We start from the raw sequence: 144,179 nt of genomic DNA on the forward strand, positions 1-144,179 counted from the left end.
CCCCTGATGATCTATGATCATGTGTCACAGTGCAGTGAATGTACTGCTGCTTTGTTAGCAAAATAGTGATGTTTCGGAAAACAAAAGTCCTCATAAATATCTGCTGAGTGACAGGGAGAAACCCACATTAATTTGTGTGGATTACAGTACGCATGGGTTTATGACGTGCACATTAGCTACATTCTACTCCATACAAAGACGTAGATTTAATTCAGCCTGCAAATTATATTCTGCCAGGTGTTTTCTTGCAGACAAAATATTATGCAACCTGCTGACTCCCTTCTGCCAGATGTGCGGCCTCCATTCTCTTTGCCAAACATTTTGCCCGCAGAGCATGTTTTCTTAGCTGGAGTCAGATTTTCCTAATTAACAGCCTGTCTCTGTGCTTCAGCCTTTCAGAAATGATTTATTTCTGCCAGTGGCCAAATCTGTTGGTTGCAGGATGATTTTATGTGCAGAGATGGAATAAAATTTGCAGGATGATAAATCCAGATCAAAAAGGTTTCTCCTGTACCTGTCAGATTAAAATGCAGGAAGATGATTTTCCAAATGGTGGTTGGGAATTAAGCTAGTTCTCCAATTGGTACATTAAAAGTTAGAGCCTTATTGTTTCGAGGGAACTTGTGTGGTGATGTTAGACAAGAACAATGTGTTACTTCAGTAACTAAAGAGTTCATTATCTCCTCTGGTAACCGCCCTGGCTAAGAGGCAGTTCTTGTGAGATGCTGTTTTCTTATTAAAAAGAAGAGTCTTAGGGCAGTCAAAAAGGTGATACATTGTTGCAACTAATGTTCTACTCTGTACCAGTTTTAATTAGTTAGCTGTCAGTGCTGTGCAGAAGAGCAGTTTGATCATCTTGGTACTTAGCATACTTTTCAGGCTGCTTTATTCTATATCCAGTTTGGAGATTCTTAGCAAAATCAAAGTTAGGCTTTGTTTTCATGGGCACACCACCATTCTAGACTTCATTGTATATGCCGGTTTTGATTCGTTTTAGTTTAAAAAGCAGCCTCCTGGAACTTGGACTCCAGTCTAAATTTCTGGAAGATAAACTAGAGGAGACACGACAATAGTCTTTCAGAGTCAGAGCTTGGAAATACCCAGATTGGGGTCCACAGGCTGAAGTTTTCCCGGCTGGACAGAAAGGGGGCTATGTCTTCTCTCCGAGCTAGAGGTGTGTGATTCCCAGCTCACTTAGGAATACTCACAGTGGCTCGATTAGCACTAGCGTGAATATAAGTAGTAACGCAGCTGCCGTGGAGGGGCAGCAGTAGCGATGGCATGGTTTAGCTGTGCTGACTATGCGTCCCCAAAGTCTGGTAAATTTTTCTCCAGCCAACCCACACACACCACACCTTCTGAGCACTGTGTGAGAGGGCAATGAATAGATTGTAAGCTCCTTGGGGCAGGGAGTGTCTATTTCTTCTGTGTTTGTACAGCGCCCGGCACAGTGGGGTCCTGGTCCATGCCTGGGGCTCCCAGGTAATACCGCAATACCAATAATAAATAACAATAAGGAGAAGAACACTGTTACAGGGTAGTCTGCCCATGTAAGGGCTGGGGGCTTGTAGCCAGACAGCCCTGTTCTGTTATCAGACCCAGTTGGGAAGGTTTATTTATAGGTAAAGAAGAGAAGGCTTTGGATTCTTTGACCATGGGATGGTGTTCCATGAAGGAGGAGTGCTGGGCAGAGACGGGTTCCACCTTACGAAGAGAGGGAAGAGCATCTTTGCGAGCAGGCTGGCTAACCTAGTGAGGAGGGCTTTAAACTAGGTTCACCGGGGGAAGGAGACCAAAGCCCTGAGGTAAGTGGGAAAGCGGGATACCGGGAGGAAGCACAGGCAGGAATGTCTGTGAGGGGAGGGCTCCTGCCTCATACTAAGAATGAGGGGTGATCAGCAGGTTCTCAAGTGCTTATATACGAATGCACAAAGCCTTGGAAACAAGCAGGGAGAACTGGAGGTCCTGGTGATGTCAAGGAATTATGACGTGATTGGAATAACAGAGTCTTGGTGGGATGACTCACATGACTGGAGTACTGTCATGGATGGTTATAAACTGTTCAGGAAGGACAGGCAGGGCAGAAAAGGTGGGGGAGTAGCACTGTATGTAAGGGAGCAGTATGACTGCTCAGAGCTCCGGTACGAAACTGTAGAAAAACCTGAGTGTCTCTGGATTAAGTTTAGAAGTGTGAGCAACAAGAGTGATGTAGTGGTGGGAGTCTGCTATAGACCACCGGACCAGGGGGATGAGGTGGATGAGGCTTTCTTTCAGCAGCTTGCGGAAGCTACTAGATCACATGCCCTGGTTCTCATGGGTGACTTTAATCTTCCTGATATCTGCTGGGAGAGCACTACAGCGGTGCATAGACAATCCAGGAAGTTTTTGGAAAGCGTAGGGGACAATTTCCTGGTGCAAGTGCTAGAGGAGCCAACTAGGGGGGGAGCTTTTCTTGACCTGCTGCTCACAAACTGGGAAGAATTAGTGGGGGAAGCAAAAGTGGATGGGAATCTGGGAGGCAGTGACCATGAGTTGGTTGAGTTCAGGATCCTGACACAGGGAAGAAAGGTAAGCAGCAGGATACGGACCCTGGACTTCAGGAACGCAGACTTCGACTCCCTCAGGGAACGGATGGGTAGGATCCCCTGGGGAACTAACATGAAGGGGAAAGGAGTCCAGGAGAGCTGGCTGTATTTCAAGGAATCCCTGTTGAGGTTACAGGGACAAACCATCCCGATGTGTCGAAAGAATAGTAAATATGGCAGGCGACCAGCTTGGCTTAACGGTGAAATCCTAGCGGATCTTAAGCATAAAAAAGAAGCTTACAAGAAGTGGAAGGTTGGACATATGACCAGGGAAGAGTATAAAAATATTGCTCGGGCATGTAGGAATGAAATTAGGAGGGCCAAATCGTACCGGGAGCTGCAGCTAGCGAGAGATGTTAAGAGTAACAAGAAGGGTTTCTTCAGGTATGTTGGCAACAAGAAGAAAGCCAAGGAAAGTGTGGGCCCCTTAATGAATGAGGGAGGCAACCTAGTGACAGAGGATGTGGAAAAAGATAATATACTCAATGCTTTTTTTGCCTCTGTTTCACGAACAAGGTCAGCTCCCAGACTGCTGCGCTGGGCATCACAACATGGGGAATAGATGGCCAGCCCTCTGTGGAGAAAGAGGTGGTTAGGGACTATTTAGAAAAGCTGGACGAGCACAAGTCCATGGGGCCGGATGAGTTGCATCCGAGAGTGCTAAAGGAACTGGTGGCTGTGATTGCAGAGCCATTGGCCATTATCTTTGAAAACTCGTGGCGAACGGGGGAAGTCCCGGATGACTGGAAAAAGGCTAATGTAGTGCCAATCTTTAAAAAAGGGAAGGAGGATCCTGGGAACTACAGGCCAGTGAGCCTCACTTCAGTCCCCGGAAAAATCATGGAGCAGGTCCTCAGAGAATCAATCCTGAAGCACTTACATGAGAGGAAAGTGATCAGGAACAGTCAGCATGGATTCACCAAGGGAAGGTCATGCCTGACTAATCTAATCGCCTTCTATGATGAGATTACTGGTTCTACGGATGAAGGGAAAGCAGTGGATGTATTGTATCTTGACTTTAGCAAAGCTTTTGACATGGTCTCCCACAGTATTCTTGTCAGCAAGTTAAAGAAGTATGGGCTGGATGAATGCATTATAAGGTGGGTAGAAAGTTGGCTAGATTGTCGGGATCAATGGGTAGTGATCAATGGCTCCATGTCTAGTTGGCAGCCGGTGTCAAGTGGAGTGCCCCAGGGGTTGGTCCTGGGGCCGGTTTTGTTCAATATCTTCATAAATGATCTGGAGGATGGTGTGGATTGCACTCTCAGCAAATTTGCGGATGATACTAAACTGGGAGGAGTGGTAGATATGCTGGAGGGCAGGGATAGGATACAGAGGGACCTAGACAAATTGGAGGATTGGGCCAAAAGAAATCTGATGAGGTTCAATAAGGATAAGTGCAGGGTCCTGCACTTAGGATGGAAGAACCCAATGCACAGCTACAGACTAGGGACTGAATGGCTAGGCAGCAGTTCTGCGGAAAACGACCTAGGGGTGACAGTGGACGAGAAGCTGGATATGAGTCAGCAGTGTGCCCTGGTTGCCAAGAAGGCCAATGGCATTTTGGGATGTATAAGTAGGAGCATAGCGAGCAGATCGAGGGATGCGATCGTCCCCCTCTATTCGACATTGGTGAGGCCTCATCTGGAGTACTGTGTCCAGTTTTGGGCCCCACACTACAAGAAGGATGTGGATAAATTGGAGAGAGTCCAGCGAAGGGCAACAAAAATGATTAGGGGTCTGGAACACATGACTTATGAGGAGAGGCTGAGGGAACTGGGATTGTTTAGTCTGCGGAAGAGAAGAATGAGGGGGGATTTGATAGCTGCTTTCAACTGCCTGAGAGGTAGTTCCAGAGAGGATGATTCTAGACTATTCTCAGTGGTGGAAGAGGACAGGACAAGGAGTAATGGTCTCAAGTTGCAGTGGGGGAGGTTTAGGTTGGATATTAGGAAAAACTTTTTCACTAGGAGGGTGGTGAAACACTGGAATGCGTTGCCTAGGGAGGTGGTGGAATCTCCTACCTTAGAACTTTTTATGGTCAGGCTTGACAAAGCCTTGGCTGGGATGATTTAATTGGGGATGGGTCCTGCTTTTGAGCAGGGGGTTGGACTAGAAGACCTCCTGAGGTCCCTTCCAACCCTGATATTCTATGATTCTATGATAAGCCTTTTCGGTTGTGAGGTGCTGCAGCAGGGAGATGGGTTCCTGAAGCATGGAGGTTGGAGGGAAGGGCATGTCCTGCTTTCAACACTGAATGGCCAGGGGAAAGGGTCTGGGAGCTGTAGCCCAGGGTGGGCAGAGGAACTGTGATGTTTTGCCTAAGTTTTACAGTTAAAGAAACAAACTGTTCCCTGATGGAAGGGCCTACCAAGGATCCTGGTGTGGTGCTGAGTTCTTCCTGGGAACTCTCCAGCCTATGCACATCCTGAATCCTGGCTGCTGATTGGCAGGGTTTTTGTTTGGTCTTTATGTAGATGCTGCACTGTGTCTATACTGGAGAAGGCAAGTCCTAGTCTGTCTTTGGACACGGAGTGGCAGCCGGTGAGGTTTGTGATGTTCCTTCTCTCCAATGAGAGTTCATTGCCATACCAGCTTTGTCCTTATTGGACAGAGTTCTGTTGTACCAGAAGAGCAGAACCATTGATCATGTTCTTCATCATGGAGCTTTAGATGGACTTTTACATATCCTGGACCCAAGACATTGAGTGCCTTGAAGATAAGGAGGAGGGACCTTGAACTAGACTCAATCTATGACTCTCCCTAATCTTTAGAAAAAGCTTATCAGGTCCTTTTGAATAAGTAAAAAGGAAAAAGGAGTACTGGTGGCACCTTAGAGACTAACCAATTTATTTGAGCATAAGCTTTCGGATGCATCTGATGAAGTGAGCTGTAGCTCACAAAAGCTTATGTTCAAATAAATTGGTTAGTCTCTAAGGTGCCACAAGTACTCCTTTTTCTTTTTGCGAATACAGACTAACATGGCTGTTACTCTGAAACCTTTTGAATAAGTGTTATTTAAATACTAACAGAGTTTAACTGTTAAACCTCAATGGATTTTTTTTAACTGAAATAATCTCTTTCAAAGACACAATTTTGTTGAGGTTTATCCCACAAAAGTGTATTTATACTATGCTGCAAACCTTAATAAAGAAGCTTCCAATAATCTGCTTGTATTTATAACATAAAAACTTTGGGAGGAGGAGCACAATGCTTCTAATTAAAGAGTATCTAATCATGAAATTGACAAGAATAAGATTAAATTGATCTAGTGCTCATTTGAAAGCACATTGTTTAGGCCATATCTACACCACCACTTATGTCAGCAAAACTTACGTTGCTCAGTGGTGTGAAACAAACATCCCCCTGATAGATATAAGTTTTGTTGGCATAAACGATCATGTGCACAGTGCTAGGGTGGCAGGAGAGCTTCTCTGACCAACCTAGCTACTGGCACTCCTTTAGGTGGTTTTATTATATCAATGGGAGAGCTCTCTCCCATCTACATAAAGTAGCTACATGAGCTCTTACAGTGGCCCCGCTGCATCCAGTACAGCTGTGCTGCTGTAAGTTCACTAGTATAGACCTGGCCTTAGCATGGTCCTAGTCTGAAAGTATTTAATTCTGACCTTTGCCTAAGGTTAAATCCTCCTTAAGAATACACACATGGCTCAGCCTGAATTCAATAGGCGCCATTCATATGCATCCAAGGACTGAAGTTGTCCCATAAACTATCTCCTAGATACTGGAGAAATAAAAGGGCTATAGGAATGATGAAGTCTAATGGTCAGTCTCTCTTGTGGGAGTATTAAAATGAGAGATGGAAAATACTTATTTGGTACCATCACAATAGAGGTGATTCACAAATGGTGATAAAAATCATTAGAGGCTTGGTGAGATGTCCATATAAAGAGACTGAAAAGAGTGGGATTCCAGAGAGGAGATGAATAAGGATGGATATGATATACAAAATAATGGAAGGGACAGAGATATAGAGTGTGATCCTATTTTTGCTCTCATAATACAAGAACAAGGAGACATTCAGTGAAATGAAAGGCGACAAATTTAAGCAGATAATAGGAATTGTTTTACACAGGACACAATTAACCTGTGGAACTCACTGCACAAGGTATCACTGAGCCCAAGAGAATATATAATAAAAAAAGGACTAAGCATTTATAAGGATAATAAATGCATCCATACTTCTAATCCAAAGGATTAAAATGTATGTATTAAAATGTAGTCCAGCCTCTAAATGACAGGCCTTAGAAAGAAACTCCTACTGTGGGCAGGTTACTCCATAATTCTCCATTACTGGGATCTTAGGTTTTCTGTCAATCAGTTTGTACTGGCCATTGTCCCAGACAGTGGATTACATGGAGCAGTGATCTAATACAGAACAGCAGTTCCTATGTTCTTCTCGAATTGATTAGCCTGTGCTGGCACAGAATGGTACATTCTTTAGGTGTCAGCACCAGTGAATTAATGGTGCTCTTTTGTAATTTTACATCTCCTTATAAGACTATGTACTACAAGCTGCTCTATTTGGGGGAGTTTGGAAGAAGCGGCCTTAATTAGAGCTGCTGATGGCTCACACAGTACCCATACAAACCTTTAGAAAGCCCTGCTGTTTCTACAGTAACTATCTGCTGTATTTCTCACCCCTGTGATCTCTTATTACTAAGACTGTTTGCATGAAGACTGGAAGGCATACCCCCCACCTCCCCCCGCTCCCAGTAACTGGTGTGAAAACCACTGTGATGACCCAACAGGGGATGATCAACTGGGCAGAGGGTATGTGCGAAGATAGTAATTACTAACTCTAATAGAAAAGGAGTACTTGTGGCACCTTAGAGACTAACCAATTTATTTGAGCATGAGCTTTCGTGAGCTACAGCTCACTTCATCAGATGTATACCGTGGAAACTGCAGCAGACTTTATATACACACAGAGAATATGAAACAATACCTCCTCCCACCCCACTGTCCTGCTGGTAATAGCTTATCTAAAGTGATCAACAGGTGGGCCATTTCCAGCACAAATCCAGGTTTTCTCACCCTCCACCCCCCCACACAAATTCACTCTCCTGCTGGTGCTAGCCCATCCAAAGTGACAACTCTTTACATAATCAAGTCGGGCTATTTCCTGCATAGATCCAGGTTCTCTCACATCCCCCCCACCCCCATACACACACAAACTCACTCTCCTGCTGGTAATAGCTCATCTAAACTGACCACTCTCCAAGTTTAAATCCAAGTTAAACCAGAACATCGGGGGGGGGGGGTTACGAAAAAACAAGAGGAAACAGGCTACCTTGCATAATGACTTAGCCACTCCCAGTCTCTATTTAAGCCTAAATTAATAGTATCCAATTTGCAAATGAATTCCAATTCAGCAGTTTCTCGCTGGAGTCTGGATTTGAAGTTTTTTTGTTTTAAGATAGCGACCTTCATGTCTGTGATTGCGTGTGTATATAAAGTCTGCTGCAGTTTCCACGGTATACATCTGATGAAGTGAGCTGTAGCTCACGAAAGCTCATGCTCAAATAAATTGGTTAGTCTCTAAGGTGCCACAAGTACTCCTTTTCTAATAGAGCACTTCTCCCAGTGCTTTACAAGGGAGGTCAGTATCTTTATCCCTATTTTACACATTGGGAAACTGAGGAACAGGGAGGTGAAGTGACTTGCCTGAGGGTCACCCAGTGGCAGACCCTGAATAGACCCAGGGCTCCTGAGTCCTATCCTATGCCCGATGTATGGATCCCCATTGCCAGAGGAAGGGGTAAAAGGAGTGACTAAACAGCAGTTCAGGGAGACACGAACCTTAGAGGAAAAAGGTTGCTATGAAAATTGCTGGATGAGGTGCCTGCAAACCCTTGTCAGATGCTATTGGATTTAGTTCTTTGCTGAATTATATGTCACAATAAAACTTGTGTGTGTATATTGCCATCGCAGATTTGCAGGCGTCTGGACTCACTGTGTCATTAAGGTTGCTTTCTTTTCCACTTACTCTTTCTTGGTGGAGCTCTGAATTATAGAGCTGGGTGTTGTGCCTGCCTATTAGGCTCTAATTGTATATGGCTAACTAGAGCAGTTGATGCAGTATACCGAGCACCCTGAGAGCTAGCTGATGCACTGTTAGCTAGTGGTTTAATGTGTGTCAGATACTTGCCAGATTAACAGGACTCTCAGGGAGGTTAGGCCCCAACTACCCAATCTGTTTTCAGTGTGCAGCCTGAGATAGACAGGAAGAGAGGAGTGGGAAAAGAAAGGGGAGAGAAGAGAAACAAAAATGTGTAGAAACGGCAGAATTCTTCTTCTGTTGGGAAGCTTTTACTTGGAAAAAAAATAATTTTTTGCCCCGAGACAAGTTCTGAGAAGTTCTGTAAAAACTCTAGCACTGTTTAAAAGGTGCATAGGTGTAATGCCACCATAGTGAATGTAGTTACAGCAGTGATGAATTTGGCCTCTCATACAAACTAGGACAGGTGGGGGAAGCAAAGAATCATTGGCAGAGATAGAAGAGGCAGATGCTGAAAAAGTGCAGGACAGACACAATCTCAGTGAAGCAGCAGACAGTGTTCCATGAAGTTTGTCTATTGGAGAGCTGCCTCCTGCCAAACTTAGGCAGAGCACAGGAACAAACCGATAAAGCGTGGAAGCTGATAATGCTTTGGTAATTATTACCAGTGTGACAGGCAGAAATGCTATTATTATCAGCTAACTGCAGCATGAGACAGGTTGATTGGCATTGATCCTGGGGGAGGAGATGGCTGTGAGGACGGTGTGTGATGCAAAACTCTCTCCATTGCAGTGTGACAGCTCTGCAATGAGGTGAGGTAGACAAGATGTGGTTCTGTGCTTACAAGTTGGAGCTTTTAGAGCTGCTTCAGTTGCTGTTCAGTTTTTCTCCATTCCTGGGATTTCCCTCAGCCAGCCCCAGTGAGGCTCAGACATGGCAAACGACCTTGGTTCAAGAGAGGAGCAAAGTAATGCGCATGGGTCATAGGAGTTAGAGAATCGTAGAATATCAGGCTTGGAAGGGACCTCAGGAGGTCATCTAGTCCAACCCCCTGCTCAAAGCAGGGCCAATCCCCAACTAAATCATCCCAGCCAAGGCTTTGTCAAGCCTGACCATCGCTAGCTCTCCCCGAGCTCCAAGGTTTAACCAGGAGGAAAAGACCAGCTTATATCATTGGATCAATTCACCCGCAAGGCAGGATGTAAGTCCCCCAATAGTGGATACACTCAATTATTAATACTAATACCACTGTGCACATTCCATCCAGCTGGATCTCAAAGTGCTTGACAATTATTAACGAATTAAACTTCACCACCCCTTGGGAGCTGGGCATCAGTTTCCTGTTTCACAGCCAGGCAAATGGAGGCCCACAATATTCCAGTGATTTATCTAAGGTCACATCAGTGGTAGTACCAGGAAAACCAAGAGGGCTGACCACAGGTCTAACCACTACAGGATCAGATTTGTGACGCTTTACATGATTCCACCATTTGCCTCGTGAGGGAAATGAATCCAGAATTTTGAATGATTAACACCCCCTGCCCCACTCAATCAGCTGACAACAGCACACTGCGTATTGATCCCAGGGAAGGAGAGGATGTTAGATAAAGATTTAGAAGGAGCATAATCTTCGGGGAGCGATAGCTCAGTGGTTTGAGCATTGGCCTGCTAAACCCAGGGTTGCAAGTTCAAACCTTGAGGGGGCCACTTAGGGATCTGGGCCAAAAATTGGGGATTGGCCCTGCTTTGAGCAGGGGGTTGGACTAGATGACCTCATGAGGTCCCTTCCAACTCTGATATTCTATGATTCAAAGAATTAAAAGGCAAATCCATGGTCAGAAATCTTGGAGTGCAGGGATAAAATGGATAGCCAGGGGCAGTGCTTATTCCCTTGTGCACCATTCTCTGAGTGTAACATTCATCCCTAAGACATTACAGGTGGCACTTGGCTGGACTTGTGTCATATGTCCTCAGGAGCCAGAAGGGTTGAATAATGAGGGTTAGCCCTTTGGGAGCAGCTGTGGGCAGCTTGTTTGTTTCTACAAAGTCCATTCTGATCACTTTGACTGATACCCAGTTGCTGCTTAGGTTATCCACCCCCACATCATGAGTGGGGAAGTCTCACAGACTGATAAAGCCACACTGTCTGAATAGTGCAACATGTAAGGTTTAGCATCCTCAAATTGTTCTGGGTTTTCCTTGAGCTTTTTCCTTCTGCCTCAGGGAGAAATTTTGCTTTTCCCTTTGATTTAAGTGGATGATTCAATTATCCAGTCAGATTTGCTGGAAATGATCAAAAGGGATGGAAACTGTTGTTTTCAGTACAAATGATTTGGTCCATGAAGCTTTTGAATGAGTTCACCAGTGATCGAGTTAAGGAGCAGTCAGTGGGCTGAACTGCTTTCGGTGAAACCAGTGAAACACAACTGAACTCAAACAGCAGAAGGGGCCTTGCTCCAGAGCAAAAGATCCCTGCTGTATCTACCACATTTCACAAAGATCATTTGCATTTCTGCCATTGCTTTTCTGTTGGCATCAACTGCTGTCCCTCCTGATTCTCTATAGACCTGAGCTTTCCTGCCTGGCAATACCGTTCAGTGGTATCTCACAGCTTTGCCTTTCTGCATGACAAAGCAAGCAGATCATCTGTACATGAGAGAAAGTGGTGCTTGACCTCTGCTGGCTTATCCATTTGGTGCACACATGTTGAGACATAGCAGCAGATGTATCAGGATCTCTGTGCTTTCTATAGAAGCTGGAGCCGTGTTATCCAATTCCTAACAAACTCAGCATGGTTTTCTTCTTTCTTGAGTGTCTTATGGCCAGGGTCCCCCCCCACAAGTAATGCGGAATGGCTTTTACCTCCCGCTTATCTCAGCCACAGACCCAGCAAGGAGCATACATAATGCATTTTGTCATTAGCCATGGGAAATCCAACAACAGGTTTTGCCCAGACTCTGCACATATCTCAAAAGCTCTCTTCTGATGCTATTATTCGTTCAGTCCTGGCAGTATTCAGCCTCGTAGCCTGCAGCCAAAACTGGGTAACTGATGATGTACTACATGATGAAACACACACAACTCGATTCATCTGGAGATGTGTATGTGGCTTAGCTGATGTCCACATGTGTTAATACCTTCCTATAGATTAGAACGACCTGGAAGTAGTCAAAGGATGAGTCATTGTTGCAACTAGTGTTCTAGCCTACAGCTTATTTAATTACCTTGAAGACAGACTTGTGGTGAAGAGCTTCTAGTACTTTGTTCTAGGCTGGCTGGACCGCTGCTATTCATCTCTCACCACTTGGGATTGCTTTAATTTGTTGAATTAAAGTTAATCACATAATTAAGCAGCTTCAAAGGGGTGCCTGCTCATCCCTCAACACACAAAGAAGAGTTCTGAACCTTCCTTAAAAGTAGTGTAAACTGTGAAGTAGAGCGCTCTAAACCCCACCGTGGAGTTGACTTCAGGAGTTTGCCTTGCGGTAAAACTAAAGTTCCTTGTCTTCACTGTGTCTTACTTCAGGATAGCTCACATGCCTTAGTCACCCTGAGGTAAAAAATACACTTACTTAGCAGTGAAGACAAGGCCTTAGGAGTTTAGGCCAAGGCAGGGTTTCATATTAATTGAATAGCTGAAGGCTATTTACAAGTTGCTTCCATTTCATAATGAGCTCTAGAGACTATTACAGCTCAAACACACGTTTCAGCCCCTATCAAACATTCCTACTGCAAACAATGCCATTTCAAGCAGCTTTGACACAAACTGCGCAAAGACACTGCCAGACCAACAGACAGTACTTTCTTGGAGGAATTTAAGAAGAATTTGTGGCTGTTTATAACGTGCCACAAATATTTAGCACATTGTAAAATAATCACTCCTCCTCTTGCAAACTAAAACTTCTAGGAAGGGGTGAGGAGCTGGACAAAGCCCCCTTTGAGATGCTCTAGTGGTACCAAGGGGATTGAAAACTACCTTAAGACACCAGTTGAGGATTTCTCCTAGTGGAGGAGAATCCTCAGCAGGAGATGGGCTAGCCTGGTTAGCCCTGCATCAGCCCCTTTGGCATAGAATTTTTTTTTGGAGAGGGGAGGGTTCTTTTTAAGCCACAAAGTCTCACCCAGGCATTTACATCAGACTCCGTCCTGTTTCTGTGGGAGCTTTACTATAGCTCTAAATTTTATATTCACCTTTCCTTTGAGCTTTGCATGTATTCATTTTGATTGTGCACACTGTAACCAAGCCCCTAGGACTTCAGGTCATCACTATGTTATTTACCCTGAGTGCTCGGAACTTCAGTGTGGACAGAACTCAGATCCTCCTGCCCCCATAAGCACATGCCCCTACCACCTGGGCTAAGAGAGAATCTTCATTAGCTGTTGGCAGGATTGGGTCTATGTAACAGTGTATCTGCTCTAAACCCAGTTTGCAGAGGTCAGTGCTTACACATATGCATTAGCCAGTTCATTATAATGCAAGTAATTACAGCATTTTAAAGGCAATGCAGAAACAGCATGAAACAGTCAAAAACATTAACACAGATTTCCTCTGTCACTGAGCATGCAACTCTCCCCAAAAATATTACAATGAACTGTTACCAGAGTTGGCCTTTAATAATAGGCCAACACTTTTACAGTGTTGTAGTGTGGGGCACTGTAATTATAAGCAATGCTCCAAAACATATGGGGCCCCAAGTCCATTTCTGGCACAACCCCATTGACTTAAAGGCACAATACACCACTTTGTATATTGCAGTTACTGAACCAACTGTCAAACAGTACAAAAAATGTCTCCTGTTTAGGAGCAGCTCACAGCCAGAATCTTTCAAATGAGATGAGACAAACAAGTAAATAAGGGAAAGGTTACTGTCCAAGGAAGGATGCAAGCCTGAGTAAGCTGAACCTCTCTGCTGAGGCAATAGCATGACAATGGTCTATAATTCCTGCAAGAAGACAAGCTCTCTGGTAAGTTTACATAAGCAAGCCCTTCTGGCTATTGACTTTCATGACCAACTAAAATGCTGCTGAGTTCTTTTGGTATCCTATCAGCACAAGACAAGAAATTACTATGTTGTTTAATGAGGCTGAGCTTCTAAACAATAGAGAGCACTGTATAATTAAGTTAACCATCTGAGAAGGAGGAATCCTACCCAAAATCAGCACCGGGGCTCTAAACTTTAAATAGGGAGGTTTCAGACAAATGGGGAAGTAAGTTTAAGAAGAGCCTGCAGTCAGGAGTGAGAAATGAAAATCTTTATACCTAGGCGCTTTGGGCATCCCATAATAATCAGTCACCCATACCACTAACCAAGAGGGAAGTAGCAAGACAGGGAGAAAAAAAAAAACACTGTGGTTAAATGGCTAAGTTCCAGGAGCTATTTCAGCCAAAGCAGATATCTCTTTGGAAAATGGAAATCCAGTCCCTGTGAAACTAACAGAATGAGACACACACTGTGGCAGTGGGCAGATTAAATGTAAAATGGAAATTTGATTATGTATTTAATTTGCATCAGCCTTCACATAGAGGATGTTGGGGAAATAACTACACCAGAACCTGTCTGGTAATTGCCTCTTTTCAGGTAATAAAAATGAGGCACTGTCAGAAATTGAGGTGTCCAAGGGGAGGTGTTGTAACATGTTTATATATTAGGCCTCAATTCAGCAAGGGACTTAAGCCTCTGCCTAACTTTAAGCACACGAGTATTTCCACTGACTTGCTGATTAAACAGCAAGACACCAAGAGCAGAGGATGTTCATTCAAGAGTTCTGAAGGGATAACATTAATTGTCCATTCATAGATTTTGAAGGCCAGAAGGGACCATTATGATAATCTAATCTATTGTCCTGCATAACACAGGCCATGGCATTTCACTAAGTGCTTCCTGCATCAATTCCATAACTTCTGGTTGGGCTAGAGCATATCTTTTAGAATGACAGCCAGTCTCCAACTAAAGATCAACAAGTTGCTGACACTAGATGGGACTCTAGGATGAAAACTTAAAGTACATAACAATGAAGTTACTGAGCTGTTAACAAAAATAGGCACTGTGAAGTGGGGGGGGGGGCAGAGGGGGGCAGTGGGGTAGCTCTCTTTGATGGACACCCAGCCAGCCAGTTAGCTCTAAAATCCCTCTTGGTAGCTGTTCTCTGCTTTCTTTATCTGTAAAGGGTTAAAAAAAGTCCCCCAGGTAAAGAAAAGGACATCTGACCAAAAGAGCCAATGGAAAGGTCAAAACTTTTTAAAATTGTGAAGGAAGCTTTCCCTTTGTGTCTGTGGTTGTTCTCTCTGGGCTGCAGGGACACGGAGCAGAAATGCTATAAGCAGGAATGCTGTGTAAGGTTTGAACCAGGTATGAAAAATTATCTTCCATACCTAGAAGGAATCGTTAGAAGGCAGGAAATGTTTAAATAGAAGCAATCAGGTTTATTTCTTTATTTTGGCTTGTGGATCTCCTCTGTGCTAACCCCAAATGCTTTTGTTTGCTTGTAACCTTTAAGCTGAACCCCCAAGAAAACTATTTTAGGTGCTTAGTTTATGGAATTGCTCTTTTAAAAACTAGCAAAAGCCTAAGTTCCAGGTGTATTTTCTTCCTTTTTGTTTCTAATAAAATTTACCTTTTTTAAGAACAAGATTGGATTTTTGGTGTCCTAAGAGGTTTGTGAATGTTGTTTGATTAGCTGGTACTCACAGCTAATTTCCTTTGTTTTCTTTCTCAGCTCTTCCCCGAAGGGGGGGTGAAAGGGCTTGAGGGTACCCCACAAGGAAGAATTCCCAAGTGCTCCTTCCTGGATTCAAAGGGGTTTTTTTGCATTTGAGTGGTGGTAGCCTTTACCAAGCCACGGTCAGAGAAAAGCTGTAACCTTGGGAGTTTAATACAAGCCTGGAGTGGCAATTTTTAAAATCCTTGCGGGCCCCCACCTTCCGTACTCAAAGTGACAGAGTGGGGATTCAGCCTTGACAGGCATTAAACCCAGTTAGTATCCCAGAGAGCTAGGGGATCTCAAATGTTGTACCTGTCTTAAAGAAAGGTACTTAGGGGTGATCCTGGAAGCTAGACCAATGAACTTTATTTCAGTGCCAGCAAAATAGGTTGAACAAATATTATAAGACACCTATATGAATATGGCATAATAGGAAAAAAGTACTATTGCTTCTGCAAAGGAAAATCATGCCCCTCTTATCTACTAGAATTCTTTGATCAGGGCAATAAAAGATTGGACAAAGGAAAACTGGTTGATGTAAATTATTTGGACTTTCACATAATTATTTAGGTTTCAGAGTAACAGCCGTGTTAGTCTGTATTTGCAAAAAGAAAAGGAGTACTTGTGGCACCTTAGAGACTAACCAATTTATTTGAGCATGAGCTTTCGTGAGCTACAGCTCACTTCATTTAGGTTATTCAAAACTAGAAAAGATAGTAAGGTACTCAGAAGGACTTAAAGCTAGGTGAATAGGCGGTATGATCATATATGACAAATATTAGGTAAATCTCACATTGGAAGGAATAGTTTGAATTACTCATATACATTGCAGAGTTTTAAATTAACAGTAGCTACCCAGGGGAAAGACCTGGGCATCATTGTAGACAGTTAAATGAAGAACAGGAGTATTTGTGGCACCTTAGAGACTAACAAATTTAATGACGGTCACTGCTCAATGTGTAGCAGTGGTCATAAAAGCAAACAAAATGTTGGATGTCTAAAGAATGAGACAGAAAAATATAACAGCACCATTGTTGTAAATCAATGGATCATAATCAGCTGGAATACCCGGTTCAGTTCTGGTTACTCTATCTCAAAATATACAATGTGATAGAAGTAGAAGGAGACTTAGGCTTTGAAAATGATAGAGGTGTTGGGAAAGTTTCCATATACTAAAATTCTGAAGGAATTGGATGGCTTCTTTTAGAAAGTAGACAAATAAGAGGAAATATAATAGAAACTTACAAAATAATTAATACAGGGAAGATAAATTGGGTGCCCTGATTTATCCTCGATTTATACAAGTCAAAGGAAACACAGAAATTGAAAGGCAAGAAGTTTGAAACACATAATAGGAAATTTAGGTTTCAGAGTAGCAGCCGTGTTAGTCTGTATTCGCAAAAAGAAAAGGAGTACTTGTGGCACCTTAGAGGCTAACAAATTTATTTGAGCATAAGCTTTCATGAGCTACAGCTCACTTCATTGGATGCATTCAGTGGAAAATAGTAATAGGAAATACTTTTTACACAGTGCATAATTAACCTGGGAAACCCACTGCCACAAGATATCATGGAGGGCAAAAAGTAGGCTTAAAAATAAACCTCTTGATATAATTGGAACACATTATATTAAATTGTAATTTTGTAAATATCCTGATATGATATAAACTAGAGCTGTTAGACATTTTTCAAATGTCAAAATTATGAGAAATTTTCATTGGTGTTATAAGTAGAAGGCATAGAGAAACCCCTTTATCCTGCACCTAGTAAGTAAAAGGACAGGGTGTTTACATTAATTAAAATGGGAGCTCTGCCTATCTTGCTGGAAGACACTGCAAAAGACTTTGGGTGAGATAACACTTCTTTAGACAGGAGGCTAGCCTGGAAGTTTAAGTTTAGTCTCTAGAAAGTATGTTAATGATTTTGTTTTGTGTGTCTCACCTTTTGGTTTCCATTATCCTTACTAATTGTCTCTTGAATCTTTGATAATAAATATATTGTTTTCACTATAAATATATCTCAGTGCTGTGGTATTAAGCTAGATGCTGATCCTGAGTTGACTCATTCAAGCTGTTGTGTATACCAGCTTGGGGACAGCAGACCAGATGTTTCTGTAAGTGTCCAGTGGAGAAGGGGCTGACCACTACACAGGAATGCTTCAAAGGGGCTCAGGGACTAGGGTGAACCTATTGTTAACCTGCAAAACAAAGTAAGGGCTGCCTAGCCTAATGGAGAGTGTTTAGGTGGCTCAGAGGCAGGTGGTGTCAGGAAATTGACATTGTTAATCACAAGCAAGTCTCCCTGTTGTTGGAGGCAGGTGGGGTGACAAGGTGACTCAGTCCTGGATACCCCAAGAACTCTCATACTCTGCACTTCTCAGGATACAGTCTATGGAATTTAGGCATACTCCAGGCCACAAAGAGGCTATAATCAGAAGCCCCAATCCTTTACTTCTGACTCATGGAGAAAGTCCCCTTAAAGTATCAGTTGAATCCATTGGACTACATGCATGAGTAATGTTTGATGGCTCAGGATTTAAGAGTCATGACCCTGAAGTGAAAGTTTAAAAAATGTTGTGTCACAGGTCTGTCAACTATTTTATTTGGATTTTCACCAGACAAGCCCAGTTCTGGGAGGACATACAGGACATTTACAGTCCTGTCGTGATACAATATTGCAATGGGATGATACTTGCATCACAATACAGTGATATGACAACTTTGCCCTGGAGAACAAAGTCTAAAAGGTGGGCAGCCTTCAGTTCCTTTCTTATCTGGGAGCTTTGCCATGCACCTGCTCAGGCGGCGAGCTCTATAAACCTGTCTCTCTCTGACTATTTGGATAGGTTTCAGAGTAGCAGCCGTGTTAGTCTGTATCCGCAAAAAGAACAGGAGTACTTTTGGCACCTTAGAGACTAACAAATTTATTAGAGCATATTTTTTCCCCCTCTGATTATTGTTTGCCATACAATTTCTCTGACTTGCTAACTTCCTAGTACTAAAAGTGAGCTACCTGCCAAGAAAATGCCACACCTCGTGCTGTGAATTCCCTGCCAGCATGGACTGAAAGGTCAAGCATCAGCCAGCCATTCATGCAGTATCTGTTGTGGCATCTTTCAACGGGAAGCACACTAAAACCAGAGCCTATTTATATATTTGGAATGTGTTAATGTCTAAAATATTTACTTCCATGCTCAGAACCTTATACCTCCTACTCTTTTAGTTGTTTGTCTTATAAACATAAAACACATAATAATCTCCTTAAACAATCTTGCTCAAAAAGCCAAGCACTTTATATAACATGCCCTCTGTCAAGGAGCCAAAGCAACTAAAGGACACAAGACATTTTAGGAACAGGAAAAGGACAGTTATATAAAAAACTTGCCTTGCAATGCTGCATCTTGCGGAGGCGTGGTCTCGTTGCTGGTGTGCCGCCTTGTGGCTGGGCATAGTGTGGCAGCTCATTCCTTTCTAGCCCATCCTGCCAACAGCCACTAGTCCTGTGATGGTCTGTCTTCTTGTGACTCAGCCCTCCAGCCAGGTCATGTTTTAGTTTCACTTCTTGGTCTCTAAACCCCAAAGGGGTTACACATGGATGGCCCCTTTAAATCTTTTTCCTAGGGCAGAGGGGGAGCAGTGAGAGAAAGGAGGGAAACTCAGGGGTGTGGCTCTGGAGCTCTGACAAAGTGAAGCAGGGGAGAACCTGCCTGAAGCCTGGGAAGGACAGGGCACCGACCAGGGACACGGCAGGACAGGAGCCAGGAGGAGCACTGTGCCAGGGAGGAATTGCCTGAGAAGGACAGGCCAGAGCTGGACCCAGTATCACTGTTGCCTGGAGCTGCATGGGGCTGTGAGTATTGGGACTTTTGACTCTGCACTGGGAAGAAGGAAGGTGGCTGCTAGCTAGTTAAGTGGGGAGGTGGTCGCTCTGTGTGGCTTTGCAGAGAGCCACAGAAGAGGGCATCGGGGGGTTTGCTGGGGAAAGTTCACTGGTGCTGAAGAGAACCAGGAGCACCCAAGACTCACCACTGGACTGGAACTTTGCTCAGGACTCCTGAACTCCGTGTGCAGACCCATTGCTCAGTGTCTGACCTTTCAGACTGTGCTACCACTGGGCCTGTGGGGCCTTGGTTTGGATGCAACCCTGTTCTACTGCTTTCCCTATACTTCCCCTTGTTGTTTTTCTCCTCTCATCCCTCTGTAAATAAATATCTCCCTTTGTTATATCCATTGTACTTTTCCTGTGGGTGGGTGTGTTCACTCTGGGGCATTTGGAACAGGTGCCCCTGGGGTGCAAGGGATTTTTCCTGCTGCATTCCTATACGCGCCATCTCTTGGCCAGAGCTGCCTGTAGAGCAGACTCCATCTTGGCCACGAGGGCGCTAAAGTTACACATGGTAATAGCAGACCAGCAAATACAAGTCCCAATCCTTACACCTGGACTTTGGCCCTTAACTCTCATCCCCAGGGTCCTCACATCCTTCTCTTAAGGCTTTAAATCATCCTTATCCCCTCATGTAATGGGGCTTCACATCACCTTCCCAGCAGTTGGTAGGGGAACCCAGGCCCACACTCTACCCCAGGTTCCAGTTCAGGGACCTAGGATGAGCAGCCAAATTGTGCTGTCAGGCACCTTGCTGTTGCCTCCCTGGATTCCTTCCTACCATTAGCCTCTCTTCAGGCCTTTCCCCAGCCCCTTCCTGGGCTCTCTGTAAGAAGCAACACCTTCCAGGCTCCTCCTTAGGGGGCTGGTTCCTTGAGTCAGGGTCAGCCATTGGAGTTTGCTCCATTTCTGGGTCTTCCAAGTATCTTCCTCCTGGGCTTCCTCTTCATCCTGCAGCAGCCTTCCTATTCCCCATCAGTCTCTCTGCTACTACAAGGTGCCTACAGAGTTCATCAATCTCTCCCTGCAGCCACCTTCAGTGCCCGACTTCCTTTCTTTATAGCTCCACCCACCTCTTCTCCAACTGGGCTTCATCTTTAATTAGGCTTGGCCCATCCTCCAGGTGCCACCAGGTGGGTTAATTGGCCTCTCAGGCCCACTTTAACTCTTTCTACATCTGTGTGGGGATAGACACTCCATCATACAGCGATAGATTTAAGGGTTTCATGTTTCCTTGGCAAACAAGTTTCAAAGATCTGAAATTCACCTGAGCTGACCTGTTAAGTCTTCTTTTTCCCCTGAGAGATTCCTGATAACCTCTTCTGAGCAACTGTGTGAATCACCCACTGCTCAGGTAGCCTCTAGGGAGCTCATAGAAACTTGAGAGAGATGAGGGGAAATTGGGGAAACTAAAGGCTAAGGAAGGGAGGAATAGTCAGGACAAAGGAAAGGAATTGTTGGCCTGGGGAAGAGATTTATGTAAATGAAACAATAATAATCAGATCTGCAAATTAGGGCATTGCTTCATTTGTTTCCAGACCTGCATCTTTTAAAGTTATAACTAAGCATGTTTGTTAAGTGCAAAGGCTGATTGCAAAGATGGTTATACCATGGTCAGATAGTACGGTGATAAGACAGAGAAACAGACATTTCCAAAGATGAGCTTGTTCTGTGTTCTATATTTGCAGCTGTAAAATCACAAAAATGTGCAGTAAGAATATAGAATCATAGAAATGTAGAGCTGGAAGGGACCTTGAGAAGTCATCAAGTCCAGCTCCCCTGCACTGTGGCAGGACCAAGTAAACCTAGACTATCTCTGACAAGTGTTTGTCCAACCTATTCTTAAAACCCTTCAATGATGGGGATTCCACAACCTCCCCTGGAAGCCTAGTCCAGAGCTTAACTACCTTTATAGTTGGAAAGTTTCTCCTAATATCTAACCTAAATCTCCCTTGCTGCAGATTTAGCCCATTACTTCTTGCCCTATCTTAAGTGGACATGGAGAACAATTGATCACCATCCTCTTTATAACAGCACTAAACATATTTGTAGACTGTTATCAAGTCCTTCCTCTGTCTTCTTTTCTCAAGACTAAACATGCCCAGTTTTTTTTTAACCTTTCCTCTTTGTTCAGGTTTTCTAAATCTTTTATTATTTTGTTGCTCTCCTCTGGACTTTCTCCAGTTTGTCCACATCTTTCCTAAAGTGCATCCAGAACAGGACACAGTACTCCAGCTGAAGCCTCACCAATGCCGAGTAGAGCGGTACAATTACCTCCCATGTCTTCCATACAATAATCCTATTAATACACCCCGGAATGATAGTAACCTTTTTCACAACAGCATCACACTGTTGACTCATATTCAATTTGTGATACACTACAATCCCAGGTCCTTTTCAGCAGTACTACTGCTTTGCCAGTTATTCCCCATTTTGTAGCTGTGCATTTGATTTTTCCTTCCTAAGTGTAGTACTCTGTATTGAATTTCCTCTTGTTGCTTTCATATCAATTCTCCGATTGGTTAAGGTTTTTTGGGAATTCTAATCCTGTCCTCCAAAATGCTTGCAACCCTCCCAGCTTGGGGTCATCCTCACATTTTATAACCATACTCTCCACTCCATTATCCAAGTCAATATTTTCACTAATGACTTGTACCAGATCCAGGACTGACCCCTGAGGGATCCCACTAAATACACCTTTGCAGTCTGCCAGTGAACCATTGATAATTACTCTCTGACTACAGTCTTTCAACCAGATGTGCACCCACCTTATAGTAATTTCATCTAGTTGGCTTGTAAGAATGTCACGTGGGACTATGTCAAAAGCCATACTAAAATCAAGATATATCATGTCTACTGCTTCATCCCTATCCACTAGGCCAATAACCATGTTTGGTCTGGCATGATTTGTTCTTGACAAATCGATGCTGGCTATTCCTTATAATCCTATTATCCTCTAGGTGTTTACAAATTGATTAATTTGTGCCAGTATTTTTCCAGGTATCGACATTAGACTGACTGGTCTATAATTCCCTGCGTCCTCTTTGCTCCCCTTTTTAAAGATAGGTACTGTGTTTGTCCTTCTCCAGTCCTCTGAGACATCACCCATCCTCCATGAGTTCTTGAAAATAATTGTTAATGGTTCTGAGATTGTTTTAGCTAGTTCCTTAGATTCGTAGATATTAAGGTCAGAAGGGACCATTATGATCATCTAGTCTGACCTCCTGCACAATGCAGGCCACCAAATCTCACCCACCCACTCCTGCAATAAACCTCTCACCTATGTCTGAGCTATTGAAGTCCTCAAATCATGGTTTAAAGACTTCAAGGTGCAGAGAATGCTCCAGCAAGTGACCCGTGCCCCAAGCTGCAGAGGAAGGCGAAAAACCCCCAGGGCCTCTTCCAATCTGCCCTGGAGGAAAATTCCTTCCTGACCCCAAATATAGCAATCAGCTGAACCCTGAGCATGTGGGCAAGATTCACCAGCCAGATACCCAGGAAAGAATTCTCTGTAGTAAGAGAATCAGGCCTTGTAGACTTTGAATATTATCTAAATAGTCCTTAACCTGTTCTTTCCTTACTTAAGCTTGCATTCCTTCCCCACTGTAGTTAATATTAATTGTGTAGAGTATCTGATCACCATTAATCTTTTCAGTAAAAACGGAAGCAAAATAGGCATTGCACACCTCAGCATTCTTGATGTCATCAGTTATTAGCTCTCCTTCCCCACTAAGTAGAGGACTTACACTTTCCTTCATTTTTTTTCTTGCTCCTAATATATATAGAACCTCTTCTTATTGCCTTTTATGGCCCCTTGCTAGGTGTAACTCATTGTGTGCCTTAGCCGTTGTGATTTTGGCCTACATGCTTGTGCTGTTCCTTTGCACGCCTCCTTAGCAATTTGTCCATGTTTCCATGTAGGATTCATTTTTTATTTTCAGGTCATTAAAGAGCTCCTGCTAGAGCCATATTGTTCTTTTCTTATTTTTCCTGTCCTTCCTTTGGACCAGGATAATTTGCAGGTGTGCCTGAGAAACTGCCAGCTGTCCTGAACATCCTTTTCCCTTAGATTTTCTTCCCATTAGGCTTTACCTATCAGTGCTCTGCAGATGTTAAAGCCTGCTTTTTTGAAGTCCATTATTCTTATTCCGCTGTTCTGCTTCATTTCTTTTGTTTGGATCATGAAATATAATATATATTTTCTATAATTCCCTCATTTCTCAAAAGTCCTCCTGGGTCAGCTAATTTTCCTATCTCCTGATTATTCCAGATGGGCATCCTGCATGAACATATGCACTAAAGCTCAAAATCCTTGCTACTGAAAGCCAAACCTTTATCCCTGGGTATTGTTGGGGAGCTAAGGGATTGATCTGCTGCTCAGAAGAAATTTATCCTTGCGGTATTGTTAATCACAAAAATTATTACGCAGTAAATGTGGGAAAGGAGCAGAACAAACGGAATTACTCCTGGTACTGGTACAACAAGCTGAGTAATCTAGTGAGACCTGACAGAGCCTGCTTCTGTCCAAATTAGAGAGCGACTGTTTCCTTTGCAGTAATATAGACAATGTTCCAAGCAGTATAGAACTGAAATACTGCACTCAGGAACTACTATGCTAGTGTAGCTCGTATGAGGACTGTCCTTTCCTGTTCCCATCCCTCTCCTTTTCCTGAGTTCTTTCTATTTGGATTCAGTTCCTTCCCCCTCAGTGCATCTGTGCAGGAGGCAACCACATTGCTGTCTGCATGGAAAGGAGGTTGGGACAGCATGGCCAATAGCACTGTGCACTACAAAGGAGACCAAGTGGGTTAGCACAGGGTCAGGCACCCTTCCCTACTGTACATCTGCGGCCAATCCTGGAGATAGGCATGTTATACCTTCTCCTTGAGAAACTGCCAGCTCTCCTGAACATCTATTTCCCTTAGATTTTCTTCCCATGAGAGGCTGGTTCTGCTTCTGAGCCCCCAGTACTCCTGGCAGGCATTTTAGCCTCTCTGCCCCAAGCAAGCATACCTCCAGCTACCAGCAATCAGATGCTATGCTTCCTAGCCCAGCCCCTACAGGCTCCAACACACCTACTTTAGCTGATGTATTTTCTTCCATTTAGCAGCCTAAATGAAATTTTTATTTTACAAAAGTTGTCAGGCCCCATCCCAAGACAGACAATTCTGTTATTTTTTCATTTTGCACTGGCTCTGAACTCAGTCTCTTCAGTCTCTTCAGATGACTATCTGCTTCTGTCTCTTTATTCTCCTCTCCCTCCCTTTGTAAGAAAAAACATAATAAATGAAAGAAACTAAGTGAGCAAAGCTGATGGCCCAGATCCTGTGACTGATGGTGAAATGAACAGGATGTTGCTAGTGGGCAAGCTAAGAGCAGTAGCGGTGTTTCTCCAATTCCGGAACATTGACGAGGCACCAAAACAAATTAAACCTACTTATTGAAAAGCTGCCAGAGGTACTTGGAAGGCTAACAAACTCTGTATTGGGTGGTGTTGGGTGACAAGACAGAGATTACACAGGTCAGATGTAATGAAATAGAAAGGGATCCAGATCCTATAAAAAGAAGGGATTTGCTCACTCTCCTGAGCTGTACAGTTTTCCACCGCCTGTGTCGGGGGATCCCAACTGAGGTGTGTGGGAGGAGGAGGAACAATTCTGTTCCCAGGCAGAAATGAGAACTTGGGTGACTGAATGGCTCACCAGTTTGGACCACCACTGGAATATCTGTCATCCCTTGATGCTACTCTTTGCATACATGCCCCTGCCCTCCCATTGCAACCTATGTCATAAATGTCAGAAATACAAGGATAGCTCTACTGCTGCAACTCTTTTTTCAAAGGAGTAGCCAGGGCGCGATTGTCCTGACGCAAGTAATTCTTCACATGGATGAAGATGAGGAATTTGTCAGTAACCGCAAAAGGGGTTCACCTACTGGTGGCCCTCGTGAGTTGGCAAAAGTGATGCCAGAAAATCTGGCTGTACAGAAATCCACTGAGGCCAAACAGCAGCAAAAGGAAGTTGCCTCTGGATGGAACCACACAACATCAAAGAGCAGTCAAGTTGCTTTGTAATTTCAAAGATTGTATAGTTAATTGAAAATATTCCATTTCTTTTGTAGGAAGAACGATGTTGCATGAGTGCTCTACAACTGTATATGTGTAAATAGTTTATAGATAAGGTGCCAGTAGATGGTGCTCAAGAATAGTCAGCATAATTCCTAGGTTATATAGAACCACTGAAACTTGTCATGTACTGGAGCTCTTAATAGCTGCCACGTAGAAATAAGCCAAGGTCATTGGTGAACAAATACCATTGCTATCTGATCTATACAAGCAGGAACAGGCCTCAAGACATGTAAGGGCAATTACAGTGTAGGCTTCCTCCATGTTGCCTGCTTGTGTGCCTACACCCAGCTTTGCAGGGCCCACCTTTAGGGGTGAGCAGATATGTCTCTAGGCCTTCATAATTCTTCGCTGCTCTGGAGAATTTGGTTCCTTTGGCAGGGCTCCTGCTTGCCAGCCCAGTCCCCTATTTTGTGTCTATATATACAGTGCTGAGACATGGTCTACATAGGGTATTACATCCGACTAACTGTAATTCATTCCCTTTAGACTTCCCTGTGTCCAGATGAACACTGTTTTCATAGCGATTTATTTGCCCTCTTAGGTCACAGTTAGTAAGCCTCCTTGGAACAGGAACAACTCCACTTTGCAGTCAGTTGGTTCACTCTAAGGCAGGGTTCTCAACCTTTTCAGACTACTGTATCCCTTTCAGGAGTCTGATTTGTTTTGTACTCCCAAGTTTCACCTCACTTAAACTACTTGCTTACAGAAACAGATAAAAAATACAAAAAAGTGTCACAGCACACTATTACTGAAAAATTGCTTACTTTTTTATTTATACCATATAATTATAAAATAAATCAATTGGAATATAAATATTATACTTATATTTCAGTTTAAAGTCTATAGAGCAGTACAAATACATCACTGTCTGTATGAAATTTTAGTTTCTACTGACTTTGCTAGCAATTTTTATGTAGGCTGTTGTAAACCGAGGCAAATATCTAGATGAGTTGATGTACCCCCTGGAAGACTTCTGGGTACCCTCAGAGGTACACATACTCCTGGTTGAGAACCACTGCTCTAAGGTTTGTGTGGACCAATTCCTAACTACTATGCTGCTGGCAATCCTCTAGCTGGTATCCCAGGCTGCATTGCTTCACATCTGGATTGAACTTTCTTGATACCTATGCCCTCCACTGCTTCAGGATCATCTTGCCGGGATGTAACCTCTCTGTTGAAATGCTGTTGGACATCCAGGAAACGCCCTTTAAGGGTATGTCTACACTACGGAATAAGGTCAAATTTATAGAAGTCGGTTTTTTAGAAATCGGTTTTATATATTCGAGTGTGTGTGTCCCCACAGAAAATGCTCTAAGTGCATTAAGTGCATTAACTCGGCGGAGCGCTTCCACAGTACCGAGGCTAGAGTCGACTTCCGGAGCGTTGCACTGTGGGTAGCTATCCCACAGTTCCCGCAGTCTCCGCTGCCCATTGGAATTCTGGGTTGAGATCCCAATGCCTGATGGGGCTAAAACATTGTCGCGGGTGGTTCTGGGTACATATCGTCAGGCCCCCGTTCCCTCCCTCCCTCCGTGAAAGCAAGGGCAGACAATCATTTCGCGCCTTTTTTCCTGAGTTACCTGTGCAGACGCCATACCACGGCAAGCATGGAGCCCGCTCAGGTAACCGTCACCCTATGTCTCCTGGGTGCTGGCAGACGCAGTACGGCATTGCTACACAGTAGCAGCAACCCCTTGCCTTGTGGCAGCAGACGGTACAGTACGACTGGTAGCCGTCATCGTCCTGTCCGAGGTGCTCCTGGCCACGTCGGCTGGGAGCGCCTGGGCAGACATGGGTGCAGGGACTAAATTTGGAGTGACTTGACCAGGTCATTCTCTTTAGTCCTGCCTGCAGTCAGTCCTATTGAACCGTCTTATGGTGAGTGGGCAGGCGATATGGACTGCTAGCAGTCGTACTGTACCATCTTCTGCCGAGCAGCCATGAGATGTGGATGGCATGCAGTCCTTCTGCACCGTCTGCTGCCAGCCAAAGATGTAAAAGATAGATGGAGTGGATCAAAACAAGAAATAGACCAGATTTGTTTTGTACTCATTTGCTTCCCCCCCTCCCCTGTCTAGGGGACTCATTCTTCTAGATCACACTGCAGTCACTCACAGAGAAGGTGCAGTGAGGTAAATCTAGCCATGTATCAATCAGAGGCCAGGCTAACCTTCTTGTTCCAATAAGGACAATAACTTAGGTGCACCATTTCTTATTGGAACCCTCCGTGAAGTCCTGCCTGAAATACTCCTTGATGTACAGGCACCCCCTTTGTTGATTTTAGCTCCCTGAAGCCAACCCTGTAAGCCGTGTCGTCAGTCGCCCCTCCCTCCGTCAGAGCAACGGCAGACAATCGTTCCGCGCCTTTTTTCTGTGCGGACGCCATACCAAGGCAAGCATGGAGGCCGCTCAGCTCACTTTGGCAATTAGGAGCACATTAAACACCACATGCATTATCCAGCAGTATATGCAGCACCAGAACCTGGCAAAGCGATACCGGGCGAGGAGGCGACGTCAGCGCAGTCACGTGAGTGATCAGGACATGGACACAGATTTCTCTGAAAGCATGGGCCCTGCCAATGCATGCATCATGGTGCTAATGGGGCAGGTTCATGCGGTGGAACGCCGATTCTGGGCTCGGGAAACAAGCACAGACTGGTGGGACCGCATAGTGTTGCAGGTCTGGGACGATTCCCAGTGGCTGCGAAACTTTCGCATGCGTAAGGGCACTTTCATGGAACTTTGTGACTTGCTTTCCCCTGCCCTGAGGCGCATGAATACCAAGATGAGAGCAGCCCTCACAGTTGAGAAGCGAGTGGCGATAGCCCTGTGGAAGCTTGCAACGCCAGACAGCTACCGGTCAGTTGGGAATCAATTTGGAGTGGGCAAATCTACTGTGGGGGTTGCTGTGATGCAAGTAGCCCACGCAATCAAAGATCTGCTGATATCAAGGGTAGTGACCCTGGGAAATGTGCAGGTCATAGTGGATGGCTTTGCTGCAATGGGATTCCCTAACTGTGGTGGGGCTATAGACGGAACCCATATCCCTATCTTGGCACCGGAGCACCAAGCCGCCGAGTACATAAACCGCAAGGGGTACTTTTCGATAGTGCTGCAAGCTCTGGTGGATCACAAGGGACGTTTCACCAACATCAACGTGGGATGGCCGGGAAAGGTGCATGATGCTCGCATCTTCAGGAACTCTGGTCTGTTTCAAAAGCTGCAGGAAGGGACTTTATTCCCAGACCAGAAAATAACTGTTGGGGATGTTGAAATGCCTATATGTATCCTTGGGGACCCAGCCTACCCCTTAATGCCATGGCTCATGAAGCCGTACACAGGCAGCCTGGACAGTAGTCAGGAGCTGTTCAACTACAGGCTGAGCAAGTGCAGAATGGTGGTAGAATGTGCATTTGGACGTTTAAAGGCGCGCTGGCGCAGTTTACTGACTCGCTTAGACCTCAGCGAAACCAATATTCCCACCGTTATTACTGCTTGCTGTGTGCTCCACAATATCTGTGAGAGTAAGGGGGAGACGTTTATGGCGGGGTGGGAGGTTGAGGCAAATCGCCTGGCTGCTGGTTACGCGCAGCCAGACACCAGGGCAGTTAGAAGAGCACAGGAGGGCGCGGTACGCATCAGAGAAGCTTTGAAAACCAGTTTCATGACTGGCCAGGCTACGGTGTGAAAGTTCTGTTTGTTTCTCCTTGATGAAACCCCCCGCCCCTTGGTTCACTCTACTTCCCTGTAAGCTAACCACCCTCCCCTCCTCCCTTCAATCACTGCTTGCAGAGGCAATAAAGTCATTGTTGCTTCACATTCATGCATTCTTTATTCATTCATCACACAAACAGGGGGATGACGACCAAGGTAGCCCAGGAGGGGTGGTGGAGGAGGGAAGGAAAATGCCACACAGCACTTTAAGCACAGCACTTTAAAAGTTTACAACTTTAAAATTTATTGAATGACAGCCTTCTTTTTTTTGGGCAATCCTCTGTGGTGGAGTGGCTGGTTGGCCGGAGGCCCCCCCACCGCGTTCTTGGGCATCTGGGTGTGGAGGCTATGGAACTTGGGGAGGAGGGCGGTTGGTTACAGAGGGGCAGCAGTGGCAGTCTGTGCTCCAGCTGCCTTTGCTGCAGCTCAACCATACACTGGAGCATACTGGTTTGGTCCTGCAGCAGCCTCAGCATTGAATCCTGTCTCCTCTCATCACGCTGCCGCCACATTTGAGCTTCAGCCCTGTCTTCAGCCCGCCACTTACTCTCTTCAGCCCGCCACCTCTCCTCCCGGTCATTTTGTGCTTTCCTGCACTCTGACATTATTTGCCTCCACGCATTCGTCTGTGCTCTGTCAGTGTGGGAGGACAGCATGAGCTCCGGGAACGTTTCATCGCGAGTGCGTTTTTTTTTCTTTCTAAGCTTCACTAGCCTCTGGGAAGGAGAAGATCCTGTGATCATTGAAACACATGCAGCTGGTGGAGAAAAAAAAAGGGACAGCGGTATTTAAAAAGACACATTTTATAAAACAGTGGCTACACTCTTTCAGGGTAAACCTTGCTGTTAACATTACATACATAGCACATGTGCTTTCGTTACAAGGTCGCATTTTGCCTCCTCCCACCGCGTGACTACCCCCTCAACCTTCCCCCCTCCCTGTGGCTAACAGCGGGGAACATTTCTGTTTAGCCACAGGCAAACAGCCCAGCAGGAATGGGCTCCTCTGAGTGTCCCCTGAAGAAAAGCACTCTATTTCAACCAGGTGACCATGAATTATATCTCACTCTCCTGAGGATAACACAGAGAGATAAAGAACGGATGTTGTTTGAATGCCAGCAAACATACACTGCAATGCTTTGTTCTACAATGATTCCCGAGTACGTGTTACTGGCCTGGAGTGGTAAAGTGTCCTACCATGAAGGACGCAATAAGGCTGCCCTCCCCAGAAACCTTTTGCAAAGGCTTTAGGACTACATCTAGGAGAACCGCAAATGCCAGGGCAAAGTAATCCTTTCACATGCTTGCTTTTAAACCATGTATAGTATTTTAAAAGGTACACTCACCAGAGGTCCCTTCTCCACCTGCTGGGTCCAGGAGGCAGCCTTGGGTGGGTTCGGGGGGTACTGGCTCCAGGTCTAGGGTGAGAAACAGTTCCTGGCTGTCGGGAAAACCGGTTTCTCCGCTTGCTTGCTGTGAGCTATCTACAACCTCCTCCTCCTCATCATCTTCTTCGTCCCCAAAACCTGCTTCCGTATTGCCTCCATCTCCATTGAAGGAGTCAAACAACACGGCGGGGGTAGTGGTGGCTGAACCCCGTAAAATGGCATGCAGCTCATCATAGAAGCGGCATGTTTGGGGCTCTGACCCAGAGCGGCTGTTCGCCTCTCTGGTTTTCTGGTAGGCTTGCCTCAGCTCCTTCAGTTTCACGCGGCACTGCTTCGGGTCCCTGTTATGGCCTCTGTCCTTCATGCCCTGGGAGATTTTCACAAAGGTTTTGGCATTTCGAAAACTGGAACGGAGTTCTGATAGCACGGATTCCTCTCCCCAAACAGCGATCAGATCCCGTACCTCCCGTTCGGTCCATGCTGGAGCTCTTTTGCGATTCTGGGACTCCATCATGGTCACCTCTGCTGATGAGCTCTGCATGGTCACCTGCAGCTTGCCACGCTGGCCAAACAGGAAATGAGATTCAAAAGTTCGCGGTTCTTTTCCTGTCTACCTGGCCAGTGCATCTGAGTTGAGAGTGCTGTCCAGAGCGGTCAGAATGGAGCACTCTGGGATAGCTCCCGGAGGCCAATACCATCGAATTGTGTCCACAGTACCCCAAATTCGAGCCGGCAACATCGATTTAAGCGCTAATCCACTTGTCAGGGGTGGAGTAAGGAAATTGATTTTAAGAGCCCTTTAAGTCGAAATAAAGGGCTTCATTGTGTGGACGGGTGCAGGTTTACATCGATTTAACGCTGCTAAATTCGACCTAAAGTCCTAGTGTAGACCAGGGCTTAGATACCAGGCAGTGGTGAATTCACATACCCATTACAGCAGCTACGCCCTCTGTGCTTCTTTACGGGCTCCTGCAGAAGTCCTGGACATGATTTCCCTCTTTGGAGACATGCATGTCCAGGCTCATCTGGATAACGGTCACCAGAATATAGACATCTATAGAGCAGTGTCAGAGCAAATGAAGGAGAGGGGACACTCCCAGAGCTGGGTCCAGTGCTGAGTCAAAGCAAAAGGAGTCCTGGAATAAGTACCTGAAGACAAGTGGCATGAACTGGACCTTCAGTTATGCCTCTGCTACTTACCCATATTATAAAGTACTGGGCCACTCAACAATGCCATCACCGAGCCTAAAGTTACTGTGGTGGATAGCACCACAGAGAATATGACAAGCAGCAACAAACCATGACTGCTCCCTTGACCTTGTGTATGCCAGGCTGTCTGACTAGGAGGTCATGTGTCAGGGCAGCCAGGAACCGTATGACCCGCTTGATGTGGACAACACACAAGAACCCAGTGCAGACACCCAGGCAGAAACAGCTGGGGTGGAGCGTTCTACCATCACCCTGACTGCAATTGCTGTGGAGAGGAGCTGAGCCAGGTAGCCAGGACCCTGAAAGCAGCCATCCACTTGCTGTACAGGGAAGCTCTGAAGCGTAAACCGGACCAGGGTAAAGCCTTCGAACTGACCAGCAAGTGGGACGCCAGCAACCACTTCCTCGCCGGGGGCGGCTTCACCCGTTTTGCCGACTGGCGGTTCATCCACCGCGCCCGGCTCAACTGCATCCCGCTCAACGGAGCTGTCCGCCACGGGAACTGAGACAAGCATTGCAGGAAGTGGGGCTACTCCAACAAGACCCTGCCCCATGTCCTGTGCAGCTGAAAGCCCCGCTCCAGAGCCTGGCAGCTGCGCCACAACACCATCCAGAACCGCCTAGCGAAAGCCATCGCACCGCGCCTGTGGGAAGTCGCCGTGAACTGCGCCATCCCCGGTACTGACAGCCAGTTGCGACCTGATGTGGTAGTCACCGATGAAGCCCAGAAAAAGATCATCCTCGTCGACATCACGGTCTCCTTCGAGAACAGGACCCCGGCCTTCCGAGAAGCCCGAGCTCGTAAGCTGGAAAAATACGCCCCCCTGGCCGACACCCTAAGAGTGAAGGGGCTACGAGGTGCAGATGGATGCCCTGATCGTCGGAGCCTTGGGTGCTTGGGACCCCTGCAATGAGTGTATGCTGCGGACCTGTGGGATCGGTTGACGCTACGCATGGCTCATGCGGTGCCTCATGGTCTTGGACACCATCCGATGGTCCAGGGACATCTACATCGAACACATCACCGGCCACCGACAGTACCAGGAGGTGTGAGCCGGTACGACATCGTGCATCAACTATGGGAAAGGGACTGAGAGGCTTTTTCCGTTGGACCATATGAAAGGGTACCATAAACTAACTGAACATTAAATCCCACCAAATGAGGGTAGATCCATCCCCATCATCGTATCCGCTCATTATACTCCACACCTCGACATAGCCATTATATGGACAAAATACCCCCATATCTCAATGTCTGTACTTTGACCGGTTAAACTTTTACCCCCAATCGGGGAGATTGCAGATTATGTATTCCTGACGCCACCCGTTCCTAAACCGAATTTCGCACCCCTTGATAATCTGTACCTTATTCCCTGAAAACAAGAAACTTCTATGCTTAATCTCTGTACCGTTTTCTTTTTACTTCAACATTATCTTAATAAAATTATTGTACTGTATTACAATACAACTGCTTAGAGGGATTTAAGCTACTTTTTCATAGTATGGGCTTTCCAATGCTGTGCTGGATGGATCTAGGAGCTTTCTCTACCTGCTCAGCATTTAACCCCTTCCCACCCAGCATGCTGTACATGGCATTTGCACCAAAGATGTAAAGCTTTAATTTTTAAATTCTCTACTGTATCTAATCCCATAACTACTGATCACTCTTCTTGTGTCCCAGAAACCCGCATCCCTTGCTGAGTTTTTTTCTGCTTGCTCTCCATTCACCCCTTCCCCACCCTTTGCTCAGGATATCAGCAACACAGGGTCAAAAAAAAGGAAGCACACTGCATATAAAACATCTTTACTGTAGCCTCACAGAGATTAAAAAAATAATTAGAAAAGCTACAGTGATTCCCAGTTTCATTAGTGCACTCAGCTGTTACTGAAATTTATAGAGTTGGTGAGGTAAATGCCCCAAATTCAGCTACGGAGACATTTAAAATGCAGAGGGGTTGTAAAGCACTCAAATGCATTTGGAAATAGACTAATTAAAGCAGAATTGTATTAATTTTGCAGTGCACTTTAAGCTGATCTGTAGGAGTTATGTAAGAGAACTTCAGGCACAGAAAGTGCTCTATTTTTGCTTGAATGTCACATGGCACAACAGGTCTATTGGGGATGCTCATATAGTCAGTGGTTCCCTTCTGATTTTGCGCCAACTCAGGAGAAACCATCAATTGAAATAGATCTCTTCCCTGTCTCCTAGTTTCAGAGTAGCAGCTGTGTTAGTCTGTATTCGCAAAAAGAAAAGGAGTACTTGTGGCACCTTAGAGACTAACCAGTTTATTTGAGCATAAGCTTTCGTGAGCTACAGCTCACTTCATCGGATGCATTCAGTGGAAAATACAGTGGGGAGATTTATATACATAGAGAACATGAAACAATGTTACCATACACACTGTAACCAGAGTGATCACTTAAGGTGAGCTATTACCAGCGGGGGTGAGGGGGGGAACCCTTAGTAGTGATAAGCAAGGTGGGACATTTCCAGCAGTTGACAAGAATGTCTGAGGAACAGGGGAGGGGGGGGGGGGGAAATAAACATGGGGAAATAGTTTTACTTTGTGTAGTCTCTAAGATGCCACAAGTACTCCTTTTCTTTCTGTCTCCTAGTGACTCTCCTCAGTGTGATGTCATCTAGGGTAAAGACTGTTTGCAGAGGTGCTCATGCAATAACTAACCTGCTCCTCTGTTGCCCCCTTCCCAAAAGTCAGAAAAGATGCATGTAGGCACCCACCCTACAGCCCACAAGCAAAGAAAGTTTAATAAAGGACAGGATGCTTCCAAGCAACCATGCTACCAGTATCAAGCACCCTTAAAAACCACCCGTCTACCTACCTACTAAATGTAAAGCAGGATGCTTACAGTGCTGGGAAGCACGTTTGAAAACATTTTGCCAACTCAAAGGGGTCCCTAGAATGGGTATAATGCTGAGAACGGCATTCCAAAATCGTGGGAAAAGAAATATTTCATTCCTGTTAGTGTGGAGACAACCAGCAATGGGACAATAAGTACCTGTGTTTTTTCTGATTTCCCTTAGCACTTGTAACTGCGTGAAGAGGGGACTTATTGACTGCAGAAAGAAAAGGAGTACTTGTGGCACCTTAGAGACTAACAAATTTATTTGAGCATAAGCTTTCATGAGCTACAGCTCACTTCATCGGAGGGGCTGTCAGATCTCAGAAAAAGAAAAGAAAAAAAGGTAGAGCTTATTTTTTCCAGGAAGCATTCATTTAATCACAACAGAGGGCCATGTGGAGTGGAGGTTTTCTGGAGCATTCTCAGAATGGAGCACATGGCCCTGGAATGGGACACCATGAAGTCAGTGCAGAGGCAAACAGCTGTGATGGAGCACCATGAATTTGAACAGAGTCCCTTCTCCAGACTAAATGTTCCCTGTTCTTTCAATCTTTCCTCATAGGTCATGTTATCTGACTCACTTATTTTTGTAGCTCTTTTCTGGACTCTCCAATTTGTTCACAACTTTCTTAACTGGACGCAGCACTCCAGTCTAGAGCCCTGCTTGGGACCAGTGTGGAGCCCTGCAGGGGGACAGGGATCCCACGATCCGACAGGACCTGCTGCCATAATAGTGGGAGCAGATGGGAGCGGGAGTAGGTATTGCAGGGTGGAACGGGAGTGGGATTAAAAATAGTGTCACTTACCAGTGCTGAGTAGAGTAGAAAAATTACATTCAGCATCTTCCATACAATACTCCTGTCGATGCATCCCAAAATGACATTTGCCTTTTTCACAATGGTATCATACTGTTGACTCATATTCAATTTGTGATCCATTGTAAACCCCAGATCCTTTTCTGTGGTACTGCTATCTAGCCAGTTACTTTCCACTTTGTATTTGTGCACTTGAGTTTTCCTTACTAGGTGCAGTGCTTTGCACTTGTCTTTACTGAATTTCATCTTATTGATTTCAGACCAATTTTCCAATTTATCAAGATTGTTTTAAATTCTAAGCCTATCCTCCAAAGTTCTTACAATCCCTCCGAGTTTGGCAGAGCTTTCAGATTTTATAAGCATGGTCTGCACTCCATCATCCAAGTCATTAATTAAAATGTTAAATAGTACAAGATGCAGGATAGACCCCTGCCGGACACCATTTGATACATCCTCTCAGTTGAACAGCAAACCACTGAAAATGTTTTTTTCAACCAGTTATGCACCCATTTTATAGTAATTTCATCTAGACCACATTTCCCTGGTCCTCAGCAGGCGGGATCAAATCTGGGACCTCTAGAGCTTAGTGCATGAGCCTCTACTGCATGAGCTAAAAGCCAACTGGCCCTTAGCTAAAGCTGTAGAGGAGACTCATTAATCTCAAGGTGGTCTCGGTGCCACTAGAGGGGACTGAACACCACCCTCAGGAGGTGTGTGGGTTACACTTACATGAGTATGTTCCATTTCAGGATGTGGTAATGCAAGTGAGGGACCCTTAAGACCACCACAATGTCAGTTTAATCCTTAACCCCTAATTCTAACCCAAGCTTTAGATAGGGACATGTGATTTTGTTCCAGCTAACTATAAATCCACTCAGCCATTGTGGGTTCAAAAGTTTGACTTACATTTGAATGTGATTGGTTTTGTGATTCACCTAGAAGAGACTGGAGAAGAAGAAAGGAGGGAGAGAGGAGAAAAATTCCAGTCAAAAATTATCAGAAAAGAGAGGAAAGTGGAAAACCACTATGGAGAAAATGTGGAAAGTGGAGTAGGGAGGGAGAGAAAGTTCCCATAAAGATATATAGTGTATAGAGGGCACCTGCTGCACAAGCCTACATTTGGCAGGGTGGAAGGGGGAGTTCTTCCTTTCCTGCTACATAACTCAGACTTCCCTTCAGCTAGAAAAATAGTTAAAAAAAATTGACTTGCCCTCTTAAAAACCAAAACACACATGGGTTTAAATCACAGGGTGAAAAAGTCCATGAAATCCAACAATCACAAACACAAAAAAGAGCTCACAGGGTTCAGAGAATGCCACCCTCCTGAGGATTGCTTATGCCACTGCTTTCAAACTCAGATTTCAGAGGAACAGCCGTGTTAGTCTGTATTCGCAAAAAGAAAAGGAGTACTTGTGGCACCTTAGAGACTAACCAATTTATTTGAGCATGAGCTTTCGTGAGCTGGCTCACGAAAGCTCATGCTCAAATAAATTGGTTAGTCTCTAAGGTGCCACAAGTACTCCTTTTCTTTTTGCGAAACTCAGATTTGTTATCAATCTGCTGCTTCTCTCCAGGGAGGGGAAGAGGAGGCATTACAAGAACTCAGACAATAGAGACTGTATAGCAATTGCAAAAGAATTCAGCTTCCACCTCTAGGGGTCACAGTGACTTCACAAACCAAGGCTTGCAGAGGCCTGCAGGGCTAGTTTCAGTAATGATGAATCTGAGTATGTGTGGTCATGTCACAGCTTCTAGAACAGCAACTGTGAATTGGACAGAGGAGAAGCTGCCCTTCTTGGTCATATTTCCAGGGTGGGTGAAGTAATAGAACATTCTCACACCAGCTTCATCTCCAGCATACAACATAGCAGGGGATGGGCTATCCCTTGAGCTCTGAGGCATTGTTTCACCAGTGCTTAAAGCCCGCTTTGGGGTGGCCTTGCCTGGTTTTATCCCATGGCAAGTGAGAAGTGGGATAGCGCTAAGCTGCCTCCAGAACATTGCTGTTGCCAGCTGGTGCGTGCTTCACGTTCAACTTCTTGAGAATTCCACTGACAAAATCATTCATTGTATGTTGAGGCTGGGGTTGAGGAGGAAATCCTCTGAGACCCAGGGCATTTCTTCCTTCCCCACTTCAGCCTGATACACAAGTGACACATTAATAACTAAGAGACACAGACAGGTGACTTGAAAAACAAACAAGCCTGCATCACAAGATTAAGGGAAACCAACACAAATAGCCTAGGGCATCTGGCAGGTATGGGAGAAATCAGTTTGGGGAGCCTAAGAAGGTCTGTTTCTGACACACACCAGTTCTATGTCTGTGCATCCCAGAGTACATCTACCTTGTGACAAAAAAACCTGTGGCACCGAGTCTCAGAGCCAGGGTCAGCTGACTGGGGCTCAGGCTGCAGGGCTAGAAATGTTAGTGTAGATGTTTGGGCTCAGGCTGGCGCTCAGGTTCTGAAACCTTTCCCCTTCGAGGGGTCTCAGAGCCCAGGGTCCCACCCATGCCCAAACATCTACACTGTGGTTTTATAGCCCCACAACCTGAGCTCCGCAAGCCTCAGTCAGCTGATTCGGGCCAGCTCTGGGTCTTTTATTGCAGTGTAGACACAATGACTTCATTGGAATTCTTCCTGACTTACACCACCGCTACTGAGATCAGAATCAGGCCCGTTATCCTAGCATGTGCTGTCAATATTTTTAAGGCGCTCCCACAATTTTTAATCCCTTATCTTGTGATGAATGTGTTTGCCAACAGGGGGTGAGCGAATCTGTTTGTTTTTAATAATAACTGTTTTCTTGTAGCAATGACCGACAAGAGTGGAGAATGCCCGGGGCAAACAAACAGTTCATAAAGTGCCCTTTGGAAATGTTTATGCTTTGTTCCTGAAAAACACGCTGAGTATATTGATAGCACAGCACTGTGTTAAATGGGATGATTTGAAAATCGGGGTGGCATGCTTGTGGGGAGGGGTGATCCCCCCATTTTAAAAAAAATTTGGGCCTTATGGTACAATCAAGTGCTTAGCAAGAGAAAAACATTCCTCTTCAGAAATATGGTTCTCCTGTTAAGTCATGGCCTTCCAAAGTGAAGTTTCCAGGGAGAGGGTAGCTCCAGAGACAGGGAAATCATGCCAACCCTCCTTTCAGGTTGTTGGTGGAAATTTTAGAAGGGGCTCCTACAAATTCCCATCAGCTCTTGAGAGCTTCTTCCATCACATCATTGCCATGAGCTTTCCTGCACTAGCCACCCATAAAATGACTTGTTTGCTCACTTCTAGGACTAAGCTCATGGTTTGGAAAGTCCTGAAATATTTGACCAACCCTTTCCATTATTTGCCACTCTCAGTTGCCCCCAGTTGCCTGGGTTTAAGCTGTGGCTCTGGAAGTAACACTGGGAAAATCTGAACTCATAATAGCAGGCAGATTTCCAGACTCAAGGGGCCAAAATCATCTTCATCCTCCCTTACACCTGGGAAACATTTGATTGAAGTAATTCAGGTGTTGGGCGAAGCATCCAGATTTCTGGGTGTTTACCAAAACCAAAGATGAATCCCAGCCATTTTGAGGCTTTACCTATCACTAGTGTCTGGGCTGTTCTCTTCTCTCATAGCTGGGGTGGCTTTAGTTCAGTTCCATTCTCTCTGCAGGCTCCTCCAACTTAGTCACAATCAGTAGTTGCCCTTTACCCCTTTGCAGCAAGGTTTGAAATAAGGGGCTGTCCATAAATTATGTAACATTTTTTTTTGGTGATTTCCAAGACCAGCCCACACTTTGTCACACTTTATAGCACTGAAGCAAACCTGCAAAATTAAGGACCTACCCACTCCCTAATGCGTTAAGTAATTTATGGACAGCCCCTAACAGAACACACATTGCACTGCCCTGGCTGAGCTGAGCAGCGGCAAAGGGAGCCCCTGCTAGTTGTTTGATAGCCTGGGTGGCATGGTGGCGTTAATCCCCCTCCCAGTATCTTCCAAATACAAACACCACCACACAACTAGCCCCTTTATTTGCAGACTGAGCACAAAGGTCAAGCAGCGATTCGGCCATTGAAACTGAAATACCCTTTTGCCCCTAGAGGTGCATACTGTAGGGCAGTAGTCTCCAACCTTTTTATGCACAAGATCACTTTTTGAATTTAAGTGCAACCCAGGATCTACCCTGCCCTTTTCCAAGGCCCCACCCCTTCCCTGAGGCCCTGCGCTGCTCCCTCCATCTCCACTTCCTCTGTTGCTCGCTCTCCTCCACCCTCACTCACTTTTACTGGGCTGCGGCAGGGGGTTGGTGTGCAGGAGGGGGTGTGAGCTCTGGACTGGGGCCAAGGGGTTTGGAGTGTGGGAGGGAGCTTGGGTGCAGGAGGGGGTGAAGGGTGCAAGCTCTGGGAGGGATTTTGAATGCAGGAGGGGGCTCTGTGCTAGGGCAGGGGGTTGGGGTGCGGGAGGGGTGTGGGCTCCTGCCAGGTGGCACTTACCTTAGGCAGCTCTCAGGTGGTGGTGCAGTGGGGCTAAGGCAGGCTCCCTGCCTGCCCCAGCCCCACGCCGCTCCCAGCAGTGGCCAGCACATCCCTGTGGCACGGGAGGGGGCACATTGTTACACACGCTGCCCCTCCCTGCAGGCACTACCCCCACAGCTCCTATTGGCCACAGTTCCCCGTTTCTGACAAATGGGAGCTGCCGGGGTGGTGCTTGCAGGCAGGAGCAGTGGGAGGAGACCCCTGTCTCCCCCCACTTTCAGGGGCCGCAGGGGTGTGCTGGCCACTGCCGAGAGTGGCGTGGTACTGGGACAGGCAGGGAGCCTGCCTTAGCCCCACTGGGCCACTGGACTTTTAGCAGCCGGAGATCCTGATCGTCTGTCAGAGGCTCCAGGGTTGACCAGTCGATCATGATCTACCAGTTGGTGACCACTGCTCTAGGACATTAATTATCAAGGCACACAAAACAGTTGCTACCTTTGCTGAACCAGCTCTGGGAGGACTTTCATTATTTTCTAGAGCAGTCAATACAGCACTTTTCCCCAGCACTAACAATTCAGACACACATGCATTAAATCAATTCATATGTGACCATTCCAGGACCCAAAACATAGTATTGGGCTTCTTTTCCTGGACAGTTTGCAAATCACTGAGTCCATGTTGAACCCAGAAGGGGCAGGAGGTTATGGAAGAAAGTCTTGGTGCAGAGACTGGCCATGTGACATTAACAAGTGAGATTTCTGGAGTGTGTCCTCTTTCCAATTAAATTCTGCACTCTGCACACTGATTCCATACACAAGATGCTGGGCCATCATCAGAAGATATTTCCCTTCCTAGAGCATAAGTAATAAACGGTGACATCTGTAGTTCTGTTCTATGTAACCCAAGTCATATAAAATCCACCCCAAAAAGCCAGATTGGGATTCCTTCCCTCACTTTGTTTATTTGTAGCCCTTCTGTCATTCTGATGTTCTGAGACAGGCTCAGCGTAAATGGGAATCAACAAGGACTGAATGCCTGAAAAACCTGTATTGCTTTTTTTTAAATTAGCTGGGTTCAAGTTTTTGTTTTAAGCCCATGGTACAGAGAGTAGGTACAAGAGTGACCAAGATCTGAAAAATTTGATGGCACAACTAGCCCTTTGCTGAAGGAAATGTATTTTCAGTACAGGCTGCTTTCCCCCCGAATAATACAGAACCAGTGCCCCAGAAGGACCTTAAAAAGCCATGTATTGTATGAAGTGCAGTGATAGTTTGGCAATAAGAAGACTCACCAGCTCCTAACCAGTAGTGTCCAGTAAAGATCCCATTGAATTTTTCACAAGAGCCGTGGTGTTAGTTCCAGAACCTGCTAAATTCCAAGTGGGCAAATTACATTCTTCCTCCCTAAAATACTAATTGCATTTTCTATTAGGTCCAGTAGTGTTCGTTTCCCATAGTGCAGCGTTACTGTACACTGCTGTTTTTTGACACAGGTGTGGTTGTATTTCAGTAATGGGTGAAGTACACCCTGTGCATAAATCTAATGTATCGTGTGCTTTAGGAGCCTATGGGATGAAGGCAGCTAGTTATTCATTTTTTTCCATTCCTATGGGATGAAGGCAGCTAGTTATTCACTTTTTTCCATTCCTATGGGATGAAGGCAGCTAGTAAGTTATTCATTTTTTTCCATTCAGCTCAAAGCAGAGAACTGAGTCCCCTTTTGGGTACTTTTCCCCCATAAATGGAAAAAATGTGAAGCAAACTGTTTATCTTAATCAGCGAGTCTCGAACTTTGATGGATGTAAACCCACCCGCAAGCAGGCTGACCTCTTTTGTGGCTCAGTGCCCTGCTCGCACACAGATTTGAACAAGGGACCAGCGATGGAGCAAATAATCCAGTAATAATAACTTGGTTCTTTAAGAGTAACTCCTCTGGCATTTGCTGGGGAAGTTAAGAACAGATAATGCTGCTTTCGTGTCACTTGACTTTTCAGGAATGTTGCCTCATAAATCCTCAGACCAGCAGTTACTCAGTATTGTTGTTCTTGCTGCTCTGAGGTACCAGAGGTGATGCTCCTGAGAAGCTATCAGTGACAGCATGACAGACAGAGAGATAAGTTCAGAAGCATGGTCGCTGTTGTGGACATATTTGTTTGGATCATGTATAATCAACGCAGACTATAGCAGGATTGATGCCCAAAGGAGACCCCAGTGCTGGACTAGAAGGGGGTGCTGCAAAGCAGAAGAGGAGATTACTATTGGAATAAAAGCAGAGTCATCATGCATAGCTAGAGCTGTTGATAATGGGTTTTTCCATTCACTGGCAATTCTGAAAAACCACAGGAAAAAACCTGTTGAAAAGAAAGTCTTCTGTGAATTGGAAAGTTGGACAAAAAATCATTTTGAGGTCAAGTGAAATCGTTGTTTCTATTTTGAGAATTTTTTAACATTTAAATTTTTTCAGAAATAAAATGAAATGGAATTTTTTTAACAGAAAGTCATTTTCAGGTTTTGCCATTAGAAAATGGCAAAATGAAACATTTGGATTTTTTTCAGAATTTTTTAAGTGTTTTTTTTTTTGTTTTGACTGAACCGTTTTGGCAAAATCAACACAAAAAAACAAAATGTTTCAGTGTCGCCGAATCTGTGTTTTTTGCTGAAAAAAAAGTTGTGTGAGAAAAATGTCATGCCGCTCTAATCAGAGGTTGAAGCGCATAAACATGGATGTGCACGGGTGGCTCCAGGATTGGAACAGGTCTGCAGGGCAGAATTGTTGAGTGCAATGATGTAGGCATAAAAGGGAGATGGAAGGCTCTTGGAAGAAAAGTCAAAGAGAGCCAGATCGCAGCCCCTGCTCTGCTCCCTTTGGGCTGTTAGAACAGCCACGTTTCCCCAGCAGGTATTCAGACAGCATGGCTCACTCCTTGGCATCTCCCCACACAGCACAGGGGGGAGATGCAGGTGAACAGGATGGCCTGCATTCTGCATATGTGGGTGTGGGCCACTTGTCCAGATGATCTGGGTATGTCTCAATCATTTCCCTGGTACTGCGGGGCCCTTGGGCATTGGTGAATCTGTCCCTTCTGTTCTCTGTCTGTGGCATATAATAGTCTAGAGTCCTGTGAGCTGTAACTCTTTGGTCTACTTTCTGTTGCTGGATTTTGTGTGGAGGTGCTGGGTAGAGTGTAGTGGTCTGTGATATTCAGGAGGTCAGATAAGATTATCGGGGGGTGTCCCCCTCTGGTCTTAAAATCTATGACTCTATGCCCATCTGGGGGACAGCTACTTGGGAGCTATTACCTGCTGGTGGAGTTTAGAGCAGTTCCTAGGCTGCTATAAACTATATTGGGGCCACAGTGAGCATAAAACCAGCTTGAGGATCAGGAAGCTTCAGTCAGCTCCCTGTTGTTTCCCCCATGTCCCATCTCTGCTGTGCCCAGAGGAGACCTGGTGCAGCAAATGGTCTGGGCCATGATGTATACTGCAGAGGTTATAAACCACTAGATAGTTATATAATGCACTATTCAGAGGTCTCCCCACATGGAGCTCCTGTGTATGCATGCGTACTTGTGTGTCTGTTGTGATGCTCAGAGGAAACACTCCCTTCAGTGATTCATTTTCATTCCAAGTTCAATTTGAGATGGGGCAGTGTATTTCAGGAGCGTGCCAGTGCTCCTGTGTGTGAGGAAGGAGGAGTAGCATGTCCCAGCCCCGATGAGATGGGCATGTCAGATGGCATTAGTGCTTCATGGAGACTAACGTTCATAGTGGTGATCTAAGCACACAGGTACCACAAAAGCTGCCAGCTACCACAGTTAAAGTACTAGATAGATAGATAGCGTACATAGGTTTTATTATTTATCGTTCATGTATTTGTGGGTACATTTTTTTCAAGGGACATCTCAGTGCCTATGGGAGCAATTTATGGTTCCAAAATAACACAAGATCAGATCCTTGCATAGCTCTGGTCCTGGGCCCTATTCGCTCACTGCAGAACAAGAGTAATGCCCTCTGAAGCTGAGGGGCAGTTCTCAGTGCTCTGCAGTGAGAGAAAAGGGCTTGTGGATGATAGATGTACCATGAAGAGATAGGATTTTGCTTTTTTTTTCTGGCCTCATAAATGGCTCCTGGAAACAAAGAGGGGAATAAGCGGGTGGAAGTACAAACACAGAGAACAAATACAGAGGTGTTTGTTTTCCAGTGATCAGAGGCTGTTATTCCAGGAATGCTGAGTCACCATTCCTGCTGGTGAGGGACAGCAGGGGAGGTTTAGACAACAGCTGGCTCTCCCGACTAGCTGGCCAGTGTCCTGGCAGAGAAGGTGAGGCCTTTAGAATTAGAGTAAATCAACGGAGTGGCAGAATCACTGGGCAGGTAATTAGGGTGAGAGGATGCTTCCCACATTTTCAAAAAGTACTTAGTCAACCTGGGGCACACTCCAGACATCACTGTACAGTGCCATGTCAGCAACATTAAGAGCTACAATCAGAAGTGGGGCTGGTGCTTGTGATCAGCCTCCGAGCTGCAGGTCTCCATAGGCATGCACCGGGCTCTAGAGGCTGCTTGCAAGCAGGCAGCTCCTTCCCTGTGCCAAGCTGGCTCCAAGAACTACTTTGGGATAAAGTCTGAGATCTTGCCACAACAGCTGCCTTTCTTTTGTTAGCTCCCTAAGCTGCTGGAAGAGACAGGAAGGTTGACTGAGCTGCCTGCAGTCCTTCCCCTCTCCTGGTTCCCTGGGTAGGCACTGGTGCTCTGCAGAATGCTGCATTCAGAACTTCCTGGGCACCAGCCCATGTTTACATCCCTCCAGAGTTTGACTGGCATGCTGCAGCACCTCAGGGACTCCCAGCTAAAGATGGCTCATCTCCCCTGACAATGCTTGCTCCAAGCTCCTGGTGTGTTTCTCAGCATTGATGAGATGCCTCAGTGCTGGGACTCACAATTGCCTCACTCAGCTAATGCAGATGTATTCAAATGTGATTAGGGCCCTTTTCTTTTATTCCAATTTGCCAGATCAGGATAATCTCCTCATTATATCTGTCTCTGCCTCGCCAGAGCACTAGTGGCAGGGCTACCGAGAAAGGCGTTGTCACTGTGACAGCTTAATCTGCCTTAATGCTTTAACTGCTATGGAATAATAAAGCTCCCCTGCTCGGATATGCTCTATGAAAGGTCACAGCCATCCCTGACACCCTATACAATAGCCCTGAACTGCCATGGGAGGGAAGGGGAGTGCCTGTCTCTACCAGCAGGTGTGATTCCTAGTCCTGTGCTTCTGGTATGAAAACTTCTCACCATGCTCCCTCCTCCCTGCCCTGCAAATTTTCAGGATGACGTGTTTTGGACCTGATCCATCACTAGATGCAAGTATCACTTTAAACTGAATACCCGACCAAATTTGTCCTGCCTAAGAGGCCCAAGGGCACTGCCATTGTAGCCAAAGGCATAGTCTTTGCATCCCCATCTCGTGACACTTACACTGTGGCATGATGCCATCATGTGCTCCAAGGTCACCACACTGTGGTCTGGCAGGGTCACTTGCTGACAGTACAGCATCACCACATCATGGGCCAGCCTATCACCATTGCCCTATAGCGTCGTCACATCACACCGCAGCACGGCTGCCTTGCGATGTTTTTTTTTGCAAGGCCATGACGCCTCCTGGCACAGCATCGCTCCCTGGCAATGCTGGGTACCACACGGTTGCACACCGTTGCTCCCTTGACATACAACAGCACCGCGTCATAATACAGCATCATTGCCTTGCAATTCAGTGTCACCAGATCCCAGCACATCACCGGATGATGTTACATGGGCCCCATGATGAATTAAAGAGCCTTGTCATTGTTTTAACTGCGAGACAAACCTATCAAACTGTAACTGAGCAATGGCAGCAGTTAAAACCAGTCCTTACTCAGGCCTGATAAGTGCAGCAGGGCTGCTGCTATGGATTTTTGCCTTTGTCTGCTGTTATATACTGAGTATAGGATGCTTGAGGGTGTTAACACCTTTGCTTCTGGACAGAATGCCAGTGCTCTCTATTGAAATCTGTGTCAGGATATCCTGCAAGGTGCCTTGCCCTGGACAGCATGAAATGAACATTTATTGAGTGCTGGGCTTATCATATTCCATGCTGACTGATTGTGTATCTCTAGGATACGCCAGAAATCTTCATTATCTGAATTATCTTCAGTAAGTAAGACTGGATGGAGAAATAAGAGCTGCATCCCCCAATGTCGCTTCCTCTTCCTGATTACATGAAAATCATTGTCCCCAGCTCTACAAACATTTGTGATCTCTCTCTGGGTTCTACCTCTCCCTGCAAAGTGTGCAGTGATGTATCATGTGGAGGATGCTGCTGTATGTATACAAATTATTTGCGTGGGGTGCGTGCATAGAGTAGCTGTCATATAACCAATAGACAGACATGTGCGTGTTGAACAAGTGACGGTATTTACAGTGCAGAGAAGAATCCACTGATGTGTGTGGGAAGGCCTGATGTGCAACGGTTGTGTTTGTGTGTCAGAAAGAGAGAGAGTGTGTGAGCATATTCATTAGAGCTAGTCAGAAAATGGGATGTTTTCCTGCAGAACATCTTGATGAAAATGAAAAAAACCCTGTTTTTGTTGACATATTCCATGGAAAATTTGCTCTTTCGTCAAAAAAATGAAATTTTCCCACCAAAAAAACCCAATTTTTTCTGACTTTCATTCAACTGAAATTTTTCCATTTATGAAAACTCAGAATTTTCTGCAGGAAACAGACACTTCATAAAAAAATAGAAGCTCTGCCTTTATTTTTGCTGAGATAAAACTATTGTGGGTGACCCATGGCTGCCTATCTTTGCTGCGGCTTTAGAAAACTCTCACTAAAAGCAGAGACAACTTGCAGTTACTCCATTCATGTGGCCTCTGCTCCATTTGCCAAGGCTCTCCAGCACTTCTCCTTTGTAATGCTGTTGCCTTTGCTTTGATCTGCCTTTGCAAAGTTTATTTTCCCAGAAGATAAGAGTAACTGATCTGAGCTTCCAGATGAGTGATGGAGATGGGTTTTGAGATGAACCTGGGCTCTGAACTGACCTTCTTTATCCTTCAGCCCTTCCTATCCACTTGACAACAGTGTCCTTTCTTCTCCTGACTCTAACTGCTTAGCTGCCTCCCCAAGGGACACTCTTCCAGTCCCAACCCATAGCACTATGACGGTAGAAAGGATTGTAGAACTGCAACTACACAATAAACCACAACCCTGGAAGGAAGATGGAGGGATGCCGGATGTACCCAAGTTATATATACCTTTACTGGGAAACCACTGGACTGGTTCAGGAGACTTCCAGGGTGAAGTTGCTTTCTTAACAAGTTCCCATGGCTCCATACCAAGGAAGTATTGTCTATTGTTGAATTTCTTTCTCCTTTTATTTTATTTGCTGTTTTTTAATCTCAGAGAGGCCGATAAAGAGGGTCCAGAGGATATCTGACACACCTTTCTAGTGGTCTGCAATACACAATCATTAATTACAGTGCTGGGGCAGGTACTCTACTGGGACCATCCATGGTGAGCTACTTGCTGGCAGCATGCACTTGAATGGGGAAGTGAGACCCAAAAAGCATCCACAGGAGAGCAAGTTCCATACAGTCTGAACCTAGCCAGCCTAGTGGGAAGACATGTGTCAGACCATGTTATGGGAATCTGATACGATGGCCTGAGAGGATGGGACCAGAATGGACAGACTCTGAGGAAGGTATGTGTATTACTGCAGGAACTTGATCTGGTGGTTCCTTCAGGCCTTAAACCCTATGACTCCATGGCTCTGTGCTATGTGGAGCATAGACCTAGCAGGTGCTTTAAAGATATTCATTTGTTGGAATTTGGTGCTCACGAAAGTGAGTGGCTGAGCACCCTTTTTAGAGACAAGTCCATGGAGGAGAGGTTCTGTACAAGCTTCCCATCCCCACCCTCCCATCCTCACTACCTCAACCCTCACCTTCAAGTCCCCTGCCACTCCAATCCTGACAGTCCCACAACCAGAGCTCTGCCAGCAAAGCTAACATCTCACATACAAGAGCTTCTACTAGTGCAGTCCTGGACTTCCACATACATTTGCCAAAGTGCTTCAGTCCTGCATGTTACACCCCCTCAACTGTTCCAGTCCTTTCCCAATCTGGAGCTCAGACCCATTTGCACCAAACCATTCCATGCATGGGCGGCAGGTGGGGAAGCTAGCCTCCGGCTCTTCCCCTTCTGCCCACGACCCCCTGTGCTCCTGTGGCCAGAGCCACAAGCCCCGCCCCTTGGCTGGAGGACCCCCCAGGCTGGCTAAAGCCCGGAACTCCCCTCTCCTGCCTGGAGGAGCTCTGGGCCAGCCTCAGCCTCGCCTCCGCTCCTCAGACCCAAGCTGCCCTGGGGGAAAGCGTCTCTTTGAAGACGCTTTTGATATGCTCCATGCAGGTTCCGGGGTGGCTGAGGAGGCAGTATGTGCTACTCCAGCTTCCTGGGTTCCTCAGTCATCTCTCTGGAGTCCAGGGAAAAAATTCTGAGGAACCCAGGAAGCTGAACAGCACATAGTGCCTCCTCAGTGGCCCCAGAACCTGCATGGGGCGTAATAAAGCAAAAACTTCGCTGCCAAACCCTACAACTGGCCATGATTTTCTGATGTGGTAAACTGTCCATTACGGACTAGGCTGAACCTTGTTTTCACTTCAGATGATCCAGGTCTCCTGAGCTGAGAGGCCATCAGCTAATCAGAGGTGGACAGAGTGGTTTTTGGAATGTAGCCAGAGCCTCAGGCCCTGACTAACAGAACCTGAACTTGGGAGCTGAATGTGTTTGATATTGTTCCTGAGGGGTGGGCCTGTCAGATCACAAAGCCCTCCCCAACACCCCATACTGTTTTTCTGAGGGCTGCTCCGTGCCAATTCCATTTAAATCAGTTGCTGGTAGCTCTCCCAACCAAACACGGCATCAAAGAGAACTACGTGACTCCAGTCTGGGAAACAACTCTTGCCTTTTTCAGCTTCTACATGTTATCTACTTCTCTGAAGGAATTCTGGGGAAATCTGTGCAATGTCAAAGCCTCAAACAACTCCCTTCAGAAGTAACCAACCTTTATATTGCTGCCCACAGAATGCATGGCAGCGTCAGTGGGTTACTATAGGGGATGTGAAGAATTCAAAGGGTTGGGATGGTACAGAAGTGGGGCGATCAGACCTGCTATTAAAGAAGTTCCTTGTTCTTCATTTAAAGAAATTAAAATATCAGACAGCTGAAAAAGCAGGCTCCGGAGAGATAAGCTGCTGATTTAATATAGTTTGCTTGAGAGGCAATGATGGTGGCAGAGTTGGGGGAGGGACAGGGAAGTGTATGTCTGTGCAATTCTGCTTTAAAGTATTATTTCTACCTTGCTTTGTAAAGAAACCCCATTCACGCTGTGCTGCAAAGACAATATTTTCACAGGGGTTAATATCTAAATGAGACCCTGAGGAGAACATAATGTACAGTCAATTTCTGATTTTATCGGTAGGAAATGTGGTCATATTATTAGACAGCATAAGTGACTACTTGTAGCTTCCTTTCAACTTCGCAGCAGCTTATGAAATGCTGGGAGGAGGGGCACCAGTAAAGACACCTTTACCTTTCACCGATTTGGCATCATCCATAGTGAAATCTCAGGGTGGATATACCATTTGCCGCCTCCTCACCCTCATCATGGATTTTACCTCTGCCCCACAAGTGTGTCTAGACTCCAGACCGCTGAAGTAGCAAACAAGGGAGCAGCCCCCGCCATGGAAGAACTCTGCCAGCCCACCTGTGATCTCCATGCCCAAGGTGTCTCTCTGGGGCAGTATGAGTGCAATGCATTAGCAACAGGGACAGTGATTATCCCCAGTTATATCCAGGAGTACTTCCAAGAATGAGGGGAGGAGAATGGAGCACACACAGTTCATTAAATTAAACATTCCTGCAGTAGGTACCTGCGGTTGGAGGGCAGATGGGGGAAAATCAGGTCAATGCCTTCCAGCCCACAGGGAAATTAATCTGCTATCCCCCCAAGTCCTAGAAATCTCGTTGCTTCTACCCTGAAGCATCTTAACCAGCAAGAACAGCATAAACAGGCCAGTCCAAATCTCATTAGTTCAATGCTGCTCTTTATTAGCCTAAATCGGGCTGTTTCCTTTTGAAGTCTGTCCAAGATGGATTGTATCTCTGCCTTGATGGAAAGACCATTAAGAACTCTATTCCTTGCTCGTAAATAGGAAAAAACAATGTTACTTGTTGACAAGCTGTTTTACTGGCAAACTAGCAGCCAGCATTAGGGAAACAGCTGAGAAAGCGCAAAGAGCAATGAGCAAACGTTCTGCAGCACCAATGCAGATGTTAGAGAAAATAAAGATCCCTCGCCCAACAGTGAAAACATCAGACGCCCACCAAACTCAATACAGTTCACTTTGACATCAGTTCCTATCAAGATAATGGGGCCTCTTCCATGGTCCTGATCAATTGTGCCTGCAATGTCCTTTTTTGGGGGGGTTGCCCAGTTGTAGATTTTCCCATCATGTCCCCAGGGTAATAAGTGCAAAGAGGAGAGAAAGGAGCAGAGAGATAGAGAAGAGGGAGAGACCACAGTAGAGTCAGGGCAGAAGAGGGGAGAGCAGAAGAATGTAGGGAAGGGAATCATAACACTGGAGCCGACTAGTGGTCCATCCAATCCAGTCTCTCATCCCTGACTGTGGCTGCTAACAGGTGCACCAGAGGAAGGTGCAGTGGACAATAATGGAATAACTTGCCAAGAAGATACTTTTTTTTTTCTAATTACCATCAGTTAATGGTTGGTTTGTGCCTTGGAGTGTGAAACATTATGTCCCTTGCATTTGTTTTTAATCCCATTTAATGTAATGACGGATACTCTCCTTTTTCCCATGCAATGAGAAAGGAGAAGGAAATATATATACTGAGAGAAAGAGACATCTGTTGTAATTTTTAATAACGTGTATATAACCATTTCAGTTATGAAAAAAACAGTGATAGTTATGTTCCATGACACATGTCTAAGACATTTGTTATGATGGGTAACAATGATTCCCTTTTTCCCAAGCCAAGAAGAACTGAACAAAAGACCTGTGTTATAATAGGGTGTGGTGGGTGACAGTGTGTGTGATATCACCACACCTGGAACAACTGGAGACTTATGGCCTTTGGTGTCATACCATACTCAAAAGTCACGCTGGGTGTGGCTATATTAGACAGTATCATCCTTGCCCTGCCATGATTTTCTGCCTGAACACAACATGAACATAGGCTGCATGTGTGAGCAGGAATGTTAGTATGATGTAATAGTTACAGGCACACTAGTTTATGCCCCAAATCTATATTTTAATGCTGGCAATGTTGTTGCATGACTTTAAGAAAGTCTAATTGTTAATATTTGGATTAACTCTCCCCCTGCTGTGTCTGCACTCCTTGAAACATCAACCAGAAAGAAAAATGAACCAAAAACAATGGTGAAACCAACCGATCCATCTTTCATTGTCCAAGCTGTAATAAAAAATGTAAACAGACAGCAGAAGGAGTGAAAAGTAAACAAGATTCAGAAAATTCTTACTATTTCATGACTCTCAAGTGCTATTAGTGAACACTGATAATGCAATTGAATCTTGAAAAAGGAATTATTTTTATCTGGAGCATGTCCCTTTAAGATGCTATTCAGTGTGCTGATGCAAAGTACATTTCATTCTACTGAGGCAAAATTTCTTGCCTCAGAACAAAGATTCTCAAAATCCCCCTCAGCAACCTCTGAATTTAGATCCTAGAATACTTCTGGAAGCTGGGCTAAACCCTTTGTACCTCAAAACAGCACCCTGGAACCCCCATATTCACCACCGTGATATTAGAATATGATTTGTACAAGGCATGTCTTGTGAGCTATCATTTAAAAAGGCTTGATCTGTTGAACATTAATATTCTGTTGACGTGTATGTACTATCATTGCATGTGAAGTTACGACGTATTGCTATGTGTGAGTTAATGAAATATGTTGTCAGGTTGGGAGACGTCCACAGCAAGACTTTCGGTGGCAACAAAGGAGCAACTGTCACTGGCCAGACAGGCATTGATGGCCCATCAAGAAGAATCCACACTCCCAGCAACTCCTCAGAGAGGGCACATATGCAATGGGCGTGACCTAACCCCCATGTCATAGCAAAGATCTCTCTAGAGGCTGGAACAAAGTATAAAAGAGGGACAGTGACATCATCACTTGGCCTCTCTCCTCCCCCATCTCAATACCTGGAAGATCATTTGGAAGACAAAAACTTTGAACTGCGGAGATTGGTCCCAGGCTGACAGCGAATTCAGTCTGTATATTAAGAACTGTGAGCTGCCTGTAACATCTATTAGGGTGAGAAAAGCTGTTAGAGTCAAATCTTGCTTAGTTTGTTAAAGTTAGAATTTGACTGCAATCTTATTTTTAGATCTTATGTAATCAACTTTGATCTCTATGCCTACCACTTATAATCACTTAAAAACTATCTTTTTGTAGTTAATTAATCTGTTTTATATTTTACCTAAACCAGTGTGTTTTTGGTTGAAGTGCTTAGAGAATCTCAGCTCAGGTTAACAAGGGTTGGTGCATGTCCACTACCCTTTATTGGAGTGGCGAATGAATTAATGAGCTTGCGCTGTCCAAAGGAGTCTTGAGAAGTGTAAGGCTGGGGTGCAAGACTGGGGTCTGGGGTGATTTGCTGGTGCCTCTCTCTATAATTCATGAACAGTTGGAGAGCCTTCATGCAATTTAGCTGGGTCTCCGCATGCTGACAGCTGAGTAATCACAGTGTCTGAAGGGGCTTGCTGTTTGTCACTGGCATAGCATTGTGAGAGACAGCCCAGGCTGGAGAGTTAAGGGAGCACAGCAGTCCCACAGTTTCAGGTTGTACTCCGCGGATCCCATCACACCCTCCTTTCTAGATTGTAAATGGGTGTGGACTTTTTTGTTTCTCCTGGTAGAAAGCTATCCACAGTCCTATTCTAGGATGCACAAGGGATTCTGATGACTAGCCAAGTCCACCTGGAGAATGCCTGGCTTTCAAGGAGAAACAAAAATAGATATCACAATCAATGTTTTATTCCTTTAATGCTCTCAGAAACAGGGAGGGACTCTATTGTACTATAATTTATGGAAACTCGACTTCATGTAAACTAGCATTCCTTTCCCTATAATTCAGTGTTCTGTGTAGAGCCACACACATATCTTCTTTTGTGCCATATGACAGTAACTTTAGTGATATACTGGTGATGATGAATAGCCGCAAATATGATTAGTCCTCATGAGACCCATGAGACCTCTTTATGGACCCAGTGCTGCTACATTTAGCACTGTTGTCTGACATATGATAGCTCAGTGGTTTGAGCATTGGCCTGCTCTAAACCCAGGATTGTGAGCTCGATCCTTGAGGGGGCCATTTGGGATCTGGGGCAAAAATTGGGAATTGGTCCTGCTTTGAGCAGGGGGTTGGACTAGATGACCTCCTGAGGTCCCTTCCAACCCTGATTTTCTATGATTCTATATTTTCCCTTAGTAGCAATGCAGTTATGGGGAAACTGCCTTAAACTAATGCTTAATTAGATCTCTTTACTAGAGAGTGAATAAATCACTCCAAGGGAATCCAGATTTTCAGCATCTGAAGCCTCAAGAAGTTGAGATCTCCCCTAACTTACTGGATCAATAAGGAGGCATCTAAGGTAAGGAGAGAGTAGGGCAAATTCTTCTCTCAGTTATGCCCACTGAAATCTGGAATAAACTTAACAAATTATTCCAGATTTACACTGATGTAACAGAGAAATTTGGCTCAGTGTGTTTGATGGAAAAGACAATGAAGAGGAAATCTACAAGAGCACCTAGCATTAAGGCAGGATTATTATAATATATTTTTCTTCACCAAGCAAATATTGTCAAACGATTTATGAGATGGTTTGGTGCTGCAGACCCTGCCTTCAGGCCTCTCTCTCAAAGCGGCTCCCCAGTTCTCTTTCTGTGTTTTGTAGCTTTGTGTAATTAAATCAGGTATGGGGGTGGCTTTGGTTAATGAAGGCATGTTACACCCCGGTAGCCTGGAAAGACCTTGGCAGCAGAATATGCATTGGCTGAGAGGAAAGGAGAGGTGGCCATTCATGCAGTGCTATCTCCATTTACTGCTAAGAGCAAGCTTGACTGGGAAGACAGCTTATAATAAACTCATGAGCCTGGCTCTGCCTCTTGGTGGAGAAAGTTCCCCAACAGCCTGGGAACTTTATCGCTCACGCATTAAATTAGTGCCTGGGCGGAAATTTAGAAGGAACTTTGCTTAGCCGTGTAGCTTTGCTGTGGATAGATAATTTGTCTTTCCTTACAAGAAACACAGCATGAATTCAAATGCCATTCAATTGTGGGTTGAATTAGACTTTTATTTTAATTAGATTAACAACAATGTGCCGAACTCATCCCTGGTGTGAGCCCATGGAAACTAATGGAACTTCGAGGGAGATGAATTTAGCATCTTTATCTCCAAAAAAGATTCTGAAACAAAAATTTCTCCCAACATTTTGGTTGAAAAGTTTAAAATAGTAACAGAAGAAGACAGTAATCTATCAAATGCTAATTCTTCATATGTTTTAGTAGGGCAGCATACTCCAAGCTAGTAAATTGATCTCCTGGTTTGTATTCTTTTAGATTCTCGGTTATAATAGATAGATTAGATTAGATAAAATAAAATATTTTACCAAACAGCTAGTTCTTCCCCTTTTCCCATTATTCTGTCTTGTTAAATACCTGAAAAATGAGAAGTGCCGTTGCAGTAGCTACATTTCCCATCAGTTTGGAAACAGCAGTGTTAACACAACACAGTCCAAGCCGTAATAGAGAAGGTAGCAGAGAGGAAATACTTCACTGAATGCAGTAAGATCTCTCCCCCCTACCCCACTCAGGTTTTAGAAAACTAAAGAGAGAAGCCAGCCCACCAAATTACATTATTTGTTTTGCCAAGGCATTTTGAATCATGCTGTATTCAGTGCTTTTAAAGGACTCACTGGCAGAAAACAACTACGTGAATGATAATTTATGGATATTATTCTCCTTGGTTGGTTGCATACTAGGTCAAAGGAAAAACTTAATTCCCATGGCGAGTGAGTGTAAGACTGGGTTTAAGTTGGTGGATCCTTAGAGCCCCATAAATAACTATTTATTGTTTGTAGAGCACTGTAAATGTGCATGTGAAAAAACAAAGAAGGGCATATCTGGTTGCCTTTGAAACCAGTGGAACTTTTCCCATTCGTGTAACTGGTAGCAGGGTCGGGCCACTGTGATCTTTGCTCCAAATTGCTCATAAAATAAATCAGAATCCCCTGGCAGAACAATGTAGTGATTTTGCAAAAAAGTGGAGAGAAAAACAATAACAAAACAAACTTGTGTGACATAGCTAGGCTGAGAAAATCTGCTTCCCACAGAAATTCAGAATCAGTTTTTTCTGGTTCATAACTCCGGGCTTTAAGTTTATTGGGAACAATTCCAGTGCAAGCTGAAGTGATTTGGGCAAAAGACCCCAACTCAATTCTCTCTGCAAATTTCATTCCACTTTGTGTTCCACACACATGACTCTGGCTTTAATTTTTTAGTTACCTTGTCCTGAGTCCTGTCTGATCCCAACCAAACCAAACAACCAACAGACACCAAAGTGAGAGCTTGTGAACATATGGAACACCACTTACAAAGATAAAGATTGCAATTAAAGCTGATAAGTGTTAGAGCCAAGGAGCATACAACAGGAGATCAACCCAATGGCCATGAATTTTGGAATAAAAGCAGTATGACTATGAATTCATGTTATTCTGGACACAAAATTATTTATTTGAGTGGATCTCAGAAATTTGATAACTTTAAATACATCTTTGGACTAATTTCTACTTAAAGTAAACTTAAAGGCCTGGATATACCACAAACGGTAGAAAACATCAAGAACTTGAAATGCTACAGAATGGCATTCTGGTTTGACAGATCTGAAGCAAGGGTGAGCTTTCCATATGAACAGCAGGAAGAATGAAAATAAATATACATGGTCCAGTTTCTTCAAGGTATCTGATAATACATGTATTGTTTTGTATGTTATAATGAGTGACATTGAAAAGCCAGCATGCGCCAATAGATTCCACACAGTTGTATCTGGAAAAAGCACAATTATTATTCTAAATATAGGGATGAGCTGTGTTATTTCAGAAAGCATCCAGGTTCTTTTGGTTGGCAATCAATGTAGACACTGATTAGAGCTGGTTGAATAATGAAATATTTACACATATATTATTTGATGAAAAAATGCCAACATTTGCAATGAATGTTATTTGCACAGTATTATTTGACCATCTACAAAGCTGGCTGGATATCGAACCAAAGTTATAGTGAATAATTATTAGGTGAAAAACTGCCAAAATTCACAAAGATTGTTTGAAAAAAAGTGATTCAGTCAACTCTATGACTGAGTATATTGGACCTCTGCAAACTGCCTTAGCGTTTCCCTTTGGTAAGAAAGCCACGTACACATACATTGCAGGAAAATTATGTTTTGTGTTTATGCAGTTTGGATGTTATTATGTTAATATTATTATATCATATAGTATTACATTTTGTTTTGGAAAATAAAAATAGATGAGAAAGTGATAGGAGCCAACATCTCCACTTCCATCCAAAATGTCTCCAAATTCCAGAGCGGTCCCAAAAGATCAGTTATACAGACTTGCCATAACAGATCAGATTATTGGTCCATTGGGTCTGATATTCAGCAGCTAATGTTCTTGGGAAGGTGATCCTCGTCCCTACGACAAATGCTGCCAATGGTAGAATCATATGCATTGTGGGTGGAGGGGAAAGGAAACAAACTCAAATCATTTCAATCACCTTGTTCAACCTCTCCCTTGCTAGGATTATTATTTTATTATTTGTATCACTGTAGCACCTGGTAGTCCTTTTAATGGACCAGGACCCCACTGTGCTGGGCACTGTACAAACACAGAACAAAAAGACGATACCTGCCCCAAAGAGCTTACGATCTAAGTATAAGGCGAGAGACAACAAATGGATACAGACAGACAGGGGAATGCAAGCAAATAGTGGCTATTTTGTCTACACTTATGGCAATGGGTAGAGTACAGGCACTACGTGTGTAGCTACATGCTGCAGTGAAAGGCTCTGGCAGCGGGGAGGCAGCAGGACACCACACTGCTAAAAATAGCCATATAGACTTGGGTGGCACTACTTGGGCATGTAGACAGCCCAGCTAGGGTATGTATCCTAAGGGTTCAGGTGTGTAGGGCACTCTAGTCTACTCAACTTGCCGAAGCCATGTCTCCCCTTCTGCACAGCTATTTATACCCATGCTAGCTGGGCATGCGGTGTCTGTACTCCACACCCCGCTGTTAGTGTAGATGGGTGGGACAGGGCACTATTAGTAGCTCCCTGGTCACTGATGTTGCTGCAGCATGAAGCAGGCTGCAGGCTCAGCTATGAGCCATTAAACACTTTCTGTTGGGGGATTATGAGCACCTGGGTGGTCATTTCTGGGGCTAACGATGTAATTGGGAGGATATAAGTGGAAGGAGCAGGAAGAAAGGGGAAGCTCAGAAGGATGCTCGGCGGGTGAGCCTGGGATGAGGGGGGAAGGCTGCGGGGAAACCTCCCCTTGATGGCAGTCTGCAGTACACGGTGACATTTTGCAAGGAAAGAATAAATACACACTTGACGAAAGGGTAACACCTGGGGTGTGTTTGTGACCGGGAGACCACATGCACTGGCCAGGCAGTGAAGTACACTGGGTAGTGACAAAGGTGCCCCATGGCAATTGACCAAATAAACCAACCGACAGTTATTCTCACAGTAGATTGAGTTGGCCATGGCTAGTGTGCCAAACTGCCATAGCTTGAAGAACACTATGTTTCCAAAAGCTTCCCCCATACAAGCTGAGGGGAGCTTGGTTCCACTCATCATGTTGTGATTAATTAACTTAGACACCCTGTTTAAAAAAAAACAACAAAAACCCTACTGTTCCCTGGTGACGGGTATTCAGCAAGTTCTTTGTGTTCTGAAAAAAAGCATTAAAATAACTCGGTGCTTAATTTGCTTGATCAGAAGCAGATGCATTTAATTTAGCCATTGGTACAAACTGCCATGTAAAGAAAAGGATGCTTTTAGTCCATTTGATTATGATTGGAGAGCTTCGGAGAAGCACTGTGCCAGATTGTCTCAGGATATATAATATAATTTTCCGGTAAATACACGTGTTATTTGTCAGGAACTAAAGCGAGGAATCAAGGACCTGATCACAACAGTCAATGATGCGCCTGGAGAACATTCTTGGGAACATATCATCATATCCTTGGTTTAAAACAACAGCATCTCCCCCCCACAACCTCCAAACACTCAGATTCTTGAGAGGTGGATGTTTCCTGTGAACATGTGAAGGTGACAAGTGCTTCTTTTATCCACATTGCTCTGCCATATGAGCTTGATGCAGAAATCACTGGGGAAAATTCGAAGGCCTGTGTCATGCAGGAGGGCAGAGTAGATGATCACAGTGGTCTCTTGTGGCCTTAATAACTATGATACTATTTACATAGTAAGATGGAGCACAGAAACTGGCAGACCATGGCAAGAGAAGAATTTCAGCCTATCACAGCCCAGAAACAATCATTTTTCTATAGGTCAGAAATGTTATTGAATTAAGAGAAAAATACATAACATATAGACACAGAAAAAGCTTAAAAATACAGTACTCCAGATGTTAGCTATCTGAAAACAAGTTACAAGCTTCCTTAGATTTGCTGGCACCTAGTTTTGTCTAATACCAATTGCTATATTGCCTATGATTGTAATACAACATTGATGGGGTAACCAAAGCAGCCTCTTTCCTAAGAACACCTTCTGTGGTGCTTCCTGGTACCTTACAACTTTCTCTTGTACAGGGTTTCACCTACGTAGCGACCTTTTCCCACAAGGTACCTTCCGGAACTGGCCCTTTAAGGCAGATATTTTTTTCCACTGTACCTAACAGATTTAGGTGCATGCAACTTGTGCTTCTAAATCTTTTAGGATTTTTTGACAATTTCCCCCTATGTTTGACAGGCCCAAGCAGCTGGTGCCCTGGGTACTAATTTTGGTACCAGTGGCTGCTGACTGCACCTCTCTCTCTTCTAGTGGGTAAGCTCCTGCTATGTTCCTTCCTCATTCCTCACTTTCCTCTTCTTTAATGCGGAGAGGGTGGCCTATTCTTGCAGTGACCATTGCTACACTTTATTGAAGATCAACAAGAGAAAAATGATAAAGTTGATGTTTGTGCTACTCATTTAGAAATTATTTGATTAACTTTCTGAAAGTAGAAATATGAAGGAAACTGGGGCCATTTCCTATTGTTAATTATTATTATTTATTTGTATTGCAATAATGTCTAGCAGCCCCAGTCATGGACAGGACCCCATTGTGCCAGGCACTGTACAAACACAGAACAAAGAGCTTACACTTGAAGTACTTTTATTACTAGTAAAGCTAAGTACATTTACTGCTTTTTTCTGTTGAGTAACAATGACTTTGTTTTTAGTTTCTGCCTCATACTGGGTCATCTCTGGCTGTTTTAACTAGTTGAGTTTTTTCCCTTGGTTTGGGATGGTTAGTGACGGAGCCACCTAAGGTGTGACTGATATTTTGAATCCCTTTCTTGTAAAGTCAATTTGCAGAAATCTGTTTAATCCCTCATGTACAACATTGATGTCCTCAGGGATACTATATGCATTCAATCCTGTACCGGATTTTCAGACATGTCTGACCCTAGAAACAATTACTTGCTTTCAAAGCCCACCACGCACTCACCTGGCAGCAGCGGCTCCTGTCCCATGACTGGGCCCAGGTTCCGACTACAGCCATTGTGACAGGGTATACAGGGTCCCAGTGCCAGCCCCTCAGTCGTGATGGATGAGCATCTGGGCTACAGATGAGGGAATGGTGTTGATACACGGTGCTCAAAATTGCAGTGCCATGAGACCCCGTGTGCTACGTCACAATGGCTGTAGTGGGAACCTGGGCCCAGTCATGGGACAGGAGCCACTGCTGCCAGGTGAGTGTGGGACAGGCTCACTCTGCAGCCCTGTGTGAAAATTCATGTTGTATGCCTCCTTTTGTCAATTGCATAATATGCTTGAAAAGGTGACCCTTAAAGGCATCGGGGGGAAGGGGGGATGGATGTCCCACCCCTGCTATCTATTAGCTCTGCCGTTGGTCACTTCAACTCTCTATGCCTGTTTGTCCTTCCAACCTCTGTCTGTCCAGACTGTAAGCTCTTTGGAGCAGGTACCATCTCTTACTCTGTATTATACAGCACATTGCATAATGCAGTTCTGACCTTGACTGGGTCCTGGGTGCACGACTGTAATATAGAATTAATAATACATAAGAATTGTAGCCACACTTATAGAACAAAAATAGGTTTGATCTGACAGAAGAGAACATAAAAACAGCCATACTGGGTCAGACCAACCATCCACCAAGCCCAGTATCCTGTCTTCCACCAGTGGCTAATGCCAGGTGCCCCAGAGGGAATGAACAGAACAGGCCACCATCAAGTGATCCATCCCCTGTTGCCTTCTGGCAAACAGAAGCTAGGAACACCATCCCTGCCCATCCTGGCTAACAGCCATTGATGGACCTATCCTCCATGAATTTATCTAGTTCTTTTTCAAACCCTTTTGTAGTCTTGGCCTTCACAACATCCTCTGGCAAAGAGTTCCACAGGTTGACTGTGCATTCTGTGAAGAAATACTTGCTTTTGTTTGTTTTAAACCTGCTGCCTATTAATTTCATTTGGTGACTCCTAGTTCTTGTGTTATGAGAAGGAGTAAATAACACCTCCCTATTTACTTTCTCTACACCCATCATGATTTTATAGACCTTTATCATATCCCTCCGAGTCTTCTCTTTTCCAAGCTGAAAAATCCCAGTCTTATTAATCTCTTCTCATACGGAAGTCGTTCCATACCCCTAATCATTTTTGTTGCCTAATCATTTTTGTTGCCCTTTTCTGAACCTTTTCCAATTCCAATAGATCTTTTTTGAGATGGAGAGACCACATCTGCACGCAGTATTCAAGGTGTGGGCATACCATGGATTTATATAGCCGCAATATCATATTTTCTGTCTTATTATCTACCCCTTTCCTAGAGACTCCCAACATTCTGTTTGCTTTTTTTACTGCCACTGCACATTGAGTGGATGTTTTCAGAGAGTATCCACAATGGCTCCAAGATCTCTTTCTTGAGTGTAACAGCTAATTTAGACCCCATCATTCTATATGTACAGTTGGGATTATGTTTTTCAATGTGCACTACTTTGCATTTATCAACATTAATTTCACCTGCCATTTTGTTGCCCAGTCACCCAGTTTTGTGAGATCCCTTTGTAGCTCTTCGCAGTCTGTTTTGAACTTAACTATCGTGAGTAGTTTTGTATCATCTGCAAATTTTGCCACCTCACTGTTTACCCCTTTTTCCAGATCATTTATGAATATGTTGAATAGTACTGGTCCCAATACAGATCCCTGGGGGACACCACTATTTACCTCTCTCCATTCTGAAAACTAACCACTTATTTCTACCTTTTAGCCAGTTACCGATCCATGAGAGGACCTTCCCTCTTATCCCATGACAGCTTACTTTGCTTAAGAGCCTTTGGTGAGGGACCTTGTCAAAGGCTTTCTGAAAATCTAAGTACGCTATATCTACTGGGTCCCCCTTGTCCACATGTTTGTTGACCCCCTCAAAGAATTCTAGCAGATTGATGAGGCATGATCTCCCTTTACAAAAATCATGTTGACTCTTCCCCAGCAAATTAGGAACAGCCGTGTTAGTCTGTATTCGCAAAAAGAAAAGGAGTACTTGTGGCACCTTAGAGACTAACCGTCTCTAAGGTGCCACAAGTACTCCTTTTCTTCCAGCAAATTAGGTTCATCTGTGTGTCTGACAATTCTATTCTTTACTATAGTTTCAACCAATTTTCCCGGTACTCAAGTCAGGCTTACTGACCTGTAATTGCAAGATCAACTCTGGAGTTCTTTTTAAAAATTGGTGTCACATTAGCCATCGTCCAGTCCTTTGGTACAGAAGCTGATTTAAATGATAGGTTACAAACCACAGTTAGTAGTTCTGCAGTTTCATATCTGAGTTTCTTCAGAACTCTTGAGTGAATACCATCTGGTTCTGGTGACTTATTACTGTTTCGTTTATCAATTTGTTCCAAAAACCCTGCTAATGACACCTCAATCTGGGACAGTTCCTTACATTTGTCACCTAAAAAGAATGGGTCAGGTTTGGGAATCTCCCTAATATCCTCAGCTGTGGAGACCAATGCAAAGAATTCATTTAGTTTCTCCACAATGACTTTATCGTCCGTGAGTGCTCCTTTAGCATCTCGACCATCCAGTGCCCCACTGGTTGTTTAGCAGTCTTCCTGCTTCTGATGTACTTAAAAAAAATTTTGCTATTACTTTTTGAGTCATTGGCTAGCTGTTCTTCAAATTCTTTTTTAGCCTTCCTAATTATATTTTATATTTCATTTGCCAGAGTTTATGCTCCTTTCTATTTTCCTCTCTAGGATTTAAATTCCACTTTTTAAAGGATGGCTTTTTGCCTCTCACTACTTCTTTTACTTTGTTGTTTAGCCATGGTGGCACTTTTTTGGTTCTCTTACTATGTTTTAGTATCTTTTACTAGGATGTAACGACTTTAGAAAACCCAGGAAAGAGTGAGCAAGCATGCTGTGAACATGTGCCTTAGCAATATTATGAAATCCAGTAGAGAATTCCTACCATTTCTTTTATTACAATTATGACAGAGATATTATGATGAGAGATAAGTTCACTAGAGATGTAGGTTTTAACATCGAACCCTCTCTATGGAGGATTTTATTGCAGTGGTTTTGATTTAACACAAATTTATACTAGTTTGATAGAAGTTGCTGGTTGCACATTCCTGCCTGGCCTGCAGAAGTTTCAAAATAGCCAGGACTCCAACCCACCAGCCATTCAGGTCTCCCAACAGAGCTCTGCCCTTGCTTGAGGCCTACACAACCCCCTGGTCTCTTTCACCTCCAACTGCTACAGCCTTCTTGTAATGTGTTAGGCCTAAACTGGCTCAGCTGCATTCATTTAGCTCCCAGCTAGTTGAGTCTCTTTGAGTTGCCTTTGAATCCTGCCTGGGAATTGATGCCTCAGCCTCCCTAAGTGGTTGTCTGGCTTGGCAGGGCCTCCTCCTAGAAAAATCAAAGGGGTGGGGTGTGGCAAAGCTTCATGGCTCCCTCCAGGGAGCATCAAGAGACCTGTACACCCAGTTCCAGAAAGGAGACATTTACTTAATACTTGCTATTACATAAATCTGCTCCACGCACTAATCAGTAACCATCTGCAGAGTTTTTAAGTCAACAGGATCATGGCTCTTGATTGACAGTTCACTTACGGAGTCACTCCTTAAAGTATTAATATCTTAATGGTTATCTAGAACAGCGTTTCTCCTTGGACTGGCGCCAGTCCCTGAGATCTCCCTGACACAGTTTAGGAAGGCAGCAAGCCGATCCCTGTTTTCAGAAAGGTTGAGAAACACTGATCTAGAACACTGTACACAGCACATTCACTTCAGGCCCTTGAAGGCAAAAACGTGTCTTTCATTTTCAGGGTAAATTGTTGCCCAGTTCCCGTAATCTCCAGTGCTCTGTAATATACACGCGATAAACAGATTGATTTAATGCCTCAGCGTCACTCTGGTTATTAATCAAGTCCCAGCAGAGGTTTATTGCTTTGTATACTACAGACCAATAAAGATTATCCCTTAATTAATTCACACCTAGTGTGTTGTTAGGCACCAGGCCAAGGGCTCCATGCTGTCAATGTAAGTCAACACTCAGGGATAATTTCTCAACTAGTGCATCTTTAATGGGCTTATAAAGTATTAGTTTCAATACATTTTATTAGAAGAAAGTAACACAATGAAGCCTGGCAAAGTGCCTGTTAAGTTCAGTGGTGGCAGGATTGGTCCCTGTGCGACGTTTGGACCCAGATGCCATGGTAGTTACAGGACTCAGGATTCGTATTAACCCCATAAGATTAGCTCACTTTCTCCTGCCCACTTTACAGTTCCCTTTCCCCATCCCCATTCTGTCACCTGCTGTTAGACATCTTTACCGAAGCATGGAATTGGTTATTCCTCCCTGTTCTAGGGCACTAATCTTCAAGGAGCCTTCCTACCTGGTATCAGAAAGGTATCTGCCTAATATTTTCCAAGAGGTGCAAAGTGGTTTCTCTTGTGTCTTCATTTTGCAACCCCTAGACATTACATGCTGTCCGCAGATGGTGACCTTCTTGAAGGAGACCGTCAGGTGAGAGAGGTAATGGATCTCACAGATGTTGCTTAGGTAAATAGAGTTCAACAGAATCTGGGAATTGGAGGCTGGCAAGATTCACATTGTGTGTGCTGGAGAGAGAGAGTTTCCACCATCTGTTGAAAAGTAAGCAAATAACTTTCCTCGAACATCTTCACACCCAGAACTCCTGCTTCTTTCATGAAACCTGAATGTGTTACAGAACTGCTGGCAGATATAAAGACTGTGCTGCCTACTGATTCCCACTGTGTCTTGTTCAGCGTATAGTTCCTGCAACAAGTTTTTGTAACTGAAAGGAAAAGGAGTTTGCAGGGAGCAAAAGGACAGGAACCGTCTCACATGTTTCTTGGTTGGTTTGGTGATTTGAAGTCAAAGTTTTCAGCTGAGAATTGGTGACATTGAGCCACCTGACCCTTCCCCTATTAAGTCTCAGAACGTGAAGGATGTTTATGTATTGTCCAGTCAACCCTGGTGTACACTTCAGTGAGCTGTAGGGAACAACCTTACCTTGGGCCTGGGTGAATTAATGGGGCCATGTTCACACTGGGGATTTTAGCCACCGGTGCCACTGAACAAGTACAAACCTCCGGTGTAGATAGAATAAGCTGCTCCACATCGCAGTTTGGCTCTGTTTAAAACAAAGGCAAACTGCATCCGTGCAAATTGTAGGTTAGCCTGTGTAAGGACATGGGTGGCTGGCTGCTCATGGTAGGAACTGGGGCAAATCCTCAGTGTAGACAAGGTCTGTGCTTTTTCCATCCCTCCCAAGCACCAGAGACATGCTTTGTGCAAGAGTGTGGGAAGGCTCTTTGCACTCTCCCTTCCTTCTGCACAGCAGTTTAGGACACTGATATCATCCGGCCTTGGGGGAGGGTATTTCTACAGCCAGATACCTCTCCTCTTTCTAGCTAGATACTCCTCTCCATGCACTGGAAGGTGAGGGAGAATCTCTCCCTTTGGAGCTTTAGTACTTCAGTGAGGATATCCTTGACACAAAGGGCAGCACTGCAGGTGCATGTGAACCCACATACAATGAGCAGTGCAGAAGCATCTAGGATACTTGACATTAACTCGTGCTTCTGTCTTTGTTAGCTGCTATTTTATTTCAAATATACTCAAGCAGCATGAGGCAGATGATGATGTCCATCTGCTCTCCAGCTGCCTCTGTGAGTCACACCGGGTTAGGAGGGTATAGTTTAAAGTCTGCAGATTCGTTAAATGAAACTGCCATTGTTCAAATGCACAGGAGTGCCGGTGCGATAAGGTTGTTGAGTAGAAAGATGACCGTTTGCAGCAATTCTGTACAAACAATCTCCCAGCCGGCCAGTGGTGTATTAGGGGATGCACATCTTGGCCTATTCCTGGCCTAGGCCTGGCTCCCATATTTTAAACAAGAAAGAAAAGCAACATGTATTATCTTCACACTGGCACACATGCCAGGGCAATGTGTGACTTATTTGGAAACGGTGGGAGAAAGCGAATTAGCAAGAGGCAGCAGCAAAAAGGGGCTGGGATCAGAGTTGCTCTGGTTTGCACTTGCAGCTGCCTGGTGCTTCTGTCTAGCCTGGCGACAAGGCAACCAGATGTGAGCGGCTGGTTCAGGAAAAAATGGCCACATCTCTGTAGTTTCCTGAGGACTGGCTGGCAGAGCTTGTTTGTGCTACGAAGAGACAAATGGAGCTTCCTGGGGAGCACGCAGGCGAACTCTCTCTGGGTAGGAACCTACTCTCGCTGTATGGCAGTGTCATTGTTGGCACAGAGGCCACCCAATGATGTTTCAACCAGTGCAGGTATGACGCAGTGGCATTTATCTTCAGTAGTAATGATGTTTGTTACAGATGGCCTGGTTTTCTCCTGATTGTCTTTAGGAGTTGTGGATGCCTAGCATCTCTGAAAATCAGGTTAACGATTCCCAGTGCTAGTGCTTTCTAGCTCCCAGTAATCACGGTACTAATGATTATTACCCTTTCTGATTAACTCTGCCACGCTACCAGACAAACATACCCAGAGGGGAGGACAACCTGGGAAGGTCTTAACCTCTGTGGCTTGTCCTGGGATGGATCCCCAGGAACCCTTTCCTCCACAGGCACCTTGGATTGCTACGACTCTTCCCCCTTCAGGAGGGCTGATCCCAACCTCCCTTCTGCCCTGTTTAGCTCCACTCCTCACCAGCTGGAAGGTGGCACTGTACAAGGACCTGGAGCCCACAAGTTCTCCTCTGGGAGGTAATCATGCCTTTGCATCTCACACAGGCTTTTGACTCAGGAGGTCTGGATCTATCAGCTATCAGGTCTGATTCTTTAATGTGCCAGAAGGGGATGGTCATTGAGAAACATGAGATGCTGGCTCCCTCCAAGCTGGCATGTGCTACATCTTTTACACTCCTACCCCAAGCCAGCCTATGCAGAGAGAAATAAACAGAGGCAGTGGGATTTGAACCACGGTCTCCCATGGGCACCAAGCATGTACCTCTAGGCCTCCAGGGCAACCTCCGTGGTTGAGTTGAATCTGAAAAGGGCTGATGCTGAAACTTTTTGCATAGACAGCAGTTTATTTACACAAACACAATCCTGGTAACATTGATTTGGCTGCCTAGGACAAAAGGCTACTCTGCACGAACACTTCCTTCAGAAACAATAAAGGGGGAACGGGGCCTAGAAGGTTACAAACACATCACCCTGGACCTTGCTGATGTTATCATTCTAATGAAAAAACCACTTACTTTGGCTCTATTTTTAGTTTTAATGCAGAGGATAAAATCTCTCCTGTCTGTGCTGAGCGTGGCCCGAAGGAATGTTGAATGCAGACACTGGTTGCTGAGGACAGGCGTAACAGGGTTCCCAAGATAGTGAGATTCCATTTACTGAGGTTTTTATTAAAAACATGGCAGTTACACCACACATACAATAATGTTTTAAATAAGATAATGTACACTCAAGTACTCAACAGAATAGGTTGCTTACAGCGTATGTTAAAGATGACAGCATGCTTGAAAGTGGATTAAACATGGTCATATATTTGCAGTCATGTCAGGATAGTAGCATTCACAATCCTTTACAGGATTAGATAGGACAGTGTTCTTACAACAATGAATTCATTTGTCTTTAACACTATCCCCAGCTTAGCAGTGCCAGAATACCAGCTTGGCATTGCCTCATCTGGTTAACATTCATTACCCAGGAAGCTTGGGCAGCTAAGAACAGAATGGCATCTCCTGATCATTTAAGTAAAGATTCACACTAGTTCACACTGGATCTATCCCCCCCTGCAACTTCTTTTACAAAAGACTCTCCTCAGAGGACTCAGAGTAGCAGCCGTGTTAGTCTGTATTCGCAAAAAGAAAAGGAGTACTTGTGGCACCTTAGAGACTAACAAATTTATTTGAGCATAAGCTTTTGTGAGCTACAGCTCACTTCATCGGATGCATTCAGTGGAAAATACAGTGGGGAGATTTATATACACAGAGAACATGAAACAAAGGGTGTTACCATACACACTGTAACAAGAGTGATCACTTAAGGTGAGCTATTACCAGCGGGAGGGGGGGCGGGGGTGGGGGGGGGAGGGAACCTTTTGTAGTGATAATCAAGGTGGGCTATTTCCAGCAGTTGACAAGAACGTCTGTGTGCTGAGTAGCATTTGCATTTTAATCCAGCTTGCCTGACATTGGGGTGGGCCTGAAATTAGACAAAGTTGGCCCATCCATTCCAGTCAGTCTCTTGCCAGATTTATTTCTTTCAGATCTGCTTCTACTTCCCACTGGTCCTTTGCTTGCATTTGTTTACGAAGGGGATGAGACAGCTGGTGCTGATTCCCTGTGCCTTATGACCTAATTGCATAGATTCGAAGGCATGAATTATTAATTTCTCATAATTTTTTCCATTGTCACTTTATTCCCCAGCTGCTTTCTTCAAGGGATAGCAACCGTGGTTGACAAATCAGGCATCTAACTTGCAGAAGTCAGCTGCTATTTTGTTTGTTTCACCAGGAAAAATGTATAAGTCTAAAACCGCTCATGACTAGATGTTGCTCAGTGAAACCCCTAATCTCACCTTCTATCCAAAAGGCCAATAGCTGCAGGAGGATCAGTGTACTTCAGACTTACATGGTGCTTTTCATCTTCCATGAAGTTGTAAGCATGTCCTATCACAATAGCCCCATTTTACAGATGGGAACTTTCAGAGGGTAAGGCCAAAATTTTGAAACATGAGTGTCTAAAGTTAGCCATCTGAATCCATATTTATGTTTCTTGTGGGTTCTCAGAAGCTTTGAAAGGGTGGTTTGAAAAGGGTTAGCAGCTGCCTTCAAGTGGCTGTCAGAGTGAGGCAGAAAAAAATCATGAAAAATCTCCTGAGGGAAAAGTGTTTTGGGAACTTTTTCTCCTCTCCAATTGGAATAAATTTTTAGAAGTCTCCTGGGCTGCTATGGGGGAAGCATAAACACTGTTAGTACTCAGCTGTCCTCACCATTGGTTAGGATGGAGAAGGCTAAATGGAAAATACTAAGTGCTACACTGTTTTATTTAGCGAAAAGAAAAGGAGGACTTGTGGCACCTTAGAGACTATTTATTTGAACATAAGCTTTTACATCCGATGAAGTGAGCTGTAGCTCACTAAAGCTTATGCTCAAATAAATTGGTTAGTCTCTAAGGTGCCACAAGTCCTCCTTTTCTTTTCGCGAATACAGACTAACACGGATGCTACTCTGAAACCTGTTTTATTTAGAAAGTTGTTCTTCCCTCTTGGTCTTATAGGACTCTACAGAAAACAGAGGAGCCAGGGGAGGGTTTGAGAGAAGAGGCAAGGAAAGTCATGAAGGGTGTCCTTTAAACGTGAAAATGCAGGAAAGGAACGCCCAGGTGCTGCTTTGGTGGTTTCTTTAGAAAGGCTTGTAATAAATAATGAAGAAGAAGAAGAAGAGCCACATCCTGAGATCTGTAGTCAGGTCTTAGTTCTTACTCAGACAAAACTCTCTTTGAAGTCAATGGGCCACACCATATTTTGTTTTTCAGAGGGCTAGTCTACACTGGCCACGTTAAAGCGCTGCCGTGGTGGTGGATTCCCCACCTTGGAACCTTGGGTGGGTAGGGTAGTGGAGAACAGAATGGCATATCCTGACTTGAAGTCTTTAAAGCCAGATTGAATGTATTTCTAAAAGGTACACTCTAGCTCAGCCAGAAATTGTAGGCTGGATGCATGCATTACTGGGGGAAATTCTGACTCTGTTTTCCAGGACATCAGACTAGATGGTCCCTTCTGGCCTTAAAATTGATGAATCTCCTTTAGATGTCGTTGGGGGTTGCCAGTGCTCCAAATTTAGCCTATTAGGAGTTAGGACTCCAGGCTCTGACAATAATAATAAAATATACAAGGTATGCAGAGTGCATATACTGTATCCCTAGAGAAAGGTGCTTGGAAAAGGAAAAAAAGAAAGGGGAGGAGGCACAAATGTTTTTTTCTTTTTTTCTGAGGTGTAAAGAAGGCCTGAAATTTGATTAGCTTAAGTATTTTTTCCTGGGAGTCTTTTACATTAGAAATGCAGAACCCTGTTTTTCCAGGAAGACTCAATGGAAGAGAGCTATCACATCAAAGATATCAAACAAGTGAAATTAAATTAACTGAAAAAGGAGATGATTTGTGTGCGTGGGCGCATGTATACACACTTTTTTAACTCCGTGTATAAATGATTGGAAGAAAAAAATCTGTTAAGATACAACATGCTTTAATGAGAGAACTCTATAGGGCCTGCAGCAAAATCAGGGAAGCCGGACTTGACATTTCTGCTATTTCTAAAGGTAAAAAATGAGCAAAAATAAAAGTATCAACCTTGTATAGCCCAGTTTTTTCCCTTTTGCAGGTTACCTTTAATGTTTTTCAGAAGGGATAATCTTCTATACATCCTGGGTTGGGAAATTACTTTTCTAGGGAGAAATCAGTTAACTGTAGCTTGTGGTCTTTCTTCCCTAACCCAGAAAAGCATCTATATTAAAAATCAACAGCTCATTCAGGGAAATAAACAGTTGAAACCAATTTTTATTTTCAGTTTTATTCCTATCTCTTGCTGTATCACAGTATTTGAAAAGGTCTTTGAATCTTTAAAGCCCCTTTGCACCATTGCTGGTCCTCACCCCTATCAAAGAGCAATTCTAGCCAGAGACTTTGTATTGTACATTTGTATTGCATGTGAGTTTTGAATGCCTGGCTATTGACAGGGAATGCCATAGAAAGCCACTGATAGAACCTTTAACTATAGAATCTGATATTATCGAGGTTCTTCCATGTTCCACACACCTCAAGGCAGTTGACAAGTGAAAGGTAGTGCAGTGACAATATAGGAGGCCATTTTGTGCACTGTAATAGCTTATGCACACCACAGACACTTCTAACTTGTTTTCCTGTAAGTTAGGAATGTTATCAATGACACCCATGTTATTCGCCTATTGCTTTTGAGAACTGCCATGGGATCTTTAATTTTCTGCCCAGACAGGCAGTGGAGAAAGGGCAGAGGTACCTTGATTTAATGTCTCTGCCAAGTGATGACACCCAGTCGTAGAATACCACCCACGAATGGCAGCATTGACTACAAGCTCAAGTCATGCTGTGGGACTTAAATTCACAGCTTTTGAAGGTATCAACAAAAGGTACTGTAAGAATAATGCTTTAGGGCCCCTCACATTTAAACCCATGCAGACTCAAATCAGCAAGACTTTCTTCCCATTCCTTTGCTTTGATTCCCTGTCATGCAGCAGTTGTGCCATCCACAAGAGAAACATGGTGTAAATCACTTTAATGCCTCCCATCTGCAGATAATTCAAGCGTGTTCTGTGGAGACATGAAACATGGGCGCCCCAGAGAGATTTCCCATCATCCATTACTAATCACAGAAGGTTTAGACCCTTACAAACAGATGTGCTCTGTAACTCGTCCCCATACAAGCATCAATTACATGCTCTTTGATGCTATGCCCTGAAAATTGCAGGACAACCCTGATTTCTGAACATTTTTTCCTGGATCTTGATCTACACTTCAGGAGAGGGCAGGAAAAAGAGAGAGAGAGAGAGAGAGATGAAGGCCATGTTTACATGGGGACATTGAGGAAAGTTCTTCTTTTGGATGGCAACAGAGACAGAAATGTTCAAATAACCAAATCCAGATTCATGAACCAGGAAGTCGCTCTGGGAGTGGGTTGTTGTAAATCTGAGAAGCCACTTGCAAACGATCAAAGCTGGCGCTGATTTACAATGTGGTTCATAGTTTGCAAAAGGTGTCCACAGTCACACTGTGCCTTATCTCTCCTCTTCCAAAGGTGTAAGAGACGACTGCATCTGCCATGTGCTGTTTTGAAGCAGTTCAATGTGGACCTTTGTTTCAAGGGTATGTTTAACACTGGAGGTTATTCTGTGGGTCCAGCAATCAGGTGTTTGTTAGGGACATTAGCATTGTCCCAGAATTCTCTTCAGTGTGCCTCAGGGTTGAATGGGGATGCTTTAAGAGCTTTAGCCTGGCCCAGAAAGGCTTGCAAGATTTCAGTGCTTTAATTTACATGCATTAACTTCACCTCTTTAGTTGATTTACCTTAACTTTCTTGAGCGTCCCTGGACAGACAAGCCCTAAGGATATGTCTACAGTGCAGCTGGAAGTATGATTGCAGCGCATGTAGCCATACCTAAGCTAGCTTTGATTTAGCTACCATGAGGACCAATAGCAGTGAAGCCATGGCAGCACAGACTTCAGCATGTGTTAGCCTCCCTAAGAGGCTAGAAGCTCTTCCAGAGCATCAATTAGCTAAGAAGCACTAAAGTAATAGTCCAGTTTGCAGATTGCCAGCAGAAAGTCAGGATTTAATGTTAACTATATTTTTGTATTGTGATAGCATCCAGAAGCCCCAGGCGGGATGGGGGTCCCATTGTGCTTGATGCTGGTCAGATACATAGAAGACACTTTTATTTCCTCAAAGAACTTGTCAGTCTAAGAATTTTATGGGACTTTCTTAAGCAAACAACCTATACATGATTTTCCCTGATCAGAAAAAAATATCAAAGTTATTCAAATTGCATCATCCACTTTGCCTCTTAACATGTGATCTTACAACTGAAACTTCAAAGCACAGATACAACAGGAGGGAACATCTGATTACTCCTATTGCAAATCCAGGGTTCCCATATGTAATTCAGAACATTTTATGGAGACTTCAGGCAGACCTACTCCTTCACTGGCTTTAGCTCAACATGGTGAGAAATCCACATAGCAAGAAACACATCCCACAGCTATAAATTGAGACATTTGAGAAAAACATCTCTTTAATTACTCTCAGCATTTGGGAGCCTCCTGATGCCAGTGGCCAGCTAGCTGGAAAGAGGTATCATATGTAATGCTAGCAGAGCGGGAGCCTGCAGAACCAGTTCGAATCCCAAAGCCCTATCATAAGAACAGAGTTATTTTCTGTTAATTAATATTTCTATTTAACTTTGAAGCTTAAACACCAAGGGCATTTACAAATAAGCAAGCAAGCAAGCAAACACACAAACAAAAACCCCAGCCCCTAATTTTGCTCCTGGAATTAGCTGTAGACACAGGATCGCACATGTAATCAATTGCAATTGCACACTGTAACATTTAACTATATAACTAGCATGGGTGTGAACTGTCATTTTCCCTCACAACTGAAAATTAGAGTCTGGATTGAGGTCCCTTTAACAAAATATGACCCAAAAGGTTTTATTTAATAGTTAGGAAATCCTAGGATGGTGTTATATTTGAAATGTATAAGTAAAATATCAAAGATTTGAAGCTTGCTCCTAGGTTCACTAGTGGGGGGAAGTGGTGCTACTGAATGCTTCATCTCTGGAAATCCCTTTAGGTCATGTGTTCAGGAATTTAATAGAGTCTCATACTAGTCCCTTATGGGCATTTACCCACATCACACAACTACTACACAGTTCAACATGACTGTCAATCCTTTTCCAGGACTGGACTAGCAGGGCTGCTGTAGTGGAGGCATTCGCAGAGCATTGAATAGCTAGCCTCCCCTATAATTCTGCCAATGCACCTAAGTCCTGACCTGCAGCTCTGTGGCACAGTGGCAGAATGGCATGACAGGCCAGGACTGGCATTGTAAGGAACTGAGGAACGTTGACAGGGACGTGTGGAGAAAGCTCCACAGTGCAGGCCCCTCACTATGTACATCTCTAGTCAGTGCTATCAATCCCTCGGTTTCATGACAACCAAAATATTACGAAGTTACTCTTCTCCATGAGATTAATTATCAGGCAGAAAATAGATCTGAAAACCATATTTCATAGCATTCCAGGGAATTGCTAATATGCAAAGCCCCAGGTGTTGTTCCATTTGTGGAGATACTCAGAGGACACCTTAATAGCCTACTGCTTCTGAGTCACTGGACTCTGCCAGTACATTCTGCTCTGGGCATTACTGGTAATGTAGGGAAATCAGTCCTTGTCTAACTCACAAATTTGATGTTTTTTTTTTAGGGTTTGCAAAGGATTCATTAAATAAAACTCCGGACATAATAAATTCAGAACTAGACATGGCATTTTGGATTCAGTATCAGATTTCTCAGAAGAAGCTAAAAAGAGTATCACAGACTGTGTTTAGTAGCTTTATTGCCAGCTTTTTCTTTTGCAATTCTATTTTTCTTTCAGGGTTGTTTCTTCAGTTCCAGAAAAGTGCCTCCTGATGGTTCTGTTGCCAGATCTTCCTATCAAGGACACATTTTGGTTGTTGACCCATTTGGTTGTTTACCCATTTCAACAATCAAGTCCAGAATTTTATTTTCCTCTTCAGAGTCCCACAACATTTTCTCTGTTTCTGTTTTGTTTTACAAAAATTGGTCAAATTTTGAATTTCAGTATGTGTGTGTTGGGGGGGGGGGGAACAGGGATAAAACTTTTCACTAATTTCCTCCTGTTTTTCAGCTAGCATTACCAGTAAATGTTCTAGCAGATGCATCAAGAACAGGATCTGCCTCACGAATCAGAACAAATGGAATAAACCTACAGTGATTTAGAATCCTGAGAATATGAAATGGACTGAAATTGGAGATATTGGAACAGTAGCTGCATCACCAAAGTGACTGATGCATCCCAATCATATTCAGACAAAAGTTGGAACAAAATCAGAGTGGTAGGACCTGCTGTACCTGTGACAACTGGCTAAAGGGTTTAGATGCTAAATGTTGTGTCATTTAAGAGACCAGGGAATGTTACAGAAGATGCTTTGCTTAGAGGTCATTGTCATGAGCTCTAGAAGACGCTTCAGTAACACCAAATTTGACTATACATGATTTCTGGTGATGTTTCTTAAATCCAGTGCCAGTTAATGGAGCATGGGAGCCAGGGACCAAGAGAGATTTAGAAATCCCTAAAGGTCATGACAATAACTATCATGTTATTGTGCATTTTTACATTAAATAATATTTTGAGAAGCTATGAATCTAGTCTTTGATCTAAGGACCCTTTCATTAATTCAGCCCTGAAGTCTGCATACCTTTAATATGAAGATTCAACAAGTCCAAGAGGAAATTATTGTTTTGTATTTACACAGTAGATCCTCTAAAGCCAGTTAGGACTATGGATGGTCATTAGCTCCTGAACTGGAAAGAGCCCTGGAGACTCTGCTAAACTGAGACCCTTGTAAGACATTCAGGCAGCGCCTGCCAAAATATTTTTCCAATACCTGCTGGTCAAGGATCGAGAGCTTTAAAAAATGCTGACAAAAGTATGGTATGAGCTTGTTTGGCTGGAGAAGGTTTCAGGAGCTGTTGGTATCACCTTATGGAAGAAGAAAGAAATGGGATGGGCTCCAAGAGGTGGCGTCCCACTTTATTTAATAAGTAGCAGGTGGGCTGGAAAGCTGAACCTAGTGTGTTTCAAAGTAGCTGGCTTCCCCTTAGATCATGCAGAACTAAACATTAGCGAGGGGAGATGGATTAGTGGTTAACACTGACACTGTGTAATGGGACAGAAAAGGGAGAAGCTGAAATGATGAAGGTGCACGAAGGACACCATAAGCAGATGGCATTCCCATCCTGTTCCAAACACCCCACATCCAAGCAGAATATAAGCCAATCTTACCCCATTCCTGGGTTTACTTTTATTGTTAACTTAAATCTCAGCAAAATTTAAAAGCTCAGGCTAAGCTTCCCCCTGAATCTGGCTCTTTCTGTGATTTCCTCCTCAGTTCTCTCTGCCTTAGGTTCTTTTATATTCCTGAGTGGGAACTAATAGGACTTACCTGTTCCGACATCAGAGTGAGTCTGCAAAAATAACTGCATCTTCATGCAGAGTTCTAGCACCTAACTTCATGGAGATTCAGTAGAAGAGCCTTGCATTCTATTCAGAGTCTTAGAATCAGCCATTTCTACTTCACACAAACAACTTTCTAGCCTGCCTCCGATACAGTGAACTTGTTATATAATCAGAGTTATATAGACTCTTCGAGACAATCACTCATGCACTTATTGACATCTCCAGTGAGAAGAGAGCAAGAGTCTGGGGTTTAGAAAAACGTGGACCCCTGATGACTTCTGCACTGGGGAGGAGCCTGTGAACCAATATACTGTGTATCAAAGTATTTTGGGTGTCTGTGCAGGAGACAGGAAGCTGATTGTGATGCCTCATTTCCATGACTGACTTTGAATATAAATATATTTGCTATTCTAACCATGAACAAAGGAGGGACTGAAAGACACAGCGAGATTAGCAGTAATTTATGACTTGGAAGGACTGCCTCTTCAGCCTTGGAAATTATTGTGTATTCTTCACTCTGACACTAAAAGTGTAATTGCAGAGCTGTCTGTGTTGAGTGATCATCAGTGATGGACAAAACCCCAGAGAGTTGGAAATACAATTCCGATAATGCCTTTGTCAAGGTTCCTCCCCCACTCTGAACTCTAGGGTACAGATGTGGGGACCTGCATGAAAAAAACCCCTAAGCTTATCTTTACCAGCTTAGGTCAAAACTTCCCCAAGGTACAAAATATTACACCCGTTATCCTTGGAATGGCCGCTACCACCACCAAACTAATACTGGTTACTGGGGAAGAGCTGTTTGGACGCGTCTTTCCCCCCAAAATACTTCCCCAAAACCTTGCAAACCACTTCCTGGACAAGGTTTGGTAAAAAGCCTCACCAATTTGCCTAGGTGACTACAGACCCAGACCCTTGGATCTTAAGAACAATGAACAATCCTCCCAACACTTGCACCCCCCCCTCTCCTGGGAAATGTTGGATAAAAAGCCTCACCAATTTGCATAGGTGACCACAGACCCAAACCCTTGGATCTGAGAACAATGAAAAAGCATTCAGTTTTTTAAAAGAAGACTTTTAATAAAAAATAGCAGTAAATAGAAATAAAGAAATCCCCCCTGTAAAATCAGGATGGTAGATATCTTACAGGGTAATTAGATTCAAAACATAGAGAACCCCTCTAGGCAAAACCTTAAGTTACAAAAAAAGTACACAGACAGAAATAGTTATTCTATTCAGCACAATTCTTTTCTCAGCCATTTAAAGAAATCATAATCTAACACATACCTAGCTAGATTACTTACTAAAAGTTCTAAGACTCCATTCCTGTTCTGTCCCTGGCAAGAGCAGCACACAGACCCTTTGTTCCTCTCCCTCCTCCCAGCTTTTGAAAGTATCTTGTCTCCTCATTGGTCATTTTGGTCAGGTGCCAGCGAGGTTACCTTTAGCTTCTTAACCCTTTACAGGTGAGAGGAGCTTTCCCCTGGCCAGGAGGGATTTCAAAGGGGTTTACCCTTCCCTTTATTTTTATGACAGCCTTCAAAGAGGCAAGTTAACTGACTCTATTCATCCTCCTCTCATGTTCTTCCTAACCCAACTGGCTCCTTCCCTCTAACCCATCTTTTCCTTCCCTTAGCTCCCCCATTGTGACCCTCACCATGCTTCCAGTCCCCATTTGCACACATTCAACCAGTTCTCTAACTGATCCTTGGCCTAGACAACGGGTCTCTCATACATCTCCTGCTCACTAACAGGAACAGAGGGGACACATGCAATGTTTCATAAGTTGCAGCCAGTTTAAGAAGCACCATGGTGTCTACATACCTAACAAAGGCACATAAGCACAGATGCATATCTGTTCTTCTCTCCCTCCTTCCAGGACCTGGCAGTGTTTTTCTGGTTAAAGGCCACTGCTTTGTTCTCATTATGGGGAAGCCAGGGCAAAGAGGGGCACTTTGCATTTTGTCGTGAAAGCAGCAAAATCCGTAGCCATTACCTGCAGCCACAGCCCAGCTACTGAAAAAGTTTTGACTGTGCACCCCCTGTGTTAAATGCTCTGCAATCTGTTTCTTCTCTTTGCCTTTTGTTTAACTCCTATGTAGCTGTGACCTTATATGCCACCTCAGCTATCCCAGAATGCCCTGCTTTAGAAAAAGTGCTGAGTCACCCTGTGTACTGGGACTGTAGTGCTTCCTTAACAAGGTCAGGTGGTACTAAACTGAGGTTCCCACAGAAGCCCCGCACATAATAAGGAGAAATAAAAGAGACAAAAGCTAGTGACCTTGGGAAGGCTTTAGTCTGTCTGCTTCTATCTGCTACCCCTATAACTCTGGGTAAGCCACAGTGTAAATGAGATCAGAGGACAGCAGCTGTCCTGGCAGAGATGGCCACAGTATTGTTGGGGACACTGGGGCATGGCCACTAGGTAACTCGAGGGGATGGAAGACCACGAGTGTCGATGAAGCCCCCTCGCACTAGGCCCAGGTGTCCTTGGCCCCTCCCGCCTGGAGGCACTCGCAGCAGCTCTGCAAACTAGGCCCAAGTGTCCTTGGCCCCCCCAGCCTGGAGGCACTCACAGCAGTTATGCTGAGGATCTGCAATAATATGTTGCAGAGTAAGACTGCCTGAAACTAAACAAGGCCAAACAGGGCAGATATGGAAGAAAAATGCTGAATAAAGCAGCTTTATGTATGGTTTAACAAATGATACAGAGAACAAGGGAACTAGCTGGGAACTGGATTGGCTGGCTATATGGATACTTAGGGCAGCTTGTTATTGGATAAGTATGCTGGGAAAAAGGATGTATAAAAGCCTGTGTAACTTCCTGCTCTGTGTGCAGGATTTGAGATCTTGTTCTCCCTGTACCTTTTTGCAGCTGCAGATAAACTTTTCTGCTTCTCCACCCCGTTGTGATTATTGGGTGTAGCGCACCGGATAGCGAACCATCTCCAGCTGTTGTTTAGCCTCTCGACGCTGGGTGCCGGCAACACCTTATTTGCCAATATATCAGCAACGGTACATGGGATTTGTTGTACCTGAAGAGATGGATGGTGGATGTTTCTTCAGACTGGTCTAAACCTTCTGAAAAGGCTTGGTTGGAGTTCACAGTTGGGGCTGAGTATTCAGTTGGTTCTAATCAGAGAGATCTGAATGCAAAGTCTGGATCAGGATTCCTCCGAACAATGGGTGGGGAAGCTTGCTTATGGAACTGCATGGCTTGGGCCGATTGGTAATTTATTGTCTCTGTACTGGTTTGCTCAGGGAACCGAGACAAGCGTTGCAGGAAGTGCGGCTACTCCAACGAGACCCTGCCCCATGTCCTGTGCAGCTGCAAGCCCCACTCCAGAGCCTGGCAGCTGTGCCACAATGCCATCCAGAACCGCCTAGCGAAAGCCATCACACCACACCTGGGGGAGGTCGCCGTGAACTGCGCCATCCCCGGTCCTGACAGCCAGTTGCGACCTGACGTGGTAGTCACCGACGAGGCCCAGAAAAAGATCATCCTCGTCGACATCACGGTCTCCTTTGAGAACAGGACCCCGGCCTTCTGCAAAGCCCGAGCTTGTAAGCTGGAAAAATACGGCCCCCTGGCCGACACCCTGAGAGCGAAGGGGCTACGAGGTGCAGATGGATGCCCTGCTCGTCGGAGCCCTGGGCGCTTGGGACCCCTGCAACGAGTGTGTGCTGTGGACCTGTGGGATCGGTCGACGCTACGCATGGCTCATGTGGCGCCTCATGGTCTCGGACACCATCCGATGGTCCAGGGACATCTGCACCAAACACATCACCGGCCACCAACAGTACCAGGAGGTATGAGCCGGTACGACATCGTGCATCAACTATGGGAAAGGGACTGAGAGGCTTTTTTCATTGGACCATATGAACCGGAACCATAAACTCACTGAACATTAAATCTCACCAAATGAGGGTAAATCCATCCTCATCATCGTATCCACTCATTGTACTCCACACCTGAACATAGCCATTATATGGACAACATACCCCCATATCTCAGTGTCTGTACTTTGACACGTTAACCTTTTACCCCCAATCAGGGAGATTGCAGATTATGTATTCCTTACACCACCCGTTCCTAAACTGAATTTTGCACCCCTTGATAATCTGTACCTTATTTCCTGATAAGCAGAAACTTCTATGCTTAAACTCTGTACTGTTTTCTTTTTACTTCAACATCATCTTAATAAAATTATTAAAACACCATTATGCTGAGGAAAAAGAAGAATGAGGCTAGGGGGCCTGTGGAAAAAAACATGTGATCATGTAATTAAAGATTGTATCATAATGCATTGTTTTTGCAACCTTAATAATGTCCTTTTAATGTAGAGTGTGTGTTTGTGTGTGTGTTTGTGTGTGTGTATACACAACTACATGTTAAGTATTACTATTTATTCACTAGCACTAAATTCATTTTAAAATAGAGAAAAAATCATGCTTGCTGCAAGGCATGGTATGTAGAGAGCACACTGATCAAATCTGCAAATGACACAAAGCTATGGAGGTTGCCAACACTTTGGAGGATAGAGCTAGATACACTTAACGTTCTTTGAAACTTAAAGCCAAAACCACCCCCGATAAAAACAAAACATCAACAAAGGAATGAGCAGCAGGCGTAAAAGGATAATGCGGGCAGGAGTCCAGCAACAGAGTGGGGGCTATTCAGTTTATTGCACTCAATGCAGCATGTATGATTACCTGCCCTATGGGCAGGTCGCATATGTGTGCGTTCAGTGCAAGTTGCTCCTGGCCCTCAGAGACCATGTACGGGCTTTGGAGACCAGAGTGGTTGAACTGGAGGAGAGGGAGACAGAGAGGTACATAGATGAGACTTTCCAGGATACAGTAGAACGGTCCCACCCTTGCTCTGGCGGCCTCTGTGCTGTTGAGGAATATGAAAATCTCAGGGAAGGAGAATATCCAACTGGAGCAGAGGAAAACGATCTGATAGATGATGTTGTGGTATCCTCTCACAGTGAGTATCCTCTCCGGGGGCAGGAACTCCATTTATTAGGAAGAGACAGGTAATAGTTATGGGGGATTCGATCATTAGAAATGTAGATAGCTGGGTTTGTGGTGACTGAGAGAACTGCATGGTGAGTTGCCTGCCTGGTGCAAAGCTTGCGGATCTCTCAAGACATCGAGATAGATTTATGTGCAGTGCTGGGGAGGAGCTGGTGGTCGTGGTACATGTAGGTACCAGTGATATAGGGAAGGATAGGGGAGAGGTCCTGGAGGCCAAATTTAGGCTGTTAGGTAAGAGATTGAAGTCCAGGGCCTCCATGGTAGCATTCTCTGAAATGCTCCCAGTTTCATGTGCAGGGTCAGTTAGACAGGCAGAACTGCAGGGTCTCAATACGTAGATGAGACGATGGTGTAGGGAGGAGGGGTTTAGATTTATTAGGAACTGGGGAAACTTTTGGGAAAGGGGAAGCCTATACAGGAAGGATGGGCTCCACCTAAACCAAAATGGAACCAGATTGCTGGCAATTAAAATTAAAAAGGTCGTAGAGCAGTTTTTAAACTAAGGACTGGGGGAAAGCCGACAGGTGCAGAGGAGCACGTGGTTTGGACAGAGACATCCATTAGGGAAGGATCTCTATGGATAGGAATTCCATGCTTGAATAATAAGAATATAGCAGTAGGGGTATACTACCGACCATCTGACCAGAATGGTGATAGTGACTGTGAAATGCTCAGAGAGATTAGAGAGGCTATAAAAATAAAAAACAATAATAATGGGGGATTTCAATTATCCCCATATTGACGGGGTACATGTCATCTCAGGAAGGGATGCAGAGATAAAGTTTCTTGACACCTTAAATCACTGCTTCTTGGAGCAGCTAATCCTGGATCCCACAAGAGGAAAGGCAATTCTTGATTTAGTCCTAAGTGGAGCACAGGATCAGGTCCAAGAGATGAATATAGCTGGACAGCTTGGTAATAGTGACCATAATATAATTAAATTTAACATCTCTGTGGCAGGGAAAACCCACAGTGGCCCAACACCGTAGCATTTAATTTCAGAAAAGGGAAGTACACAAAAATGAGGAAATTAGTTAAACAGAAATTAAAAGATACAGTGCCAAAAGTGAAATCACTTCAAGCTGCATGGAAACTATTTAAAGACACTATAATAGAGGCTCAACTTAAATGTATACCCCAAATTAAAAACATAGATGGACGATGGAGATGAGATGGACGATGGAGATGCTAAAGGAGCACTCAAGGACGATAAGGCCATTGTGGAGAAACTAAATGAATTCTTTGCATCAGGCTTCATGGTTGAGGATGTGAGGGAGATTCCCAAACTTGAGCCATTCGTTTTAAGTGACAAATTTGAGGAACTGTCCCAGATTGAGGTGTCATTAGAGAAGGTTTTGGAACAAATTGATAAATTAAACAGTAATAAGTCACCAGGACCAGATGGTATTCATATGGGAGCCAGGTTTGTATAATTTTTGGTGGTGCCCGCAGTGCCATCCCGTCAATAGGACAGACCAGGGCAACTCCCCCGGGCTCTGCACTTTGGGGGGCCCCACGCTTCAGGGGGCATGGGGTCCAGGGCAGCCTGAGGGGGTAGCAGAGGGCCTGGTGCCAGCAGCAGCAAGTGACCCGGCCCCAGCCCACCCTGCCGGCTCTCAGCATCGCTCAGGGGAGGGGGTAGAAGCTGGAAAGAGGCAGGGCAGAGGCTTGAAGGAAGGGTTAGAGTGGGGGTGCAGGCAGAGCAGGGGCGGGCTGGGGCCGGGTGGCTCACTGCTGCCAGTGCCAGGCCCCCCGCTAATCACCAGGCCGCCTTGGACCTCGAGTCGCCCTGAAGGGGGTCCCCCAAAGCGCAGGACCGGTGGCAGTTGCCCCAGTCCATCTTATGGACAGGATGGCTCTGAAAATATAAGCCCAAACATTGCTGGAGCCGAGCCCACATTCCTGAATATTGGTGGAGCACAGGCACCATGGGCCTATATAACTTGCTGCCTGTGGGTATTCACCCAAGAGTTCTGAAGGAACTCAAATGTGAAATTGCAGAACTACTAACTGTGGTTTGTAACCTATCATTTAAATCAGCTTCTGTACCAAAGGACTGAAGGATAGCTAATGTGATCCCAATTTTTAAACATGGCTCCAGAGGTGATCCCGGCAATTACAGGCCAGTAAACCTGAGTTCAGTGCCAGGCAAACTGGTTAAAACTATAGTAAAGAACAGAATTGTCAGACACATAGATGAACCTAATTTGTTGGAGAAGAGTCAATATGGTTTTTGTAAAGGGAAATCATGCCTCACAACAAGCATGTGGAAAAGGGGGACCCAGTAGATATAGTGTACTTAGATTTTCAGAAACCTTTGACAAGGTCCCTCACCAAAGGCTCTTAAGCAAAGTAAGCTGTCATGGGATAAGAGGGAAGGTCCTCTCATAGATCGGTAACCGGCTAAAAGATAGGAAACAAAGTTAGGAATAAGTGGTCAGTTTTCAGAATGGAGAGAGGTAAATAGTGGTGTTCCCCAGAGGTCTGTACTGGGACCAGTACTACTCACCATATCCATAAATGATCTGGAAAGGGGGTAAACAGTGAGGTGGCAAAATTTTCAGATGATACAAAACTACTCAAGATAGTTAATTCCAAAGCAGACTGTGAAGAGCTACAAAGGGATCTCTCAAAACCGGGTGACTGGGCAACAAAACGGCAGATGAAATTCAATTTTGATAAATGCAAAGTAATGCACATTGGAAAATATAATCCCAACTATACATACAAAATGATGGGGTCTAAACTACCTGTTACCACTCAAGAAAGAGATCATGAGCTGGTCGAGTTCAGGATCCTGACACAAGGAAGAAAGGAGAGCAGCAGAATACGGACCCTGGATTTCAGAAAAGCAGACTTTGACTCCTTCAGGGAACTGATGGGCAGGATCTCCTGGGAGAATAACATGAGGGGGAAAGGAGTCCAGGAGAGCTGGCTGTATTTTAAAGAATCTTTATTGAGGTTACAGGGACAAACCATCCCGATGTGTAGAAAGAATAGTAAATATGGCAGGCAACCAGCTTGGCTTAACAGTGAAATCCTTGCTGATCTTAAACACAAAAAAGAAGCTTACAAGAAGTGGAAGACTGGACAAATGACCAGGGAAGACTACAAAAATATTGCTCAGCCATGCAGGAGTGAAATCAGGAAGGCCAAATCACACCTGGAGTTGCAGCTAGCAAGAGATGTTAAGAGTAACAAGAAGGGTTTTTTCAGGTATGTTAGCAATAAGAAGAAAGTCAAGGAAAGTGTGGGTCCCTTACTGAATGAGTGAGGCAACCTAGTGACAGAGGATGTGGAAAAAGATAATGTACTCAATGCTTTCTTTGCCTCTGTCTTCACGAACAAGGTCAGCTCCCAGACTACTGCACTGGGCAGCACAGCATGGGGAAGAGGTGACCAGCCCTCTGTGGAGAAAGAAGTGGTTCGGGACTATTTAGAAAAGCTGGACGAGCACAAGTCCATGGGGCCGGATGTGCTGCATTCAAGAATGCTAAAGGAGTTGGCGGATGTGACTGCAGAGCCATTGGCCATTATCTTTGAAAACTCATGGCGATCGGGGGAGGTCCCAGACTACTGGGAAAAGGCTAATGTAATGCCCATCTTTAAAAAAGAGAAGAAGGAGGATCCTGGGAACTACAGGCCAGTCAGCCTCACCTCAGTCCCTGGAAAAATCATGGAGCAGGTCCTCAAGGAATCAATTCTGAAGCACTTAGAGGAGAGGAAAGTGATCAGGAACAGTCAGCATGGATTCACCAAGGGCAAGTCATGCCTGATTAATCTAATTGCCTTCTATGACGAGATAACTGGCTCTGTGAATGAGGGAAAAGCAGTGGACGTATTATTCCTTGACTTTAGCAAAGCTTTTGATGCCGTCTCCCACAGTATTCTTGCCAGCACGTTAAAGAAGTATGGGCTGGATGAGTGGACTATAAGGTGGCTAGGAAGCTGGCTAGATTGTCGGTCTCAACGGGTAGTGATCAATGGCTCCATGTCTAGTTGGCAGCAGGTATCAAGTGGAGTGCCCCAAGGGTCGGTCCTGGGGCTGGTTTTGTTCAATATCTTCATTAATAATCTGGAGGATGGCGTGGATTGCACCCTCAGCAAGTTTGCAGATAACAATAAACTGGGAGGAGAGGTAAATATGTTGGAGGGTAGGGATAGGATACAGGGGGACCTAGACAAATTAGAGGATTGGGCCAAAAGAAATCTGATGAGGTTCAACAAGGACAAGTGCAGAGTCCTACACTTAGGACGGAAGAATCCCATACACCGCTACAGACTAGGGACCGAATGGCTAGGCAGCAGTTCTGCAGAAAAGGACCTAGGGGTTACATTGGACGAGAAGCTGGATATGAGTCAACAGTGTGCCCTTATTGCCAAGAAGGCCAATGGCATTTTGGGATGTATAAATAGGGGCATTGCCAGCAGACTGAGGGACGTGATCGTTCCCCTCTATTTGACATTGGTGAGGCCTCATCTGGAGTACTGTGTCCAGTTTTGGGCCCCACACTACACGAAGGATGTGGAAAAATTGGAAAATGTCCAGCGGAGGGCAACAAAAATGATTAGGGGACTGGAACACATGACTTATGAGGAGAGACTGAGGGAACTGGGATTGTTTAGTCTGCAGAAGAGAAGAATGAGGGGGGATTTGATAGCTGCTTTCAACTACCTGAAAGGTGGTTCCAAAGAGGATGGATCTAGACTGTTCTCAGTGGTAGCAGATGACAGGATGAGGAGTAATGGCCTCAAGTTGCAGTGGGTGAGGTTTAGGTTGGATATTAGGAAAAAACTTTTTCACTAGGAGGGTGGTGAAGCACTGGAATGCATTAGCTAGGGAGGTGGTGGAATCTCCTTCCTTAGAGGTTTTCAAGGTCAGGCTTGACAAAGTCCTGGCTTGGATGATTTAATTGGGGATTGGTTCTGCTTTGAGTTGGGTTGGACTAGATGACCTCCTGAGGTCCCTTCCAACCCTGATACTCTATGATTCTATGATCTTGGAGTCATTGTGGATAGTTCTCTGAAAACATCCATTCAATGTGCAGCGGCAGGTAAAAAAGCTAATAGAATGTTGGGAATCATTAAGAAAGGGATAGATAATTAGACAGAAAAATATCATATTGCTCCTATATATGTCCATGGTATGCCCACATTTTGAATACTGCGTGCAGATATGATCGCCCCATCTCAAAAAAAATATGTTGGAATTGGAAAAGGTTCAGAAAAGGGCAACAAAAATTATTAGGGATATGGAACAGAGATTAATAAAATTGGGACTTTTCAGCTTGGAAAAGAGACTAAGGGGGATATGACAGAGGTCTATAAAATCATGACTGGTGTGGAGAAAGTAAATAGGGAAGTGTTATTTACTCCTTTGCATAACACAAGAACTACAGGTCACCAAATGAAATTAATAGGCAGCAGGTTTAAAACAAACGAAAGCAAGTATTTCTTCATATAACACACAGTCAAGTTGTGGAATTCTTTGCCAGAGGATGTTGTGAAGGCCAAGGCTATAACAGGGTTCAAAAAAGAACTCGATACATTCATGGAGGATAGGTCCATCAATGGCTATTAGCCAGGATGGGCAGGGATGGTATCCCTAGCCTCTGTTTGCCGGAAGCTTGGAATGGGCGACAGTGGATGGATCACTTGATGATTACCTGTTCTGTTCATTCCCTCTGGGGCACCTGGCATTGGCCACTGTTGGAAGACAAGATATTGGGCTAGATGGACCTTTGATCTGACCCAGTATGGCCATTCTTATGTTATGTTCTTACTAATAGGGCAGTTGTGGAAGCTCCTTCACTGGAGGTTTTCAAAAGCAAACTGGGTAGCCATCTGTCTTGGATGGTTTAGACACAACAAATCTTGCATCTTGGCAGGGAGTTAGACTAGAGGACCCTAGCAGTCCCTTAACCCTATGAGTCTGTGATTCTGTAAGAAAGGAGACAGTTTACAATGAGACTGTCTGTGAGTCAGATGCAAATTCTAGGAAACCAACTGTTTAAACATTTTTGATGGTGCCCTGGACACAAAAATACCCTGCAGCAGGGGAGCAGGGGAATGGAATTTTGATTCAGCTCCGGTACCACTAAATAAATTAGAAGTAATTAGATTGGCACCTTTTAAGAATAATTGGAGTGGAGCTATAAATAATTGTATTCAGCTACCTTTCTAACTCTGGTTTCTTTCATTTGGAGGCATATCAATTAAGCTCAAGTGAGGTGAACCTTTAAGATAAACTATCTCCCTATGTGTCAGGCATCTTCTAACCCATAAAACTGAGCAAGCTGAGGTCTTTTAAGAAGGACTTTTGCATACTGCAAGCCATTGTATTAATAACTCTTAAAAGTTTCATCCCAAGTTAACAAAACACTGTTCAAATGCGGGTGAGTAATGTTGTGTTCACGGTATACAAACACAAAAGTTAGATAAAAACATAAAATACTCTTGCTGAAAGGTTGTAACATAACACTACTTTATTTCTCAGAAATCATACCAACAACACACAAGAACCCAAAATACAGAGAAGCAAAGCAGGCTGCTCCCTAAAAACATCAAGGCACAACTCAACTCATCTTGCGCTAGGCTGGTTTTCTAATTGTGCATGCTTCCCTAAAAGAGCCCTCTAGCCTACAAAATGAACCAGGAAACCCCAGAGCATTTAAAGTGACAGCTTACAATTTTAAGAGAATTTTCCATACATTGCAAGTAATAATATTATCCCCATTTAACAGCTGGGGAAACTGAGACACATGGAGGTTAAGACAGCCATCTTCAATCACAGGTCCTGGAGGTAAAGGACCTAAACCCATATTTAGGCACCTAATGAAGTGACCAGATTTTCAGAGATGCTGGGCAACTGCAGCTCCCAGTCAATTCAGTGGATATTGTGAGTGCTCAGCACCTTTGGAAAGCTAGCCACATTCATTAGGTGCCTAAATATGGATCTAGGTGCCTAACTTTCAGCATCTGTTAGGCAAACATGTTCAAAGTGACTTGCTCAAAGAACAAGTCAGTGGAAGCACCAGAAATACAATGCAGGCCTCTGACTCCTAGTTCACTTGCTGTAACCAGTACATGGGGCTGTTTCCAGTATATGGTGACCCGGTCCCACTTGTGATATTGCAGATCTCGAGGCCACCTGAAGACTCGGAGTAGCTGATACGCAGAGGGATGGTGACGGGACTAAAGCTTGGCACCACACCATCTCATTGACTTCCTCCGGGACTAGTAATGACCGGCTGTGGAGGGTAGGGTGGACTCTGGGCATGCGGTGTTTTCCCCCCAGGACAGCGTTTCATGTTCATCCTGGCTCTTACATCCGAAGAAGAACGCTTACCTGCAGTGTACATTTTCCACAGCTCTCTTGTGTCAGACATTGATTGAGATGAATCACACATAGTGGGGAGGGGGATCACGGATGCAGTGGAAAGAACGCAGGGGATAGGTAGATGCACGCTGTGCTATATCATACCATTTTGAATATCCTGAAGAAAATATTCCCCTTGATACATTAAGGGTATGTCTACATTGCAGCTGGGAGCATGCTTCCCAGCATGGGTAGACAGATACATGCTAGCTTGAGCAGAGCTAGTTCACTAAAGCTAGCAATGTAGCTGGGGGTAGCACGGGCAGCAGCTCAGGCTAGCTGCCCAGGTATGTAACCAGGGAGGCCAGGTGGGTTTGTACTCAGGGAGCTAGCCCAAGCTGCCACACATGCTACCCCCGCTACCCTGCTCTTTGTAGCACGCTAGCGTGAGCAGAGCCAGTGCCTCTGTCTACCCAGGCTGGGAAGCACGCTCCCAGCTGCCTTGTAAACATATCCTAAGACTTTTGTTGCTCCTCAGGCATATTTACTAGATCTCACTATCTCCTCTAACTGCTTCTGCTGTATTAGTGATCAGATGTGCGCTGTGGCAGGTCTGTCTGCCGCGGAGAACCCAAATTAATGGGGTAATTCCACTACATCAATGCAGGGGAGAATGCATTGGCCCTGTGGGAGAATTGCCAACCCCAAACATTCAAAAATAATCAGCTCCCCATAAATTATGAGATTGGCTGAAAAATCAGGAAATATTAAAAAGTAACAAATGTTACATACTTTATATTTGTTTTCTGGTTTCTGAGCCTTTGGACCACATTTTCAAGCTTCTCTCCCCATCATGAGGGCTAGAAAAGCAATGTTTTTTAAAATGAAAGCTTAGATTCTCATGTAATCACTTGTTTCCCAGACCTGGGCTTTCAAGGAGAAACAAATATGAGACTCACAATAAAATCATGAGAATTGGCTGTGTGCTGCTCTCAGCCTTACAGTGTGTGGGCGCGGGGTGGGAGGGGGTGGCCATTTTGTTCAGTGCTAGCTAAAACCCCTCAGGGCACAATCTTGAGTCCCTTCTGCAGTCTGTAGGAGTTGACAGCTCTTGTCATCTTGCAGGATCAGGGCTTTAGGGTCAGAGTCATCCCTGCATGGGCACAGGGACAAGTGAGAAGCAGATTGTTTCTGCCTTATTTAGATGATGCTTAGGAGAATCTGTTTTCCAAGATTCAGAAAGGAAAATGGGAGCTGATTTTGTCAGCTGTGTTGCATGATAGAGCTGCCAATCCGGGCTGCATCTCATGCTCTGTTTTCTCAGCTCAGCCTGCCATTGGGAGAGGCGGGGAAGGAGGCATATTTATTTGTTTCTGCACTGTGAACAGGATCAGATCAGAGAAAAAGTTGGAAACAATGGTGCAAAATCACACCATAGATGGCTATTTCCATAGAGAGAGACAGTTTATGTCCAAAACCATGGAGCTGATCCAAGCACTTTCTCATACACTGTATCCTGGCCAACAGCTCCCACCTTTCATGTCTTTGGCAAGAGGAAAAATGTTTGCTTTACATTGGTGCCTGGAAAAACAATTATGGCTGTTAATTGCTTTGGATGGGAGGGCGGGGCAGGAGTTGGTCAGGAAGGGCTTTTCTTTGATCATAAACAGGAAGACTCAACCTTTCCCACCATTCTCTGTTTTGGTGATGGAGGTACCATGTGGAAGTTTAGGACCTGGAAAATGCAAGTCCACTAGGAAACCAGAATAGCTTAGAGTTTTAAAAAAAGGGAGTGAAAACCCCTGCAGTGTCACGCTCAAGGGGCAAACAATGTTCCTTTCCTATAAAGGTGTATACAAGCAAAGCCATGTGGAGCTGCAGCCATTTCATTCAGCTCCTTGGAAGGTCTCCAGAATTCTCTGTAACCTAGCGACCTGCTTTTAGAGGTGTGTAAATATTCAACTCCCTCTCCCCTCAGTAAATCACAGAGATCACATACGCACAAAGCATGGGTTATTATTAGAACTTTGTACTTCATACAATTCCTCAACAACATATTGATATAGGGCCTGGCATAAAAAGGGATGCCAAAGACAAAGCACAGGCTGTAACCACAGCTCAAAAGGCCAATTTGAAAGGATACCAGGAAATAGAGGAGGGTGAGTGACTACAATAGGGTGTGTTAGCTTTGTGCATTGTCCTTTCACCTCAGGAGACCTGGGCACTTGGATGAAGCTTGAGCTATCTGATCATAATCAATGCGGCATGGTTGTCAGAGCCATGATTGCCACAACAAATAACGTGACTTGGGTTTTTCTTATCAAACGTCATGACCTCTATTTTTCTGGTGAGTCTGCTCCTGGACCAGCTCCCTCCATGAATATTTTAATTTACAAGCATAATTACCAAACTGCATGTGCAAATCAGGTAACCATGCATATACGTTATCAGAATCTGCCATCTCTCAGTTACTCAGTTTGCAAGCAGTTACAGGCTTTGCCACATAAGGCCTGATTCTCTTGTTACTCACTGCTGGTTTCACACTTTTGTATTTCCTTTGTCTTCAGTGGTGTTGTAAGTTCCTGATGTTCACGAACATGAGATCAGAAAGAGGCTATTTTTTGTCTGTGCAGCTTTGGATTCTTCCCCTCTCTGTGCTTCAGCTTTCCCATCCAGAAAAAATGGGTGCAATAATACACCCCTACCTCATAAGCAGGTTGTGAAGCTTAACTAACTGATGCTCTGAGTTCCTCAGGTGGGCGGAGCTAGAGAGTTGCTGGATAATTTGATACCACATTAACGAAGGGATTTTCCCTGTTTCTTTAAGATCCAGCCGCTCTGTGGTGAACTTTAATGAGTGGCTCTTAAGGATTGCAATTTGTTACGTTTTGCAGTTTATTATAACTGTGGCCGTTAGGCCCCAAGGATCTCACCCTGTCTGGGTTACGTTTGGCATGGGAACTAGTACAAATATTTCTTTTAACTGAGCTTCTGCTAACAGGGACTCTTGTCCTATGTAGAATTGTTCCCCGTGTCTTCCCTTCCCCCCACTCCACCCTTGAGAACTGGCACAAGAACCAAATGCCAGACAGAGATGGCAACGGTGCTCACATTTTCTGATGGCAAGGGACCAGCACATTCTCTGAATGGAGTTTGTTGGCTCAGCTGTAGCAAAAAGAAGCTATTATCCGGCTATTCTGGGAGTGTTGTCACTTGGCGGATCTGAATCAAATACAAATTAGCTAGCTCTGTGTCTCCTCCTATCTAGGGTCAAATGCCGAGCATTGGATGCAATGCAAATGGAGAGCTGGAGTATTAAGGGTGGCTTAATGCATTAGCAACCTAGCCTGTCACCTCATTGGGTTCATATCCAAGCTTTAGGATCCCCATTCACCCTGTGTGGAGTCTGCTTATGCAGAATCCAGAGGTAGAATTGCAATGGAGCTGGAGATCAGGAGGGAAGCTGTTGTAGGGAGTTCTAGGACTGGAATAGCATTGAATTCTGCAGGTCAGGATTGAGTTATGTTAGCAGAGTTGAGATAGGGGGCCCACCACTGGAACAGCAGGTTAAAAGGAGAGCCATGGGGGAGGATCCCAACAGGAATATCAGGGGCTACTCTGGGCTCAACTGAATAACGTTGCCAGCTATTTCTATTGAGAGCCAAGATCCCACCCCTTTGTGTTAGAGCTAGGAGACAGCATTAACAAATGGCATCATGATATTGCATTTATACTTACTGCCCCATTGTGGGCTGTTCTGTGCTCCTGCTTGTGCCAACACATCCATTCCTATAGAAGATCCTCAGTTGGTGTAAAATGGAGTAGCTCCTTAGAAGTCAGAGTAACACTGATTTACACCAGCTGAAGGTAGCTGGCCCCTAGTAACCTACATGCTGTGCCTTTCTTGTATTTGTCTAAAGCAGTGGTTCTCAACCAGGGGTCTGGGGCCCCCTGGAGGGCCATGAGCAGGTTTCAGAGGGTCTTCAAGTAGGGCCAGTGTTAGACTCGTTGGGGCCTGGGGAAGAAAGCCAATGCCCCACTGCATGGGGCTGAAGCCTGGGGCCCTGAGCCCTACCACCCAGGGTTGAAGCCAAAGCCTGAGCAACTTAGCTTCATGGGGTGGGGAGGGGCCTGCTGTGGCATGGGGTCTCAGGTAATTGCCCTGCTTGCTACCCCCTAATGCCAGCCCTGGCTTTTATATGCAGAAAACGAGCTATTGTGGCACAGGAGAGCCGTGGAGGTTTTATAGCAGGCTTGGGGGCCTCAGAAAGAAAAAGGTTGAGAAACCCTGAGCAGTTTGGATGTTTTTTGGCCTGAACTGCATATAAAATCAGTTTTACGGCATCAGCCTTTCCAGGATGAAGAATGTCACCTCTATAGTCAGTGAGCTAAGGACTTGCCCTCAGAGTTATCTTTTGAGCAAGTAGAGAAGAAGCAAGTCCTTTAGCTCATCTCCTGGCTATGGGAAATGCTGGAGAATTTGCCTTCTCTCTGAACTGCTGAGAGTTGCCAGCCTGGGTCTGGACAGAAAACCTGCTTCAGAACAAACATCAGGCTGAGATTGTTGTCTGTGTGTTTAGAGGTGGTTTTATGCACTCTTAATGTTAGGAACTTTTTCTTCTTTCTTCCTTGTGTTTTGAGTTTCCATTGCCTGGGAAACTGAGAGGGGATTGGCACAAACTCCTCGCTTTAATTAAGGCTCAGTAGCATTATGGTGGAGCTGTGAAAAAGAGGTTTTATTATAGGGAACTATAAACACCCTGATTTTTAGTACTAGGCTTTAAGGAGCATATATTATACTCCCAGTATCCCAAGGCCCTCTCTAGAGCAATGACACCAGAATGGACTGTGTAGCAACTCTCCTGCGCCCAGCAAAAGCTCACTGTAACTGGATGATCTACTCACAGCTGGGTAGTGCCCCCCTCTGGCAATTCTGGGGGTTAGCTCCAGCCACTTCAGGACTCTTATTCCTCTTCCACCAATGCAGCTCTCCTCCTGCTTACGGAGTTACTGTACAGTTGCTTCATGACTCAGCCCTCCAGCCGAGTCATGCTGTACTTTCCCTTTCTGGGGGAATTCTTCTAAGTCTTTCCACGTAAGCGGCATCAGGCAGTGCATGGGAAGAGTACCTGCTGCCCTGTGACTCAGGTACTCTTCCCATGCACTGCCCCAAGCAATACCACTCTGCAGTGGTGGTAAGGGAACCCAGGCCCATCCTCTGCTCTGAGTTCCAGTCCATATAGCAAGTCCAGGGCCCTATAGCAAGCAGTAAAGGTCTACAGCCTTTACCAACCCCACTGCTCTCTTCTCTGAATTACTTCCTATCATGCTTCTTTGAGCTTTGTCCCCAGCCTTCCTAGTCAGTCCCCAGTCTCTTAGGCCTCCCAGGTAAACCCTTTCTCATGTGTCCCAATACTTCTCTGCCAGGAAAGAGCCTACAAAACACAGTTGCCAGCCTCCTGGCTTTATAGAAGTCCCACCTGTACCCTCACTGGTGAACTTCCTCCTAATTAGTGCCCTGCACACAACCTAAACCTTCCCTGTTGCAGCTTAATCGGCTGATTGAGCCCACCTGGCCTAATTCAGCTCTTTCAGGGCCAGTGTGGGGCGTACACCCCTTCATACTCACCCATTGCCTGATTCTTGGTTTATAACCTTTTTTATTGAAACATGGCATGTTGGTTGATTCTCCAGCATGCACCCCACCCCCTTACAAAATGCCCTGGCATCTTTAACTTTTAACTGGGCAGCCACTGGAGAGGGGTAGTAAATAACCTTGATTTAACATCTCATCCAGTTCTGGTTCTTACAACACTATGATAATCAGCCTCAGTTTTGACTGTAAAATTCTCTATCATTCAAGTTCTGTCTCTCCTGAACAACAAATGACAAGCGTGCTGAACTGTGCACAAGTTTTGTGATACAGATAAACAAAGAGTGAGAAGAGACCCACTGAATTCATTTGCCCTTATGAGCCAAAATAGGATTTAAACTCAGGTCCTTATAGACAACAAACTAGTGCAATAACCCCCTGTGCCACCGGTTGTGATAGCATAGTTATAAACTAGATCAATATCAAGAGCTCTTGCTGCTTTCATGTCCCTGTCCTCATACTTTTTATTTAACTTAAAGAAAATTCTAGTAGCATACGTCAATCATGCCTGCATCTACTAATCATGATTGTGCAACAAAGGATGTTGCACTCATAACTTTAATAGTAGATCCTAGCTGGGGCAGCAGTGTGGTCTACCCTGGTGGATAGAGGCTGGAGGAGAAAGACCTTGGTTCTGTTCCCAACTCTTCCACTGACCTGCTGTGTGACTTTGAGCAAGTCACTTCACTTCTCTGTGACTCTATTTCCAATTTCACCCTTTGTCTGTCTTAGCTATAGAGACGGTAAGCTTTCTGGAACAGGAACATGGTGTGTTTGCAGTGCCTAAAAATGGGGTCCTGACCTCTTTCGGGCCCACTAAGTACGTAATAATAGCTCTCAGACATGTAAAAAGAGGGAGAGAGAGAGAGAGAGATACATCTCATTAGCCATCGCTCTATCCCCCTTTCTGAATGCTGCCTGGTGAGTGGGGGTGCAAAATTATACTTGACAGGTTCTGCTTATATTTGACATTCTGCTGCACAGACACAGCAGTATCAGCATCACCAAGTTTCCTGATGATGCCTGTAGTGAGTCAGACAGTGGAGGAGATGTGCTACTATTATTGTTCGCGTCTCCATTCATACATGGAACCAGTAGTTAGAAACAAACAGTTTTGTAAAAAGCCTAGAGTGCCGTCACTGTATTTGGGGAATTGCATCAACCAGGAAGGCGTGTGCATGTGCATGTGGAAATAAATTACTTCAGTGTCTGTGAAGGCAAATATGACAGCAGGGATGTGTGCATCCTCCGGCACTGGAACTCAGCACCTAAAAACGGACTATTCTCAGCACGCTCTGCCCAACGCTGGATCTAAGATTAAGACCTGGTGAGAGTGACAGATGATGCAAACAACATAGCAGCCCAGTGTCAGAGGTTGCAAAGACGTTTCCATCTGGCTTTAATACTGGTTTTAAAATCAGAAAAAGAAATTTGCTGTTTAAACACTGGGCAATCACAATATTTCCAATTGTTTAACCTTTCTTTTTTACCATTTATAAAGAATCTGGTGTTCATGAAAAGGTCCAAATTGATAACCGCGAGGATGGATTTTTTCTTTTAAGTCACAGGACAGTTACATCATGGGCTGTGGCAATGCCTTAGCCCTGCCTCAGAAGCAGCACATCTGGAAAGAGGAGTTCATGACCTATTTAATCATCGTAGAATCATAAAGCTGGAAGACACCTCAATAGATCGTCTAGTCCAGTCCCCTGTGCACAGGCAGGATGGAGTATCCCCAGACCATCCCTGATAGGTGTTTGTCTAACCTGTTCTTAAAAACCTCCAATGACGGGGATTTCATCAACCTCCCTTGGAAGCCTATTCCCGTGCTTGACTATCCTTATAGTTAGAAATGTTTTCCTAATATCTAACCAAAATCTCCCTTGCTGCAGATTAAGCCCATTACTTCTCATCTTTCTTTCCGTGGAGGTGGAGAACAATTGATCAGCATCCTCTTTACAACAGCCCTTAACATATTTGAAGACTATTATCAGGTCCCTCCTCAGTCATTTTTTCTCAAGACTAAACATGCCCAGTTTTTTACCCTTTCCTCATAGGTCAGGTTCTCTAAACCTTTTACCAGTTTGTTGCTCTCCTGTGGACTTTCCTCAATTAGCCCACCTCTTTCTTAAAGTGTGGCATCCAGAACTGGACACAGGACTCCAGCTGAGGCCTCACTAGTGACAAATAGAGTAGGGCAATTACCTTCTGTGCCTTACACACGACACTCCTGTTAATACACCCCAGAATGATATTAGCAACTGCATCACATGGTTGATTCATATTCAATTGGTGATCCACTATAATCCCCAGGTCCTTTTCTGCAGTACTATTGCCTAGCCGGTTATTCTCAATTGTGTAGTTGTGCATTTTATTTTTCCTTCTTTCGTGTAGTACTTTGCACTTGTCTTTATTGAATTTCAACTTGTGATTTCCGACCAATTCTCCAATTTGTCAAGGTCGTTTTGAATTCTAATGCTGTCCTTCAAAGAGCTAGCAACCTCTCCCAGCTTGGCGTCATCTGCAAATTTCATAAGCCTACTCTCCACTTTATTATCCTAGTCATCAATGAAACTACCAGACTCAGGATGGACTCCTGTGAGAGCTCCCAGTTTGACCGTGAACCATTGATAACTACTCTTTGACGAGTCTTTCAACCAGCTGTGCAGCTAATGTGATGGAGTTTGGAGCGGAGTGCAGTCCAGACCAATGAGCGATTGTGTCACTGCCTACCCTGTAACCCAAGGTGCCTCACAATGCTTTGCTGCTGTAGCTTACAACCTGGGCCACTCACAACCAGCCTCCCTGCATGCAGGCCATGCCCTGAGTGTCTGTGTGTAGCTGCAGTTGAGGTCCAACAGACTCTTGCCCCAGCAGCCTGCCAGCAACACACCAGTCACACTCTGGCTTCCACCCGCCTTTGTTACGACAAGTAAGATGACCCCAACATACTTCCAGTCCCGAATTTCCCTAAAACCGTGTGCTCTGACGTGTCCAGCCCTCTCCTGGACAGCTCAGAGAAACCATAAGGTTCATTGCTCCTGTAAAGAGACACAACCACATCACAGCTTATTAACTTACCTTGGGGTAAATACACCCTTCCTTTAGACACAGCACTGAGTTGGTTTGTGGTTAAAATGAAATAAATGCATTAACAAAATAATATATATAGCATTAGGTGAAGTATAAGGAATGAAGATAGAAAGAGTTACAAGTAAAACAAACAAATGAACAAATGCATTTCTAAAAGTCTAAAACTTAGTCCAGCAAGATACAGGCTTTGTTCAAAGTTGTTTCTCTCACCAGTCACTCTTCTTAGTAGCTATGGGACTTTCCCTCAGGCAGGACCTTCCACAAAAGTACAAGGGGCTGGTTTCCCTTGTCTTCCTAGGTGAAAGATCTTTGTCTAAGCAGGTTCCCCATCTTTATTTAGTTCAGAGACTTTAACCTCTGTTTCGTTAAGAGACCCATCTTTCTCAGCTCCCAAGGGCTCTGTTCCCTTGTCTCTGTCAAGTGATGGATGCCAAAGATGGCTTCTGTCCTTGCTTGAATCTTCTAAAGTTTAATGAATTTATTTCAAGAGGCATGATTACCTAATGCTCTTCCTTCCTTCCTTCCTTCCTGTGCGCTTCCCATACCCACGTATGATTTCTGTGTAAGGGGGCTTCCATTGTTTTTGATTCCACAATGCTTAATGTACCTAGGAGACAGGTAGCTAGCTGTGACATTCCCTTCTGCCTGGGCAGACTGTACAGCCTAATACCAATGAGTAATCATAAATTCTTATACAGTGTTAATACATACAATTCACAATTATCTTAATCTGCAGCATGTCATAGGCTTTCAGAAAAGACCTCACTCTATACACTTTTATAATACAGTAATATTGTATACAATCAGTTGATTCAACTGCTTGTCACTTGAGTTTCAGACTCCCTCCCCTGCTGTTCTTTGTAGACCAGTAAACCTTTGCAATGTATTCTTTGGAAAGTAAAACCCAGACCACATTTCTCTCTTCTGCTTGATGCAGCTGCCATGCTGTCTTCTCCCCCATCTAGTCAGTGTGAGGTTTGCCTCCACTCTTTGTTAGTTTGATGGGACTGTTTATGCGGTACGTAAATATATTCTCATTGTCTAAGTACTTTCGAAGTAACTCCCAGGTGGGGAAAATACATTCCTTTGTCTAGTGCAGACCTGTTTACCAAATCCCCCTAACATACCTGGTTAACACACACCTTAGTCATAATTCTCATGTATCCATAACTCTAAATATCCATTATGTACATACACCACACAAGAATATTAATGATCAGTGTGTTATTAGTTTTCAAATGATACTTCACAAGGTATATTTTGGAGAAAGATTATTACAATAATGTGTAGGGTGTGAATACAGATGTGCTTAGTACCACACCCACATTTTAGTCATTTCATTTAGACCACATTTCTCTAGTTTGCTTATGAGAATATCATGTATCATGTGAACTGTGTCAAAGGCCTTACTAAAATCAAGATGTATCATGTCTGCTACTTCCCCTCAATCAAATTCGGTTATGAATTCTGGTCACGTGCCACCTGAGGCATGTTGTGCATAGGCAAAGAAGAAGTAACCAGTATCCAGTATTTGCCCAGTAACCTCTGTCAAAGGAGGAAGTTAGGTTGGTTTGGCATGATTTTTGTTGACAAATCCATGTTGCCCATTACTTATTATCCTAGGTGCTTATTAATTGATTGTTTAATAATTTATTCTGGTATCTTTCCAGGTGCAGAAGTTAGGCTAACTGGTCTATAGTTCCTTGGGTCCTCTTTGTTCACCTCTGATCAGACTGCCAATGGGAAGGAAGGGAAGGAGGTGGTTTGCACTGGTGGTTTTGTGATGTGGACATTTGCATGCCGGGATCTGTTGTAAGAGTAGCAATTGTTTTCACGTTGGTCACTGAAAGACCATCATACGGCAATAACTTTTGATTTCTATCAAGCTGGGATGTGGTTGAGTTTTGCAAGGCCACGTAACCCATTAACAACTCCCTGAACCTTTCAGGGATAGGGTAAACCATCACTATGGCCAGTGAGAAACTAGTTCACGGTCCTAGGCTATTTTTTCACTGCAGAGTTAACTTGAATTATCTCCGCGACAATTAACTCCTCTTGAGTGAGAGCAGCCACACTGTGAAACAACACTTGCACTGCACAGTGTGACTGGATTACTTCACAGAGTGACAACTGTGCTAGCAGCTGACGAGCTATCCTCACTCATGCTGTAGCGTATACGCCATCTTGAGTTACAAGCACCACCACACTTCAATGACAAGTACCTTGTGTGTGGACGGGGCTCAAGTTAGGGGCAACAGTTGAGTTATAGCTCAGGCTAACTCTGCAGTGACAATAAGCCCCAAATGACTGTCTCACTGTTTGCAGACAATTCCACAACAGCAACAGGTGCAGTCCTCATTGCTCCTTTTTTTCATTTACAGGCATCGATAATTTGTTTATGTAAATGTGAGGGGTTATTTGTTTCATGCTGTTTTTAGTGATAGACTCATTGGGGAACAAACACACCAATCAGAAACTCACTGAACTGCATCCAGTGGCTCAGGTTTGCAGTAAATCATTCTGTTCACTCCTTATAGCAGGGCTGTGACCTCACTGTGTTCTTGCAGCATCAAAGATGAAGGCGTATAGGAACTGCTAAGGTCTGAACTCTGAAGAAAGTTCCTGGAACTAGTGGTCAATTTCCAAGAATTCTGATTGTAATTCTCAAAATTCTCTGATGGGAGCTAATTCATTGTTCCAGCTGACACCTTGTGACCCAGGGAGCCCTTGGTGCTAACTGGAAGAGGGCACAATGAGTGCCTGGTGTCCCCATGGGTCTGATGTCACATAACACTTAGCCAAAGGGTGGCATATAAGGTACCAAGAGCCTGTAGCCTGCTGGTCATCATAATCATTGTGAAATTTATGTAAAGGTACTACTAAATAAGTTATGTATCTAGATTGAAAACAACGTTCCTAAGGTATCTAAGTTAAGATAGGTCACCAGAAGGTGATAAACGGGTTCTGGTCAGGCAGAGGATAGTAGAAGCTTATCTCCCTGGTGGTCATTCTGTATTGTGTGTCTTACAATGAAAGTCTATTTTCATGCGGAGTCACCAACTAATCAAGACTGCAAAGTCAAGAAAAGCAAAATCTTCAGGAAGGAATGCAAAGCAAGAGGGTGTCCAGTTTATGACTCAAAAAGAAAAGGAGTACTTGTGGCACCTTAGAGACTAACCAATTTATTTGAGCATGACCTTTTGTGAGCTACAGCTCACTTCATCGGATGCATACCGTAGAAACTGCAGAAGACATTATATACACAGAGACCATGAAACAATACCTCCTCCCACCCCACTCTCCTGCTGGTAATAGCTTATCTAAAGTGATCATCAAGTTGGGCCATTTCCAGCACAAATCCAGGTTTTCTCACCCTCCGCCCCCCACCCCCCAAACTCACTCTCCTGCTGGTAATAGCCCATCCAAAGTGACCACTCTCTTTAAAATGTGTATGATAATCAAGGTGGGCCATTTCCAGCACAAATCCAGGTTTTCTCACCCCACCCCACCCCCCTCCAAAAACCACACACACAAACTCACTCTCCTGCTGGTAATAGCTTATCCAAAGTGACCACTCTCCTCACAATGTGTATGAAAATCAAGGTGGGCCATTTCCAGCACAAATACAGGTTTTCTCACCCCCCCCACCCCCTTTTTTTTTTTTCCTTCAAAAAAACACACACACAAAAACTCACTCTCCTGCTGGTAATAGCTTATCCAAAGCAACCACTCTCCCTACAACGTGCATGATAATCAAGGTGGGCCATTTCCAGCACAAATACAGGTTTTCTCACTCCCCCACCCCCATACACACACAAACTCACTCTCCTGCTGGCAATAGCTCATCCAAACTGACCACTCTCCTTACAATGTGCATGATAATCAAGGTGGGCCATTTCCAGCATAAATCCAAGTTTAACCAGAACGTCGGGGGGGGGGGTGTAGAAAAAAATAAGGGGAAATAGGGCTACCTTGCATAATGACTTAGCCACTCCCAGTCTCTGTTTAAGCCTAAATTAATAGTATCCAATTTGCAAATGAATTCCAATTCAGCAGTTTCTCGCTGGAGTCTGGATTTGAAGTTTTTTTGTTTTAAGATAGCGACCTTCATGTCTGTGATTGCGTGACCAGAGAGATTGAAGTGTTCTCCGACTGGTTTATGAATGTTATAATTCTTGACATCTGATTTGTGTCCATTTATTCTTTTACGTAGAGACTGTCCAGTTTGACCAATGTACATGGCAGAGGGGCATTGCTGGCACATGATGGCATATATCACATTGGTGGATGTGCAGGTGAACGAGCCTCTGATAGTGTGGCTGATGTTATTAGGCCCTGTGATGGTGTCCCCTGAATAGATATGTGGGCACAATTGGCAACGGGCTTTGTTGCAAGGATAAGTTCCTGGGTTAGTGGTTCTGTTGTGTGGTATGTGGTTGTTGGTGAGTATTTGCTTCAGGTTGCGGGGCTGTCTGTAGGCAAGGACTGGCCTGTCTCCCAAGATTTGTGAGAGTGTTGGGTCATCCTTCAGGATAGGTTGTAGATCCTTAATAATGCGTTGGAGGGGTTTTAGTTGGATCAAAGAATTAGTCTGGTATATCAGGAGAATGCAAGGAGACACACGGTATCCTTCACTAGGGAGATAAGCTGAGAGTGTGGCCTGTTTCATGAAAGAGGGATCACAGCCTACCTGCCTAAAAAACACTAGTGAGCAAGATGCAACAGTAACTAGCTAAGTAAGTCTAGGCTCTAGAAACTGTGTTATGATTTTATTTTATATGTAACCATTTGTTTCCAATATTTCTACTTGCTATCATTTAAATCTCTACTCTTCCTATAAGAAACCTTTACTTGTTTCCACTAATAACATATCTATGTTAAGCAGAGCAGTGATCCTGAGATGAAACTGGTAAGCTGGCATGTACTATTCCTTTGGGAGCAGAGAATCTGTGAGTTCTGTGAGTGTTCAGTGGAGCAGGAGCTGGACACTCCAGGGGTTGTAAGGCTCAGGGAGGTGGATTGTGCCTATAGCTAACCTATAGAGAGAAAGCCTAAGCTGGAGGGGAGTGCTTGTTTTTCTCGTGGGTGGTGGGGTTGGAGAGTTGACCCCCGCAGGCACAGCCAAGGAATCCTCATGCTAAGGCCAGGTGGCAGCAAGGTGCATTATAACCCCGGTACTCCTGGGAAGCATTGTACCCCTCCAGGAGGGACTTATGAGCTCATCAACTGTATGTGACTGGATAACTGAGCTGGAGTGTACAGGGCAGTGTATAATTCATGGGATGCTGGAGAAAACATGCATAGAATTTCAAATGTAAACCTCCTTTATAGACATCTTGGAGGTTCAGTGGCACACATAGTCCAGTGGGTTCATGCACTGACCATTCCTCTTCAGATCCCTTTCTAGAGGCATGAGTTCATATAATATCTTGCTGGCCTGATGTCCTGAGCCTTTAAAATTCCTCCTCTGCCAGAAAACCAAGAGTCCTTTCTACAGGAACTCAGTGTCATTCATTGGAAATGGGCCAGAAGGGTAGGTCCTACATGCGCTGAAATTCACAGTGAGCTGCATTTACGTTAAAGAACCCACTAATGAGGCCTGATGCCAAGCCCACTGAAATCAATGGGAATCTTTCTATTGACTTCAGGGAGCTCTGGATGAGGCCTATGATACTGACAGTGGGTTAAAACCATTTTGGGGTGCTCTTCTAAAGCTGATATTCTACTGCGTCTTAGAGGTCAGACATGATATTGAGCCTGGACATCCTTGTCTCCTATTACTGCACCTTGCTCACCTCGAAGACCCGTTTGTCGGCACCCTAGCCCTCTTTCCTTAGTTCAGTAAAATTGTTTCAGAGGCCCAGCAGTGGAGGACTAGGGTGTGGATGGTCAGAACTGGAATGAATTAGCAGAGTTTGGGGTGGGGGGCTGGGCTGTTCTGACAGGGGTTGTATAGTTCATATGGACTGAGATGCATTGACAGCTGTGTAAGCCACTAGTTGGGAAAATTTCCGAGAGGAGGAAATTTCTCAGTTTCTTTTCTGTTTTTCATTGAGATTTTGTCTGGATGGAAAATTTCCAACTAGTTCTACAGTCCTGGGAAAAAAATGGAAGGGGTTTTAAGCCTGGACTGAGGTGCATTTGCAGATTGGTTTAGGGTTACAGACTGGGAAGAGCCGGTGGTACGGTAGGTTTGGATGGAAGCACATTCACAGAGCTGTGTGGGTACCCAGGAATCGAAACACAGGGGTTGTTTTAGGTCAGGATTGAGGAGCATTGACAAAATTGTGTGGAGCCCCAGCACTCAAACAGCAGGGGTGTGGTAGGCTGGGACTGATATGTATTGTTTCAGCTGCCTGATACTTGTCACTGCAAAGTCCCTCATGTCTATGAGCACTAAACATCATCAGCAAAGTCATAAAACACCATTCACCCCGTTTCTCTGAGAAAAAACCATTAACAGGTCTTTTCAGTAACATAACCTGGGTTGTTCTTCTTTATTTTCTCATGGCTGGACTAATTTAAGAGGTTGAATCCAACACAGTAACTGTATACATCTCCCCTGTGAGACCAACGTCACTAACAGCCAGACTTTCGAGGCTATTTATAGGCCCTGCCCAGGGAGAACAGAGGGCAGGAGCCTTTAAAAAGGAAAAGCAGCAGCAGCAGCCTCTGGAAATCTTTGGGGAGTGGTCAAAGGGAGGGCATATGGCCTAGCCATGTGCTGTGCCTTTTGCAAGTGCCAACAGGTAGTGGCACAATTATTTAATGGGCACACTGGAAAAGGGGTTATCAAAAGGGAATTGCTTATTAAGTCATCTGGAAACAAACAAAAACCAGTCTACACAGAGAAAGAGGAGATGTGATCTGATAATGTGTTTGCTAAGGACTTCAGATTCACATCAAGCCTTCTCCCTTGAGTCTAATGTTCCCAGAGCTTGTACGGCAGCCTGGATCTGACATAAATGGGAGATGCACAGAACAGCATTCTGGGTCCTGGCATGAGAGTGGGTAGCACATTAAGTATCCCACTTTGCTTCAGAATGAGATGCACAATCAGTCTGAAGGAGACAGCTGAGAAGTCACAGAAACTCTCCGAACTCAAATTGATGTAATTCTCACTTCCTGGCTCCCAGAGACCCCAAGCTAACTCCCACTGGCTCTGAGCATCTCAGCCATACACAAGGAGCTTAAATCATCTTAAAGCCACAACATGCTGCTCACTGTTATTATTAACCATTTATAAATCGCTGTAAATGTGAATGGCACTTTTTCAACAGATTAAAAAATCAGGTTGTCTCAAGGAGCATGCAGTCTAACACAGAGTGATACAACACACACAGCATCACAGCTCAAGGGCAAGGACCAGTTACGGAGGCAATAACAGTATGGTGGCAAATACCAGAAGATGAGTATTAAAGGAGGGGTTTGGAAGAGGATGGGGAGATATTTGGCACACACAAGTCACGAGGCTGTCCCAAGCAGAGGGGGTGGTTGAAAGAAGACATGAGGCTGAGGGTGGGATAAGGAGACAAAGCGAGAAGAGACGACTAAAAGGAATCCAAGGAGTAAGGGGGCAGCTGGAGGACATCAGAATAAAGATGTAGGCTGGGATGGAATCATGCTAGAGTCTTGAAGAGAAGGATGAAGACCTTGAATGTGACATGGAAAAGGAGAGGGAGCCAGAGAAGGGGTGTGAAGCATAGGGAGTGACTGGAAAGAAAGTGGCCACAGCAGCATTATTTGGGGTGGAATGGATGATGAGAAGTGGAGAGGCTAGAGAAGCCTAACACTGAAATCCCCTTCAGAACCAATCAATTAAGTAACAAGGAACGGCAGCGAACCAATGATGAGCTGTATCAGGCCAATGTGCTGCATATAACTGAGCACGTCCTCGCAAGGGATTGCAGTGGAAACCTGTTACATGTGCTGGAAATTTCTGAGCTCAGGCGTGAGGTTCATTGTTCCAACCTGCAGAGTGAAGAGGCATGAATGCGTTTTGCAAGAAAACACTGAGCAAACAACTAATGATGGAAGCAAATGGAAACAGGCCATTCGCAAAAACCAAAAAGAGAAAGTGGTACAATCTGCGCGGGCCATAGCTGGGATTCTGGACTTCAAAGCTCTGTGATGCACCCAGTGCTGCTTTATTAATGGTTGCTGGGAGCCAATCCTGATGATTAATATGGAAGAACCTGCATTATCCTGCTAAGTTGAAAGCATTTTTGCAAAGTGTGATTCCAACTTGGAGCACATGCAGGACTAGAGGGTGTGTGAAGGGTTGTGAGGAAGTACAAAGACTGAAGCGTGAATTTTCAAAAGTGTTTAAGTGACGTAGGAGCCTAGGTCCCATTTTCAAAACTGACGTAGGCACTTGAGATCCTAAGTCTCATTTGAAAATAGGACTTAGGTCCAAATTTTTAAAGGTATTTAAGCCTTGCTCCACTCTGTGTTAAGAGGCCTAAGTCAGGGGTAGTCAATAGGTGGACCACGGGCTGAATCCAGACTGCCAGCTGCTTTTGAACAGACACCAAAATCTTTTTATTTACCTATTTTATTATTTTTATTTATTTATTTATTTTCTCTGGAGTCTGGACCTTGACTATACCTTGACCAAGAAATCTGGACCTTGACAAAAAATAATTGACTATACCTGGCCTACGTCCCATTTTCAAATGTGACTAAGGAGCCTAAGTCCCATTGACTTCCAATGAGACTTAGGCTCCTAAGTGCCCAAGTCACTTTTGGAAATAGGACTTAGCTGTCTAAGCCTCCTAGGGCCAGTGTTTAAAGGTAGTTAGGCCCCTAACTTCCACTGATTGCAGTGGGAGTTAGGTGCCTAAATAAATTTTAAAAACTGACCTTTAGGCCCTGCAGATTTGCAATGCTGTGTGAAGCAATGCCAAAAACCTGGAGCATAGGTCCCTAAGTTATGTACCTTTGAAAATTTATTCTGAACTGTTTTTGGTGAATATTCAGTGGCACTGAATATAGAAAACAGTGTATAGCAGCCTGACTAATAAGTACCGTAGTTAAAAAGGGGTTTAGATGTATGCAGTGAGTTTTGCTGGGAGAGAAATAAGTGGGCTAGAATTAGTTGAATAGTAAAAAAAGTAAAATCTGATTTATGAATAAATTTCCAAATAAACCCAATTCTGAGTGCTAGGATTTGTAAACTCATGATATTCATGTATGTATTTGGATGGCAGCTGCATGAAAATTGAATGGCATTGATCTTGAAAGTTTAATGAATTTTAGCACAAATTATTACTTGCTTTAAAAAAAATGACCAGAAGATAAATATTTATTAATTGTTATTTGTTATTCTCCTGCTAGCAAATTTTCAATCCTTCAGTTAGGGAACAGAAACAATTTCATGTGATTTAGGTGACCCATCACATGACAGATAGTGGTTAGTGAATAGCAAACAGTTGATGTAAGCAGTTTGCCAACAACTCACAGTCTCAAAATTATTTGTCCAAACTTGTTAGTGATCCCTACAAATAACCACTGTGGTCCACAAATGATTTGATAACCACAAACAGATCTAAATTCATAACAAATGTGATTTGTAGCAAATAGTTCAACCTAAGTTCTGCAAAGAGACAGCTGCTAAGGTCTAGATGAAGCATTGCAATCACTGTGGGCTGCACCTCTATATTGAATGCTGGTTATAAAGGGGGGAAAATATTGCAGTGAAAAGTTCTGGCAAAACTATTTTCTCTTTTTTATTGAGATTTCAAAATGTTCTGACCAGCTCCATTCATCTTGCACAAATTAGCCGTGGCTATTGAGCTCCTAGAAAGACTACCATTGAAGTCACTCGGGGTACTCTAAGTACTATGAGCAGGGTTTGCACAACTGGGTCCTAAATAGACTACTGTGAAACACACCTGACAAGCAGAGCATTTCCAATAACTTGGACTGATCTTTAATGGTTACAACTTCTAAGCATTTTAAGCAAGCGGAAATATTTCTATGAGTTTTACCTTCATTGCTAATGCTCACACAGTAGCTACACACAATCTGCATTCCCTCCCCCAAGTAAACTCTGATTTGCCTTTTTAGTAAATGAGGGAGAATACATGCCCAGAAATTAACACATTTTTGGATCCCTCAACCCTACCAGAAGAGCTTTACATCTGTCTGTATGTCCCCTGTATGTCCTCTTCCAGGAAGAGGAGAGGGCTGCTCCTTAAAAGTGAACCAAGTGTATCCTAGAGAGTTGAAAGAGCAGAGTCCCTTTGAAAATAACAGGTGTGGGAAATACCTCCACAAAGTTCTTTAGGCTGGTGCGGGGAGGTCTGTCTCCCAAGACCGTTACAGAGGTGGCATCCTTGAAGACCTTTTGAAAGGTCTGAAGATTCAGAGCAGGCTGCACATCGGGGACAGAAGGATGGTGAAGAAATTTGGCATCATGTGACCTCCAGAAGAAAAAAGGGGAACATCCATGTACCAGCAGGGCAGATACAGGTAAGTAACCGTTTTCATGTTCTCTCCACAGGTACTAATGCGGAGAGTGGACCAGATGGTACATCTGAGGGAAGGGAGCAGAAAGAGACTCCGCGGATTGGAAGGCATGAGATGCACTGTCCTAGGGTTGGTGGTTCCACGACCACCGCTCCCAAGAGAAGGAGGCGGGTGGTGGTGGTCGGGGACTCTCTCCTCAGGTGGACTGAGTCATCTATCTGCCGTCCCGACCGGGAAAACTGAGAAGTCTGCTGCTTGCCAGGAGCTAAGATTCGCGATGTGACGGAGAGACTGCCGAGACTCATCAAGCCCTCGAATCGCTACCCCTTCCTGCTTCTTCACGTGGGCACCAATGATACTGCCAAGAATGACCTTGAGCAGATCACTGTGGACTACATGGCTCTGGGAAGAAGGATAAAGGAGTTTGAGGTGCAAGTGGTGTTCTCGTCCATCCTCCCCGTGGAAGGAAAAGGCCTGGGTAGAGACTGTCGAATCGTGGAAGTCAACGAATGGCTACGCAGGTGGTGTCGGAGAGAAGGCTTTGGATTTTTTGACCATGGGATGGTGTTCCAAGAAGGAGTGCTAGGCAGAGATGGGCTCCACCTAACGAAGAGAGGAAAGAGCATCTTCGCAAGCAGGCTGGCTAACCTAGTGAGGAGGGCTTTAAACTAGGTTCACCGGGGGAAGGAGACCAAAGCCCTGAGGTAAGTGGGGAAGTGGGATACTGGGAGGAGGCACGAGCAGGAGCGCGTGAGAGGGGAGGGCTCCTGCCTCATACTGAGAAAGAGGGTTGATCAGTAGGTTACCTCAAGTGCCTATATACAAATGCACAAAGCCTGGGAAACAAGCAGGGAGAACTGGAAGTCCTGGCACACTCAAGGAATTATGATTTGATTGGAATAACAGAGACTTGGTGGGATAACTCACATGACTGGAGTACTGTCATGGATGGATATAAGCTGTTCAGGAAGGGCAGAAAAGGTGGGGGAGTTGCACTGTATGTAAGGGAGCAGTATGACTGCTCAGAGCTCCGGTATGAAACTGCAGAAAAACCTGAGAGTCTCTGGATTAAGTTTAGAAGTGTGAGCAACAAGGGTGATGTTGTGGTGGGAGTCTGCTATAGACCACCAGACCAGGGGGATGAGGTGGACGAGGCTTTCTTCCGGCAACTCACAGAAGTTACTAGATCGCAGGCCCTGGTTCTCATGAGAGACTTCAATCACCCTGATATCTGCTGGGAGAGCAATACAGCGGTGCACAGGCAATCCAGGAAATTTTTGGAAAATGTAGGGGACAATTTCCTGGTGCAAGTGCTGGAGGAACCAACTAGGGGCAGAGCTCTTCTTGACCGGCTGCTCACAAACCGGGAAGAATTAGTAGGGGAAGCAAAAGTGGATGGGAACCTGGGAGGCAGTGACCATGAAATGGTCGAGTTCAGGATCCTAACACAAGGAAGAAAGGAGAGCAGCAGAATACAGACCCTGGACTTCAGAAAAGCAGACTTTGACTCCCTCAGGGAACTGATGGGCAAGATCCCCTGGGAGAATAACATGAGAGGGAAAGGAGTCCAGGAGAGCTGGCTGTATTTTAAAGAATCCTTATTGAGGTTACAGGGACAAACCATCCCGATGTGTAGAAAGAATAGTAAATATGGCAGGCAACCAGCTTGGCTTAACAGTGAAATCCTTGCTGATCTTAAACACAAAAAAGAAGCTTACAAGAAGTGGAAGATTGGACAAATGACCAGGGATGAGTATAAAAATATTGCTCGGGCTTGCAGGAGTGAAATCAGGAAGGCCAAATCACACCTGGAGTTGCAGCTAGCAAGAGATGTTAAGAGTAACAAGAAGGGTTTCTTCAGGTATGTTGGCAACAAGAAGAAAGCCAAGGAAAGTGTGGGCCCCTTACTGAATGAGGGAGGCAACCTCATGACAGAGAATGTGGAAAAAGCTAAGCATTGTACTCAATGCTTTTTTTGCCTCTGTCTTCACGAACAAGGTCAGCTCCCAGACTACTGCACTGGGCAGCACAGCATGGGGAGGAGGTGACCAGCCCTCTGTGGAGAAAGAAGTGGTTCGGGACTATTTAGAAAAGCTGGACGAGCATAAGTGCATGGGGCCGGATGCGTTGCATCCAAGAGTGCTAAAGGAGTCGGTGGATGTGATTGGAGAGCCATTGGCCATTATCTTTTAAAACTCATGGCGATCAGGGGAGGTCCCAGATGACTGGGAAAAGGCTAATGTAGTGCCCATCTTTAAAAAAGGGAAGAAGGAGGATCCTGGGAACTACAGGCCAGTCAGCCTCACCTCAGTCCCTGGAAAAATCATGGAGCAGGTCCTCAAGGAATCAATTCTGAAGCACTTAGAGGAGAGGAAAGTGATCAGGAACAGTCAGCATGGATTCACCAAGGGCAAGTCATGCCTGATTAATCTAATTGCCTTCTATGATGAGATAACTGGCTCTGTGGATGAAGGGAAAGCAGTGGACGTGTTGTTCCTTGACTTTAGCAAAGCTTTTGACACGGTCTCTCACAGTATTCTTGCCAGCAAGTTAAAGAAGTATGGGCTGTATGAATGGACTATAAGGTGGCTAGAAAGCTGGCTAGATTGTCGGGCTCAACGGGTAGTGATCAATGGCTCCATGTCTAGTCGGCAGCAGGTATCAAGTGGAGTGCCCCAGGGGTCAGTCCTGGGGCCGGTTTTGTTCAATATCTTCATAAATGATCTGGAGGATGGTGTGGATTGCACCCTCAGCACGTTTGCAGATGACACTAAACTGGGAGGAGTGGTAGATACGCTGGAGGGTAGGGATAGGATACAGAGGGACCTAGACAAATTGGAGGATTGGGCCAAAAGAAATCTGATGAGGTTCAACAAGGACAAGTGCAGAGTCCTGCACTTAGGACGGAAGAACCCAATGCACCGCTACAGACTAGGGACCGAATAGCTCGGCAGCAGTTCTGCAGAAAAGGACCTAGGGGTTACAGTGGACAAGAAGTTGGATATGAGTCAACAGTGTGCCCTTATTGCCAAGAAGGCCAATGGCATTTTGGATGTATAAGTGGGGCATTGCCAGCAGATCGAGGGATGTGATCATTCCCCTCTATTCGACATTGGTGAGGCCTCATCTGGAGTACTGTGTCCAGTTTTGGGCCCCACACTACAAGAAGGATGTGGAAAAATTGGAAAGAGTCCAGCAGAGGGCAACAAAAATGATTAGGGAACTGGAACACATGACTTATGAGGTGAGGCTGAGGGAACTGGGGATGTTTAGTCTTCAGAAGAGAAGAATGAGGGGGGATTTGATAGCTGCTTTCAACTACCTGAAAGGTGGTTCCAAAGAGGATGGCTCTAGACTATTCTCAGTGGTAGCAAATGACAGAACAAGGAGTAATGGTCTCAAGTTGCAGTGGGGGAGATTTAGGTTGGATATTAGGCAAAACTTTTTTACTAGGAGGGTGGTGAAACACTGGAATGCGTTACCTAGGGAGGTGGTGGAATCTCCTTCCCGAGAAGTTTTTAAGGTCAGGCTTGACAAAGCCCTGGCTGGGATGATTTAGTTGGGGATCGGTCCTGCTTTGAGCAGGGGGTTGGACTAGATAACCTCCTGAGGTCCCTTCCAACCCTGATATTCTATGATTCTAAGGGGGCAGCCTGTCTGCCAACAGTTCCTGAAAAAGAGTGTTCTCCCATCTTCCCTAACCTCAAGAGATGATGCTCCAGTGGTTGGAATCCTAGCCTAGCCAGTGAGAGACCGGGGTCAATTCCTGCTCTGACCCAGACATCCTCTGTGATGCTGGACAAGTCACTTAGTCTCTCAGTGTCCCATCTGGAAAATGGGAATAACAGCACGGTCCTACCTCATATGGCCGTTGTGAGGATAAATATATTAAAGATGGTGAGGAGTTCAGATATTATGGGGCCACCATATAAGTCCTTAAGATAGAGAGAAGTTCTCTCTTTCTGTCAAATATCCAACTGCATCATGTAACGTAACCACCAATTAAGGGAAAGAACTGCAGCCCAGTACAGCAAAGGAGTGTCCAAACTCTGCCCATAGAAAGGTCTGCAGCAAGGAAGTGTTCACAAGCAGGAGTAAGGGTTGTACAATTAAGCCCTTGTTATCTGTGTGTTCATCCTAACTTGGCAGTCTCATAGCCAGAACCTGATGTGATCTTATCCTGGCTCTAGATCTGGGATAAACACTCATTAAAATGACAATTCCAGGTTGGTTTTGTCTTCTTGTTTTCAACCCTCTGATAGCTGAGGAGGTGCTAAGCTCCTAGTTGACAGCCTGCAGCGTGGGACTGGCATGTCTGGAGTGTACCAACAGGTATGGTCCCCCTTGTCTTTGGGGAGCTGAGGGAGCCTATAACGCAGGACTGTGCCTAACTGGCATGGTCTAGCCCTCCGGGAAGGAACCAATGCAGATAAAAGCCAGTCAGCATCCAACACCCTCCTTAGCTTAGACCCTGGTAAACATGCCACCATAAAGTGGAGAGAATTCCTGAGAAGGCCTCAACACCTGGGATCTGAAAAAAGCAGCCCTGAATGAGATCATTCAGAAGCAGGACTTTTCTGAGATTCTAGCAGAAACACTTGTTTCTCAAAGGGCACATGAGCTGGGGGGTCGTTTTATAAAACCTCAATTACCAGAAGAGTGTACAAGCGAAATCTCAAGGATTTTATTTGCCTGCATCCTTGCTAAATTCCTTAACACCCTCGTTCTTTCACCCAGTGCGTTTCTGGGTTGAGGTAAATGAATAAAGATGGCTAAGTATAGTCAGTTGCACATTATCCTTTCTTTGGGGGGACTTTGCTTCTGATAGAAACCAAAGCTTTTGGCATGATTTGCGTGAAGCAACACTTCTTATTTAGCTGCTTTAACCCTGACAGGGATCATAGGAATGTTTTAAGGATTGATTTGAATGAAGCAAAGCAAGTGAGCGGTTCTGAAGAAACAATGGGCACCATCCCCTTTGGAGATAAGGGCAATGGGATCTCAGAGAAAATATTTAAGATTTATACGTTTCAATACAATTGAACATAGCTTGGTGGTAAAAAGATCAAATTTGTCTTAAGATTCTTTCTCCTCCGCTCTGCGTCTTAGCTCTTTCTCTGGTCTGCAGTTGGCCAAGAAGTCTTGCCATTCAGAGCTGCAGGCTTTTTGGGATTAGCAGTCAAAATGGCAAGGGGCCCAGCTGCCTTAGGCACAACAGCTTATCAGTCTTCTAATCTGTTGTCCTTGGGGGTTTATCTACCTGCGTCCTGGGAAAATGGGACAATGTCTTTAAATGGTACTGAAGATTAGAATGGGAGGATTATGGGATCAAATGAAAGGGACTGTATGGAATGGAAGTGAGGAGGAAAGCAAGGGGCAAGCAGGTTTGCACAAAACAGAGGTAATCAGCGTCATCGTAATAAAACTGGACAGATATTCTGTGTAGAAAAGGAGCTCACAACAATGGTGCAGGCAGGTGCTGCAACATCCAAAATATTTGCTTTCACATAGTATCTCTTTTGTAATTGTGTCTGTTTTGTATATGTCATTTAGGAGGATGAGGCCTCAAAGAAAGGCAGAGTGTTGTTCTAGCGACCTGCATGTATCTAGGAGACGGGATCTCCTGAGACCAATCATGGCTTTGCCACTGAGTCCTGAGTTCTAATCCCACCTCTGCCACTGACTCACGGGTGGCCCAGGGTAAATGATTTAGGGCCAGATTCTGGAGCCTGTGCAAAACCTGAAATAATGGGCCTTACAGAGGAGAGCTTCACAGGGCTTGGGGGACACAAAAAACTCCCCTTCCAGAGCATGGAGCTCCAGCTAGCTGCTACCACAAACCAGGGTTGCAGCAATGTCTGCACCACTGTGCCCTCCCCCTATGCACAGATGCAGGTATTTAGATTCCTAATGTGAGACTGAGTTGTCTAACCCCAGACAAGGTTGGGCTGGGCACAGTGTGGAGAACAAAGGATGTGAATCAGCTCTGGGGGAGTAGGGAGCAGCACCCCCACCCCCAAGTTCTAGAGGAAGCAGAATCCATCATTCCTCAGCCAGAAAGAAAGTCCTCATCATGTGAGGCTTTCTGGGAGTAGGAGTAAAGTGGAGATAAACAGAGGACAACCCCATCTTGCCTGAGAAACAGATGTAACGCTAAGCAGGGCATATAGCACCTTGAACCTCCCCAAAATCACAAGACCCCTTGCAAATGTAACAGACTTCACACACTACCAAAACAGCATAGTGGGATCCCTTCATTTATCAGTGAGCTGCAGCTGTTTCTGGTGTGGATCACAGGAGCATATTAACAGTGCACAGCCAGCAACACTTTACAGCAGTTTAAAATGGGTTTCTATCCCAGTACACATCCAGTTGAAACCTCAGGGTGAATTCAGGGAGGGAGAATGCAGTTACCCAAGTTAGAATTGAGCTTACACAGCAGTGCTAACGCCCGATTGCCAGCAACACCATCTGACCTTATAATGAGCACAGGCTACCTGCCAGGAGCTGAGTTTTAACATCTCGTGAAAAACAGCACTTCTTCCATCAGCACAGAACCTCCTGCTACCTTTGTGGGGGTTGTACGTAGTGCTTCTAATGCTATTTTGTTCTCTAACATCTAGCTCTCTGGTTACACAGCTCAGGAGGGCTGCAGGAAGGTGACTGGGAAACTAAGTCTTCACTAAGTGTTTCAGTAACCAAATAAAATCCATGCCTATTTGTTTTTTAAAAGAGAGATTAAAAAGTCTCACATTGTGTCAGTGTGACAAGTTCTGCTCTGGGAAAACAACACTAAAATAACAAACAGAAGAGGAAGACAGGAGAATAATAAGTCCATGTCACACCAAAGAGCTCAGAATTTGTTATTCTACTGCCTTTAGAGTCAATGAAGCTCCGTTCAGTATGGCATTTGCTGGGAGTGTGCCTAGAGTGACAAATCAGAAGGAATTTGGAGAAGAGAAACAAATGGGTTAAAGGACTGGAGGTACTGAATTATGAGAAAAGTTTAAAAGATATATATTAACCACATGGCAATAACAGGACAATACAACTCTGTGCAAATATGCAAAGGGTGTAAACACCAAAGAGATAAGGGAATTGTTTAGGATCCTCTAAGGGATGCAATTTGGAATAATAGGCTGTCTTTAACTGAAGGAAATTTATTAACGAATTAAATTAAAATAATTAACTAAAGAAAAATTTAGGCTGAATATCAGGAAAAAAATCCTCCAGGTGAGATCCACTGGGCTGTGGAATACTCTTCCAAGAAAAAGTTTGGATATGCCATTGGTTGAGCCGTTTAAAAGTAGACAAGGCAACTTAAGAAAATTCTGCAGGTTACAATGCTACATTGGCAGTGCAATAGGCTAGCAGATCTAATAGCTTTTTCCATTTCTGACGTCTATGCTAATGATTGTTTTAAAAATGGAATGATGTTCATTTCAGTAACAAGCAGCTCAATTTCTACCTAACCTGAACTATGGGGTGTTCCTCTTTCTCACAGCACCCACCCTGGAAACTCATATTGCAGCCAGAGTCCTTCCAGCCTAGGTCAGACTACAGACCATGCATGCCCTGCTAATCTGGGACTGACAAACTAACTTCAAGGCTCTCGGTGTTCCCATGTTTAATCCTTGCTGTGTATTCACCTCTTAATGCTGAGCAAAACATAATTCTCAGGTCAGTAATATTATATATGCATAGACAATCTTTAAAGAGTCATCTATTTTCTTATTAATTTACTTCTTTGATAATTTTTTTTCTCAATTACACTCTGAGCCCAGATCTCCTGAGGAGCCTCACCATGAAGATAAGGTCCACTTGGAGGAATAGGGTTGAGCTTTCCATAGAATCATAGAAATCTTAGAAATGTAGGGCTGGAAAGCACCTAGAGAGGTCATCTAGTCCAGCACCTGTGCTGAGGCAGGACCAAGTATTATCTAGACCACCTCTGATAGGCGTTTGTCTAACCTGTTTTTATGAACCTCCAGTGATGGGGATTCCACAACCTCCTTTGGAAGTCTATTCCAGAGCTTAACTACCCTTACAGTTAGGAAGTTCTATCTAATATCTAACCTAAAGCTCCCTTGCTGCACATTAAACTGATTACTTCTTGTCCTGCCTTCAGTGGACATGGAGGACAACTGATCACAGTTTAGCCTAACCAAAAGAAGGCTGAGGGGAGATATGATTGCTCTCTATAAATATATCAGTGGGATAAATACCAGGGAGGGAGAGGAGTTATTTAAGTTAAGCACCAATGTGTACTTAAGAACAAATGGATATAAACTAGCCATCAACAGGTTTAGGCTTGAAATTAGGCAAAGGTTTCTAACCATCAGAGGAGTGAAGTTCTGGAACAGCCTTCTAAGGGGAGCAGTGGGGGCAAAACACCTAACTGGCTTCAAGACTGAGCTTTTATAAGCTTATGGAGGGGATGGTATGATGGGACTGCCTACAATGGCATGTGGCCTATTGGCGATAGCCGTTAGCAAAAATCCCCAACATCTGGAGACGGGACACTAGATGTGGAGAGCTCTGAATTACTACAGAGAATTCTTTCCCAGGTGTCTGGCTGGTGGGTCTTGTCCACATGCTCAGGGTCTAACTGATCACCATAATAGGGGTCAAGAAGGAATTTTCCCCTGGGTCAGATTGGCAGAGACCCTCTGCCTTCCTCTGCAGCATGGGGCATGGGTCACTTGCAGGTTTAAACTAGTGTAAATGGTGGATTCTCTGTAACTTGAAGTCTATAAACCATGACTTGAGGACTTCAGTAACTCAGCCAGAGGCTAGGGGTATATTAAGAAGTGGGTGGGTGATGTTCTGTGGCCTGCAATGTGCAGGAGCTCAGACTAGAATGGTCACAATGGTATCTTCTGACCTTAAAGTCTATGAGTCTTAAGATTCTTGAGGACTGCTATCAGGTCCCCCTTAGTCTTTTAGGATTAAGCATGCCCGGTATTTTAACCTTTCCTCATAAGTCAGGTTTTCTAACCCTTTTATCACTCCTGTTGCTCTTCTCTAGGACCTCTCCAATTTGTCCAGACCCTTGTTAAAGTGTGGCAGCCAGAAGTGGACCCAGAACTCCTGCTGCAGCTTCCAGCTGAGTAGGGTGGGGCAATTACCTGTGATACTTCTTCAGGGTGCCAGGCCTAGGAGTCACTTTGTTAGCCCCCTGCCTCCAGCATGAAGGAGTCTTTCTTGTGGTAGCTGGGTGTCAGCTCCTCTACAGCACTCGCTTTTCAACCAGTCAAGCACTTTCCTCAGGGCTCCACCAGTCCTACTTTGCTTTGCAGGTTTCCAATAGATGCACCACAGTCCCTGACCCCTTTGAAGAGCTTTCCCCTGAAGTGTCGAGCCCCTGACACTGGACACTCCCAGTAATTATGAGGTTTGCTACTCCAAAGGGAATAGAACATACACACCAGTTTGTTTGATTCAACTGAGAATCAACTCCTATATAACAACACAACACCATAATCTACTTATACTGAAAACAAATATAAGTTTATTAACTAAGGTTAAGATTTAAGAGATAGTGAGCCAGGGAAATAAGAACAACAGGTTACAGATAGAAGAAAAGTATAATATGCGTTCTAGAGACTAAAACTTAACAGGAAACAATTCTTGTCTAAAACAGTCTTATCTTACTTAAGCCTTTTCTGCAGCATTTTAACCTATTTTCATGGATGTAACCACACTCCCTGGTTACCAACCCCCCCCAGTGTTACCCCGTTCTTCTTACACCCCAAAGTTCATTGTCTTTGTTCCAGAGTCAGGATGACCCCCCTGGGGTTCAGACTCCAGCATGCTCTCCCCCGGTGCGTTCACATCCCCCATCAACATGGTTTTGCTGTTGACTTTACATGCAGTTGGGGCTTGCTGTGTGTTGGCTTTACAATGCTTAATTTACATCAGAGACCTAGGTGGATAAGGAGAATTCACATCCCTTTGTCTGGCAAAGCCTGCTTGCCAGCCCTGCCTGGGACACAGACTCTAGATACATTTTCAATACATGTATAGAACTTCTTAAATATCACCTCTACATACATCATGCAATGACCAGGAGGCTTGGTAGGATGTAAGCTTCCATTGCACATCTCTCACACCCTGGTTGGGTAAATACTATGAAAGCAGTGTGTTAGGTGGAGTGAATTTGTTAGGCCTGATAGGAGCTGCTGTTACAGAACAGTGAACCCTTTGCCAGTTGGCACTGAGGACTTCTTAAGGACACATTGCCTCCTTTGTCTTACATATGTCACTCCTGTTAATACACCCCAGAATAATATTGGCCTTCTTCAAAACTGCATCACATTGTTGACTCATATTCAATCTGTGATCTACTCTAACACCAGATCCTTTCACAGTACTGCTGCCGAGCCAGTTATTCCTCATTTTGTAGTTGTGTATTTGATTTTTCCTTCCCAAGTGTAGTACTTTGCACTTCTCTTTATTGAATTTCAGCTTGTTGATTTCAGGTCAATTCTCCATTTTGTCAAGATTGTTTTCAATTCTAATCATTTCCTCCAAAGTACTTGCAACCCTTCTCAATTTGGTGTTAGCAGTAAATTTTATAAGCAGACTCTCCACTCCATTATCCTAGTCATTAATGAAAATATTGAATAGTACCAGACTCCTATAGGGTCCCATTAGATACACCCCCCTGGTTTCACAGCAAACCATTGATAACTGCACCCACCTTATAGCAATTTCATCTAGACCACATTTCCCTAGTTTGTGTATGAGACTGTCATGTGGGACTGTGTAAAAAAATCTTACTAAAATCAAGATATATGACATCTACAGGACAAGGTGAGATGATGTACTTCGGAAAATAAGGGTGCTTCTGAATATTGGGGAATGCTGATGACTGATTGGCTGGTGAGTGACTTTTGATGAATGAGGCTAATACTTAAGTGATTGTTAGTGCATTTTTCAGTGTGACCAGTTCACACTCAAGGAGAGACTGTGATACAGCTAGCCGCCCTGAGCAAGGACAGGAGTGCATGCTACAACTCAACCAGCTAAACTGAGCTACAAGGGGTTTGTTGCCCAGCATCTCTTTAAGGAAATGATCACCTAAATTCAGCCACAATTCCTAGTGAAGAGAAAGCTGAAGCATTCATGAAATGTACAGAGAGGTTCTCACTGCTCTGATGCACTTCAGTTGAGTGGTGTGTGCCAGGCCCGTTTTGCTCATTCAAATGTCTTTATACATTTTCCCTGCAGGTAGGTTATCTCATAACCACAAGGTTTCTTACATTTGCCTCTGAGACAGCTTGTACAGATCTCTGTTGGAGATACAAGATACAAGACTAGATAGACAACAGATCTGATCCAGTCCAGCACTTCCTCTGTCCCTATGTAAATCTCCAACATAGTTAAATAATAATGATACTTTGCCCTACTACAGCAACTTTCAGCTGAGAGTCTCAAAGTTATTTTTACAAACATAAGGAAATTAAGTCTCTCCCTCTGTTGTAGGATTTTAATATTTCCTCTAATTTACAGGGAAATTGAGGCACAGAGAAAGGAAGTTCCTTACTCCCAAGTAAGTCAGTGAAACTCCATGGTAAGATTTTCACCCTAAAATTTCTAGAATCTGGAAAATTCCTTATGGGCTATCCGGTAGCTGGCACATTGTGCCTTGATGGTGTTTACACTGAATCACATTTACAATCCCTTTGAATTAGGATATCAAGCCACAGGGGAAAAACTAGGCCTTTTCTAACACTATCTGAGAGTACAGTGGGTGTTTGAAGTTTGCTGACTGACATTGTTTGTTTGCTCTACTTTTTCTTGTTTTTGGCACTGATGGGAAAAGAGTTTTCCAGTCTCACCAGACTCTTCCAGTCCCCCAATCCTCATGTGAATTTGAATTTGCCCTGGAGGTTACACCAAAAAACATCTTCTAGTTTCCCCACTATGACTTGATGAAATTGCTCACTCTCTGGAGTGGACTGGGAGTGCAATGAAAGCAGGAAGCTTGGCTGCATATGAAGAGGGAAAGCTCTGTATCCCTCTCCAGTCACAATCCCGCCTTCCTGCAGCCCCTGTTGGTAGGCTTCCTGCTCCTTGAGATGATTACTGTGATCCAGGGACTTGGATTTTGGGAGGCAGAAAGAGAGAGAATGGAAGAAGCCCTCAAAATGTGTTTCGACTGGCGCAAGAGAATGTCTGTGGGCCCTAATTCCCTGGCTGCTTTGGTGCAGGAAGGTACAAATCTCACTTCCTGTCATCAGTGATGTTTCCTTCCATCCCAGCAGGGATTCTCCCATCACCACCACTCTGCGGGAGGCTGGTGCTGTCCTTCCTTACGATTTCTGCCTGAGGGGGGCAGCTTTATTGTCCGTTGGTAGTGCCACGAGACAGACTTCCCACTGCTGTACCGAGTTGACTTAGGTAGCAAAGCATAGGCCATTGTTGCCTAACACTTGGTGGACAACAAGGGACAGAGGAATGAGCTGCTTTGGTTTATAGCTCTATTGCCCAGGGAGCTGGGTGCTGCTGTTTGTTGTTCTGAAGCTAGAGGCAGTGTGGGGATGAAGCTGATATGGCTTTAGGAACCTCTCTCTTCACTTCTAATTAGTTGTTCTGGATTGCCGCTGGTTTGTTTTCTCATTCCCTCACCCATTCCAGCATGTTGGATCATCATTAAAACTATCTGAGTGTAGGTGATGGAGCTTTGGTGTGGCAGCAAACAGAAACCAGATCCCGTTGCTGTCACAGCTTGGCAGAAGACAGAGATTCTGACAGAAGCTGGAATCCAACTCCAGACAATCCCTAGGAATGACACCAGACACTGGAGTTTGTGTTTCAAACAGAAAATGCAAATGATAAGTAGTACACGTGTCTGCCTATGAGAAAATTTGAGGGCAGAAATAATCTGCTTGAGATTTATTGCTCCTTGGAAACCATTCCTAAAAGGTTTGGCACTGTCTGATATGTTATTTCTGTGTAGACTGCACCTTCAAGCCTAGAGGAGAATGACAGTACACACTCTCTGTCAGCCAATGTCCGCTCCATTGTTCTATGTCAAATAAGGTTAGCTCAGGAAGGCTCAGCTTCTCCCATGAATGTTATAATTCCTAGAGTGACCCAATAGCATCGGTGAAGACTGATTGGATGATGTTCTGCCAGGCACTTACAGAAGTACCACCGTTTGGAACTTTCACTATTAGTATTGACTTACAAAGCACCATGGACTTCCCAGTGTGGTTGTAGTCTCACAGTGACAAAGAAACTCTTAATAGGCAGATAACTCTGGGTGTGTGTGTGTGTGTGTGTGTGTGTGTGTACGTGCGCGCACATAGTGAGCTTCAACAATCACCTATCTATAATTCCCATCATGTCCTGCTTGGTGAACTTTGCTCTGCTCTGCTGCTCTCTGCACAACATGACAGAGAGTGAGGGAACTAATGTTACCTACTATTTGGCTGTTTTGCCCAGATTACATGTTGCTGACTCATTAGGCAGCTGTGTAACTTTTTCTGAAAGGTTAAAGGTTTCCAATAAGCCTGGTTGGGAGCTGACAAAAACCTGCAGTCTAATGACCCAAACAGATTGAACATTTCCTTCTGCTAGCAACCACAGCAAACCTGGTGTAAAGGACACTGGTCACAACCGTTATAATAAATTGTATTATGAATAATTAATAAATACTTAGCCTTTCTTGGCACCTTCCCTATCCAGGGAGGTGTGTTACACATGTTAATGAATTGGTGTCAGTTTCTAAAAACTTCTTACTCTCTGGTTTTACAGGTGCCAGCGGAGGGAATAACAAACGTGTCCAGACCTTTATTAAATATAGTAGACAGTGATCCAGCATCATCCACTCTTTAATCATCCCATCAAGACCTTAACATGGATCAAAAAGCCAAAATTTCCTTTCCTGATAAGAATGCCAATGTGAAGCTGATTATTTTGAAATACAAAGTCCTCTGCCCTGGAAGCTACTGTCAATATTTGGGGAAACCAATACTGATGACACATGACACCACCTTCTGGACTCTCTCTAGTCTTTCTGGACTCACTGCCCAATTCTAACATCAAAGAGATATTACTTCTTTTCTCTATCTGTTTAATGTGTCCATGGATGTAGTAGAATGCTGCAAAATGGTCCATTCTTTCCATTAGGCTCTGTGAGCTAAGTCCTATCCTCAGTTGCACTTGTGTATTTTCTTTCATCCAGTGGGGTTTAACGGGTATAAATGAGGAAAGGCATTGGCCTTCCAGGTTTCTCTATCAACTTTTTCCTCATTTCCTTTGTTACTTCCAGAAAAGTGTAACAATGGGGCTGATTGCTGGTGATCAAACTGCCAGAAAAACAACACAATGTTTAATTACTCAGATGAGTCTGCCAATAAGGGAAACATCAGGTTGCTGAATCCAACAGCAGCCAGGCATCCCTTGACTAATGTTCTTCCTGAACTTCAGTGATTATTGGTGCTGATTCCTCCTAACAGGGCTGACCCTACCATGAGGCAAACTGAGGCAGCCGCCTCAGGTGCCAGACTGTGGGGGAAGGGGGGTGCCACTAGGACCCAGAGTGTAGAAAATTGTGTCTGCTGCTGGTGCATATGTATTCTCTCTGCTCGAGATGCACAGAGATGGTGGAGTGCTGTGCTGGAGGAAGGAGGGCACAAGAGACCTAACAGGCAGGCAGGAGAAAAGGTGAGAGGGAATAACAGAAAGCAGCAGCAGCTGCAGGGAGATAGAGGAGGAGGAGCCTCTTATGTACCTCTCTAGCACCCCCAGGAGCCTGGACTGATTAACACCAGCTTCTCAGGGAGCTTCCTGTTTCCTGCTGCTTCCCTGAACCCACTTGAAGAGAACAGGCAGTGAGCTGAAGTAGTAGGAGCCAGTTAGGCCCTTACAACGCTGATATCTTCCCTCACTCAGGCCCTGCTACCAGCCTGCTTATTTGTCCCCTTCAACTGAGTGTTGAGAGCCACTCTAGCTGGCACAGAACAGCAGTCATGAGTGAAAGAAGAAAACGCCCCTCTGGGGCAGCATTCAGAAAAAGAAAGAAAGCAAAGGAAGCTTTTCTATCTAAGCAGGAAGGAGCTCTCCTGAGATACGTAGACACAAATGTTCATGGTGAGCCTTCTGGCCCTAGTGAGGATGTGCGTGGTGAGGAGATGCCTGATCTTCCAGTTAGTCAGAATGCAGACGACCTGGCAGCTACTGCAGTATCCATATCTCCATCTCAAATGGATGTAACCATGCACATTCCTGAAGAAAAGTGTAGATCTGAGAAGAGTGTGGTGGAGGCGCAAGACACAGCTGCTGCTGAGTTTAGTTCCTTAAGTCTAGATGATCCAGGACTGTGGACCCACTTGAGCAGTAGCCTGAGGGACTTCCTTGTACTGCATGGGCCACAGCAAGTGAAAAACTTCATGTTCCCCAAAGACAATGAAAATAGAAGTTTCCATCTAACACATTACTGGTGTGAAATCCCCAACGGTGACAAAGTGGAGAGGCCATGGCTTATGTACTCAAAAGCCCAGAATGCTGCATACTGTTTTTGTTGCAAACTCTTCCAGTCTAATGTTCCAGTCACATTGGGTTCTACAGGAACAAAGGACTGGAAAAATCTGGCTAGAAATCTGGCATGCCATGAGAAGGCAGCAAATCACCAGAGAGCATTCCATAGGTGGAAAGAGCTTGAGATGAGATGGAGGTTAAAGGCCACCATAGATAATCAGCATCAAGAGAAGATTGCATCAGAGTCTCTTTACTGGCAAAATGTTCTGAAAAGGCTCATTGCCATTGTGAGAATGCTTGCTACCCAAAACCTAGCACTGCATGGCACTTCAGATCAGCTGTATGTGCCAAACAATGGAAACGTCCTTAAAATTGAATTCTTTAACCAGGTGCTCGATTGTGCAATACAGTCAGTTGAAGAATGTTTCATGAAGCTCAAGGAACACAGCTGTATATTTGGGATGTTGTATGATATTCCAAAACTCCTCACTATACCGGAAGAAGACCTACACCAGCAATGCAGGGCACTAAACACAGTGTTGACACATGATGACATGCACGATACTGATGTGAGTGATTTAGGTGATGAACCGAAAGCCCTTTCAAGATACATTTCAGCAGGATCAACTCCAAAGGCTGTTCTGGAATATATGTGCACAAACAAGATGACCACCCTCTTTCCAAATGCTTTTGTTGCTCTGCGCATACTTCTAACACTTCCTAAAAAGAAAAGGAGTACTTGTGGCACCTTAGAGACTAACCAATTAATTTGAGCATGAGCTTTCAAAGCTCATGCTCAAATAAATTGGTTAGTCTCTAAGATGCCACAAGTACTCCTTTTCTTTTTGCGAATACAGACTAACACGGCTGTTACTCTGAAACCTAACACTTCCTGTAACAGTTGCCAGTGGAGAACGCAGCTTCTCCAAGCTGAAGTTAATAAAAACATATCTACACGCCACAATGACAAAGGAGAGGCTGGTCAGCTTTGCAACCATCTCAATAGAGCATGAGCTGGCCTAGACTGTGGACCTTCAGAAAGCAGTTCAAATCTTTGCAACCAAGAAGGCACGGAAAGCACCACTTTGATTATTCAAACAGATAAAAATGGCAGTGTTTACTATGCAGACAAGAAAAGTTACATTTGCTGTTCAGGCATTTGAAAGTTAAGTGTTACTTACAATTTTTGACCAAGGCATTTTAAGTTGTTAGTTCTCCTTTATTGGGGTAGGTAGCAGAGCAGTACCATGAAAGGAGTAGAACAGGAAGAAGGCAGAACTGAGACCTTTTAAAGTTTTGGCCCAAGCGAGGTGGAATGGGGGCGTCATTTGAGCTCCCTGCCTCAGGTGCCAAAATGTTGTGGGCCGACCCTGCCTCCTAACTGGATTATTCACATTTTTAATGCCACAGTGGCAAGATGCAGTAATTTTGATGTCACTGATTTACAGTATCAAACTATAAGGTTTGAATGGGGAAAAAGTAAATTTGGAGTTAAAATGAGTATAGATCTTGTAATGAGGTGCAGATGAGACACATTTAGTTGCTGGAGATAGAGACCTTGATTGATATTGTCAGGATGAGACACTGATAACCGTTTATGGATAATGATAATTCAATTACACAGATATGACAGTCATGAAGACTTTTTTATAGCTGTAGTAATAAACTACCTTGATTTATCATTTGAAAAGAGCATTAGAATTTAGAAAAGAATTGGTGTTTCTACAGTTCCTTTTATCCTCCCATGCCCACAGTAAGTTGTAAGAGCTATTCGTGCAGTGGTAATGTGGTGTGACAAAGTTCCTCCTCTGCCTTAGTGGGTCCTGCGCTTACTGGCAGATTTTCTCTCCTCAGAGGTTCACGGCAGCCCTCAGTTTGGCCACTTTCGTGGCTCAAATTTGCCATTCACTCAGTTAGCCTCATCACCGGCCAGCATGGGGAAAGGAAGAAGAACAATCCCCACAGTCTCTGCTGACCCACATAGTGGATCGGGAAACAGGCCAGAGACCTTCCTCTCTGGTGGAACCCACAGTCCAGGTCAACTCCTCTGGTATCAAGTAAGGAGTTGGGGGGATGGAAGGAACCTGGGCCCACCCTCTACTACAGGTTCCAGCCCAGGGCCCTGTGGATTGCAGCTGTCTACAGTGGCCCCTGTAACAGCTGCGTGACAGCTACAACTCCCTGGGCTACTTCCCCATGGCCTCCTCCCAACACCTTCTTTATTCTCACCACAGGACCTTCCTCTTGATATCTGATAATGTTTGTACTTCTCAGTCTTCTCACTCTCAGCTTCTTGTGCCTCCAGTTCTTCACACACACCCCTAACTGATGGGAGGTCCTTTTTAAACCAGGTGTCCTGATTAGTTTGCCTGCCAAAATTGATTCGAGTATGTTCTTAATTGGCTCCAGGTGTCTTAATTAGCTTGCCTGTCTGAATTGGTTCTAGCAGGTTCTTGATTGCTCTAGTGCAGCCCCTGCTCTGGTCACTCAGGGAACAGAAAACTGTTCATCCAGTGGCCAGTATATTTGCCTTCTACCAGTCTCCCGGGCCAGCTGTACGCTCTGGCGATCGAGCCCTTCCTCTGTCTCCTCCGCAGGAGGTTGACGGGGTTGGCGCTACGGGAGCCGGAGCTGCGGCTGGTCCTGTTGGCATACGCCGACGATGTACTCCTCGTGGTCCAGGACCCGGGCGACTTGGCGCGGGTGGAGGCTTGCCAGGCTGTGTACTCGGCAGCCTCCTCCGCCCGGGTCAACTGGGTCAAGAGCTCTGGCTTGGTGGTAGGGGACTGGCGGCAGGCGAGCTCCCTCCCACCCGCGCTTCAAGCCATCCGGTGGAGCGCGGGTCCGCTGCTCTATCTCGGCGTTTACCTTTCTGCCACGCATCCGTCTCCGCCGGAGAACTGGCACGGTTTAGAGGGCAGGGTGATAGAGCGGCTCCGGAGATGGACAGGACTGCTCCGGTGTCTGTCCTTTCGAGGGCGGGCACTGGTGCTCAACCAACTGGTCCTGTCCATGCTCTGGTACCGGCTCAACACCCTGGTTCCGGCCCCGGACTTCCTGGCCAACCTCCAGAAATTGGTTCTGGAGTTCTTTTGGTCAGGACTGCACTGGGTCTCTGCAGGGGTTCTCCATCTGCCCCTGGAGGAGGGAGGGCAGGGCCTGAAGTGTCTCCGCACTCAGGTCCACGTCTTCCGCCTCCAGGCCCTGCAGAGGCTCCTTTATGGTGCAGGTAGTCCGGCGTGGAGCGCATTGGCGCACGCCTTCCTGCGCCGCCTCCGAGGGCTCCGATATGACCGGCAGCTCCTTTATCTCCACCCGAGGGGTCTTCCGCGAGACCTCTCCGGGCTGCCGGTCTTCTACCAGGACCTCCTCCGGACCTGGAAACTGTTCGCAGCGACCAGGTCCGTGGCGGCCTCCCTGGGGGTAGACCTCCTCGCGGAGCCCCTGCTACACAACCCCCAGCTCCGTGTGCAGGCGGCGGAGTCCCCCTCGGTGCGCCAGAGGTTGGTCCTGGCGGAAGTCACCAGAGTCGGAGACCTCCTGGACTATGACCGGGGAGACTGGCTGGATCCCCTGACGCTCGCTCAGCGCATGGGGCTCTCCAGACCGCGTACTGCCCTGCGCGTACTTCAGGAGGTGAGGGCCGCTTTGCCGCCCGCTGCTCGGGTTTACCTCGACCGGGTCCTGCGAGAGGGCGCGCCCCGCCCACCCTCCACCCCAGGCCCTCCGGACCTTCTCATCGGGCCCCTGCCCCGTGGACCCGACCGACCCCCCCGCCCCTTCACCGTGAGCCGGCTGCGCGAGCTGCAGCCGGTCCGGTTCCAGACCGCGCCAAAACGACATCTCTACACGCTCGTGCTCCACACCCTTCATGTCCTCACCCTCGCGTCCCGCCCTGACACAAAGTGGCGGGACCTTCTGCCACCTCTAGAGGGTGAGGAGCCCCGGTGGGCCAGCCTCTATTCCACCTTAGTGCCGAGGCCCGCCGGGGATATCAGTTGGCGGCTCCTTCACGGGGCCGTGAGCACGGGCGTGTATTTGGCGCGGTTCACCCCGATTCCGGACACCTGCCCCTTTTGCGGCATGAGGGAAACCCTGGCGCACGTCTACCTGGAGTGCGCCAGGTTGCAGCCCCTATTCCGGCTCCTCACCAATCTTTTGTTACGGTTTTGGTTGCACTTTTCTCCTCACCTTCTCATCTACGCACTCCCTGTCCGTGGCCCCACTAAGTCGCGGGACCTCCTGGTCAACCTCCTCCTGGCCCTGGCTAAAGCGGCCATCTATAAAACCAGGGTGAGGAGGTTGGCCGATGGAGTCTCCTGCGACTGTGGGGCCTATTTCCGATCCTCTGTCCGTTCACGTCTCCGAGCGGAGTTCCTCTGGGCGGCGTCCACCGACTCCCTTGACGCCTTTGAGGAGCGGTGGGCGCTGTCCGGGGTTCTCTGCTCGGTGTCCCCGTCCGGTTCCCTTCGTTTGACCCTTTGACCGCACTCCCGTCCCTGTTTTTCATTAGTTGTCCCCCGTAATTAATTGGCTCTCCAGGCTCTGTGGATCTCCCACTTAGGCTGGGGGGGGCTCCTTTCGTAGTGGACGAGCTCCGCCCGCCCACGTCCTGGATCCCAATAGGACCAGTCTCCCGGGCCAGCTGTACGCTCTGGCGATCGAGCCCTTCCTCTGTCTCCTCCGCAGGAGGTTGACGGGGTTGGCGCTACGGGAGCCGGAGCTGCGGCTGGTCCTGTTGGCATACGCCGACGATGTACTCCTCGTGGTCCAGGATGCGGGCGACTTGGCGTGGGTGGAGGCTTGCCAGGCTGTGTACTCGGCAGCCTCCTCCGCCCGGGTCAACTGGGTCAAGAGCTCTGGCTTGGTGGTAGGGGACTGGCGGCAGGCGAGCTCCCTCCCACCCGCGCTTCAAGCCATCCGGTGGAGCGCGGGTCCGCTGCTCTATCTCGGCGTTTACCTTTCTGCCACGCATCCGTCTCCGCCAGAGAACTGGCACGGTTTAGAGGGCAGGGTGATAGAGCGGCTCCGGAGATGGACAGGACTGCTCCGGTGTCTGTCCTTTCGAGGGCGGGCACTGGTGCTCAACCAACTGGTCCTGTCCATGCTCTGGTACCGGCTCAACACCCTGGTTCCGGCCCCGGATTTCCTGGCCAACCTCCAGAAATTGGTTCTGGAGTTCTTTTGGTCAGGACTGCACTGGGTCTCTGCAGGGGTTCTCCATCTGCCCCTGGAGGAGGGAGGGCAGGGCCTGAAGTGTCTCCGCACTCAGGTCCACGTCTTCCGCCTCCAGGCCCTGCAGAGGCTCCTTTATGGTGCAGGTAGTCCGGCGTGGAGCGCATTGGCGCACGCCTTCCTGCGCCGCCTCCGAGGGCTCCGATATGACCGGCAGCTCCTTTATCTCCACCCGAGGGGTCTTCCGCGAGACCTCTCCGGGCTGCCGGTCTTCTACCAGGACCTCCTCCGGACCTGGAAACTGTTCGCAGCGACCAGGTCCGTGGCGGCCTCCCTGGGGGTAGACCTCCTCGCGGAGCCCCTGCTACACAACCCCCAGCTCCGTGTGCAGGCGGCGGAGTCCCCCTCGGTGCGCCAGAGGTTGGTCCTGGCGGAAGTCACCAGAGTCGGAGACCTCCTGGACTATGACCGGGGAGACTGGCTGGATCCCCTGACGCTCGCTCAGCGCATGGGGCTCTCCAGACCGCGTACTGCCCTGCGCGTACTTCAGGAGGTGAGGGCCGCTTTGCCGCCCGCTGCTCGGGTTTACCTCGACCGGGTCCTGCGAGAGGGCGCGCCCCGCCCACCCTCCACCCCAGGCCCTCCGGACCTTCTCATCGGGCCCCTGCCCCGTGGACCCGACCGACCCCCCTGCCCCTTCACCGTGAGCCGGCTGCGCGAGCTGCAGCCGGTCCGGTTCCAGACCGCGCCAAAACGACATCTCTACACGCTCGTGCTCCACACCCTTCATGTCCTCACCCTCGCGTCCCGCCCTGACACAAAGTGGCGGGACCTTCTGCCACCTCTAGAGGGTGAGGAGCCCCGGTGGGCCAGCCTCTATTCCACCTTAGTGCCGAGGCCCGCCGGGGATATCAGTTGGCGGCTCCTTCACGGGGCCGTGAGCACGGGCGTGTATTTGGCGCGGTTCACCCCGATTCCGGACACCTGCCCCTTTTGCGGCGTGAGGGAAACCCTGGCGCACGTCTACCTGGAGTGCGCCAGGTTGCAGCCCCTATTCCGGCTCCTCACCAATCTTTTGTTACGGTTTTGGTTGCACTTTTCTCCTCACCTTCTCATCTACGCACTCCCTGTCCGTGGCCCCACTAAGTCGCGGGACCTCCTGGTCAACCTCCTCCTGGCCCTGGCTAAAGCGGCCATCTATAAAACCAGGGTGAGGAGGTTGGCCGTTGGAGTCTCCTGCGACTGCGGGGCCTATTTCCGATCCTCTGTCCGTTCACGTCTCCGAGCGGAGTTCCTCTGGGCGGCGTCCACCGACTCCCTTGACGCCTTTGAGGAGCGGTGGGCGCTGTCCGGGGTTCTCTGCTCGGTGTCCCCGTCCGGTTCCCTTCGTTTGACCCTTTGACCGCACTCCCGTCCCTGTTTTTCATTAGTTGTCCCCCGTAATTAGTTGGCTCTCCAGGCCCTGTGGATCTCCCCCTTAGGCTGGAGGGGGCTCCTTTCGTAGTGGACGAGCTCCGCCCGCCCACGTCCTGGATCCCAATAGGACCAGTCTCCCGGGCCAGCTGTACGCTCTGGCGATCGAGCCCTTCCTCTGTCTCCTCTGCAGGAGGTTGACGGGGTTGGCGCTACGGGAGCCGGAGCTGCGGCTGGTCCTGTTGGCATACGCCGACGATGTACTCCTCGTGGTCCAGGACCCGGGCGACTTGGCGCGGGTGGAGGCTTGCCAGGCTGTGTACTCGGCAGCCTCCTCCGCCCGGGTCAACTGGGTCAAGAGCTCTGGCTTGGTGGTAGGGGACTGGCGGCAGGCGAGCTCCCTCCCACCCGCGCTTCAAGCCATCCGGTGGAGCGCGGGTCCGCTGCTCTATCTCGGCGTTTACCTTTCTGCCACGCATCCGTCTCCGCCGGAGAACTGGCACGGTTTAGAGGGCAGGGTGATAGAGCGGCTCCGGAGATGGACAGGACTGCTCCGGTGTCTGTCCTTTCGAGGGCGGGCACTGGTGCTCAACCAACTGGTCCTGTCCATGCTCTGGTACCGGCTCAACACCCTGGTTCCGGCCCCGGATTTCCTGGCCAACCTCCAGAAATTGGTTCTGGAGTTCTTTTGGTCAGGACTGCACTGGGTCTCTGCAGGGGTTCTCCATCTGCCCCTGGAGGAGGGAGGGCAGGGCCTGAAGTGTCTCCGCACTCAGGTCCACGTCTTCCGCCTCCAGGCCCTGCAGAGGCTCCTTTATGGTGCAGGTAGTCCGGCGTGGAGCGCATTGGCGCACGCCTTCCTGCGCCGCCTCCGAGGGCTCCGATATGACCGGCAGCTCCTTTATCTCCACCCGAGGGGTCTTCCGCGAGACCTCTCCGGGCTGCCGGTCTTCTACCAGGACCTCCTCCGGACCTGGAAACTGTTCGCAGCGACCAGGTCCGTGGCGGCCTCCCTGGGGGTAGACCTGCTCGCGGAGCCCCTGCTACACAACCCCCAGCTCCGTGTGCAGGCGGCGGAGTCCCCCTCGGTGCGCCAGAGGTTGGTCCTGGCGGAAGTCACCAGAGTCGGAGACCTCCTGGACTATGACCGGGGAGACTGGCTGGATCCCCTGACGCTCGCTCAGCGCATGGGGCTCTCCAGACCGCGTACTGCCCTGCGCGTACTTCAGGAGGTGAGGGCCGCTTTGCCGCCCGCTGCTCGGGTTTACCTCGACCGGGTCCTGCGAGAGGGCGCGCCCCGCCCACCCTCCACCCCAGGCCCTCCGGACCTTCTCATCGGGCCCCTGCCCCGTGGACCCGACCGCCCCCCCCGCCCCTTCACCGTGAGCCGGCTGCGCGAGCTGCAGCCGGTCCGGTTCCAGACCGCGCCAAAACGACATCTCTACACGCTCGTGCTCCACACCCTTCATGTCCTCACCCTCGCGTCCCGCCCTGACACAAAGTGGCGGGACCTTCTGCCACCTCTAGAGGGTGAGGAGCCCCGGTGGGCCAGCCTCTATTCCACCTTAGTGCCGAGGCCCGCCGGGGATATCAGTTGGCGGCTCCTTCACGGGGCCGTGAGCACGGGCGTGTATTTGGCGCGGTTCACCCCGATTCCGGACACCTGCCCCTTTTGCGGCGTGAGGGAAACCCTGGCGCACGTCTACCTGGAGTGCGCCAGGTTGCAGCCCCTATTCCGGCTCCTCACCAATCTTTTGTTACGGTTTTGGTTGCACTTTTCTCCTCACCTTCTTATCTACGCACTCCCTGTCCGTGGCCCCACTAAGTCGCGGGACCTCCTGGTCAACCTCCTCCTGGCCCTGGCTAAAGCGGCCATCTATAAAACCAGGGTGAGGAGGTTGGCCGATGGAGTCTCCTGCGACTGTGGGGCCTATTTCCGATCCTCTGTCCGTTCACGTCTCCGAGCGGAGTTCCCCTGGGCGGCGTCCACCGACTCCCTTGACGCCTTTGAGGAGCGGTGGGCGCTGTCCGGGGTTCTCTGCTCGGTGTCCCCGTCCGGTTCCCTTCGTTTGACCCTTTGACCGCACTCCCGTCCCTGTTTTTCATTAGTTGTCCCCCGTAGTTAATTGGCTCTCCAGGCCCTGTGGATCCCCCCCTTAGGCTGGGGGGGGCTCCTTTCGTAGTGGACGAGCTCCGCCCGCCCACGTCCTGGATCCCAATAGGACCAGTCTCCCGGGCCAGCTGTACGCTCTGGCGATCGAGCCCTTCCTCTGTCTCCTCCGCAGGAGGTTGACAGGGTTGGCGCTACGGGAGCCGGAGCTGCGGCTGGTCCTGTTGGCATACGCCGACGATGTACTCCTCGTGGTCCAGGACCCGGGCGACTTGGCGCGGGTGGAGGCTTGCCAGGCTGTGTACTCAGCAGCCTCCTCCGCCCGAGTCAACTGGGTCAAGAGCTCTGGCTTGGTGGTAGGGGACTGGCGGCAGGCGAGCTCCCTCCCACCCGCGCTTCAAGCCATCCGGTGGAGCGCGGGTCCGCTGCTCTATCTCGGCGTTTACCTTTCTGCCACGCATCCGTCTCCGCCGGAGAACTGGCACGGTTTAGAGGGCAGGGTGATAGAGCGGCTCCGGAGATGGACAGGACTGCTCCGGTGTCTGTCCTTTCGAGGGCGGGCACTGGTGCTCAACCAACTGGTCCTGTCCATGCTCTGGTACCGGCTCAACACCCTGGTTCCGGCCCCGGATTTCCTGGCCAACCTCCAGAAATTGGTTCTGGAGTTCTTTTGGTCAGGACTGCACTGGGTCTCTGCAGGGGTTCTCCATCTGCCCCTGGAGGAGGGAGGGCAGGGCCTGAAGTGTCTCCGCACTCAGGTCCACGTCTTCCGCCTCCAGGCCCTGCAGAGGCTCCTTTATGGTGCAGGTAGTCCGGCGTGGAGCGCATTGGCGCACGCCTTCCTGCGCCGCCTCCGAGGGCTCCGATATGACCGGCAGCTCCTTTATCTCCACCCGAGGGGTCTTCCGCGAGACCTCTCCGGGCTGCCGGTCTTCTACCAGGACCTCCTCCGGACCTGGAAACTGTTCGCAGCGACCAGGTCCGTGGCGGCCTCCCTGGGGGTAGACCTCCTCGCGGAGCCCCTGCTACACAACCCCCAGCTCCGTGTGCAGGCGGCGGAGTCCCCCTCGGTGCGCCAGAGGTTGGTCCTGGCAGAAGTCACCAGAGTCGGAGACCTCCTGGACTATGACCGGGGAGACTGGCTGGATCCCCTGACGCTCGCTCAGCGCATGGGGCTCTCCAGACCGCGTACTGCCCTGCGCGTACTTCAGGAGGTGAGGGCCGCTTTGCCGCCCGCTGCTCGGGTTTACCTCGACCGGGTCCTGCGAGAGGGCGCGCCCCGCCCACCCTCCACCCCAGGCCCTCCGGACCTTCTCATCGGGCCCCTGCCCCGTGGACCCGACCGCCCCCCCCGCCCCTTCACCGTGAGCCGGCTGCGCGAGCTGCAGCCGGTCCGGTTCCAGACCGCGCCAAAACGACATCTCTACACGCTCGTGCTCCACACCCTTCATGTCCTCACCCTCGCGTCCCGCCCTGACACAAAGTGGCGGGACCTTCTGCCACCTCTAGAGGGTGAGGAGCCCCGGTGGGCCAGCCTCTATTCCACCTTAGTGCCGAGGCCCGCCGGGGATATCAGTTGGCGGCTCCTTCACGGGGCCGTGAGCACGGGCGTGTATTTGGCGCGGTTCACCCCGATTCCGGACACCTGCCCCTTTTGCGGCGTGAGGGAAACCCTGGCGCACGTCTACCTGGAGTGCGCCAGGTTGCAGCCCCTATTCCGGCTCCTCACCAATCTTTTGTTACGGTTTTGGTTGCACTTTTCTCCTCACCTTCTTATCTACGCACTCCCTGTCCGTGGCCCCACTAAGTCGCGGGACCTCCTGGTCAACCTCCTCCTGGCCCTGGCTAAAGCGGCCATCTATAAAACCAGGGTGAGGAGGTTGGCCGATGGAGTCTCCTGCGACTGTGGGGCCTATTTCCGATCCTCTGTCCGTTCACGTCTCCGAGCGGAGTTCCCCTGGGCGGCGTCCACCGACTCCCTTGACGCCTTTGAGGAGCGGTGGGCGCTGTCCGGGGTTCTCTGCTCGGTGTCCCCGTCCGGTTCCCTTCGTTTGACCCTTTGACCGCACTCCCGTCCCTGTTTTTCATTAGTTGTCCCCCGTAGTTAATTGGCTCTCCAGGCCCTGTGGATCCCCCCCTTAGGCTGGGGGGGGCTCCTTTCGTAGTGGACGAGCTCCGCCCGCCCACGTCCTGGATCCCAATAGGACCAGTCTCCCGGGCCAGCTGTACGCTCTGGCGATCGAGCCCTTCCTCTGTCTCCTCCGCAGGAGGTTGACAGGGTTGGCGCTACGGGAGCCGGAGCTGCGGCTGGTCCTGTTGGCATACGCCGACGATGTACTCCTCGTGGTCCAGGACCCGGGCGACTTGGCGCGGGTGGAGGCTTGCCAGGCTGTGTACTCGGCAGCCTCCTCCGCCCGAGTCAACTGGGTCAAGAGCTCTGGCTTGGTGGTAGGGGACTGGCGGCAGGCGAGCTCCCTCCCACCCGCGCTTCAAGCCATCCGGTGGAGCGCGGGTCCGCTGCTCTATCTCGGCGTTTACCTTTCTGCCACGCATCCGTCTCCGCCGGAGAACTGGCACGGTTTAGAGGGCAGGGTGATAGAGCGGCTCCGGAGATGGACAGGACTGCTCCGGTGTCTGTCCTTTCGAGGGCGGGCACTGGTGCTCAACCAACTGGTCCTGTCCATGCTCTGGTACCGGCTCAACACCCTGGTTCCGGCCCCGGATTTCCTGGCCAACCTCCAGAAATTGGTTCTGGAGTTCTTTTGGTCAGGACTGCACTGGGTCTCTGCAGGGGTTCTCCATCTGCCCCTGGAGGAGGGAGGGCAGGGCCTGAAGTGTCTCCGCACTCAGGTCCACGTCTTCCGCCTCCAGGCCCTGCAGAGGCTCCTTTATGGTGCAGGTAGTCCGGCGTGGAGCGCATTGGCGCACGCCTTCCTGCGCCGCCTCCGAGGGCTCCGATATGACCGGCAGCTCCTTTATCTCCACCCGAGGGGTCTTCCGCGAGACCTCTCCGGGCTGCCGGTCTTCTACCAGGACCTCCTCCGGACCTGGAAACTGTTCGCAGCGACCAGGTCCGTGGCGGCCTCCCTGGGGGTAGACCTCCTCGCGGAGCCCCTGCTACACAACCCCCAGCTCCGTGTGCAGGCGGCGGAGTCCCCCTCGGTGCGCCAGAGGTTGGTCCTGGCAGAAGTCACCAGAGTCGGAGACCTCCTGGACTATGACCGGGGAGACTGGCTGGATCCCCTGACGCTCGCTCAGCGCATGGGGCTCTCCAGACCGCGTACTGCCCTGCGCGTACTTCAGGAGGTGAGGGCCGCTTTGCCGCCCGCTGCTCGGGTTTACCTCGACCGGGTCCTGCGAGAGGGCGCGCCCCGCCCACCCTCCACCCCAGGCCCTCCGGACCTTCTCATCGGGCCCCTGCCCCGTGGACCCGACCGACCCCCCCGCCCCTTCACCGTGAGCCGGCTGCGCGAGCTGCAGCCGGTCCGGTTCCAGACCGCGCCAAAACGACATCTCTACACGCTCGTGCTCCACACCCTTCATGTCCTCACCCTCGCGTCCCGCCCTGACACAAAGTGGCGGGACCTTCTGCCACCTCTAGAGGGTGAGGAGCCCCGGTGGGCCAGCCTCTATTCCACCTTAGTGCCGAGGCCCGCCGGGGATATCAGTTGGCGGCTCCTTCACGGGGCCGTGAGCACGGGCGTGTATTTGGCGCGGTTCACCCCGATTCCGGACACCTGCCCCTTTTGCGGCATGAGGGAAACCCTGGCGCACGTCTACCTGGAGTGCGCCAGGTTGCCGCCCCTATTCCGGCTCCTCACCAATCTTTTGTTACGGTTTTGGTTGCACTTTTCTCCTCACCTTCTCATCTACGCACTCCCTGTCCGTGGCCCCACTAAGTCGCGGGACCTCCTGGTCAACCTCCTCCTGGCCCTGGCTAAAGCGGCCATCTATAAAACCAGGGTGAGGAGGTTGGCCGTTGGAGTCTCCTGCGACTGCGGGGCCTATTTCCGATCCTCTGTCCGTTCACGTCTCCGAGCGGAGTTCCTCTGGGCGGCGTCCACCGACTCCCTTGACGCCTTTGAGGAGCGGTGGGCGCTGTCCGGGGTTCTCTGCTCGGTGTCCCCGTCCGGTTCCCTTCGTTTGACCCTTTGACCGCACTCCCGTCCCTGTTTTTCATTAGTTGTCCCCCGTAATTAGTTGGCTCTCCAGGCCCTGTGGATCTCCCCCTTAGGCTGGGGGGGGCTCCTTTCGTAGTGGACGAGCTCCGCCCGCCCACGTCCTGGATCCCAATAGGACCAGTCTCCCGGGCCAGCTGTACGCTCTGGCGATCGAGCCCTTCCTCTGTCTCCTCCGCAGGAGGTTGACGGGGTTGGCGCTACGGGAGCCGGAGCTGCGGCTGGTCCTGTTGGCATACGCCGACGATGTACTCCTCGTGGTCCAGGACCCGGGCGACTTGGCGCGGGTGGAGGCTTGCCAGGCTGTGTACTCGGCAGCCTCCTCCGCCCGGGTCAACTGGGTCAAGAGCTCTGGCTTGGTGGTAGGGGACTGGCGGCAGGCGAGCTCCCTCCCACCCGCGCTTCAAGCCATCCGGTGGAGCGCGGGTCCGCTGCTCTATCTCGGCGTTTACCTTTCTGCCACGCATCCGTCTCCGCCGGAGAACTGGCACGGTTTAGAGGGCAGGGTGATAGAGCGGCTCCGGAGATGGACAGGACTGCTCCGGTGTCTGTCCTTTCGAGGGCGGGCACTGGTGCTCAACCAACTGGTCCTGTCCATGCTCTGGTACCGGCTCAACACCCTGGTTCCGGCCCCGGATTTCCTGGCCAACCTCCAGAAATTGGTTCTGGAGTTCTTTTGGTCAGGACTGCACTGGGTCTCTGCAGGGGTTCTCCATCTGCCCCTGGAGGAGGGAGGGCAGGGCCTGAAGTGTCTCCGCACTCAGGTCCACGTCTTCCGCCTCCAGGCCCTGCAGAGGCTCCTTTATGGTGCAGGTAGTCCGGCGTGGAGCGCATTGGCGCACGCCTTCCTGCGCCGCCTCCGAGGGCTCCGATATGACCGGCAGCTCCTTTATCTCCACCCGAGGGGTCTTCCGCGAGACCTCTCCGGGCTGCCGGTCTTCTACCAGGACCTCCTCCGGACCTGGAAACTGTTCGCAGCGACCAGGTCCGTGGCGGCCTCCCTGGGGGTAGACCTGCTCGCGGAGCCCCTGCTACACAACCCCCAGCTCCGTGTGCAGGCGGCGGAGTCCCCCTCGGTGCGCCAGAGGTTGGTCCTGGCGGAAGTCACCAGAGTCGGAGACCTCCTGGACTATGACCGGGGAGACTGGCTGGATCCCCTGACGCTCGCTCAGCGCATGGGGCTCTCCAGACCTCGTACTGCCCTGCACGTACTTCAGGAGGTGAGGGCCGCTTTGCCGCCCGCTGCTCGGGTTTACCTCGACCGGGTCCTGCGAGAGGGCGCGCCCCGCCCACCCTCCACCCCAGGCCCTCCGGACCTTTTCATCGGGCCCCTGCCCCGTGGACTCGACCGACCCCCCCGCCCCTTCACCGTGAGCCGGCTGCGCGAGCTGCAGCCGGTCCGGTTCCAGACCGCGCCAAAACGACATCTCTACACGCTCGTGCTCCACACCCTTCATGTCCTCACCCTCGCGTCCTGCCCTGACACAAAGTGGCGGGACCTTCTGCCACCTCTAGAGGGTGAGGAGCCCCGGTGGGCCAGCCTCTATTCCACCTTAGTGCCGAGGCCCGCCGGGGATATCAGTTGGCGGCTCCTTCACGGGGCCGTGAGCACGGGCATGTATTTGGCGCGGTTCACCCCGATTCCGGACACCTGCCCCTTTTGCGGCGTGAGGGAAACCCTGGCGCACGTCTATCTGGAGTGCGCCAGGTTGCAGCCCCTATTCCGGCTCCTCACCAATCTTTTGTTACGGTTTTGGTTGCACTTTTCTCCTCACCTCCTTCTCTACGCACTCCCTGTCCGTGGCCCCACTAAGTCGCAGGACCTCCTGGTCAGCCTCCTCCTGGCCCTGGCTAAAGCGGCCATCTATAAAACCAGGGTGAGGAGGTTGGCCGATGGAGTCTCCTGCGACTGCGGGGCCTATTTCCGATCCTCTGTCCGTTCACGCCTCCGGGTGGAGTTCCTCTGGGCGGCGTCCACTGACTCCCTTGACGCCTTTGAGGAGCGGTGGGCGCTGTCCGGGGTTCTCTGCTCGGTGTCCCCATCCGGTTCCCTTTGTTTGACCCTTTGACCACACTCCCGTCCCTGTTTTTCATTAGTTGTTCCCCGTAATTAGTTGGCTTTCCAGGTCCTGTGGATTCCCCCCTTAGGCTGGGGGGGGGATCCTTTCGTAGTGGATGAGCTTTGCCCGCCCACTTCCTGGATCCCAATAGGACCAGTCTCCTCTACCCCACTGGTCTGGGTCTGTCACAGTGGGTAAATTTAGACAATATTATGTGCTCAATAACAGCTCATACACAGCCTTGGAAATTGCCATCTCTTTTATTGAGAAAGAGAGTGCTGGCCACATTGCTTGGTTATCCATTAATAGTTTGAAAATTCGCCACTAGCTGTGGAGAAGTACTAGGCACTGGCAAATCAGAAACCTCTGTTTAACATCTCATCTGTAGAATATAGTCTGAAGGTTAAAAATAACCTGGACACTCAAGACAAGCTACTGCACCTCTGCCTCCCTTGCTTTTCATTTCTCTGCACCATGTCTCCCACCATCTAGGGCATTGATTCTCATTGCAAAGTGGAGGAGGGCTGCAGAGCGTTTCCCAAAGTGCGGAGTCCTTAATCCATGTCAGACTGTTGTGCTCATAGGTCCTTGATCTCTCTGGCCTCTCAGAATCTGTAAATGGTCCTATCTTGATAGCTGGTGTTAGAGCTAACGCTCTTCACAAACACACTTATATTGTAAAGAAAACAACAAATCAGCAGAAAGTAGGTTATCTATCAAACTGATCTTTCAGCTCACCCTCCTGCCTCCTAAACCAATTTACTTTTGACGTGCCCCTGGAGCAGCAACAACAATAGGCAGAGGCTGCCGGGAGTGGGGATGGGGGAAGGTGTGTGTGACAGTCACAGAGACAGCACTTTTACAAGCAGGGGACACAAGTACTGAATTTGTAGTCTGATCTCCTCCCTCTTGATCTAAATTCAGCTAACACAGAGATAGAGTCAGATGGACCAAAGACTCATGAAACATGAGGGACGCAGCAAACAAGTGCTCCTCTGGCTGAATCTGTATGAGCTATGGTAAGTTTGACCAATGTACATGGCAGAGGAGAATTGCTGGCACATGATGGCATATATCACATTGGTGGATGTGCAGGTGAATGAGCCTCTGATAGTGTGGCTGATGTGATTAGGCCCTGTGATGGTGTCCCCTGAATAGATATATGGGCACAGTTGGCAATGGGCTTTGTTGCAAGGATAAGTTCCTGGGTTAGTGGTTCTGTTGTGTGGTATGTGGTTGCTGGTGAGTATTTGCTTCAGGTTGGGGGGCTGTCTGTAGGCAAGTGCCAGCAATGCCCCTCTGCCATGTACATTGGTCAAACTGGACAGTCTCTACGTAAAAGAATAAATGGACACAAATCAGATGTCAAGAATTATAACATTCATAAACCAGTCGGAGAACACTTCAATCTCTCTGGTCACGCAATTACAGACATGAAAGTTGCGATATTACAACAAAAAAATTTCAAATCCAGACTCCAGCGAGAGACTGTTGAATTGGAATTCATTTGCAAATTGGATACAATTAACTTAGGCTTGAATAGAGACTGGGAGTGGCTAAGTCATTATGCAAGGTAGCCCTATTTCCCCTTGTTTTTTCCTACCCCCCCCCCCCCAGACGTTCTTGTTAAACCCTGGATTTGTGCTGGAAATGGCCCACCTTGATTATCATACACATTATAAGGAGAGTGGTCACTTTAGATAAGCTATTACCAACAGGAGAGTGGGTTTGTGGGGGGGGGGAGGGAGAAAACCTGAATTTGTGCTGGAAATGGCCCAACTTGATTATCATACACATTGTAAGGAGAGTGATCACTTTAGATAAGCTATTACCAGCAGGAGAATGGGGTGGGGGGAGGTATTTTTTCATGCTTTGTGTGTAGAAAAAGATCTTCTACACTTTCCACAGTATGCATCCGATGAAGTGAGCTGTAGCTCACGAAAGCTTATGCTCAAATAAATTGGTTAGTCTCTAAGGTGCCACAAGTACTCCTTTTCTTTTTGCGAATACAGACTAACACGGCTGTTACTCTGAAACCTCCATCATTATGATGATTCTGTGTGTGACCCTTCTGCCAGGTGTAGCCAGCAGCAACCAGGGCTGGGTTCAATATCTAGGGGTTTCTTTTCAACAATACAACACAGAACCGGTTTGACCCCCCACCCAGTAACTGGGAAAATTACACACTATCCCTGGGCACCTCTGAGAGGCAATACTTCCCCACTTGCAAACACAGAGTCTGAGTGTAGAAATAAAACTTTTAATGAAAGGAGATAAGTCACCTGAAATTAATTAGGGAAAATGCCACAAGCAGGATTCATAAACATAAAACTGTGAGCAGGACATCCACTCCAGAGTGCGTGGGGCAGTGCCTTCTGCCTTGTTCTTGAGTTCTACAACCAGAAGTTCCTTTACTGTGCCCCCCTCACCATACCCCACTCACAGTGGTTGTCCTTGGTCAGTGAGGACCCAGGGTTCTGAGGTGCATCTGTATGAGTTCACCTCCCACCTGGGGAAGAAGGCACCTTGCTTGCTTCACCCTCTGAGCACTTGCTGTGGCTGGGCCACTCGTTCCGCTGGCCGCCTGCTTGTCACTCTCGCCAGCTGCTCCTGCCGGCCACCTGCTCACTGCTCAAGCCGGCCGCTTGCCAGTCACCTTCTGCTGCTACCTGTCTCTCTGCTGTGACTTCTGCAGCTCAGTCTACTAGTGATTTTTAGCTCTTAGCAGGCAGGGCAGAAACATAGTCCCACCACAACTGATTTCAGCTCTGATTGATCATTTAAAATAACAAAGAGGCTCCTAATGAAGCCTTTCTTTCTTTGAACAGTGGGGAGGAACAGGTTAAACCAGACTGGGGACCCGTAGAGAAAAGCCACATCTCCTGGCTAGGACACCTGTCCCCACCCCTCTTACTTTCACGGGGCTCTGGCATTCGAGCCCCTGGCTTAAAGAGTTCCTTTCAATTGAGGGTGACCCCCTCATTTGGAGCAGGTTATGCACAGTTCTGCTTGCCTTTGTTCATACAATAATGACAGCACCACTGACAACAGCATTTCATTACCCCTGCATTCAGTACTAAAGTGATTTGTAACCCAACACCAGCCAAAGTTGGTTACTTTGAGTAACACTGCTCTATCTCTTGGATATCTAAGCAAAATAAGTATGTTCATGTAACTACAGCTTGCTCCTGAAGTTTCTCCCCTCCCCAGCTAGCTGTCAGGGGAGAATTCATTCAGATCCTGCTTACAGCTGTATGCAGCTCAAAATCACATTGTTCCTTTTTGTTGCCACTCACACAGCAAACATATCTTATTTGTTGTCCACTATCACACAAAATGCTTTTCAGTTTTACCTAAATTCATGTTTATTACATTTGCACAATCCTGTGAAAGTTCTGGGAACTTAATGAGCCTTTAGCTGCTTTACCTCTGTTCTTTTCTTTCAAAGTAAATGAAGACACTACAAAACTGGACCCAGTCAGAACTGGAATGTGGTATTCTTACAGCTATTTTCAGCTGGGAAACCCCTATCAGTTTCTATTGTGGCTTTTCCAGCCAAACCAGTGCAGCTCAACAGCAAGATGAATGTAAATGTGAACAAGAAAAGGTCTAGCTAATCTTGTCAGAATCTGTTAACCTTATGACTCACAATATAAACACTCTGATGTATTAGGCACAATATTTTATGCAAAGTTTTGATTCCAGTTCACCCAGATGTTATTCTTCAAGTTCTCAGAAGAGTCTCTGGTGAATACAGTGCCAGATTCTGCCCTCAGTTGCACCAGTATACATTGGAAATAACTCAGTTGCCTTTGATGGTGTAACTTTGGATTTATATCAGTGTAACTGACAGCAGACTCTGGCCCAAGAAGTCTTACTAAAAATAGCAATTCTCTCTGGGAACTCAGAGCACATGGAAGATTTATCTAGCTCACTGGGCTCAAGTAGTGTCCTCTGCCCTCCTCACTAGAATTAAGCAACAACCAGATATTTGCATGCCATTATTGGTGTGGCTTATTTTTTCTATATCATGTTTTGCTTTTAATTAGTGAGTTCTGATTCAGCTCTGAAACAAACAAACTCTGCCAACCCCAATATTTTAACACGATGCTTCAGTTAAACTTTAGAGGCCAAATTCTCTGTCACTGTAAACCCATTACGGGAAATGGAATTATGTCAGCAGAGCACTGAGCCGTAGAACTTGCATCTGAATGAGAACAATTATATGTTTTTTTAAAGACTAGATTAAAGGATTAATAAGATATCTTGGGGTTCGGCATGGTGTTGGCAGATGGTGAGCCAGTTACACACACTCAGACACACAGAGTTATGCCAATGCACCTTAGTTCACACCTTATTTTAACCCAGGAATACCCACTCAGCTATGGTCGTGGTGACCTAGCACTGTAGTGCTCTGATACAAAGCTTTGGTTCAATATGGGATCAGTCAGAGTACTAAAGAACTAAAAGCCTTCAAATACACATTCAAGTAAGATTCAAGATGCCAACATGTTTTCATTTACCATCGCCCCCCAAATGGATCATCCTTGGTGCTTTCTCACAGGAAATAGCTCTCTGCACCAAGCATTCTAGCTCTCCTAGCTACAATAAGAGACATCAAGGTCTTGCTCAGTCTTCAGTTAGATGAGTGCTAGCTTCTTTTGGGGCCTCCACAGCTCCCACATGACCCCTTCCACTCCATACAAAACACAACTGCTCACTATTTTGATATGCCACCTCATTCTTTGGAATCCCTCCACTGGCAGCCCGTTTCAATATAGGACTTTCAAGCCTCTTGTCCTCATCTCCCATCACATCTGTGGCTCTCCCTGCTTGTCCATTCTTGTCTCTTATTACATCACCCCCTCCTCGCCCCTCTTGCTGTGCCAGCGATGCTGGCCTCAGCCGATCCATTGTCAGAGTCTCAGCCAAATACCTCCAAAAGAATATGTGGTCATGCAATTAAAGATTGCCTTAATTCTGGCCTTTCCTGACTTTGGAGTGCTTGACTTTTCAACCTATGTATATTTTTGACTGTATCCATCTTCACTTTTTCACTTCTCTTCCTAGACTGTAAGCTCTGTGGGGCAAGGACTGTATATGTGTTCATACAGCTCTTAGCACGATGGAGCCCTGCTTGTGACTGAGGCCTCTGGATGCTACTGAACTATAAATATTAAAACAATCTGTGCATAGGAGAGTGTCAGACACTGCTCAGGAAACAGAAAGTCATAGACGTTATAGAAAGATCTCCTCATCAGGCTGCACCAAGAGGAAACCCTCCAACTTTGACCTTTGTTTAAGCTAAGATGTAAAGTGGTTTCATATTTCACTTCTGACTAGACAAGAATCCTCATGGGTCTGCTTCTGTGAGAGAAATCCAAAGCAAGCAACATTGTGTTTATGGGGCTCCAGATGGGATCAAGTGAGCTCTCCACTGACTTCCCCCGTAGATGACAAATAACATATTTAATGCAATTCTATTCTCATTTGAAAGCTAGTTCTCTTTACAATTCTTTATCTGTTTCTTTACCCATCACCTAAGTTTCTCCTGGATCATTTTTCACCGGTATCTTTTTTTTTAGATGGAAGGGAAAGACTGGACAATGATAAGTGTAGCAAATTACTGAGTGTGACATCAGATGTAAAGGTACTAGACTGGATATAAGATGATCCGGGTTCTAATCCTGGCTCTACCACTAAACTTTGGGCAAATCCCTTATATCTCTGTGCATCAGCCCCTGCCATCTGTAAATTGGGGATGTTAATAGAGATCTATCTCACCAGCGTGTTGTGATGATAAATTCATTAATACATGAGATGTGCTCAGAAACTAAGGTCATGAGGGCCACAGAAAAGCCTAAAAACAAAATAAAAAATATCAAAAGTTTGTGTGGCAAAGATGCCAAATCCTGATGCCCTGTCCCAACTGCAGTGAATGAAAATAAACGAGGTGGTTAATGCCTGGAAGAGTGCGTCACATGAGTTCCAATGGAACACTCCCTGCTATATTCCTGGAGTGGCTGGAATGCTGCTGAGTGGCCAGAATTCCACAGCCCAGCTCAAAGACTTCAAAGGCTGCAGCTATCTCCTTTGACAGGTTTCAGAGTAACAGCCGTGTTAGTCTGTATTCGCAAAAAGAAAAGGAGTACTTGTGGCACCTTAGAGACTAACCAATTTATTTGAGCATGAGCTTTCGTGAGCTACAGCTCACTTCATCAGATGCATACCGCGGTATGCATCTGATGAAGTGAGCTGTAGTTCACGAAAGCTCATGCTCAAATAAATTGGTTAGTCTCTAAGGTGCCACAAGTACTCCTTTTCTTTTTATCTCCTTTGAGTCACCCTGGCGAAAGAGCTGATAAGACTGGGCCAAGAGTCCCTGTGATGTTAGTCACTGTGTGTATCTGGATCTCTCAAGAGTGCTGTCACTTGGAGGCTGGCTGGAGCGTCAAACTCAGTGTTGTTCATGATAGATGTTGTACACTCATTCACTCTGTGTACAGACATGGTTTAGGTTTCACTATGGATTGCCCCCCTGTGGGGAATGTTTGCACAGTGGAGGTCATGCCAATGAGAACTTGTCGAAGGAAGGAACTTGGTTGACTACAGTCACTCCTGTGAGTCATGTGACAGGTGAAGGTCAGAAGGTGCTATTTACATAAGCTCCAGTGCTCAGAACAGATTTCTTTGAACTTCTTGAGGTTCCTCCACATTCCTTCCTT

The sequence above is a fragment of the Caretta caretta genome, chromosome 8, assembly GCF_965140235.1.
Source record: "Caretta caretta isolate rCarCar2 chromosome 8, rCarCar1.hap1, whole genome shotgun sequence".
Taxonomy (NCBI): Eukaryota; Metazoa; Chordata; order Testudines; family Cheloniidae; genus Caretta; species Caretta caretta.